Source organism: Lasioglossum baleicum, chromosome 17, assembly GCF_051020765.1.
Source record: "Lasioglossum baleicum chromosome 17, iyLasBale1, whole genome shotgun sequence".
NCBI classification, from domain to species: domain Eukaryota; kingdom Metazoa; phylum Arthropoda; class Insecta; order Hymenoptera; family Halictidae; genus Lasioglossum; species Lasioglossum baleicum.
In genome coordinates, this window is record NC_134945.1 from 4095367 (window position 1) to 4235873 (window position 140507).

The 140507-nt window shown below is 41.9% G+C and overlaps 4 protein-coding genes and 1 long non-coding RNA gene across 7 annotated transcripts; 3 read left to right on the plus strand and 2 right to left on the minus strand.

Annotated features, from left to right (window-relative positions):
- Positions 1–15648: 15648 nt before the first annotated feature.
- Positions 15649–17447, minus strand: LOC143217707 (uncharacterized; the record flags this gene model as incomplete). Its single annotated transcript, XM_076442250.1, has 2 exons — positions 15649–16026; positions 16985–17447. Coding segments are annotated over 2 exons (558 nt in total), but the record flags the coding sequence as incomplete, so codon positions are not given.
- Positions 17448–63752: 46305 nt separating this feature from the next.
- On the plus strand, positions 63753–107859 carry LOC143217524 (uncharacterized). The gene is made up of 5 exons (XM_076441906.1): positions 63753–63957; positions 104704–106663; positions 106706–106894; positions 106937–107054; positions 107759–107859. Exons 1-5 carry the CDS (start codon positions 63827–63829, stop codon positions 107857–107859), a joined length of 2499 nt encoding a protein of 832 aa, XP_076298021.1. The 5' UTR covers positions 63753–63826.
- LOC143217569 (uncharacterized) lies at positions 96645–100783 on the minus strand. 3 transcript variants are annotated; one of them, XM_076441976.1, is made up of 5 exons: positions 100495–100783; positions 99901–100071; positions 99692–99814; positions 98002–99608; positions 96645–97925 (listed from the first exon to the last, which is right to left on the minus strand). In XM_076441976.1, the coding sequence occupies exons 4-5, from the start codon at positions 99559–99561 to the stop codon at positions 97494–97496; spliced, it is 1992 nt and encodes a 663-aa protein (XP_076298091.1). In that variant the 5' UTR covers positions 99562–99608; positions 99692–99814; positions 99901–100071; positions 100495–100783; the 3' UTR covers positions 96645–97493. The 3 variants fall into 3 exon arrangements, with proteins under 3 accessions (XP_076298091.1, XP_076298094.1, XP_076298092.1); XM_076441979.1 differs by lacking the exon at positions 99901–100071; XM_076441977.1 differs by having other exon boundaries at positions 99692–100783.
- Positions 107181–108304, plus strand: LOC143217630 (uncharacterized). Its single transcript, XR_013010873.1, has 3 exons — positions 107181–107487; positions 107759–107952; positions 108034–108304. It is a non-coding gene; the product is annotated as an uncharacterized LOC143217630 (long non-coding RNA).
- Positions 108305–118730: 10426 nt separating this feature from the next.
- LOC143217525 (uncharacterized) lies at positions 118731–121539 on the plus strand. Its single transcript, XM_076441907.1, has 3 exons — positions 118731–118936; positions 119077–120622; positions 120751–121539. The coding sequence occupies exons 1-3, from the start codon at positions 118731–118733 to the stop codon at positions 121537–121539; spliced, it is 2541 nt and encodes an 846-aa protein (XP_076298022.1).
- The last annotated feature ends 18968 nt before the right edge of the window (positions 121540–140507 follow it).

The following is a 140507-nucleotide window of genomic DNA, read 5'->3' on the forward strand; positions in this document are numbered from 1 at the left end:
GATGCTAGCTTGTACGGATGATTCTTCCCTCACGCGTCGAAGATTTCCGTTCGCAGAGATCACACGACCTCAAGATGTCCGTTCCGTCTGTGAGCGAGTCTCGCGACGTAAATCAAGTTCAATAAAGAGCAGTGTTTCAACATTAAAGGATTACCAGTTCTTCACATTCTCCTCCTTCACCTCAGTAAACTTGTACTCTCTGTAAACTCGTAGTGCGTGTGTATGATATTGTAAATAGTGCCAGAGCGTTTATTCCAGTATACTAAGTACGGTGTTATGAACAATTAAGTATAGTGCAGGGTAAGGATTTGTGGATATTTGTGAGAAGAATTTAAAAGTGAAGGGCATTGACCCTTTCTACTCGATAATTCCATAGGGCGGATATTAAAAAAGCCCTTGTGGATTTTAACGAGTAGGTAGGTTCAATGTCGTCCATCGATTTTTTAAACAATTTCACCTCGCTGGGGCCCCAAATGAGAACCAAGGTATGCAAGCGTTTGTCACTTGATACGAGACTGTCGCGCGCCTGTCTGACGTACGCAACGTATACTTTTGTTAGAAGTGTTGCAGCATTTTAGGCGGATTTGTAATTGTTAATAACTAAATAACGAAGCCGAAATCGCAATTTTTTTATTCTTCATTTTCGTCTTATATTATCGTCGAGAACAGAGATGGGCAAAAATTTATCTAAAATTTTCAAATAAAAGATAAACGTAAGTTATCTTTTATTTGTTCTGATTTTCCTGAAATACATATTCGACACAGTTTATCTGTAAGATACTCTCCAGAAATTTCATTCGTCATCTGTTTTTTATCGAATCTCGAAGTAACTGCGTATACGTATTCAACGCCTCTAGCGGCGAGAAGTTATTCGAGAGGCATTATTTGTAAGATGACAGCTGAGAATTTTCAGTTTATCTTTCACCGTTATTTGAGAGTCGAAGACAGCGCCACCATCTTACGGTGTATTCGTCAGATTTTGGCTATGCAAATTTATCTATGAGATTTCAGTGGAACGATTTTCATCTTAACCTCAAGATTTATTCGAAGCTCGATGTAGCAAGATGATTTATTCGATTGTTTTATTCGTGACGAGTAATTGGAATAGATAAAAATCACATGTATTTTTATTCGTTATTTTTATTCGACTTGAAATAACTGACACCTTGATCCGACGTTGCCAAGTCGTAATACTAAATGTACAAATGAACGGTTTAAAAACTGTGGAGCTCATGGAATATGGAACAAGGGGAACTTGTAGCTACTAGACATTTCTTATTTTTGAAGGTTTAACAAATTTATTTAAAATGTAACGAAATGGAACCTTCGAAAATATAACAATTTATTTTGGAAAGTGTGTAAAGTGGCAGCATAATAATAGAAACATTGTAATTGTTACTACTATATCGCTTATTTACCACGGTTATGTACGAAATATTGTCAATGTTTGTGAACTATTGTCAATATTTAATTGTAGTAATTGTACCTCATACTTCATACCATAGATACATTTAACTAACAATAAGTATAAGTATAAGGGAAGGACTTGGTAATAGAAAGAAATAATACGTTATTAATAAAGTAATTCGGTTTATTTGTCAGAAATGTTTAAAACAAATCTTGGTCGTCAAATAACATGATAATTGTAGTTTTTATTATAATTTGTGCAGGGTGTATAAATCATTTCTACTGATTTGTATTAATAATTTTTATTTATTTGAATACATGATTTTTACATATTTGTCTAAATAATTATTACTTATTTTTACTCTTATTTGTATAAATAAAAGTTATATTTAGGTTCTACGTACATACACAAAAATGGAGATGTGGTGGATATAGTGTTTGATTAAATACATATACACACAATTAATATTATTTGTTCCGTCGTACCGGAATAGAATTCGTAGGTTTCCTTCGGACAGGATTTATGATGCGAACGTGCCTAAATATCCTCCTCAAGGATTAAACAACTAGGGTCATTCGGCGACCAGTCAAGGCATCTGTTTAACGTTCAGTTTTTCTACACCCTCGAAATTACACGGTGTCATAAATTTTGTCCCTCCGAAGGACCGTCCGCGACCGTTACGCAGGGTCTCGAATTACCTGGAACCGTCGCGTCGTCGACCGAGTAAGATCTCGCCCCAGTCCTCCTTCCTAGGGCCTCATTCAGAGCTACGGGAAGGAGGTCCTAGGAGTCAAAGTGTGTACTGATTGGGAAATGCAACTTTCTGCAGGAACCAATCAGTGCATCTTATTTCATATTCGAGAATCCAACGAGCATCGCGCCAGGACTGGAAGACGAAATCGCTCAGTTGAGTTTTACGCTCTAACGCCGTGACATTCTCCAGTCCTCGGGTAGACAAGTACAACGCACGAGCCGTTGTCTTGTCAATCGTTTATAACATGTGCAAAGTTAGCATCACGGTAGTTCGTCGTCCAGTGATCAGGACATCCGACAAACCGGGATCGCGTCGGTCGAAATCCCTCGCGAACCGGATCAAATCAATCGAGATCCCTCGCGTGCGTTCAATCACAAACGCGAATCTTCATACCATCATCTGCGCGCGTATAAGGCAGGGCCTGCTAGATCAGCCTTACTGACGAGTCCACTAGCAGGTCCGGGACGAAACGCTTCCATTAACGTATTCATGCGATAACAAGTCAAGCGAATCAATTATTGTCTTTTGCGATCATTTCTATCATTTGAACTAGCTGCCTAAGATTAATTTGGCGGGCAGTGATCCGGAACAGTCGCGAACCCACAGTTCCGCGGCTAAACATTATTTTATAATATTAATTTATAATATTATATTTATAATAATATAATATAATATTATATTTATAATACTATAATTATATAATTATTTGATTTGAGACTGATTTAATCAATTGTTTAATTTAATCGCCGTACGATCTATCCATAAATAATAATAAAGAGGGAGAGAGAGGGAGGAGGGAGCGGATGGAGAATTGACAGAAATAATAATATATTTCAACAAAAACATGTTTATTTTCAATAGTTTTTTGTATAGGAAATCTCTTATGATTTTTATTACAACATACAGTTCATTACAGAGTATTACAGAATATGGTGAATAATGAGAACGTTAGTAGCATTGTGAAAAAGAAAGAAAACAAAATGAAAGGAATGTAATAATGTACCCTCGGTATCTGCATAGAGAAGGCGGCAGTTGGACAGTGTCGTTCATCATCCTCTCGACGACGAAATACAGTGAGCCACGAAAGTATTCGAACGCGCCCTTTAAAACAGAATAACTTTTTTATAATTGTGCAAAACGATCTGATTTTCTATAATCGATTACAATAGAAGCATTGGTTTACGAAATGATATGCAAAACAGATTTTTCAAAAATTATAATTTACAAGGTTACATGCAAAAAAAGGCATTTCTAAAACTTTTTTATATAGGGTTCTTAATGGAAATTTAAAATATTCGTTTTGTAGATCTATGAAGGTTATACACATACTGAACATTTTATCGAAATCAATTAAAATACACACGAGCTACAAGTGGTTCAAAATAGTGAAAATAGTAGTTTAACATGACTTTTGATCAGTTTCTCCTTAAAATCCACAGAACCGTACATTTTTCGATGCGTGTTGTTTTTTTCCTGCGTTAACCGATTTTGATCAAATATTCAGCATGAGTATGACATACACATAGATCTACAAAACATATATGTATTTTAAATTTTCATTAAGGGCCCAAATAAAAAAGTTTACAGAAATGCCTTTTTCATTTTTGCATGTAACCTCTGAAAGTATAATTTTTGGAAAATCTTTCATGCATAACATTTCATAAACCAATGCTTCTAATTGATTTTAAAAAATCAGGTCGTTTCGTACAATTACAAAAAGGGCGTTCGAATACTTTCGTGGCACACTGTAATTCAGACGATTCTTGGCTAGAACAGAATGAAAAAAGAATTAGCAACGCACGAAACAAATTGGGATCAGCTTGTAAATATGGAAAGCAAAATTCAACTCCCCTGTTTCCATTGCCAGCTGATGCTCGATCAACTGTCGACTCGGTATCTGCAAGAACTTGAGTCAGTTGTGCTTCGTTGTCCATCATCCTCTCGTCGACGAAGTAGTTCAGACGATTCTTGGCTAGAACAGAATGAAAAAAGAATTAGCAACGCACGAAACAAATTGGGATCAGCTTGTAAATATGGAAAGCAAAATTCAACTCCCCTGTTTCTATTGCCAGCTGATGCTCGATCCTTGTTATCATATACCACTGTGCCACACTTGTGGTGTATTCGTGACGAACAGTCTAGATGACTCGAAGCTGTAACGCTGTAACAGATCTAGAAGTACAATAAATGCGAAAATATAATTTACGCGTATCAATAGATTTCCACATCACCCATGAGGTACTATTGCCGATGCGTTTTTTTTTCAGTGGTATCCCCTGTAGGCCTATTCCACTGTGTCGCACACTGCGACGTTTCTGCACACTTATTTTAAAGTGTGCAGCTCGACGTCGGTCAGTAATAATTTTACTGTCATATTTATAAATAATTTCTCCCATCGCTGATGGAATCAGCGATTCTGCACACTACCTTTCGAGTGTGCAGCTCGACGTCGGTCAGTAATAATTTTACTGTCATATTTGTAAACAATTTCTCCCATCGCTGATGGAATCAGTGATTCTGCACACTAACTTTCGAGTGTGCAGCTCGACGTCGGTCAGTAATAATTTTACTGTCATATTTAAATAATTTCTCCCTCTCCCATCGCTGATGGAATCAGCGATTCTGCACACTAACTTTCGAGTGTGCAGCTCGACGTCGGTCAGTAATAATTTTACTGTCATATTTATAAACAATTTTTCCCATCGCTGATGGAATCAGCGATTCTGCACATTAACTTTCGAGTGTGCAGCTCGACGTCGGTCAGTAATAATTTTACTGTCATATTTAAATAATTTCTCCTTCTCCCATCGCTGATGGAATCAGCGATTCTGCACACTAACTTTCGAGTGTGCAGCTCGACGTCGGTCAGTTACAACTGAAAATTCTAATTTTTACATGTCCATGTAATTCAAATTTGCTTTCAAAAGAACTCTTTTCTCAAAGAGTTTAGCCGATGTCCTATTCCTTTTTGGACAATTTGCCATCGTCGCATATGAAAATAGTCTTTCTACGGGTGCGGACGACGGAACGGGTGTATTATACTTACGGAATATCTTTTTTATGTGGGCATATTTATCCAGGACTGATAAATCTCTGCACTCGTCTTCAAAAAAATGTAGAATCTGAAAATATAATTAGAAAATGGAAAATTAGGATTTCATATTATCATAAATAACATCATATTTCATATTATTGAAACCAGTAATATATTAAGGTGGAAGAAATTTTTTGACCAACCTCTAACGATGCTTTTGACGAATAATCCGGGACTTGTTCCGTGTCAGTGCTTTCTCCAAAATAGTAGAAGTCTTCGGCCGATGTTGATGGCGTTGCTGCTGCAGCAATTACCACGTTTTGCTTCTTCATTTCTTCTACTACTGCACCCTTCAAATTCTTTATTAAGATGTCCTTCTGCGCGTCCTCTACACAAGGAAACCACCGATTTTTGAAGTATGGGTGGCTCAAGGCTGCTATTGCCGCACATTTGGATTCTTCCGATGAAAACGTTAATAAATGTTGAAATCGTTTCTCTAGGCTTGCTAATAGCGAGGCACTAATTACATTGCAAAATCTCCAATTGGTTGCACTCAAAATACGTAATTTTCTTCTCAAGGAAATTAAACATGGCACGAGGTTCCCATAGCATATGTTTTTATCGCCTTGTAATATATCAATCGCTTGTGCGATAGGTGCCGTGCATTTTAAATGCTCTTCAATATATAAAAGCTCATTGTCTTTTAACATATTTTTTAGCCCCAAAGCTCTCGCAATTTCAATAAATTTGGGTTTCAGCTCTACTATTTGCTGTAGAGCATCGTACAGCGAGTTCCACCGAGTGTCCCCCGGTCTTTTCAATATGTGGCCGGTTACGTTTTTAAATATTTCTGAAGACTTCGGTCGATTGCAAAGTTTCCACAATGTATTGCACTTTTGCATGACCTCCGTGTGCAGTACTGCCACTTGCTCCGTCTTCCTTATCGTTTGCGCCAGGTCGCTCGTGACGCACAAATGCAGTGTATGCACAGCGCATCGAATGTGCCGGGGTAACACATCATCTGGAACTGTGTTTACGATTCCTTCTTCTCTTTCTTCTTCTATTTCTTCTTCCTCTTCTTCATCTTCTTCTTCTACTTCTATTCCGGTTTCTTCTTCTTCTTCGATTTCACCGTTGACTGTTTCAATTTCGTCTATTCCAATACAATTTCGTTGCACACCAAAAGTGTTAAATGCTTCTACGAAATTGCTGGCATTGTCGGTGACAGTCGCCACAATCTTCCCTGTATCTGAGATGAAATCTCGATGGATACAATGCAGCAAGTTTTTTAAGCGATCGTAGGAATGCGTCCCGCAAAATTGCCGACATGCTATAGCTGCAGATTTTCTCTCGTAATTGTCAGCTATCCAATGGACAGTTACTCCCAGAAAACTGCGGTGTTTTCCACTCCAAATATCCGCTGTCGTACATAGGTATGGAATGGTGGACAAATCTGATTTTATTTTCTCCGTCATCTCAACATACAGTCTGTCGATACGGCGACCTATTGTCCGTCGACTAATATTTTTGATTCTATTGGCCATGTCAAGATTTTCAAATATCCGTCTGAAACGAGGTAACTCAACAGCTTGGGCAGGTATCATTGCCTCAATGATGAATTCTGCCACGTCCATCTCGAATCTCTCTTGCGATTTCGCACCACGTTGGACAGCATTCTTCCGTTTCGCTTGCGATACATCATTTAGATATTCTATATATTCCATTTGGTGTTTCCGTTTTAGATGGGAGATGAAATTGGAGGTGGAAGACCATTGGCCTTTAATTTCCTGCACAGTAGAGCATAAATTACACCGTGCAGTCGCGTTAGTTCCATTACTTTTTTCCTGTACTATGCTGTAGTATCTTCCTCTCAGAATAGTTGGAACTGCAGCAGGTATCGCTGAGGATTGCTGTGTTCCAGCTTCACTGACGAACGAGTTGTTTCCCATGTCGAAAGCACTTCCTTCGCTTGAACTCATGGTTCACTGTTCAATACACTGTCACGGAACAGACACAAAACACTTATTCACTTATTCCTACCACTCTAACACTAACTGTATTTAGTCCTTTAGCTAATATTATGTAGATGATTGCATAAGCTGTATGCACGATGGTTAAAAACAAATTCTTTTTAATAAAAGAAAAAAAAGGTGACTAATAAAACTTTAATCTTTAAAATTTAACCAGCGAATTTTATTTTCAAATCGGGCACGATCTTATGCAATCATCCGCGCGCGATATTAAATAATAAACTATTATTAAAAGCTTATATAAAGTAAAATAACAAGCTCTTCTGTACTCTGTACTCTCCGAGTGAATGCTTGCTAGAAACTGATTCGCAATTTTCTTCAAAACGGCTCAACACACCACAAAAACAAATGCCAAACGCGACAAAAGAACGTAGAGAACAAACGCGACAAGACAATTTTAAAATCAAACGCTACACGATGACAAATGCAAAACGCGACACGAGAGCAACGTTCGAAAGAACGAACATGACGACCAGAGGCAGACATCCCTATTATTAACCAACTTCGAAAAAGGAGTAGGATACTCAATTCGATCTGTATGTGCCTTTTTTCGCTTTTTTTCTATGTATGTTCACCGATTACTCCGATGGATGGACCAATCAGTGTAGGATATATCTCCCGATTGGTCCCTTGATAAAAAGTGTGAAATAAAAAAATTTTGTAAAAAAAAATTAAACCGACTTCGAAAAAACGCACGAAATAGTACAAAATAATTTCCATTTAATTTATGTGAATACGCACGAACTTAAATACAATACAATCTTTTCGGAGGCGGCGCAAAATTGAAAATTTTCGACACTGGAAATTACGAAAATCCTTACATTCTTCTACATGCTTTCACATATTAATGTATATTCTCTTCCCACCTACTGATTTCCAAGCCCACCATATTCCAATGAAATCATAATCAGCAACATCTGTCATTTGGAAAATTTTTAATTTTGCACCGCCTGCGAAAGGATTGTATTGCATTTAAGTTCGTGTGTATTCACATAAATTAAATGGAAATTATTTTATACTTTTTAGTGCGTTTTTTCGAAGTCGGTTTATTATTTTTCACAAAATATTTTTATACATGTATCTAAAATGTAAATACACGTGTACACGTGTAGTAAACGAATCCGCTTCAAATAAATCTTGGAATTATTAGGTCGGAAAGAAAGTTCTTACTGTTTTTGTTATTTTGATTATAGTTAAAAACCGCAAGAACTTTCTTTCCGACCTAATACTTTGCTAGCTTGAATAAACGATGACGAGGCCGACGAGGCCCAACCAGCACCAAACGTCAAAGACCCAGCGACTGACAAACGGCATATAAAGGGTTTTTCAATAAGGACATGACAACTTTAAGTTTAAATAAAACACAGAAAAATTGAAATATCGGGCTGAAATTTATTAGAGTTGTAGTACACATGTTACAATTATGTGTGGAATTCGATGTCGTTCATAATGACCTCCACGGGCACGACGGCAGCAATCTATTCTTTGAATCCAGTTTTCAACTACTCTCCCACACATCAGCCGGAATCTTGGTAATTTCGTGTTCAATATTGTTCCTGAGATCGTCTAACCAGTGTTGTGAACTGGTACGGGAAAAGTCGCTTCTACAGTCCGTAGCTTGTGGGGCAAGTTGGGGCGAACTGTTACTGCCGGGAAACCGGATGACGCACGACCACAAGACGCACATATATATCAATTTTAGATATCAATTAGAATATATTTATATATTACATGTACATACACATCAAATTTTAATATAACATACGCATGTTAAACGTCATATTTGAAAATCGAGAAGAAAAGATTTTGCGAAGCTATGCGGGGCGACCAAGGTACCCGATTTTGTACTTCAGTGACGCTAGAATCGTCGCGCATGTGCGAGTTTTCCCGTACCAGTTCACAACACTGCGTCTAACGTCGTCGGATTTTTTCTTGTGGGGTAACCTTAAGTCGAAAGTTTACACCAACCATCCAACGACGTTAGACGATCTCAGGAACAATATTGAACACGAAATTACCAAGATTCCGGCTGATGTGTGGGAGAGTAGTTGAAAACTGGATTCAAAGAATAGATTGCTGTCGTCGTGCCCGTGGAGGTCATTATGAACGACATCGAATTCCACACATAATTGTAACATGTGTACTACAACTCTAATCAATTTCAGCCCGATATTTCAATTTTTCTGTGTTTTATTTAAACTTAAAGTTGTCATGTCCTTATTGAAAAACCCTTTACATATGTGCAATGTAAGCAGACGGGGAATCACGCACTAATATCTACAATTAGCCCATTGGTGAATAAAAATATTTTATTTAAAATCTATTGAACATCGTAGAATGTAGAGAGTACTATCAGAATAGAAGGAAAAAAGGAAAATGGAAGAAATTAAGGTAGAGAAATTATATATTTTGTAACGTTGCCTCTTCTCGCTCGGCTTTCTGACCGGCGCAAGGGGTCAACCCCGAGAATTTACAGTCGCTGAGGACGGGCCGTGCGCTGCCGCGCGGACACGGTCCTCTCGGGACAAATGCGATTGACGAGAATACTCGAAGGGAACACTAACTGAACAATTGTTCGGGCGCCAGGTACGCGGAAGTACCGCACTAAAGAACACCAAAGTCTCGTGTTCGCGGAAGTCGAACACGAGCTTCGACTCTTCTCGCAATCGCCGACAGAATTCTACGACACGAACGGCCAGGAGTTCGGACACAGTGGATAACGGGGACAGCCCTCGCGGCAGGACGTTTCTCGCAGGTCGGAAATAAACTCGAAACGATTATGGCTCGAACTAATTTATTCGGTGTCAAATGATAAATTACAGGTGGGCGGCCACGTGGCCGCAACCCGGGAGCCCGCGCTCCTAATACACTTTTGCGATGGATCTTCGATCGCGGAGCGCGTTAGTCGAGATTTCGCGATTCTAGAAAGTACGGTACGATGGTACAATGCACGTCTCGCGAGAGACGAGAATTCGCGGGACGCAGATGTACGGCGCAGTTTCGACGGACTGTCGCGAGATTGACGAGCGCACTGAACGGTACTTTACCGAATTCGCTAATATCGAAACTATCCTTTTCCGACGCGGCTCCTTAAGGAAGACTTCCGACGAATCGAAGGGGAGACTGCTCGAAAAGGCTCACAGCGTTCTCCAAGAGAACGCGAGCACCAAGCACGAGGCCACATGCCTCGGCTATCACCAATTGTTCGAGGACGATACGCACTCGCCTCGTCCTCGCACTAAATATCGAGCCACCACTAAAATACGACCGAGGATCACTTGTCGACTTACCGTGGTAGACGTAGGCTCGCCGGACCTTCTACTTCAGGCCGGTAATTCTGCCTTCGGTTCCTACGCTCGCTCGGAAATAACCAACCGCGTCGCGTGTCCGTTGTACTACGGAATTCGGACCTCGAAAGTTCGATGGATCTATGGAAACGACTCGTCTACTCGATAACCAGCGCGACAGTGATCCGCGGATCCGCCTCGACGGAGCGCTTCGATTCTCGATCTCCCCACTCCTTTCGCCCTACCGAAATTCCCTAGGGGCGCACCCGCAACGCGACTACGACTAGCCGCAGGATCGAACTATCCGAACAGGTCGTCGGGCCCCCGACCTTTCCAACACCAACTACCGATCGTCTTACGACGACCGTGGAGGATTAAGGACCAGTTAGTTTGCCACAGCATCCGGCCGCCACCAATGCTTAAGGATAGGGCGACGGACATCGGCAGCACCGGTCCGATTTCTCTCCGAAATTTTTCCTCGCGCCGGGCCGCAGCCGTCAGGTCATAAACTCTCGACGGGGGTCGCGGCTGCCTGCTGTGCGTAGCACAAAAAAAAGGTTTTTATGTGCTCTACAACTCCTTAGGTAAACTATCGGTAGGTCTCCTTTATAACATCATGGAAGACGGAAGCGTTCCTACCGCTTGGTGAATTCTTCTTAAATAATGATTTAAAATAATTGCTAAAAAATATATTAGAGACATATCTTTGTTCTGCAAATTTTCCACCGGATCTAGTGTGAAAAAATGTTTAAATATATGGTCGTATTCTACGATTCTTGCTCTTTGAAATACCGTTCTTTTTTCATTGTTCGTAACAACTTGTTGCCATCATTCAGGTTACCTGTCAATTCCCGTATCTCAATGACTAATTAGCAACATGTGTTTTCGATATACAAGTAAAATTACTTGCTTATTTAAAATGCGCCATAACTCTTTCCTTCCAACCTAATACACATATGATATCAAAAATTATTTCGGATACGCCGGAAAATAATAAAACGTTCATTTTAGGGAAACCAATAGTGTCATTTCGCCCACTACGATACTTTGCAACTGTACGCATCATGTAAAAATTTCATACGACACACATGTGATGTGAAATACTCCAGTAACTACAAACAGCTGTTAGGTTTGAATTGTTTGTTGCTTCGGGTGAATAAAATTGCTGAATATTCTTTAGACATTACACCTTCCACGTAGTGAAAAACATTTTCAATTTGTTTATGTCCAACAAGTAGTCCAATACACTGCCCCGTAAGTACGAGCGATGGGGGGGGAACAGCGCAGTGGGTTCAGATATAATAAACCGCTACCGCCCACTACTACGCGATTGTAGGGACTGGCAAGGCGCCATCTCGTATGGGTCCGAACTGTTGACATTGTATTGATGCGAGCCTGAGAAGAAGGTTCCCAGGCAGGACGTATCTAGGTTCGAACGCGCGGCCGATTGGATCAGAGTGGAGGAGGCAGACCTCGTTTCACACGCACTTTCGGCTGTCGTCGAAATATTGGCTACAGCGGCCACACATACTACGTAGCGTCCAACGTCAAAGTCAAAACATTGGGGCTATAGGCGCGGGGCTGTGGTGGGGATGATAGCAAGACTTAGCGATAGGCTCGCTTTGTTTATGTGCCGTTCCCGGGGCTGTTCTCTATGGAGAGGTGTATCACAGTTCATTACTATTGAGTTGGAAGTCGGCACTTTCTCGGGCAACATGTGTTGACTGTAAAATAATTTGTAGGCGCCCCGACTTCTCCGGAGGAAAATAAATGTAAAAATGCTACATACAGCGACTTCCACTAATATTCGGACGCTTAAAAAAAGACGATGACTTTTTAAATATTCTACTATACGATTTCAACTTTTTTGTGAAGCTATAGAGCAATTAGTTTACTACAGGATGGGAAAAGAAATTTTTAAAAAAATTGCAATTGATCGGAATTGTAGAAAAAATACTAAAAGTTGCATTTTACAATTTTTTTATGTGGGCCTATATTGAAAATTTAAAAAGTACGTTTTGTAGGTCTGTGTCAATTGTGAAAGTTTCATCGAAATCGGTTAAAATTCGTGAAAAATTGAAATTTTCAACATCTTTGAACGTTTGCAGCTTATTGCAACATCGACTGATTTTGAAGGAATTTTCAGAATTGACACAGATCTACAAAACCTATGTTTTAAATTTTCAATATAGGCCCACGTAAAAAAGAAAAAATTTCCTTTCGCGTCCTGTAGTAAACTAATTGATCTGACTTTCTAAAAAAGCTCAAATCATATAGTCCAATATTTGAAAAGTTATCGTCTTTTTTGGAGTGTCCAAATATTAGTGGGTGTCATTGTATGTAGTCTTCGAGAATACACGTAGAGGGGAGTATGCACAGGAAAGTAGTAAGTAAATTGTTCATTTTACACTGCGACACTTTGCAACTTGATTGACCTTGTACACACCGTCTAAAAATTTCATACGGTACACATGGAATGTGAAACACTCCAATAACTACAAACAGCTGCACATAGAAGGTGTTCTCCTGTTCGTCCGTTACCTTAAGTTCATAAATTTTATTACAGGTAAAGACAGGTATAAATGAGGGTAGCGTAAAAATAAGTTTCGTTGACGAGCATAAATTACTTTATGACCACCGTCCGACAAAAGCACGAAGGAAAACACGTGGCCAACACGTGTTGGAAGGGACTTCCACATTCTAAATTATAATGTACCAGCTCAAAAATCACACCAATAGATTGCAACGTTGCCCGAAAAGGCGTGTTGTGTTGCTCGCGGATTTGTTTATGTTCTGACTAGTTCACAACACTGCCCCGTACGAATGATAGCGGGACAGCTGTGGGCTAAGATATGAAAACCGCTACCCGCGAGTTTAATTTTTTTGAAAAGTTAGTACAATTAATTGACAACATGACGTGAAAAAGATTTGTAGAAAATTGCAATTGGTCGGAATTGCAGAGGAAATACTAACAGTTGTATTTCGCAATTTTTTTGGGGTGGCCCTTTATTAAAAATTTCAAGAGCACGTTGTGTGGATCTACAGGGTGTTTCACGCTATTCCTGGCCAGCGTTTTTCTTTCAAATTATTAGAAAAACATGAAAGAGGAAAAAGTAGTACATACTGTTTTTTATACGCACAACGCAACGACATATGTAATTATTCTGTGTTTATAATATTTTGTTAGATACGAAGGTGACCTTCAATTTTTTTAAATAGAATGCTTTATTATTTCTTATGTCACATGAGAGCGCGTGTCTAGTCGAATTCATTCGTATACTGTGCAGTGACCCTCAAGGTCATGCAAGGTCAGAAACGAAAGAAGCATTTTGAAATACTTGCAAACACATTGGTATTAAATATTCAAAATGCTTTTTTCGTTTCCGAGCTTGCATGACCTTGAGGGTCGCTGTACAATATACGGATTTACGTCTAACAAAATATCATAAACACAAAAAAATTACATATGTCGTTCCATTGCGTATAAAAAACAGTATGTACTACTTTTTCCTCTTTCATGTTTTTCTAATAATTTGCAAGAGAAACGCTGGCCAGGAATAGATCCACACAACGTGCTCTTCAAATTTTCAATAAAGAGCCACCCCAAAAAAATTGCGAAATACAACTGTTAGTATTTCCTCTGCAATTCCGACCAATTGCATTTTCCACAAATCTTTTTCCACGTCGTGTAATCAATTAATAATTGTACTAACTTTTCAAAAAAATCAAACTCTTTGTTATAACGTTTAAATTCCTTAACAACGTATTCGCCACCTATTGACACGACAAACTCTGACAAGTTCTAGTCAATAGCTTTTTAAATAAATACAGCATGTTATATTCTGCCTATGCCACGCCGGAGCGGCGCCGGAAAGATTTCGGAGAGCTTGGAATTTCTCCGGCGACGGATCGGCGACGGACCAGCTCTAGGATAGGCATCTCCTGAGGTGTAGAGGGGAGTAAAAGATTCAGGGAACCCCTGGGGTTTGTCCGCGAACCCCTGGGGTAAGACACGATCCCCAGCGCTTGGCCTTTGTGCGAGCCTCACGAATTACGACCAGCCCACCGGACACCAAACTAAATGGTCCAACATGTCCGCGCGCCGGAGACGATGCAAACTAAAGGGTCCTTTAATCCTCCGAGGCGCTCCTCCGCACCACCCTGCCGGAGCCGTCTGTAGCCAGGTGAGACGACGGCGGGACCACCAAATAGCTGCTGACCTGCAGTGGCGGCTCCTTTGTCCCAGATCGTCGCCTCCGAGTTTATTAGCTCGTGTGCAGCGGTGCCCCTTGCTACCTCTCCGGATCCGGAATGTTTTTGATTATGGCCAATAGTTCGTCGTCGGCTGATCCTATGATGCGGGGCGCATTGTCGGTATTTGTCGCTCCCTAGGCACGTTCCTGAAAGTGGCCACTCTCGGCGCGTGTAACAGATGGCATTAGGAGCGATCTTCGATCTTAATAACTTCCTTAAGGAGCGCTCAATCTTGCGGGTGGTTTCCGTAATCACTAACGGTCGGTCCGGTCCACTCCCGATACGGTTATTGACCGTTTCTCAAACGGAGAAGTGACGTCGCAGGCTTGCAACGTCACAATTTATATATTATTTAATTTTGAAAGTTACATAACATTTATTGGTTATTTACAAAATGCATAAAATCTGCAGTCTACATAGTCTAATTACACACACACTTTAAATCAGAATAACTTTTTTATGAATGAACCAAAGGACTTTAGTATCTCTGTAAGGCTAGAAGAATTAGTTTAGTGAATGACGTCTACAAAATATGTTGAAAAAATGCATCTCGTCAGAATTGTGAAAAACAATAGTAAAAATTGATTTTTACGACATTTTCAGCTGGCTCAATGACGAAAATTGAAAAAATGTGTTTGGTCAACTCGTACAAATTATATACGTTCTGAAAATTTCATTGCAATTGGTTAATTGATTTACGAGTTATAAACGATCAAAAGTGGTAAAAAGGCCGAAAATCACGAAAAATTGCAATTTTTACCACTTTTAATCGTTTATAACTCGTAAACCAATTAACCAATTTCAATGAAATTTTCAGAACGTCTATAATTTATACGAGTTGACCTAACACATTTTTTCAATTTTCGTCATTGAGCCAGCTGAAAATGTCGTAAAAATCAATTTTTACTATTGTGTTTCACAATTCTGACCAGATGCATTTTTTCAACATATTTTGTACACGTCGTTTACTCAACTAATTCTTCTAGCCTTACAGAGATACTAAAGTCCTTTGGTTCATTCATAAAAAAGTTATTCTCTCTCTTATATGATAGTTACATATTGGGCTGCAGATTGATATAATTATATATAGGGCCCCCTCTGCCCCTCCCGCCGCTCCCACGGCCGGAGCCTCGTATGCCCCCACGACCGAAGGCTCGCCCGCCCCTACGGCGGAAAAATCGTGTCCCCCGTCGGCCGCGGTCGCCTAGCTGGCGGTAGATATCGCTGCGCACCACGCGCAATAATCGCTTCTCCAACATCTAAAAAGTATAAAAAAAATATATAATTAAAAATAACACATATATCGAGTCGTGTCGAGTGCCCGCACTCGCACTGAACTCGGTTCAAATACTCTAGCGTGCCTGCAGACTGCAGGCCTATTAGTAGGAACATAAAGTAACTCGGATTAATATCCGGACTCGCTAAAAAAGACGAAAAATTTTTAAATATTGTACTATACGATTTGAACTTTTTTGGGAAGCTAAAGCAATTGGCTTACTACAGGATGTGAACAAAATTTTTTTAAAAAAATTGCAATTAATCGAAATTGTAGAAAAAATACTAAAAATTGCATTTTACAACATTTTTATGTATGTGTAGACTTATATTGAAAATATAAAGTGTACGTTTCGTAGATCTGTGGCAATTAAACATATTCTGAAAATTTCGTCAAAATCAAAACGTTTAAAGATGGTAAAAATGTCAGATTTTTACGATTTTCGGCCTCTAACTGCAATAAATCTAATGCCTGTCGTTTTTTCTCGGATCAACCGATTTCGATGAAACTTTCACAGCACATATAATCGACACAGATTTACAGAACGTATATTTTAATTTTTCAATATAGGGACCCACATAAAAAAGTTGTAACATGCAACGTTTCGTATTTTCTCTACAATTCTGACCAACAGCAATTTTTGAAAAAATTTCTTTTCACATCCTGTAGTAAACGAATTGCTCTAACTTCCCAAAAAGTCCAAATCGTGTAGTATAATATTTAAAAAGTTATCGTCTTTTAAAGATAGTCCGAATATTAATCCGAGTCACTTTATGTAATTTCGATAATTGTGCATAAAAGGTTACACCTCACCGATTTCGATGATTGTTTAATTTAATTAATTGTTTATTAAAGCATTAGTTTTAGAACGTATATAAGTTTTATCAAATTTGGTGAGGTGTAACCATTTATGCACAATTACTGTAATTTCCGTAACTCACCATCAGGTCGCTTCTCTGCGCCGTCGATCCCGGGGCCGTCGTCGTCGATGCCGGGGCCGTCGTCGCCGGGGCCGTCGTCGCCTGGGCCGTCGTCGCCAGTATCGGGGCCGTCGTTGCCGGTGCCGGGGCCGTCGATGTCGTTGCCGGTACCGAGACCGTCGTTGCCGGTACCGAGGCCGTCGATGTCGTTGCCGGTACCGAGACCGTCGTTGCCGGTACCGAGACCGTCGTTGCCGGTACCGAGGCCGTCGATGTCGTTGCCGGTACCGAGGCCGTCGATGTCGTTGCCGGTGCCGAGGCCGTCGATGTCGTTGCCGGTGCCGAGGCCGTCGTTGCCGGTGCCGGGGCCGTTGTTGCCGGTGTCGAGGCCGTATTTGCTGGTGCTGCAGCCGACAATGTTGCTAGCTTTTCCATCTTTGTTGTGAACAAATACAAAATAATGAAATATTATCACACAGTACAGTGGTCACTCGATAAATGTCCAAAATATCTGGCAGAAGTGTAATTATAATTCTGGTCGGGTACATCGGTGTGAATGTGAGACCAGGAAGACCATTACTAAAATCCAATAACAATCTGACTTTCACCAACATATTCGTGGCATTTTGCTAATGCAAATGATACCAAATATAATATAATTCGGATAATACTTACTTGTGTAATGAAAGAAGAAAGTTTCGGGCGCAAGGAAAAAACACGGAGAATCGTAATGTTACGCGCCGACACAGTTCAAAGCTCGAAACTTTCATCGTTCATTGCACAAGCATCATCGGAATTATATCATATTTGGTATCATATTACTTAGAAAAGTTCCACGAATATGTTGATGAGAGTCCCACAAAAAAATAATGAAAAATAAAGAACTCTCAATTATAACTCGCAATTATATATTAATTAATAGGTCAGCTATTTTGGATATTTATCGAGTAAACAATTAATAAATTTATTTGGGACGAGGATTTGTAGAGTACTTACTGTAAGTGAAGAAAGTTCAGCAGTCAAAGGTGGTCAAAGGAACGAACACCCGAACACCTACTTATAGGACGACTATGTAGAGAATGCGTTCCTCGTGATCGACGTCGACCACGAAACCTCTGCCGATCGTCTTTTGTCAATCGCGCCAGATCGCCTCGGACCAATCAACGGAGGGAACCACTACAGCCCTGCTGCAGGCAGTTGTGAGACATCGTCCAAGATGTCTAGCGAATGCGCGGCGATTTTAAAAAATCTCGAAAGGATAAAATTTTCGAAAAGATTGGATAGCTTGAACACCCCGTAAAATATCGGTACTTTCCTGTCAATGTAATATTTCCCCGGGCTCCGCTACACACTGTTCGAAAACGCCGAAAAGCTGGCCAAGCATTAAAAACACTAGATGAACACTAAAAACCTTTCTAAAAATACTGTGTACTAAGGTTTTTGAGGTCGCTGATCACAAATATAATGCTAAATTTGCATTTTAATTAACCGATCGTTAAGAAAAAATTAAATTTTGATTAAAAAGGGCCAGGGCCAGAGCCCTAAGTGGGCAACTGATTTTCTGTTTCGCCCCTGCTGATCGTCCTTCCGCGTTGTTTAATAAAACTGTTTAAAAACGAATTCTCCAGCGTTTTCAGTCATTGAGATACCAATTCCCAACAAAGTGAAACATCAATGTTTTAAACAAATGTCCATACATCACAAGAAGTTTATATTCTTATAATAGTAAGGTGTACAAATATAAGAGAGAATAGTAACACAAATGATAAATACTTTTCTTAATCTATTTATTTATATGAAGTCTCATCCTGTGCATTTGAATCAATGCACTGACATGAAATGCCCATCGTATTCACATACTTTTATACGATACCCGGTCTCCAGCACAAATCTACTAAATATTTTACGTCGCGTTTACGCGACCCGTGCGTCACTCAAAATGAAACAAAAATAATTACTAATAACACCAATTTAGCGGTATTAGTAAAAACATAGAAATTTATATAATTTTCAATATAGTTAATCAATACAGTTTCGATAGCATCATAGAACTCTCAATTTATAAATATTCATGTATCGACACTGAATTTTCAATTTTTATTACAAAATTGATTCCCTAAATTAATATCATTATTATATCTTGTTAAATATATAAAAATTAGACTTCAGGAGTAGTATTGTTCAAACAATATACTAATGAGTTGGATCCTCAACTCATCAAAATTCTTTACTTCGAAAAATGATCCTATGGGCAGCTTTTCGATGTTTTCGAACAGTGTGCGTCGCGTCGTCCGTCCAATGACCGTAAATATATAACTTCCAAATTCCAAAGTATGCATTGTATGAAAAAACTTTTCTAGAGAAATTATGTAATTCATACACTTTTTTGTAAGTGGAGGCGTTTCGGTGATTTGAAGATCAATTTCGTTTTTTTTAAAGGAATGCTATATTTTTTATACTAAAATATCGAAGAGCGTTAATTTTTTAGTAAAAACAGTACTGACCTTTATTAGCAGTAAACCTAATAATTATTGAATAATTTCACTGTGTTTCTTGAAAAGGGTCTGTGCAATATGTCAAGTAATAGTTTCAATACCAGCAAAGATTTTCGAAAGACCGCGGAATTGACGTGACAATGTTTATCAACATGGAATCGTAATCGTCTATTCTGTTCGTGATTCACTGTTGAAGTTATCATCAACGTTTACACGTGACTATCTCAGTAAGATCACAGCAAAAATGAAGGCTACTCTTTACTTTACGAGACCAAAAATTTTTGCCTTTCCCCTATAAATTATTATCTATTTGGTACGTAATTCAGTTGCTTTGAACGAGGAGAGCTGAAGAAGAAGCAAGGAGTGTTACGGAAATCTTTGCTGTGCGGTATTTTGATATCATGTACAGACCCTTTACAAGAAACAAAGTGAAATTATTCGTTAACTATTAGGTTTAAGGCTAATAAAGGTCGGTACTTTCTACTAAAAAATTAACGCTCTTCGATATTTTGGTATAAAAAATATATATTCTATTTAAAAAAACGAAGTTGATCTTTAAATCACCGTAATGCCTGCACTTACAAAAAAGTATATGAATTACATAATGTATCCCTTCAAACTATACAATTTTTCTGGAAAAAGTTTTTTCATACAATGCATACTTCGGAAGTTATTGAGGCTGAACAAGTTGCGTGTACCACCCTTGTATTTGTGGCCGCTTCGCCCGCGGCGAACGTATGTAGATCAGTGGTCGGCACGGAGGAGACTCTGCAGGCCGCTCTCGGCTCGCGCCGCCTCCTTTTCCCACCGCACGTCTCGCTCTCCGTAACGGCCCTAGTCCTCAGGCCCGTACATATCCCAGACTGTATGAACTGCGCGTGGCGCATTAGGGCGACACCCGTATCAATAGGTTTCCACATTACCGTTGAGGTACTATTGTCAATGCGTTTTTTTTATGTGGTTTCTCCTGTAGGCCTATTCCACTCTGCTGCATGACAATTTCTGAAACTAACTTTGAACAATAAATGCGGAAGAGAGAGAGAGAGAGAACTACTTCTTAATTCCATTGCCAAAATTTTAAACAGTCATTCAGACAAACTTCTTCGTGGACGTTTAGATGTAGTCGGAATATCAGATATATCAAATGAAAGATTAGATGTCGCGGCTCGCATCGCAGACGATAAAGAACCGTCATTCAACCGGGTGCGCTTTTCCGATTTAATATTCCGCATTTTATAAAACGAACATACGCACAGATATGTCGATCCGAACATTGAAAAAATTCTCAGTGCGAAATTTCTGAGGAGAGGATATCTTGATTCATTTAATATTTTAAAAAATTCGACACTGTTTTCTTCCCTAGTCTTCAGAGGAACTTTTTGATGAAAATCGCGAAGTTCCTCTTGATACTCGGAAGCTTGTTCTTCGATTATGGCCGCGAGGGGGTTCTGAAATAGTCTGAAATCATTTTTAAGGGAATCGAAATCAGTGAAACGGTTATCGAAGTATTTGTCAAAGTTATATGTATATATATATATCTCTCTCTCTCTCTTCCGTGTTTATTGTTCAAAGTTAGTTTCAGAAATTGTCATGCAACAGAGTGGAATAGGCCTACAGGGGAAACCACATAAAAAAACGCATTTACAATAGTACCTCAATGGTAATGTGGAAACCTATTGATACGGGTGTCGCCCTAATGCGCCACGCGCAGTTCATACGGTCTGGGATAGGTACGGGCCTGAGCTGCCTCGAGGACTAGGGCCGTTACGGGGAACGGGACGTGCGGTCGGTGAAAAGAGGCGGCGCGAGCCGAAAACGGCCTGCAGAGTCTCCTCCGTGCCGACCACTGATGTAGATAGAATAAGACACGGCCGCGCGGCCGAAGGCGCAACAAAAAGACAGTACATATACATTGTACAACCCAACTATATGTATTATTATCCGATTTATACCGTCTTTGGGCTTACTTTGTTCAGGAAAACATTTTCAATCGAAATAATATTGGATTTAGTTGGTAAATGCCAACACACTATTCGTTACAATGTTGCTTCTGATGCTGAAACACGTCACGACGATAATATCGAACGCCGAGACAACAATGTATGCGTTTCGTGCCACCAGTGGCTCCAGTGGTACATGCAGCTTGAATGGATTTAACGTGGCACGGAACGTGTTAATAGCAATAAAATGTTTGCTACAATGCTGCCATGGAAGTCGATTGCTAATAGTTTGCTGATGAAAACAAGTCTAAACACGCCACAAATCACATAAGTTAGACGGTGCCAGTATTGAAATGTTTCCTTTGAAGTTCATCAACGAACTTCATTTGTGGGATTTGACGACGAGACTTTTTAATATATGTACATACAAATATCAGCGTACACATACAGTGATTCCCATTAATATTCGGACGCTCTCAAAAAAACGATAACTTTGTTAATATTGGACTATGCGATTTGAACTTTTTTGGGAAGCTAGAGCAATTAGTTTACTACAGGATAGGAAAAGAAATGTTTTCAAAAATTGCATTTGGTCGGAATTGTAGATAAAATAGTAAAAGTTGCATTTTACAACTTTTTTTATGTGGGCCTGTATTGGAAATTTAAAAAATACGTTTTGTAGATCTGTGTGAATTACACTGTCCAACAGCCAAAAAGTATTTCGATTCCCACTATGCGATTCTTATAGAGTTTTCCGCGCTGATTCCGAATCTGTTTTTCATTTTTTTCCTATACGTCCAGTTTTTGAGAAAATGGAGTTTAAAAAAAGACATATTTTTCAACTTTAAACAAATATTGTGATGTTATTATAAAAGATATTGAATTGTTCTTTACAGCAAAAGATTCTGTAGACTTTCCCGAAAACAGTGATATCCAATATTAATACATTATGATTGTTTAAACATGTTTAAACAATGATTAAAGACGGAGAGACACCACTTTTGCACCAATTTTTGCGGATATTTTCGAATTTATCTCAAAAAATAAGGGTCCAGCGAAAAATTGAACTACATCACGCGAAAGAGCAGACTTTTATCTTGAGAAACCCCCCTTTGAAGTTTGCATGGTCGACGTTTTTTTCGAACCAGAAAGCAAAATATCTTCGCCCGACATGAGTTGTCACCAGTGGCGCTCACCACCAGAACGGTCGTTCGCCGCTCCGTATCCCGTCGCTGCGCCGCGCCGTATCCCGTCCCGAGCGCCACTGGCGGAAACTCATATCAGACGAAGATATTTTGCTTTCTGGTTCGAAAAAAACGTCGACCATGTAAACTTAAAAGGGGGGTTCCTCAAGATAAAAGTCTGCTCTTTCGCGTGATGTAGTTCAATTTTTCGCTGGACCCTTATTTTTTGAGATAAATTCGAAAATATCCGCAAAAATTGGTGCAAAAGTGGTGTCTCTCCGTCTTTAATCATTGTTTAAACATGTTTAAACAATCATAATGTATTAATATTGGATATCACTGTATTCGGGAAAGTCTACAGAATCTTTTGCTGTAAAGAACAATTCAATATCTTTTATAATAACATCACAATATTTGTTTAAAGTTGAGAAATATGTCTTTTTTTAAAACTCCATTTTCTCAAAAACTGGACGTATAGGAAAAAAATGAAAAACAGATTCGGAATCAGCGCGAAAACTCTGTAAGAATCGCATAGTGGGAATCGAAATACTTTTTGTCTGTTGGACAGTGTTATATGCACTGTTTCGTAGAAATTGGCTGATACGGAAAGAAACGACAGGCATTGAAAGATGTAAGAATCCTTAGAATTACTGAAGTTGGAGGCGAAAAATCGTGAAAAACTGCAATTTTTACCATCTTTAAACATTTGTAGCTCATTACAACAATTTTGATGAAATTTTCAGAACATGTTTAATTAATACAAATCTACGAAACGTGTTTTCGAAATTTTCCATAACGAAACGTGTTTTCTAAATTTTCCATATAAGCCCACATAAAAAAGTTGAAAAATATAACTTTCAGTATTTCCTCTGCAATTCCGACAAATTGTAAGTTTTTCAAAAATTTTTGTCACGTTGTGTAGCAAACCAATTCTTCTAACTTCTCAAAAAAATTTTCAAGTTTTATATTTCAATATTAAAAAAGTTATGGCGTTTTTAAAATTTTTTCATTTTGGCCACTAGTGTACATTGTACATGTATTTTATTTCATTACCCGTTCATTTTTACTTTAGTCTTATTATTTTAAATATGGCTAACTTATTTTGTCGAATATAATTTGGAGAAAGTTAATCTTTAATGTAGAAGTTAATAATATGAAATCTGTATTTATTTCTTTACAACTTACTTTATTTTTAAAAAAATACAGTAAGAACAATAATATGAATTGGTGGATGGAGCAACGTTGAATGTGAGATGTCCAAATGTTAAAATTTGATGGTAGGACAATAAAAGCTAATAGATCTTAAGGAAATCTCACATCCAACGTTGCTCCAGCCATCAATACTAATATTAATAATAATATTAATAATATTTATTTATGAATAATACATATAATACAATAAACACTTATTTTATTCTTAATTATTGATTACAAAATAAAATAGTTCTTTTTACTTTAAATCTTATCCTATTATGACCTGCAATTAAAACATTACATCAAACAAACAAAAGACTATTTTAAAAAGTTCAAGATCTAACTCTTTTAAAGATCTAACTCTAAATCTTCTGTTTGTTTGTTGTAATGTTTTAATTTGATAGTGCTTTCCAACTAAAGTTCTTGTAGTGATACATTCACGCTTCTCTTATGAAATTCGATTCAATAATTCATTTGAATCTCCAACTTTATACGCAGTCATCTGTTTGTTTGTTGTTTTTGCTCTTCCTTTTCAAAAGTATCTCTTGAAATGATAAATTGTCTTCATCGGTACAAGCAGCAGATTCTAAACTATCAGCTTCATCGGCAATTTCATTATTTAAGCTGAAAACAAATAATATGGAAATTATACAAATTTAATCTATCGCAGACTAAGTTCAAGTTTTGATTATAAAAAGATTTATACCTTGCACTTTCATTTTCTACTTGAATACATGGGACGTTCACTGCTTCTATTGGTTGTATACGTGACACTTCAGGTACACAACAACAAAGCCATCACTTCCAAAATGTTAAGACAAACACACAATGAATTGGTTTCATCCATTTTTTTCTTAATTATGGATCTTTCGGAAATCTATAAATAAATTTGTTTACATAGGTTATACAGGGTGTCCCAAAACCCCTTCGACTCCGGGAAATGGGAGGTTCCTTAGGTCATTTGAAGCAACATTTTCCTTTGCACCAATGTCAGCCGGGGCTTTGTTTAGGAGTTATTAACGAAAAACACGGACCAATCACAGCGCGACCTAGACGCGCGATGGCACGTTCAGCCCGGAGCGCCGGGAGACGAGCGTGGTGTAACGCCGCGATGCCGTAACGAACAAGAGTTTCTCGAGATTATGTGAATCCTCCCCGATTTGGATGAGCTTTGGATATGTTGTCAAGACCATGATTCTGAACAACATTTCCCTTTACAGTTTTTGTCAGCCGGCTTTAGTTTACGAGATACATAATTCTAAAAACTTGTAATTGTAAATCGATCGATGTACTATCTTCTACCCGATTTGGATGAGCTTTGGATATGTTGTCAAGACCATGATTCTGAACAACATTACCCTTTACAGTTTTTGTCGGTTGGAAGAACTTTACTTGTCAATTCATATGGGTGGATCTCTTTACCCGACTTACGGCAATTTTACCCGAACGAGGGAAGAAGCAGCAACTAATTGCATTAAAAACTCACTTATTCAGCCGTAAATCCATTTGCTGCTTCGAAAGGTGTGTCACTGGGTCACTCGGTGACGAACTGCACAGATGTCTTCAGGTATACGACAGTACCGAAAGCTAAGGGACGTACGGCCAGGTCGACGAACTGCACAGCCGCTGGTAGAAGGCCTAAGGGATGCGCGGTCAAGTCGACGATCCAGAATTTCACTTTCACTTTCGAATCGATAAATAATTCGTATGTTTATTTCACACAGATGCCTTGAAATTTTTCCACACTCACAATCACTGTTCACATTTGTCAACACATAGTTATGCACTAATAATAATTGCCATATCCTTGTCCTGCTGCACAAATCACAACAATCAGGGAATGCAATCACTAGACTGCGGATTTCATGCATTTGTAGCAAACATGAGTAGGTGCATTTTAATACAGTAGAGAGATTAAAATAATTTCAAAACACCAATGTATTATTTTCAACTTCTTAAAATGATCACAGTAAGAATCAAATATCTGTCTGGCTCCTGTCCCTTGTAATAGCGGCAGCCAACTTTCATTTTACATAAAGATCCGCAGTCTAGTGATTGGATTAAATAATCGTTTAATTAGTTTAAGCAATTATTATTAGTGCATAACTATGTGTTGACAAATGTGAACAGTGATTGTGAGTGTGGAAAAATTTCAAGGCATCTGTGTGAAATAAACATACGAATTATTTATCGATTCGAAAGTGAAAGTGAAATTCTGGATCGTCGACTTGACCGCGCATCCCTTAGGCCTTCTACCAGCGGCTGTGCAGTTCGTCGACCTGGCCGTACGTCCCTTAGCTTTCGGTCCTGTCGTATACCTGAAGACATCTGTGCAGTTCGTCACCGAGTGACCCAGTGACACACCTTTCGAAGCAGCAAATGGATTTACGGCTGAATAAGTGAGTTTTTAATACAATTAGTTTCTGCTTCTTCCCTCGTTCGGGTAAAGTTGCCGTAAGTCGGGTAAAGAGATCCACCCATATGAATTGACAAGTAAAGTTCTTCCGACCGACAAAAACTGTAAAGGGTAATGTTGTTCAGAATCATGGTCTTGACAACATATCCAAAGCTCATCCAAATCGGGTAGAAGATAGTTCATCGATCGATTTACAATTACAAGTTTTTACAATTATGTATCTCGTAAACTAAAGCCGGCCGATAAAAACTGTAAAGGGAAATGTTGTTCAGAATCATGGTCTTGACAACATATCCAAAGCTCATCCAAATCGGGGGAGATTCACATAATCTCGAGAAACTCTTGTTCGTTGGGGCATCGCGGCGTTACACCACGCTCGTCTCCCGGCGCGCCTGGTTCAACGTGCCATCGCGCGTCTAGGTCGCGCTCTGATTGGTCCGTGTTTTTCGTTAATAACTCCTAAACAAAGCCCCGGCTGACATTGGTGCAAAGGAAAATGTTGCTTCAAATGACCTAAGGAACCTCCCATTTCCCGGAGTCGAAGGGGTTTTGGGACACCCTGTATAGGTTATACATATAGGTTATGCGATATTAAGTATAAAATACTTATTTGTGAAGAAGATATATTTGCATTACGGTTCTGCCGTTTTTCCAAATGTTTACGTCATATATTTCACTAGCTGACCGTTCCATTTCGATAGAATCCGCTACCTTACCAGAGCGTTTTCTACAGAGTCATTGCATATTGCATGCAATGTCTGTAGTCTGTGTATATATATATTTACAATGCTTATAATAATACTGTCATCTAAAGATGGTGAAACCCAATGACATTTCCATTTATTCTACAGACTTTTACTCATTGCAAAAACTGACGAAAATTGTTTAAATAATACAAATTTGTTGTTTAAACAATCGTTTAAGTAATAAAAAATTGTTGATTTAAACATTTGTTTAAATAATAGAAATGCATTTGTTTAAACAATCGTACAAATAATGAAAATCTATTTGTTTAAACATGTGTTTAAATAATAAAAATTTGTTTGTCTAAACAATCGTTTAAGTAATAAAAAATTGTTGATTTAAACATTTGTTTAAATAATAGAAATGCATTTGTTTAAACAATCGTTTAAATAATACAAATGTACTTGTTTAAAGAATCGTCCAAATAATGAAACTCTATTTGTTTAAACGTGTGTTTAAATAATAAAAATGGTTTGTTTAACCAATCATTTAAATAATACAAATGTATTTGTTTAAACAATTGTTATCGTCCTTATAAGAGTGTCCGAATATGGAATAATAATGAAAGTCACCGTAAATACGTACCACGTATTACATTACAATACATTACGTATATATTGTATGTATTACGACGTGGCAACGTCGGATCGAGATCTCAGTTATTTGAAATCAAATAAAGATAACGAATAAAGATACATGTGATTTTCATCTCTTCCAGTTACTCGTCACGAATAAATGCGTCAAATAAATCGTCTGGCTAAATCGAGCTTAGAATAACGAATAAAGATGACGGATAAATCTCGCGCGACATCTGGGGATTCGAATAATCCATATGATTACAAATCTATTTCATCGAATAAAATCTGACGGATACTCTGCAACCAAATTAACGACAGATACAACCGTAAGATAAATCGTGGCGCTGTATTCGACTCTCAAATAAAAGTCGAAGATAACCAGAAAATCGTCGGAGAGACAAACGAATAAACTCTCCAAATCGAGCGCTCGACAGATGAAGTTACAAATACATTGTGGCGCTGCATTCGACTTCGAATAAAAGACAAAAGATAGAGGTTATTTTATCTAGAACTTATTTGAATAATTTTTTATTTAGATACTGCCCATCTCTGGTCGAGAACCACCCCTTAAATTTTCTCCCACCTGTAGGTAAACACCCTGTATAAGTAAAAACCACACTGTTTAAAATGATTTCTGGAGAACACTGGAGGCGCGTCTTTATACTTCGATAGAAACGCAGGACAGAAACGACGAACGCTCAGATCAGAAACAAAAGAGCAACAATCCTATATGAACAACTGAGGATCGAGGGTCCCATGCCGCGGAAAATATACATATGCTATACGTGCTGTTGCTCTTCTGTTTTTGATCTGAGCGTTTGCCATTCGCGCTTTTCTTTCGAAGTATAAAGACGCGCCTCCAGTGTTCTCCAGAAATCATTTTAAGGGGGCCGTCTCCTAGCAGATGACAGTCGCGCGTGAACACTCACACACCGCTAGAGTACACTCACACACCGCTAGACCACGTATACGTACGCGAGAATTGCTAGGATCAGGGAAATGCGTTCTGATTTCTCGATAATGCAAAGACGGGGGTTTTTATTAGTCAAAATCGCTAGATAAAAGATCAATCTAGCGCGCTGTTTGCTTCAAAAGTCGTTCTTTTACGTTTCCGAGCAATGATTTTGCAATATTCGGCTGCTGTAATACTCCCCAAAAAATGTCTTATTTTGGACGTAAAACGAACTTTCTTAAAAAGACGTTTTCAAAATGTTTTATTTTGGACGTAAAACGAACTTCCTGAAAAAGACGTTTTCAAAATGTTTTATTTTGGACGTAAAACGAACTTCCTGAAAAAGACGTTTTCAAAATGTCTTATTTTGGACGTAAAACTAACTTCCTTAAAAAGACGTTTTCAAAATGTCTTATTTTGGACGTAAAACGAACTTCCTTAAAAAGACGTTTTCAAAATGTCTTATTTTGGACGTAAAACGAACGTCCTGAAGAAGACGTTTTCAAAACGTTTTTAAGACGGTCTTCGAGGACGTAGGACGTTCAGACCTCAAATGGACGTGAAGTGGACATTTTGAGGACGTCCTGTGCTATCTGGGAGTGAGCCACGAAAGTATTCGAACGCGCCCTTTAAAACAGAATAACTTTTTTATAATTGTGCAAAACGCGCGATCTGATTTTCTATAATCGATTACAATAGAAGCTGTTGGATTGCCGGTAACACTCCGGCAGTCCAAATGCAAAAACGAATTATTATTAGTGCATAACTATGTGGTGACAAATGTGAACAGTGATTGTGAGTGTGGAAAAATTTCAAGGCATCTGTGTGAAATAACCATACGAATTATGTATCGATTCGAAAGTGAAAGTGAAATTCTGGATCGTCGACTTGACGCGCATCCCTTAGGCCTTCTACCACCGGCTGTGCAGTTCGTCGACCTGGCCGTACGTACCTTAGTTTTCGGTACTGTCGTATACCTGAAGACATCTGTGCAGTTCGTCACCGAGTGACCCAGTGACACACATTTCGAAGCAGCAAATGGATTTACGGCTGAATAAGAGAGTTTTTAATACAATCAGTTTCTGCTTCTTCTCTCGTTCGGGTAACGTTGCCGTAAGTCTGGTAAAAAGATCCACCCATATGAATTGACAAGTAAAGTTTTTCCGCGACCGACAAAAAGTCTAAAGGAAATGTTGTTCAGAATCATGGTCTTGACAACATATCCAAAGCTCATCCAAATCGGGTAGAAGATAGTACTATCGATCGATTTACAATTACAAGTTTTTACAATTATGTATCTCGTAAACTAAAGCCGGCCGACAAAAACTGTAAAGGGAAATGTTGTTCAGAATGATGGTCTTGACAACATATCCAAAGCTCATCCAAATCGGGGAGGATTCACATAATCTCGAGAAACTCTTGTTCGTTACGGCATCGCGGCGTTACACCACGCTCGTCTCCCGGCGCGCCTGGCTGAACGTGCCATCGCGCGTCTAGGTCGCGCTCTGATTGGTCCGTGTTTTTCGTTAATAACTCCTAAACAAAGCCCCGGCTGACATTGGTGCAAAGGAAAATGTTGCTTCAAATGACCTAAGGAACCTCCCATTTCCCGGAGTCGAAGGGGTTTTGGGACACCCTGTATATGAAAATATATATGTGGTATTATATGTTGACGATCTTGTGATTGCTACTGCGAATAAGGAAACAATGACAAACTTTAAACGATATTTGATGGATCAGTTTTGCATGACAGATGTAGGTGATATTAGACTTTTCTTGGGGATAAAAGTTGAGAGGAGTCACGGTAAAATCACGTTAGATCAATATGCATACATAAAAACAGTGTTAGAGAAATTCAGTATGACTGACTGTAAACCTGTTAGTACACCTCTTCCGAGCAAATTAAACTATTTAGCGTTAAATTCAGATGAAAAATACGAGGCCCCGTGTAGAAATTTAATTGGTAGTCTAATGTACATAATGGTATGTACACGACCTGACTTGAGTGTTGCAATAAACATTTTAAGCAGATATACCAATAAAGAGAATAGGGAGCTTTGGCAAAATCTGAACCTATGTAAAAGGTTGACCTATGTAAAAGGTAATTACGTGAAAATAATAAGTGGTTTTGCTGATTCGGATTGGGGAGGTCAAGATGAAAATGATCCAAGAAGTACATCAGGGTACTTGTTTAAATTATTTGAGCGATGCACAATATGCTGGTCGACTCGGCGACAAGCATCGGTAGCAACTTCATCTACCGAAGCAGAATATATGGCACTATTCGAGGCCGTAAGAGAAGCATTGTGGTTGAAATCCTTAGCAATTAGCATAAATATAAATATTTCAGAGCCGATTATTATTTATGAGAACAATAATGGCTGCATAAGTATAGCGCAAAACCCAAGCAATCACAAGAGATCAAAACATATCAATATCAAGTATCACTTCTCTAGAAGAATCAGATTAAACTTGAATTTGTCTGTACAAAGAACCAGGTTGCCGACGTACTTACGAAACCATTGCCTGCAGTGAAATTCTTGGAGTTCAGGACAAGGATGGGGCTACAATAAATCTTAAGCAATAAGATATTTTGATTAAGTTAGTCTAATCGTAAGGACACTTAACGGTCTGATTAGGTTTAACTGGGTTTCCCTAATCCACGCAACAAATGTTGGACCATATGTATTTCCCAGGGAAAGCAAGGAAGGACAGTCATTTTATTATTTTTGTTTTAGTGGTAATAGATGTTGTGATTGTATTTGATGTTAAACGTGAAATAGAATTTAAATGTAACCGATTCATTTTTGAGGGGGCGTGTTGGATTGCCGGTAACACTCCGGCAGTCCAAATGCAAAAACGAATTTAGTTTTGTGTGAGAATCACTGGCTTTAACAGTAACCAGATGTCAGCGGACCCATGGGCCTGTGATTTCCCTACATACCTATTGCCTGGGAAAAAGACAGAGCGCAGGCCTGGTCCTTTATTCCAAGTGGACAAGGGACTTTTCCACGTTGCCTTTTTCGCCTCTCCTCACTTCGAGTTTAGCTTTCAACGCGATACGACGTCCTTCCAAGCTCGGTTAAATAAAACAGTTTTAACAGTATACGCTGTTTTCGTTTAATCTATAACCCATTTCCAATAGAAGCATTGGTTTACGAAATGATATGCAAAACAGATTTTTCAAAAATTATAATTTACAAGGTTACATGCAAAAAAAGGCATTTCTAAACCTTTTTATATAGGGCTCTTAATGGAAATTTAAAATATTTGTTTTGTAGATCTATGATAGTTATACACATACTGAACATTTTATCGAAATCAATTAAAATACACACGAGCTACAAGTGGTTCAAAATTGTGAAAATGGTAGTTTAATAGTTTAATTTAACTTTTGATCAGTTTCTGCTTAAAATCCACAGAACCGTACATCTTTCGATGCGTGTTGTTTTTTTCCTGCGTCAACCGATTTCGATCAAATATTCAGCATGAGTATGACTAACACATAGATCTACAAAACATTTATGTATTTTAAATTTTCATTAAGGGCCCAAATACAAAAGTTTAGAGAAATGCCTTTTTCATTTTTGCATGTAACCTCTGAAACTATAAAATTTTTGGAAAATCTTTCATGCATAACATTTCATAAACCAATGCTTCTAATTGATTTTAAAAAATCAGGTCGTTTCGTACAATTACAAAAAAGTTATTCTGTTTTAAAGGGCGTTCGAATACTTTCGTGGCACACTGTAATTCAGATGATTCTTGGCTAGAACAGAATGAAAAAAGAATTAGCAACGCACGAAAAAAATTGGGATCAGCTTGTAAATATGGAAAGCAAAATTCAACTCCCCTGTTTCCATTGCCAGCTGATGCTCGATCAACTGTCGACTCGGTATCTGCAAGAACTTGAGCCAGTTGTGCTTCGTTGTCCATCATCCTCTCGTCGACGAAGTAGTTCAGATGATTCTTGGCTAGAACAGAATGAAAATAGAACTAGAGGGTTATTGTTGCTCGCTCGCTTCGCTCGCTCGCTCGCAGGGTTGTTTTTGCTCGCTCGCTTCGCGAGCTCGCGGATAGGATTTTTTTGATTTGGTGTGTGACTCTCCACGAGCCACACAAAGAACTTCCCGATTCGTTAGTTGCAGTATATTAATATCATTATTAAGTGTACGTTTTAATAAGATTATACGTTTTCAGGGAAATTCAATAGTTTTCTACTTATCAAAATGTTTGCTATATGGCGTCGCATTAAACGAACATCGCAGTCTCATTGCTCGCTTGGTTCCTTGTTATAGCATACTAATGTTGCAAAATAAATTGTCTTAATTAGTTTTTCGAAAACGATACAACTCCTCATTATCCGGGTTTGCAGTATTGGTCTTGGTTTTCTTCGATACTGTTAATTTAAATTGTCTCAAAATATATAAACCGCGCTCAATTTTGAAACTCTGCTCAGTGCTACATACAACTTTTATGAATCGTAATCGCTTCAGCAGGAACCACTGGAAATTGACTACGTGTGATTTGATATTTTTCCTCACTCGACATATGAACTTGATTCGATATTTTTATTATTGGTGTTAAATTTTGATGAATATTTGCATTTTTCATATAATCACGATAACGAGTTCTTACTTTCACTCCTACTCTGGCCAATTGAAAAGCTAACCACAATATAGACGGAATTTTAGTATTTTCTTGAAAAGTAATAAATTTTAATATTCCGCATGTGTGCTCCATTAACCAATCCGTTTTCAACATCAATGTTATTAATAATTATCATATAGTTTATATTAATTTTCAATTTAGTCTCAGTTAATAATTCGTTTTGAACTGATTGTTTGTTTTGCAGATTGTAATATAAATTTTTTTTTGTACTTTCATCGATATTCTTTGAAACTGTATTCTCGGGAGTAGAGATGATTAACTCACTCTTGCATTGGGATTATTTTCGATTATTGTAAGCGGAAACATTAGCGTAAGGTACAAAAAAAAAATTTTTTTTTTAGTTAAAAAAATTTTTTTAAATTAAAAAAAAATGAAAAAAAAATTTTTTTGTGTAATTACGTTTGTTTCTTCGATGGAAACTTTACGTTCTCCCGTATAAATTGCATTGTAGAATCAACTCCTTTCGAAAAAAACTAAAAATCTAAAAAACTACTTGACCAATATGGACCAAAATCTAATCAGCTCTAAGTTACGACGGGGCACATCGATTGCATCATTCATCATTCTGATCGCGTTGTTACTTTTTTAGAAAACGTTAACGAAAAATTTGATCACATAGAAACAGACATACGCACACACACACACACACACACACACACACACACACACACACACACACACACACACACACACATACGAACATTTTGCTTAAAATAGTCTAGAATGACTGCAATGACCATGAAACGTGAAGATCTGCTAAAAAATCGATTTTCGATTTTCGGGTTCATTACAATAACTTCCCTATAAAATCGGGAAGTTAACAAGTAAAGTTTCTCGCGATAATCTCGTAAACTAAAGCCGATCGCCAAAAAGTCTAAAGAGAAATGTTGTTCAGAATAATGATCTTGACCACATATCCAAAGCTCATTGAAATCGGAGAGCATTCACATAATCGAGAAACTCTTGTTCGTTGCGATGTCACGGCGTACCACCGACACTCGCTTGCCGGCACGGCGCACAGTGGTCGGAACGTATAGGGAAAATGGAAAAAACTTCATAACTTCGGCAATTCTCAATATTTTTGAATAATTCTTTTTTTTATTGCTTCTCAATCTTCAAACTTCTCATATTATCAAACGAAATTTTGGTTGTGAGTTTTCGAAAATTATTAACATCGGGCATAAGCTGAGACTATATACATTTATAATATATAGCATATATGGTTATAAATGTCCTCAAAAATGAAAGAATAACGTCGAGCGTGTGGTTAGAAATCTATAAGAATCCAACTAGAATCTGAGAGGTCTACTTTAGATCTATTTTTCTCCGTTATTAAAGAGAAAAACATAGATCCATTTTCATAGCAAGATACATTGGTTTATGGCCTATCAGGAAATAGTGGTCAATATTTGAAATAACGACTTTCATAATTTAGGGTTTTTTCCTGCTTCCGACCACTGTGCGGCGCACAGTGGGCCAGAATGGCTCGGTAGCTGTTCACGCCTATTTCACCATTATTTCAAAACTTAAAGACCACATTAAATAGGTCGTTGAATTCGTCTTGGCGTCAGCTATAATGTTATTAAATAAAAAATATATAGTTATAAATAAATATTGAAGCTGACCACAATTTTTTATTTAAAAAAAGAAATTATTCAAATTTTTTGTATTGGGGTTTGTAGAAGACTGAGTACTGATTACTTTTTGTAGGAAACATTTTTTTGTCACACCACCGGAAATGTCTGAAAACTCGTGTGAATAATGAATAATATTTGAAAACTGGCTGTTCACCATTATTTCAAAACATAAAGACCACATTAAATATATCGTTGGATTAGTCTTGGCGTCAGCTATAACATTATTTAATAAAAAATATATAGTTATAAATAAATATTCAAGGTGCACACCATTTTTGATTAAAAAACAAAAATTATTGAAATTTTTTGTATTGAAATTTGTAGAAGACTGACTACTGATTACTTTTTGTACGAAACATTTTTTTGTCACACCACCGGAAATGTCTGAAAAATCGTGTGAATAATGAATAATTTGGCCACGATTTCGATCGAACTCACCACTGTGCGCGTGTCACGCGACGCTTTAAACTATCATAATTTTCACGGTGGTCTGAGGGGGGACGCGAATTTTGCAGGATCTTTTAGAGGAGATGTTGCTGAAAATGTTCCACGTTGTTAGAGCCATCATTTTTGATCATTTTTTAACTTATTCCTTGTCAAAGGTGAAAAACTTTGACGATTTTCCTTAGTTGACTCAGTATTTTTTTTTATAACAAATTATGAACAATAATGTTTAGTTCCTGGTGCGTCCTCAACAAAAATATACATTCTTCGTATAAAAAAAAATTGGGCACTTAATCTTCAGTAGGTTTTCCAGGACACCGTTATGAAGAAAAGGAATTTTTTCGGTGATAAATCATATCTGAAAAAGTTTGATCTTTGAACGCTTATTGTGACGAGAGTTTTTAATAACTTTAATTAATATTATTGTTTTCGAATGTAATGGACATTTAAGAATCACTGTGCATTGGTTAAAAATCGATATGAGGACTCTCATTTTTTAGCTCATGAACAGCTACCGAGCCATTCTGGCCCACTGTGCGGCGCGGCGGCCCAGGGCGCGCTCTGATTGGTCCGTGTTTTTCGTTAATAACTCCTAAACAAAGCCGCAGTTGACATTGGTGCAAAGGAAAATGTCTCTTAGAATGGTCTCAGGAACCTCCCATTTCCGGGACTTACACTTAGTTTGGGACACCCTGTATACTTTATTGTATTAACGGTTCTTGAACGAACACGTGGCACACAACCGCTCTCTTATACGCAGCACAACCAAGTGATCAAACGACGATCTTCCTAGTGAAACGCACGACGCTCAACTCAAACGCACGATACAGTGGTGCTCATTTGTGTACCATTCACATACCTCACACATACCGCGGTCACTGTATGCATTGACTTTTCTCAACATACCTCCCTCAATGTATACAGTGCATCGACAACGAAACAAAAAAAAGTATTACCCTTTTTGGTTTTCTTTAAACGCTTCACTCAACTTCCTTTAAACCCATACCTTCACAGCAGAATACATGTTTCGGCTTGCACAACGGTTTGGTTAACACATCTGCTATTATTTTTTCTGCTGGTAGATACTCTAAACCAAACTCATTATTTTTAATTACATCTCTTACAAAATGATACCGTAGATCGATGTGTTTGGATCTCGCATGAAATACTGTATCTCGCGTAAGTAGATTTGCACTTTGATTATCATTAAACATCTTAATATCTACTTTTAATTTAAGTTCTTTAAGGAAGTTTTTAATATGTATAGCTTCTTTGGCTGTTTCCGCTATTGCCATATACTCAGCCTCTGCCGATGACATGGCTACAGTCTTTTGCTTCTGAGATTTCCAAGAAATCGCAGCATTGCACATCACAAAAACATATCCAGTATAGGATTTCCTATCTGTTACATCGGATCCCCAGTCTGCATCAGCGAATCCATTTATTTCAAAGTTTCCTCTTGTAACGGGTGTGTTTCGTCGTCGTTCGGCTTCCTCGCGTCCGGGCTCCTTGATGCTGAACAGCTCGCCGATCCAGGGTCCTAAACGGCGAAAGGAATAAACGGCGCGAGGAACGGAATCGGTACGGGTGAAATAACTAAGACGAGTCGGTTGCGGGCAAATAAATTATGCTCGCTGCCTTTCAGACGCGTAAGCTACGGTGCCTCAGGATACAGTGCGCGATGGTAATGGTACGGTGCCCGTGAGAGTGCTACCTGTAAGTGGCGTAGGACGCAGGCAGGATGGACAGGAGTAGAGTTAGATCACGACTGTCGTCGTGATCTCCCTACCTAGGCCGGGTTGTCGTGGTCCTTCGATGTCCGTGACGCACGGGTCATCGAAGTTCCCCCGGACAGTCGTTCAGGGAGTTCGGTCAAGGTGACGCACCTTGTCTGGCTCGACTGGCCTCGTGGGCGACTCGCCTCACGAGGGTGACTTTCTAGGCGGTTCTTAGGCGACGTCGAAGGGTGACGCACCACTTCTAGTTCGGCTGATTTCGTGGACGACACGTCTCACGGAATTTACCGGTGACTCACCGGGTATGTTCGAGGTGGAGTACAACTCGCACCAGCAGAGTGACAGGATAACTGGACAGGTGGTTCTCCGACGAAGTCAAAGGGTGACGCACCACTTCTTGTTCGTCGGCTCTCGAAGGCGACGCGCCTAGCGAAAGTGACCGGTGACGCACCGGGTGTTCGAGGTGGAGCACAGCTCGCACCAGCGGAAGTACAGGATAACTGGACAGGAGGTTCTCCGACGAAGTCAAAGGGTGACGCACCGCTTCTTGTTCGTCGGCTCTCGGAGGCGACGCGCCTAGCGAAAGTGACCGGTGACGCATCGGTTGTTCGAGGTAGAGCACGGCTCGTACCAGCGGAACCAGGATGCCGATGACGGCGGAGACGTGGACAACGGTTACAGGTAGTATACTCACAGCACTGGAATATCGCACGTGGTTGTCCCTGGATAACTGCTGGCAGACTCAGGTGATTCTAGTCTGTTCGCGGCGGCTTTTATAGGGATGGTTTGGTGGTAAGGGATGGTGGTGCGGTGCGGTATTTTGATGGTGACGTATACCTTCTTATGATCAGTATTTTGGAATTTGATTTGGATTCCCGTTGGAATACGGGCCTGGGTGCGGGGTACGTGCGGTACAGGCGGTGTTGTTTTGACAGGAGCCCGGTGGTACGTTACTGGGATCGCGTCGTCGTGTATAACCGGTGGAGGTTTGCTAGGGGTTTGTTCGTAACAGGCCTACGTTATGTAGGTCTGTTACACTCTTTTATAAGTTAAACCTAAGTTACACGTTTGTTTTACGTATCGCAAAATTCTTTTTGCTGCTATCCAATGCGCATTATTGTGCGCTGATGTAAACTGAGCTAAAAAGGCTACTCTATTCATTATATCCGGTCTCGACACTACGGCCAGATACATTAATGCACCAATTAATTCCCTATATGGAACATCACAGTTATTTACTTCAGAATCAAACCTCTCATTAACATTAGCAGGCGTATCTATTCCTTTGGCATTTTCCATTTCAAATCTATTTAAAATATCTTTAATGTATTTTCTCTGAATTAATGTAATTTTGTTTTCCTTTCGCACGATTTCAATACCTAGACAATATGTTGCTTCTCCCATATCTTTTATTTCAAACTCTTCTTTGAGTCGTTTCTTAATTTCTGCATCTTATCGACATTATTTCCCGCAATCAAAATATCATCTACATAAACTAAGATTAATATTACTGTATCCTGATCATTAATAAAATATATACACGGATCAGAATTGCTCTGTTTCAGACCCAAATTTTTTAATTTGGAATCTAATAACTTATTCCACTGACGACTTGCTTGTTTCAGACCATACAATCCCTTCTTTAATTTACAGCAATTTTGTTCTTTATTTCGCACATCTTTTAGCATACTGATGGCCTTGTTTCTAATATTACCCTTTTAGTTTTGTATTATATAATTCAGAAAACTTTCCAAAAACTCCAGCACTTCCATTTATATCTCCTCATCTAATTTTCCATTTAAGAAAGCAGATGCTACATCCATCTGATGTATAATCAAATTATGTTGTACCGCTAAGGCGATCAATATTCTAAATGACTCTAGTCTAGCCACTGGCGCAAAAGTTTGATCGTAGTCGTACCCTTTTCTCTGGTTAAAACCTCTTGCCACTAACCTAGCTTTTCTCTTATGAATTTCACCGCGACTATTAAATTTATTTGCTAACACTATTCTACAATCAATAGTGTTTTTATTTTGTGGTCTTTCAACTACATCCCATGTATCATTCTTAATCAAACTTTTGAACTCATCTGCAATTGCTTCAAACCATTCACCTTTATCTTTACCTTTAATTGCTTCATGTAGATTTATCTCCGCATAATTCGCTATCGCATCTTCAAATACCTCATCATCGTTATCGTCGTCGCATGCGTCGATGTCATCTGATATTTCATTTTCTTCAACTTCAGTATTTGCTGTTGTTCTGTAGGATTTCTTCGGTCTCCCTGGTCTGCCAGTGCGATTTAACTTTGGTCTTCCTGGTAGTCGTTTCTCCTTTTCATTCCTACCTCCATCTTCATTCGTTTCTTGGTTTTCATTTATTTCTTCATTAATTGGAAATAATATGTCTATTTGCCCACAATCCGTATTCCTCTCTTCTTCAGTAATATTCTCATAAGGGCTTGCATTTACCAATTCATCTGCTTCATTTATGAATCTTACATCTCTTGATGCAATGACTTTTCCGGTTTTTGGAATGTATACTCTGTATCCTTTTGTCTGTTCAGAGTATCCTACTAAACTACCTTCTATTGACCTGTCTTCCAATTTTCCTCTTGACACAGTTTTATCTACCACAAAGGCTTTTGCTCCAAAAACCCGCAGATGATTTATATTAACCTTTCGATCAGACCAGAGCTCATATGGTATTTTACCTTCCAATGAATTCGTAGGGCACCTATTCCTTGTATAATTTGCTGCCATCACAGCCTCTGCCCAAAAACCAGGTGATACTCCCGATTTTATCATCATACACCTTGCCATATCCAATAGCGTCCTGTTCTTTCTTTCGGCAATCCCGTTCTGTTGCGGCGTATGTGGAGCATATAACCTTCTCTGTATTCCACAATCCCTTAAAAATTTATCAAATTGATCATTACAATATTCTTTTCCATTATCTGTTTGTAAAGACTTAATCTTTCTTTCACACAGATTTTCTACCATCTCCTTGTATTCTAGGAACTTCTCAAATACGTCACTTTTGTTCCTCAGAATGTACACTTTGCAATATCTGGAGTAGTCATCAATAAATGTGCAGTAATATCTTCCACCGTCTATGGATTGTTGTCAGAATGGTCCACATATGTCGCTATGAACAATTTCCAGCTTTTCCTTGGCCCTTTCGTGTGACGACTTAAATGGAAGTACAGTAAATTCTCTATAAACGCGAACGCACCGGGGGGATTTTGTCTCGTTTTTCGATCGTGGTCCTACTTTTTTCGAGCTTCAAAGGCCGAGCCGAACGTAGAGAAGGACAGCGCGTGTAAAGCGAGACCACGCGCGGGCCTTTGAACTGTGCCGGCGACTTCGACTCTCCGCGTCTCTTTCTTTTCTACACGCGCTATCCTTCCTTGCGCCCGAAACGTCCATCGTCATTTAAACCTCTACAGTTTAAATACCATCGAAGGAAAACTATCGAATCGGAGCGTTTGCATGCATCAGGAAAAGACACACTTTTTGTAGTTTTTGAACTGTTTTAAGTAATGTACTTAAGATTTATTCAAGATTTATTTAATTTTGTTTCTTATCAAAAAATTGTAATGGAGCGAGCGACGCGCGTGACTTGACACGGTGTTCGGTTTTGCGACATGATCGGTCATAGTTCATCGCGTCTTTATATTTGCGAAACCGAACGTTAAACATCTGCCACTCCGCGCGGCAATCTTTTTAATAGGTTTTACCTTTAATCCCGAAATTACTGTCGAAAGTTTAGTTACTTTATGACCACCGTAACGCCTGGCCCTGACACCTTTGTCATGCTCAAGGCCCGTGAGGGTCCTAGGCTCGTTTTTACACCCCTTGGGCTATCTGGTCGTACTAAAGAACGGTATTGGTCATTAGACATTTTAGAATTTTACAACTTCTAAAAGGTACCGTACGCGAGTGTACCTAGGATCCAAGGTCCGTACCGATGGTCGTTCGCCCGCTCGGGACAAGGGGCAATAAAAATTATCCGAAGATGTGCGGGCCACTTGGGTCTTTTTCGTCGCGCTACACCGGGGTCCCGTTATGCGATGGTTTTCCGAAGTTTCCACGATTGACCTGGGGTAGGGACTGCCTCCTACACTAATGAGGGCTGTCCGGAAGATCCTCCTCCCTCAAGTCAATCAGCGAATGGGGATGATTCTCCAGGAAGAATCGGGCCCATCCCCTCGGAAGATTTTCACACCAACGAGGTGTCCAGCGATCGGACCCCGGTGCAAAGAATCAGTCATCAGTCAAGCACCAGAGCTTCAAGTCTCAGAAAACTTCGTTCGTGAGTCGTACGCGAAACCACCACTCTTATCTATCCGATCCGATTCCGCGTCCACAACGGTGAATCCGAGCCTTACAACCTCGGGTGGGTGTACATATTCAGTCGAGACCCGCGTGTGTTCTATCCATAAAGTCGCATCGTAAACGCACGGGTTTGGTGATAGTGTAAGTGATCGAAATGGCACGTGACGACAGAGTTCCATTTACTATAAATCAACGTATGGCTATTCTGAAGGACTTGGAGACTTCTTCTGTTAAAGATGTTGCTAAAAAGTATAAAGCACATCGCTCGACAATTTATCGAATCCAATGGAACGCTAAGACAATCATCGACTTCGCAAATAAAGGAAAAGTGGATAAAAATCGTAAATTTACAAGGAAACCGTTGTGTGAAGGGTTAGAACAACGTTTGTATGAGTGGTTTATAGAAATGAGAACTATAGGATTTGCTATGTCGAATGCAACACTTATACAAAAAGCAAATGAATTGAAAGGAGAGTTTGCAGGGTGTTCCAATTTTCATGCCAGCACAGGGTGGATTACAAAATTTAAAAAACGTTACGGGATTCGACTGGTTAATATATATGGTGAAAAAGCCAGTGCCGATGAAGATGGGGCTAATTCTTTTGTACATAATTTTGAAAATTACATCGAGGAAGAAGAAATTAGTTTAGAAAACATTTATAATATGGACGAAACCGGCTTATTGTGGAAAGCCTTGCCATCAAAAACTTTAGCGCCTGAGACGGAGAAGAAAGTCAGTGGACACAAGGCGCAGAAAGATAGGTTGACAGTAGGGTTTTGCGCCAATGCAAGTGGGACCCACAAAATTACGCCTCTTGTTATTTATAAATATAAAAAACCAAGAGCTTTAAAAGACTGCATTAACCAATTGCCAGTAATTTTTAAAGCGCAGACCAATGCGTGGATAAACCAAGCTTTATTCGTAGATTGGTTTGAAAATCATTTTAAACAATCTGTACGGCAATATCAGTTAGAAAATAGGCTGTGCGGAAAAGTAATTTTACTTCTTGATAATTGTTCTAGTCACAAATTTCCTAGCGACTATGAACACGATGAAAATTTTGTGGTGAAATTTTTACCACCCAACACTGTGGGACACGGGTGAATCAAACAACTGTATGTTCGCTCGCGTGAAACTTTATTTTTCTTTTCGGACGCGCGCCTGTCTCGATCGACTGTCCAGAACAGAATGCATGATCGCGCGTCTTCGACTGTCGAATGTTCGCCTTCGACAGTCGATTGTTTAACCATTTGGTGGTGGTCCAACGGCGTGCTCGTTGCACGTGCCGCCACATCACCCCCCTTGGTGAATTTAGGGGTACGCTCGCTTTTCCTATCGCTAAAATATTATATTTACAATTATATACACGCTTACAAACTACTTACAATTAATGCCTATAATTAAAAGGTCGCCACGTAGCGGTCGGGAAAATGTACGCGCCTTCCCGATCTGGTCGTGCGTTCGACCTGCTCGCCCGTCTCGGGGATCGGAGCATCGCTGTTGCCTCCCGTATTGGGGGCCGGAACGTCGCTGTTGCCCCCCTGCGGCGGGGAGCCGTTCGGTGTACCGCGTACGTCGTCGTGCAGCAGGTCCGCGAGTTTGAGGCGATCTAACGACACCGGAACCACTCGATTCTTAACACGAATGTTGAAATGTTTCGGATGCCGCTCGATCACCTCGTACGGACCGTCGTACGCAGGCTGCAAGGCACGTTTAAGCGCGCCGTGCCTTACAAACACCTGCGTCGTCGTGCTTAGGTCCTTGAACACGAACGTCTTTTTGCTTCCGTGGCGCATTACACGCGTCGGACGCATCTCGCGGAAGTGTTCGCGTAATTTCGCGATAAACGTTTCGTCGTTGACGTTCGCGGTTCGCTGGTCTACTAATAATTCGCCCGGTAGGCGAATCGGTTCGCCGTAGACCATTTCGGCGCAGGTCGCTCGGATGTCCTCCTTCCAGGCGGCTCGAATGCCTAGAAGTACCACCGGCAGCGCGTCGGCCCAGCTGTTCGCATGGCAAACGATTGCCGCTTTCAACTGGCGGTGGAATCGTTCCACCATGCCGTTCGCCGCTGGGTGGTATGCGGTCGTTCGCAGATGTTCCGTGCCGACAAGGTGTGACAATTGTTTGAACAACGCCGACTCAAATTGTCGCCCTTGATCGGTAGTGATTCGGTGGGGCGCACCGAATTGAGCGATCCATCCCGAAAACATCGCGTACGCCACCGTTTCGGCGGTGATGTTCTCGACGGGGAATGCCTCCGGCCAGCGCGTGTAACGGTCGACGCTTGTTACGCAATACCGGTATCCCTTCGACATCGGCAACGGGCCGATGATGTCCACGTGGACGTGCTCGAAACGCGCTGAAGGGATCCGGAAAGTACCGACCGGAGCAGACACGTGCCTGCCTATTTTCGCCCGTTGACATTGTATGCACGCTCGTGCCCAGGCTTTGCAATCTTTTTGCACACCTGGCCACACGAATCTTTGTGCGACCAATTTCGCGGTCGCCTTGGCACCGGGGTGCGCAAGATTGTGTAGCGACGTGAACACGTGTTCTCGGAACTCCCTCGTTACGAATGGTCGTAACGCGGAAGTTGAAACGTCGCAGTATAACTCTATGTTGCCGCTCGGTAAATCTATCGTTTTCATTTGGATTTCCAGAGAGGAGTCGGTTGATCGCAGGAGCGTTCGTAGCTCGTCATCCTCTCGCTGCGATTCCGCGAGTTTCGCGAAATCTATTGCGGTTGAAATTTCCGCCACGCGGGACAAGGCGTCGGCGACCACGTTATCTCGGCCGGCCACGTGCCGGATGTCAGTCGTGAACTGACCAATCAGGTCCAAATACCGGAACTGTCGCGGCGTATGCTTTTCGGGGCGCTGCGCGAACGCGTACGTTATCGGTTTGTGGTCGGTGAAAATCGTGAACGCGCGACCCTCGACCATATGTCGAAAATACCGCACCGCTTTATAGATCGTGAGGAGTTCCCGATCGTACGGGCTATATTTCCGCTCGGCCGCCGTCAGCTTCTTTGTAAAGAAGGCTAACGGCTGCCACCCGTCGCGTGACCGCTGCTGCAATGCAGCGCCTACCGTGAAATCCGACGCGTCGCTGAATATCGCAAGGGGTAACGTGGTGTCGGGATGGGCCAGGAGAGCTGCGTGCGCCAGGCTTTCCCTGCACTTGTCGAAGGCCTCGATTCGTTCCGGAGTCCATTCGACCGGGTCTCGTCCCTTCGCGTTTCCCTGTAGAGCTGCATTGAGTGGCGACTGCATCTCGGCGGCGCCTCGCACGAATCGTCGGTAAAAGTTTATTACACCCAGAAACTGTCGCAGTTCTTTCACTGTTTCTGGGCGCGGGAAAGTTCGAATCGCTTCGACTTTTTCCGGAAGCGGTCGGGTACCGTGCGCGGACACTGAGTAACCCAGGAACGTCACTTCCGGCGCACCAACCACACACTTCGCGCAATTAACTAGCACTCCGTACTCGTTCAGGCGGGAAAAGAGTTCGCGTAGGTGCGCTTTGTGTTCCTCGACTGTGCTCGATGCGACCAGGATATCGTCTATGTAAACGTAGCACCAGTCGAGGCCGCGTAACACTTCGTCCATAAACCGCTGGAATGTCTGCGCCGCGTTTCGGAGTCCGAAAGACATCCAGGGGAATTCAAAAAGACCAAACGGGGTCGTAATCGCGGTTTTCGCAATGTCTTCCGGGTTCACCGGTATTTGATTATACGCGCGCACCAGGTCTATCGTTGAAAACACGTTCTTCCCGCCTAAGCGCTGCGCGAAATCCTCGATGTGCGGCACCGGATATTTATCCGCAATTGTCCTCGCGTTTAACGCGCGGTAATCGCCGCACGGTCGCCATTCGTCACCTTTCTTCGGAGCCAGGTGTAGAGCCGAAGACCAACAGCTTTCGGATCGTCGCGCTGTTCCGTCCCTCACCATTGCTTCGAATTCGGCCTTCGCGATGCGGAGCTTATCCGGCGCCAGCCGACGGGGCTTGCACGATACCGGCGGGCCAGGTGTCGTCCGGATGTGGTGCTTCGTCGCGTGTTTGGCCGTGCGGTGTCCTCCCGACGGCCGCGTGAGGTCCGGGAATTCTGCGAGAATCCTGTGGAAGGTGGATTCTCCGGCAATCGCCTTCACACTCTCGGCACAACACATCACCACGCGGCCGGCCGCCGTCAGAGTCGTAACACCGTCTGTTAGTTTTTTCGCGCGCATATCGACGAGGAGTCCGTGATGGCTCAAAAAATCGGAGCCGATTATCGGAGTGGTAACGTCCGCTATCACAAACCGCCACGAAAAAACCCGACGCAGGCCGAAGTTCAACTTGAACCTCACGGAGCCGTACGTCGCAATCGTCGAGCCGTTCGCGGCGTAAAGTTCGTATGTCGTCCTTTCGCGTGCACCACTCACACGCGAACGCGGAAAAACGCACAGGTCGGATCCTGTGTCCACCATGAATGTGATTTTCGTGCTATGGTCCGTCACGAAAAGGCGGCTTGTAGACGGCGCAGAGTCGTTCGCCGCCATTAACGACCGTCCCGCCGGTTTCCCGTCGCGTGGGAACAGGGGTCGCGGCACTTCTTTGCGGCGGGACCATGCTTCCAATGATACCAGCACCTGCCGTCACCAGGTGGTACCTCATCGTTTCGGTTTCGCGATTTCGACGCCCTTCTTCCGCGAGGGCCGCGAGATTTGGACCGCGCGCGGCGGGTGTCCGTTCCGACGCGGAGAGCGGCGATTTCGCGACGGAGTTCCGCTATCGCGGCTTGGGTATCGTCCGTTCGGCTTGTCGATGTTGCAGCTACCTGCGGGCGAGACGACACCTCAATGACGGTATCGGCGAGGGCTGCGAGGTCGGAGAGCGGGTCCTTCTGCCGCGTTACGAGCACTGTTTGCGCGCCCGTCGGCAAGCGCGACATCCACAGCGTTTTGAGGAACTCTTCCGTCACGGTACCGCCGGCGAGGCTTTGCAGACGCCGCAGGAACACGGAAGGCTTCCGGTCGCCGATCTCCTCGTGTTCGAGGAGGTTCCGGATGTCCTGTTCTCTCGAGTCCGCTATTCGTCGGATCAGCTCGGTCTTCAGCGTCTCGTACATATTGGCCGCCGGTGGATTGCCGATGATGTCGACCACTACGTCCGCGTACTTGTTTTCCAAGTTCGCTGTGACGTAGTGGTATTTCGTGGCGTCCAGGGTGATCCCGGACAGAATAAACTGCGATTCCAACTGCTGGAACCATATCCGCGGATTCTTCTCCCAGAACGGTGGGATTTTGATCGCCACCCTGGCTACGCCCGCCACGGGAACGGGTATTGGCGGTTCTGCCATCGTCACGTTTCGTTATTTTAAAAACACCCGCACTGCACAATATCGCTGTTCGCTCTGCCTTTGCGCGACAGATCACGTCGGGGTCACCAATTATGTGGGACACGGGTGAATCAAACAACTGTATGTTCGCTCGCGTGAAACTTTATTTTTCTTTTCGGACGCGCGCCTGTCTCGATCGACTGTCCAGATCAGAATGCATGATCGCGCGTCTTCGACTGTCGAATGTTCGCCTTCGACAGTCGATTGTTTAACCGTTTGGTGGCGGTCCAACGGCGTGCTCGTTGCACGTGCCGCCACAAACACCACATCCTTGATCCAGCCAATGGATCAAGGAGTAATAGAAAAAGTGAAAAGATGTTTCCGGCATAGGTTAACACAACGCCTCATTGCCCTTGGGTGTGGAATAAAAGAATTTTATAAAAAATATACAATTAAAGATTGTATATATATGATTAGTGAATCTTGGGAGGCTCTGACATGCAGCGATTTAAAAAATGCGTGGAAGAACATTTTTCCGAACACGCAAACAATAGAAGAAACTGAGGAAGATGGAATAGCATCCGCAGTACACCAAGCTTGGTCGCAGATTTCGGAACACGATATGACAATCGAAGACATCGAAAATTATTTCACTGCATGCAGTGAGGAGGAGCAGAGATTGTCATTACAAGCAGATGCAGACGAAGGAAATGAGGAAAGGCCCGCAGACGAAGGAAATGAGGAAAGGCCCGCAGACGAAGGAAATGAGGAAAGGCCCGTAGACGAAGGAAATGAGGAAAGGCCCGCAGACGAAGGAAATGAGGAAAGGCCCGCAGACGATGGAAATGAGGAAAGGCCCGCAGACGAAGGAAATGAGGAACATGTCTCTGAAATGAGGATCGTACTGTCTCCAGCCAAAAAGAGGAAAATGGAGGAGGCATTTCAATTTATCGAGAGCTGTTATGATCAATTACCACGCCCGGTTCGTCATTTATTAGAGGGAATAAAATTAACAATCTTAGGTAAGACAATTCAAATAGTTAATTATTAATTAATACGTCATTGTACTATTCTATAACACAACATTCTGTTTTTAGGCGATACAACAACCAGTGCCGTAATGAGGATATGAAGTAAACCAATGTGTAATGACAAAAAAATAATATAATAAAAATATAAAACAGTTCAGCATATTTTATAAAGTAATTTTTCTCGTTTTTTAATCTTTGCATAGCGTCGAGATCGCAATTTCTCTTTCTTTTTCATGTTCTAAAGTCACTTCATATGTACGTACCGTCAATTAAACCACTAAATTCTTTCAAATTATATCGTGTTTGGTATCATTTTAATCAGAAAAATGCCAGAAATAAGGTAGTAAAAGTCCCATAACAGAATCATGGAAAATGAAGAAGTTTGACTGTTGGTGTAACGTTATGATGACTCACGGGCGTTTGAACTGTGCCGGCGACTGCGACTCTCCGCGTCGCGTTTGTAGTGGTTCACACCGATATACCGAGCCGAGTCAGTGTATTAGTTTGGAGGGGATATTTTTGTCGCGTTTATCGTTGAAAGATTTTCGCGTTTATAGAGAATTTACTGTATTGTCTGTTTTCCCAATGCATATATACGACATTCTAATTTTCTACTTCCATTCCCTGTACTTATATTTACATCTTTTAACACCCGTACTAGGTCTTTTTCATTTAAATGACCCAAACGTTCGTGCCACAGACGCAATTTTGAATCACTTCCACTAACATTCTGAGCCATTTGTACTTTTGGTTGATTTATAAAATACAGATTTCCAACCCTATTTGCCACCAACTTTACATTACCATCAACATCTCTCACAGTGGCAATGCGTTTCTTAAAAACTACTTCATAGTCTTTGTCGACTATCCTTGCGACTGACACCAAATTTGTCCTCAAGTTTGGAACCAGAAGTGCGTTATCAAAATTTACAAACTTTTCAATGTTCTCATCCATCACTTTTACTCTGACTCTTCCTTTACTTTCAACATTCGTGGAATTCTCATCAGCCAGATGCAGGTTTTCATTCAATGGTTCCATTTCGCAAAACAATTCTCTATTTTTACACAAATGAGCAGTGCAGCCACTGTCCAAGCACCATCGCTCTTCCAGTTGTCTCTCTATTTTTGTATTTGCAACTGCTGCATAGTACGTTTCTTCCACTAGTTTTGCATTACCTCTATTTTCACCAATAGTTCTATTCTCCTTTGAGGTAATTTTTTAATAGCATTTTGCAGCGATATGCCCTTTCTTATTACATCTGAAACATGTTACGTTATATTTTGATTTATTTCTATTTGGCATACCTTTGTAGTCATTTCTGCCTTTGTTCTCTTCAATGTCCTTTCTTCTCTGGAATTTCTGTGGCCCACATTGATCCTTCTTCGCTGTTGCCCACATCGCATTTGAAGACCCGCTTGTATGACAACTCTGCTTTCTTGCATCGCTCTCCTCGAGTATTTTCATTTTCAAGGCTTCTGCCCCAGGCAAGTTATCACAGGACTCGATCGCACACCTGAAGTTCTCATAACTTCCTGGCAAACTATACAACAGCATGATCGACAATAAATCAGGATTTATTTCCACGTTCATCTCCTCCAGTTTGTCCACTGCGTCAAAAAACTTGTTGATGTGTTCTCTCACATCATCATTTTCCTGCATCTTTTGTAACGTTAACTGTTTGAGCAATGTGGCCTTCCTCGCAGGCCCTTTTGAAGCATATATTGACTCTAGCTTCAACCAAGTCTCACGTGCTGTCTCACAACCTTTTAATTGTTTCAATTCACTTGGTGCAATACTTAATATTAAATCAGACTTGGCTTTCTTGTCATCAGTTAACCATCTGTTATGAGCTACCAACGAAGCCGCGTTTCCTTCTACAATTTCTGGCTTCACTTTCTCGCCAGATACATATTGCCAATAATCATTTTTCACCAATAATGCCTCAGCCTGCATTCGCCACGTATCATAATTATTCTTATTAAGAGCCTCAACTCTTGCCAAATTTAGATTCATTTTTGGTTATACGATACACGTGGCAAACCTAACCTCACTCTTAGAAATTTTTATTTTTCTATCTTAATTTTCAGCACTGGGCCCATAACCTGTTAAAAACCAGTATGGAAGGAAAGGCAGAATAACAGGCTGACACTGGTGAAACTGATACTGAATGAAATACTATGTAATATATACTTTATTGTATTAACGGTTCTTGAACGAACACGTGGCACACAACCGCTCTCTTATACGCAGCACAACCAAGTGATCAAACGACGATCATCCTAGTGAAACGCACGACGCTCAACTCAAACGCACGATACAGTGGTGCTCATTTGTGTACCATTCACATACCTCACACATACCGCGTTCACTGTATGCATTGACTTTTCTCAACACGTTCACTACTTCTATTGGTTGTATACGTGACACTTCAGGTACACAAGGTATCCTTACGCTTGGAACTTCAAGAATTTCCAACAAAGCCATCACTTCCAAAATGTTAAGACAAACACACAATGAATTGCTTTCATCCATTTTTTTCTTAATTATGGATCTTTCAGAAATCTATAAATAAATTTGTTTACATAGGTTATATAGGTTATACATATAGGTTATGCGATATAAAGTATAAAATACTTATTTGTGAAAAATATATATTTGCATTACGGTTCTGCCGTTTTTCCAAATGTTTACGTCATATAATTCACTAGCTGACCGTTCCATTTCGATAGAATCCGCTACCGTACCAGAGCATTTTCTACAGAGTCATTGCATATTGCATGCAATGTCTGTAGCAGAGTGGCCAGACGAGTACGACCTTGAAACTCGCGAGGGGAATACAGTACCCCTTCTCTGATGACCAGCAATATGCGCAAGCGCGACGGGGATCGAGTAAGGCGCATGGGAGACACGTTGCGCTTGCGCAACGGGGATCAAGTGGGGCGAATGACGACGCGTGGCGCTTGCGCGATGGGGACGCAACAATGACAGATGACATATTACAAGTTTTAGGTTATTGCAGGTTATTGCCGCGTATCGAACCTATATTACCTCCATAATGAAATAAATCATATGAATCGTTCTAGATATTATCAACATTCTTTATTATAAATAAAATGAATTGTAACATGTGGGAGTTTCAGTTGTGAAATGAAGTATGCTTATTATGTATTATATAATATGTATGTTGAAAAAAATGTTGAAATCTGTACTACTGAGTTACATTCCAGTAAAATCATAAATGTCCTAAAAATAAATCATAATCTATTTTAACACTTTTAAGGAATGGACATAGCAAGTTTTGAAACTACCTTTTTCAATGCATATCTTAAAAAGTTGTAGTGACATTTATTAATGAACTCTACGAACTGAACACTCAGAGCATCACATAACACAATCAAATACAATACGATACAATAAAATATAATAAGCAAATACACATGCACACACACACACACACACGCACGCACACACCCACGCAAACACCCACGCACACACCCACGCATGCACGCACGCACGCACGCACGCACGCACGCACACACACACACACACCCACGCACACACCCACACACACACCCACGCACGTACCCACACACACACACACACACACACACCAAAATAAGCAAACAAATACTCAATATACAGGGTGTCTCAAAATTAGGTCCGGAGCCGAAAATGGGAGGTTCCTGAGATCATTTCAAGCGACATTTTCCTTTGAAAAAATGTCGTCCGCGGCTTCTTTAACGAGTTATTAACGAAAAACACGGACCAATCAGAGCGCGAGCTAGACGCGTGCAGCCCGGCGCGCCGGCAGCCGAGTGTCGGTGGCACGCCGCGATGTCGTAACGAACAAAAGTTTCTCGATGATGTGAATCCTCACCAATTTCGATAAGCTTTGGATATGTTGTCAATACCATGATTCTGAACAACATTTCCCTTCACAGTTTCTGTCGATCGGCTTTAGTTTACGACATTATTGTAAAAATTTGTAATTGTAAATCGATCGATGTACTATTTCCTATCCGATTTCGATAAGCTTTGGATATGTTGTCAATAACATGATTCTGAACAACATTTCCCTTTACAGTTTCTGTCGATCGGCTTTAGTTTGCGATATTATTGTAAAAATTTGTAATTGTAAATCGATCGATGTACATACTATTTCCTCGCCGATGTCGATGAGCTTCATTTCAAAGGAAAAAGATATTTAAAACATCGAATTTATAACATATTTCAAAGTCATCGAAATCGGTGAGGACCCACATCATCGGCAACTTTACCCGAACGATAGAAGAAGCACAAACTTATTGAATTAAAAACTCACTTATTCAGCCGTAAATCCATTTGACTACCACATACAACCACCACACTTTTACATAATCTTCGAATCGGTGTTTTCGAGAATCATATGATTCTCGAAAAATCAATATCTCCTTGGGAACGATTTCATTTGTTTTAAACGACGCCTTCATCGAATACATTGTACGCTGGGAGAGCACAGTTTCGCGCGGCATCGCGAAGAGCATCGAACTCTTTCCGCGTCGGAGTAAGTAATTTCGTTCGATATCGATACGAGTTATAAAAGTGTGCTACGAGTTCAACAATTATGTGAAAGTGTGGTGGTTGTATGTGGTAGTCAAATGGATTTACGGCTGAATAAGTGAGTTTTTGATTCAATAAGTTTGTGCTTCTTCTATCGTTCGGGTAAAGTTGCCGATGATGTGGGTCCTCACCGATTTCGATGACTTTGAAATATGTTATAAATTCGATGTTTTAAATATCTTTTTCCTTTGAAATGAAGCTCATCGACATCGGCGAGGAGATAGTATGTACATCGATCGATTTACAATTACAAATTTTTACAATAATATCGTAAACTAAAGCCGATCGACAAAAACCGTCAAGGGAAATGTTGTTCAGAATCATGGTCTTGACAACATATCCAAAGCTTATCGAAATCGGACAGGAAATAGTACATCGATTGATTTACAATTACAAATTTTTACAATAATATCGTAAACTAAAGCCGATCGGCAGAAACTGTAAAGGGAAATGTTGTTCAGAATCATGGTATTGACAACATATCCAAAAATTATCGAAATCGGACAGGAAATTGTACATCGATCGATTTACAATTACAAATTTTTACAATAATATCGTAAACTAAAGCCGATCGACAGAAACTGTAAAGGGAAATGTTGTTCAGAATTATGGTATTGACAACATATCCAAAGATTATCGAAATCGGATAGGAAATAGTACATCGATCGATTTACAATTACAAATTTTTACAATAATGTCGTAAACTAAAGCCGATCGACAGAAACTGTGAAGGGAAATGTTGTTCAGAATCATGGTATTGACAACATATCCAAAGCTTATCGAAATTGGCGAGGATTCACATCATCGAGAAACTTTTGTTCGTTACGACATCGCGGCGTGCCACCGACACTCGGCTGCCGGCGCGCCGGGCTGCACGCGTCTAGCTCGCGCTCTGATTGGTCCGTGTTTTTCGTTAATAACTCGTTAACGAAGCCGCGGACGACATTTTTTCAAAGGAAAATGTCGCTTGAAATGATCTCAGGAACCTCCCATTTTCGGCTCCGGACCTAATTTTGAGACACCCTGTATATCACTGTCATTGCCGCTATTCTCCGTTTCACCAGCGAGCGAGGTTCCAGGTGATTTTTTTAGTATTTCTTCCCTATTGTACATTTGGGCATTAAATAATTCAAACATCTGATCTGTTATTTGGAAGCTGGAAGCATCAATTTGTTTTGATTGCAAATATAATTTAATACGTGTAAGATCGCGAATCGTGTGTATATCTAACATGTTTCTTTTTTTATCTTTTATGTCTGTTATCATGGAAAAATATCTTTCCACATGTGCATTTGAATGCGGCAATGACAAGCATATTAACGCAAGTTTTGCAATTTCATCGTACAACAAATTATCAGATTCATCCTTTAAATTCCTAACGGTGCTCCAAAATTCAACAACATCTAATCGTTTCAACTTATTTCTTTCTCGTGCGGTAGGTTTTATGCCTAATAAGAACCACTGGTGTAACGCTTTTTTTGCTATCACTTTGGATGGAAATTTATTTAAAAGAATGTCTATTTTAACTTCTGACTGTTTAGCGAAATATAAAGCTATTTCTGGACACACACGCTTCGCGATCTTACACGTATTAAATTATATTTGCAATCAAAACAAATTGATGCTTCGAGCTTCCAAATAACAGATCAGATGTTAGAATTATTTAATGCCCAAATGTACAATAGAGAAGAAATACCAAAAAAATCACCTGGAACCTTGCTCGCTGGTGAAACTGAGAATAGCGGCAATGACAGTGATATATATTGAGTATTTGTTTGCTTATTTTGGTGTGTGTGTGTATTTGTTTATTATATTTTATTGTATCGTATTGTTGCTCTGAGTGACGCTCTGAGTGTTCAGTTCGTAGAGTTCATTTATAAATCTCACTCTTGGCGGACAGCTTCACTGGCAATAACTGAATAGTTCTTATTTGAACGCCCACGCCAGTCATCCTTTCCCGTAGCGTATACAGGGTGTCCCAAAATTCGTGAAAATCCCGAAAGGGGGTGGTTCCTGAGACCATTCTAAGAGACATTTTCCTTTGCACCAAAGTCAACTGCGGCTTTGTTTAGGAGTTATTAACGAAAAACACGGACCAATCAGAGCGCGCCCTGGGCCGCCGCGCCGTCACGATGCGATGTCACGGCGTACCGCGACACTCGCTTGCCGGCGCGGCTTGGCGCGCCGGGCCAGGGCGCGCTCTGATTGGTCCGTGTTTTTCGTTAATAACTCCTAAACAAAGCCGCGGATAACATTTTTGCAACGGAAAATGTCGCTTGAAATGGTCTCAGGAACCACCCCCTTTCGGGATTTTCACGAATTTTGGGACACCCTGTATATCTAGCTGATAGGCTATATTGTCCTACAATTTTATTGTATATCACTGTATTATGTATAATATATTTATTATATTCACACAATATTTGTAGGAAAAAGAAACGAGCGAGGCGATTCAAAATCATCGTGCGACAGCCGACGGTTGGAGCGTCCGAAAAACTGTACGCGTTTTTCGGAACAGTTCGCCCGTTACTTGTCAGCGACAAAGGCGAGCACGCTAACAAGTAAACAAACAATAGAGTCAATGACCCAGAGCGATGGTATGAGAGAGTGAGAGTTAGAATGTAAGAGAGAGAAGAGTGTAAGGTGCGACAACCCGAGTATACATGTGTGTGTGTGTGTGTGTGTGTGTGTGTGTGTGTGTGATTCGCGGCCGATATAAATAAGGCAGGCCGTGGAACCAGCGAGAGTCCTTTATCGAAAGTAAAAGAGTAAGCGAGTAAAGAGTAAAAGTGTATCAGAGTAGATTATTAAATAATGTTCTGATTAGTTAAATCCCACTTCTGACACCCAATTATTTTATAATCCCACATATTTTTAGTTCTACAATTTGTGTCATCTTCCCAATACTAAACTTTTTAAGATATGCATTGAAGAAGGTAGTTTCAAAACTTGCTATGTCCATTCCTTAAAAGTGTTAAAATAGATTATGATTTATTTTTAGGACATTTATAATTTTACTGGAATGTAACTCAGTAGTACAGATTTCAACATTTTTTTCAACATACATATTATACATAATGTAACGTCGTACCGACGTGCTGCGTTGGATTTGCTCGAACGAGCAAATCTTCATTGTGCATATATATATATATGTAATTGTATATATATCTCCTTCATAAAGTTCAAACCGAAAATCGCGTTTAAAATTTGTATACGATGATATGTATATATATGTATCTCACGTGTGTATATATATATATATATATACATATATATACATATCCCCGCGAGCGCGAACGTAGGGAATCGGAAAGGACGCGATAACCACCGGAACAAGCGAACGCCGGCATGGCAACCGCGAGTACAGGTGTACGTACATCTAAACCGTCGTCCTGTTCAAACCGCGAGAAGTATACATTCGGCGACAACATATTCGTCCGTACCTCGTACGATTGAGACAAAGGACGTCACGGTTCACCGAATCCCTATGGTCCGCGCTCTCATTATAAATAAGGCGGAATCGCGCTAATCGCTCTCTTCCAGTTTCGGAATTCTTACGATCCAGTCTCTTTTGCGCCTTCGCTTCAGTTCAGTTCAGTTCAGTCTTTTCTCGCGTCTTCTGACTTCTATTTCAGATCGTTCACGATACTCAAGTCGTATTGTTTCTTACCATTTCTATACTGTTTCATTATATTTACATATTATTTTGTTCTAAATTGTTATTCGAGCTTCCTCGTAGACTATTATCATATATTTACAGATATTATTCTGTGCTATTTTGTTTGTACGAGTTTACTCGTAAACCATTACTATTATTCTGTGCTATTTTGTTTTGTACGAGTTCGCTCGCACTATCATTACAAATTTATAATTATTATTCTGCGCTATTTCGTTTTGTACGAGGTTGCTCGTAAATTATTGATTATTACTCCGTGCTATTTTGTTTTGTACGAGCTTGCTCGTGAATTATTGATTAGTATTCAGTGCTATTTTGTTTTGTACGAGCTCGCTTGCAAATTATTGATTATTATTCTGTGCTATATCTTTTGTCCGAGTTTGCTCGCATCTTTCTTGTGTTTTTACATTTATTGTAGTGTCATATATATTTTGTTCGAGCTTGCTCGCAAGCCGTCATCATATTCTGTTCCACGAGTTCTGCTCGCAAATTATTGCAGTGTATCTATTCTGGTTCATTATACTTTGTTTGTATAAATCTATTATTCGCAGCTTTATTCAGCAACATCCTGCTCCTCGATATCTTCCATGCCCCGCCGCGCCGGTAGAAGCTACCAAATCGGTAAATTGGTGCGACAACTCCGCTCCGAAGGCGAGGGCACCGCCTATAACACATATTTGGGAATCGCCAAGCGACCCAGGGTTATCCGTGACACCCCTTTTTCTCGTAAGATTACGATAGTGGACAATCGGAGCACCGGAACATCCCCGCGACGCGAAGAAGTAAACGCGGAACGCGTCGAAACACCTCCGCGACGCGAAGAAACGACCATCGAACGGTCCGATTCCGTGCCTCCTCCACCGTGGAGATTGATACCGCTTCGGATCGTTCCGAGTCTCCCTCAGGGGGTGCAAGCCAGGGGGGGTAAGCTGCCGTGTTAAAAATGTGACCAGTATTTTAGCGCCACCTATGAACCGGGGGCGAACTAATGACAGTATATATAGATAAAAAGCGGTAGACGGTTGGAAAAAAACTGTTTACCCCAACAGGATTCGAACCTCGGTCTACCGCTTGGTAGTCCAACTCTTTAGCCGATTGGCCCACCGACGATCTTATAAAACCATCGAAAATTTTGGTATATGTATCGCAAAGAATGACTCTCGTATAGCTTCTGGGCGATAGGCATACGCACGCAAAAACTGCAGCGACACCAACGCCGCCTGTGTTTCGAGGGCGCAACATAGTGGTTGAAATATTTCCATTACAGCTTACACCCCCTGGTGCAAGCTGCCGTGTTAAAGAAGTGGCCAGTATTTCAGCGCCACCTCAGTAGTAGGGCCGAACTAATGGCAGTATATACAGGGTGTCTCAAAATTAGGTCCGAAGCCGAAAATGGGAGGTTCCTGAGATCATTTCAAGCGACTTCGTCCGCGGCTTCGTTAACGAGTTATTAACGAAAAACACGGACCAATCAGAGCGCGAGCTCTGTATGTACATCGATCGATTTACAATTACAAATTTTTACAATAATATCGTAAACCAAAGCCGACCGACAAAAACCGTCAAGAGAAATGTTGTTCAGAATCATGGTATTGACAACATATCCAAAGATTATCGAAATCGGATAGGAAATAGTACATCGATCGATTTACAATTACAAATTTTTACAATAATATCGTAAACCAAAGCCGATCGGCAGAAACTGTAAAGGGAAATGTTGTTCAGAATCATGGTATTGACAACATATCCAAAGCTTATCGAAATTGGCGAGGATTCACATCATCGAGAAACTTTTGTTCGTTACGACATCGCGGCGTGCCACCGACACTCGGCTGCCGGCGCGCCGGGCTGCACGCGTCTAGCTCGCGCTCTGATTGGTCCGTGTTTTTCGTTAAGGGGGCCGTCTCCTAGCAGACGACACTCACGCGTGAATGTGTTGGTACACTCACACACCGCTAGACCACGTATACGTACGAGAGGTTGCAAGGGTCAGGGAAATGCGTTCTGATTTCTCGATAATGCAAAGGCGGGGTTTTTTAGTAGTCAAAATCGCTAGATAAAAGATCAATCTAGCGCGCTGTTTGCTTCAAAAGTCATTCTTTTACGATTACGACGCGTAATTTTCATTATTCTGCAGCGTTGCAGCTGACGAATTTTCGTAAATTATAAAGAGCTTTCATTTTCATGAATATGAAGAGATTTAGGGCTCTTATGGAAAAAGTAAGCAAACAGCGAACTAGCAGGAGCATATACATTGTCAATGCAACATCTATTACGTTGTTTACTTGAATATTAAACAAACTGTAAGACATTTTCGACTGAAAATCGTCCCAAAGTGAGGTTTATGTAAAAATACAGTTCCGACATTTTCCGCTACGGGCGTTGACATCCGCTTCCCAGTGATGGTTACTTATCATTGTCGTCGTCACTGACGACTCGTCAGCAATCACTGTATCGGTGAAACAGAGGAAGCAGAAAATATGTTGTCGGTAAGGTAGGATTCGTAAGCAAGCGTGACGTCACAATTTGGATGACGATTGCTGCAGCGTTGGTGTGCTCAAGCAAGAGAGTGTTGGTGCATACTGCATACACACCGCTGGAGCGACGTGTACGTGTGCCTACGGCCTACGAGCATGACAAGAGTTCGCGACGATTGCCCTTCTATTTCTCGATAACGCAACGATGGGGTTTTTTTCGTAATCAAATCCGTTAGATGAAACATCAATCTGGTGCGCTGTTTGTTTCAAAAGTCATTCCTTTAGGTTTCCAAACAATAGTTTTGGAATATTCAGCTGCATGTTGCCCGTCGGAGAAGCTATGTTCGCCGGCGTGACGTAACAGTATGGCTGACGATGCTGCAGCGTTGGTGTGCTCGAGTGAGACTGTGTATAGTGCTTACATACACACCGCTGGAGCGACGTGTACGTGTGCCTACGGCCTCAGTGATGGGATCGTGGGCGCTTTTCGCGCGCATGCGCGAGTTTCGTCAGGGCCGTATCTACGTCTACGTCCGAAAGTGGGGAACTATTGGGGGGAAACTATTGGGGGGAAAGAAGACTGTATGGCGCGAAATTAGCAGATCGGGTATAGATAGACTCTAATTGTCGTTTTATAATGTCTAAATATTGTATCCTGGGTTGGTAATTAAATAAAGGTTATGTTTTATTAAATACTTATTAACGCACTTTTTACAACTATTTACAAACTCACCTGTAAATAAAGATACGACAATTAGAGTCTATTGTTCACTCTCTTTATTTACACTAACTTTATTAACACTAATTATCTCTATCTTCATTTACTTTCTCTGCACGTGTGCTCTCTATATTCTTTTACTCTTTTTCCTATCTCTATCTCTCTCTCTCTATCTCAAATGTAGGAGCTGTTCAAAGGGTGCGCTGAGCATGCGAAGCTCGATCGATTTAAATTAAAGACTATATATTTTCTTTACATATATATATATTTATTAAAAAAAGTACACTTTTTCAATTAATTAAAATTCTAAAAATAGTTGTGGTGGACTACCACGCGTCCGCGGCCTCCGCGGCCTCCGCGTCCTCCGCGTCCTCCGCGTTTGCCGCGGCCGGAGTAAAATTGACGCCGCCATTCCCTTGTTGTGGTTGTCTGCAACAAAGCAATATTTATTTATTATAGGTATTACTTTAGTACATCGAAGATTAAAAATAACACAGTTCATTTGTAATAACTCACCAATTGTTGCTTCGTAAGGAATATGGCGCCCGGCATTGCGCCCTGCATTGCGCCCGGCATTGCGCCCTGCATGGCGCCCTGCATGGCCCCCGGCATTGTGCCCTGCATGGCCCCCGGCATTGTGCCCTGCAGGGCGCCCGGCATGGCGCCCTGCACGGCCTCCTGCATGGCCCACGGCATGGCCCACGGCATGGCCCCCGGCATGGAGCCCGGCACGCTCATCGGCCTGTTATGTACCTGTGTTGTAACATATAAAATATCCATTATTAATAACAATGTAGTAACATACACACTATTAATTAATAGTAGTGAATAGTTACTCACCGGCATGCGATGCCGTAAGTTCAAGTTGGCGACGGCCGTCGCCAAGTTGAAATATTCCTCAGTCGGCGGTGTCGGCACCGTTGGTGTCGTCGTCGCCGCTGCCGTCGCCGTCGCCGCCTGCTCCCGATCTTCCCCTTCAGGCTGTTCGATTTTGTTCATTTTCCTAAAATTGTACAAAATATAAATCAATATACATATTATCGTACAATATTAGAATTGAAAAATACAAAAGATAGTTACAAAAATGGCAAAAAGTAATGGAACAGATTCGAAAATGTATTATTGGATAAATGTATGAATAGATGTCTCAATTCGATCGATAATTGTGCATAAAAGGCCACACCTCGCCGTAACCTCGAAGATCTTTCAATGTGTTATTAGGCTGAAGATTTCGATCAACCTTTTCTGACAGAAACTAGAAAAATATGAAAATTCCTGAAATCGTGACTATCCGTAAGTAAATTGTAGAACGTGCTCTTGCAGAATCAGTGAATAATAATGATGTGGAAAGCGTACGTTCGGTGTCATTTGAGTGGAAAATTGGTCATTGCTATAGAGGCTAGATGTATAATGAAAAATAGATGTTCTAATAAATAGATTTCAATAATTACGGTACAATCATGGCTTGTTCGTCTAGTGGTAAATGAAGGATTACATATCGTGGTATTTAGAAATTATTCTAATATTTAGTTATAGTGAGAACCTTGTTTGTGTTACTTTGAAAAAATAATAAAATTTGTATACATTCTCAAGGTTTTAGTTATGTTCTCAGCGCGTTTGAAACAATTCTGCTTTGCAAAATGTCGAGAATTGATTTAATTTTAATACCTTTGAAAGAAAAAATTGCAACTCTTTTCTACGTGTAGAGAAATTACATTTCTCTTTTCGCGCGCGGGCGGTACCATCAGCTTACTGAAATTAATTACTTAAATTTTACTTTTATTGTTTATATTTCTAACGAGAATTGTAATACAAGATGTAATACAACTCTTGTAATGTAAGCTGTAATACAAATGTTGTATTACAATTCTTGTTATAAATATAAACAATAAAAGTAAAATTTAATGGTCATTTGTGATTCTGATTCGAAATCTGATATGCTTGTGTCTGCGGATTCCTCATAAAACATGTGCCTCGACATTGAAGCGTCACGGTCAAGTTTGCTTACAAGAGAACAAATATGTATCGTTGAAATACATATAAATAGACCGATGGTACCGCACGTGCACGTAAAAAGATATGTAATTTCCCTACATGTGGAAAAGAGTTGCAATTTTTTCTTTCAAAGGCATTAGAATTAGATAAATTCTCGACATTTGGTAATTGTGCATAAAGGGTCCAACCTCACCGATTTTGATAAAATTTAAATATGTTGTAAAACTCGACATTCTGAACAACTTTTTCCTATACATGTAACCGCCGCTCAGCTTTCGTTTTTGAGAGATTTGCGAAAAACTGCAGCTACTACTACATTGAATTTTGCCTATACGTGCACGCCAGTGCTGTGCGTATGCGTTAGCATGATGCGACCACTCGTCAACTGTTTCTACAGATATATCACTACGATCGTTGAACGATCTATATACCGCGTGAACTTTTCAAATCATATGATGATGATGAAGAATGAGTACATATTATATTACGACGACACCACACACATCCACAGAGTGTTTCTGAGCGGACAACCCGAAAAATCCATTTTCTGTTTATTTTTTTCTTGGTTTTTAAAGTGAGCTTTCAGTTTTGAAAGACTACTCCTATATTTCCGTATGCGTGAAAATGGATTTTTCGGGTTGTCCGCTCAGAAACACTCTGTGGATGTGTGTGGTGTCGTCGTAATATAATATGTACTCATTCTTCATCATCATCATATGATTTGAAAAGTTCACGCGGTATATAGATCGTTCAACGATCGTAGTGATACATCTGTAGAAACAGTTGACGAGTGGTCGCATCATGCTAACGCATACGCACAGCACTGGCGTGCACGTATAGGCAAAATTCAATGTAGTAGTAGCTGCAGTTTTTCGCAAATCTCTCAAAAACGAAAGCTGAGCGGCGGTTACATGTATAGGAAAAAGTTGTTCAGAATGTTGAGTTTTACAACATATTTAAATTTTATCAAAATCGGTGAGGTGGGACCCTTTATGCACAATTACCAAATGTCGAGAATTTATCTAATTCTAATGCCTTTGAAAGAAAAAATTGCAACTCTTTTCCACATGTAGGGAAATTACATATCTTTTTACGTGCACGTGCGGTACCATCGGTCTATTTATATGTATTTCAACGATACATATTTGTTCTCTTGTAAGCAAACTTGACCGTGACGCTTCAATGTCGATGCACATGTTTTATGAGGAATCCGCAGACACAAGCATATCAGATTTCGAATCAGAATCACAAATGACCATTAAATTTTACTTTTATTGTTTATATTTATAACAAGAATTGTAATACAACATTTGTATTACAGCTTACATTACAAGAGTTGTATTACATCTTTTATTACATCTTGTATTACAATTCTCGTTAGAAATATAAACAATAAAAGTAAAATTTAAGTAATTAATTTCAGTAAGCTGATGGTACCGCCCGCGCGCGAAAAGAGAAATGTAATTTCTCTACACGTAGAAAAGAGTTGCAATTTTTTCTTTCAAAGGTATTAAAATTAGATCAATTCTCGACATTTTGCAAAGCAGAATTGTTTCAAACGCGCTGAGAACATAACTAAAACCTTGAGAATGTATACAAATTTTATTATTTTTTCAAAGTAACACAAACAAGGTTCTCACTATAACTAAATATTAGAATAATTTCTAAATACCACGATATGTAATCCTTCATTTACCACTAGACGAACAAGCCATGATTGTATCGTAATTATTGAAATCTATTTATTAGAACATCTATTTTTCATTATGCATCTAGCCTCGATAGCAATGACCAATTTTCCACTCAAATGACACCGAACGTACGCTTTCCACATCATTATTATTCACTGATTCTGCAAGAGCACGTTCTACAATTTACTTACCGATAGTCACGAATTCACGAATTTTCATATTTTACCACGTTTTTATTAGCTCGCTTTTTTCTAGTTTCTGTCAGAAAAGGTTGATCGAAATCTTCGGCCTGATAACATATTGAAAGATCTTCGAGGTTACGGCGAGGTGTGGCCTTTTATGCACAATTATCGATCGAATTGAGACATCTATTCATACATTTATCCAATAATATATTTCCGAATCTGTTCCATTACTTTTTGCCATTTTTGTAACTATCTTTTGTATTTTCCAACAAACAAATGTAAAAACACTTTATAAAAATTATCGAGGTTTGTTATATTTACTTTTGTGTCTGGAACTGTCCGTCACAGAGTCAAAGTTCAAATGGCCGAATCTTCCCGACGGTGCTGCGATTCTGCACAATTTTGCTCGCGCATGCGCGATATCTGAGCCGCCATAGCTGAGGCAGTAATATTGGCGCGGAAGTACCGAAACAATCTGTTCCGGACAAAAAAACTTCAGGACGTGTTCTACAAGTTACAAAATATACACAAATGCACATGTTATATATACATTCATTTTTCAGAATCAAATCATACAAATCTTTTCAAATTTTTTTTTTTTCACCGTGTATCCGGTTATTGAGGCTGCAAGCGCCTCTACCGGCCATCCATCGTACGAAAAATGGTGCGCGATATCGGAACAATTGAAGCCTTCATTATAACCACATTATAACTGGCGAACACAAACGCGTTTAGACGTGAATTGTTCTTTGAGCCATTTACAGTATTAGTCTTTGCGCGGCATTGTGCGGTAGTTAGGGATTAGTTAGTTGGTGATTTGGGTGATTAGTGATTATTAGTTATGGAGAGTGCTAGTTCATCGCAACCTACGGAGCAAACGGTGTCCAGTCGAGCACCCAAAGGAAGAAGCAGTACAAAACGACTTCGATGCTCCACAAAAAGATACAGCAGAAGAAAATTACAACGAAATAGGTAAGTGTACATACATATACTGCATGATTTTCGACATAATTTTTCATACTCTTCAAGATTCTCTCGAGTCAAAGTAAAATTATTTCCATTGACGGTGCACCACAGGAAGCGATGGGGTCAGGGGGGCGTAGTCTTCGAAAATCGGCTGTCGCGAGTAAATAATTCGGCAAATACTTACATTAGGGGCTTCATTCTCAACAACTTTTTCCTATACATGGTATTGCCGCTCGATTTTAGTTTTCGAGATTCTATTCACAAACAACTATCGCTGATACTGTATTGAATTTTCCGTACTCTTGCACGCTTCGCAGCAACGTGAGCCTGTCCCGGCGCGGCGTTTGTTTACTTTTTGTTTCTAAACACGCTGTGGAGATGAGAGAAAAAACAGGGTGTCTCTCTCATTACTAGTTCAAATCCTGTATGACGGCTATATATAGAATGCAAAAATCATGCGATCAGAATTAGTTAGGATTAGGTGGTGGGGGGGCGTTGAGGGCCGGCCCGACCACGCATTCGAAAATCAAGGAGTATGTAGTCTTTCAAAGTTGAAAGGTCACCCTATATATGTATGACCCGAGTGAGAAAGTAAACAAACGCCGCGCCGCGCCGGGACAGGCTCACGTTGCTGCGAAGCGTGCAATGTAGCTGCAATTTCTTTCCAAACAAACGACGCTCACGCGTGAACATTCATACTCCGCTAGACCATGTATACGTACGCGAGGATTGCAAGGATACGGGATTCAACTTCTGATTTCTCGATAATGCAAGGACGGGGTTTTTTAGTAGTCAGAATCGCTAGACAGAGTTGGGCAAATTTTATTTCGAATAACGAATAAATTCCAGGATTTATTCGAGAATAACGAATAACGATTTTATTCGCTGGAAATTATTCGTAGCTTACGAATAACGCTTTATTCGTTATTCTTTAGTCACGAATGAATCCCGGGAGTTTTATTCGTTATTCGTTATTCTAAATAACATCAATCCATAGCTCGTCTCGGGCTCTGCCTCGAGTGTCAAGTGTCGAGTGTCGAGTGTCGATTGTCGATTGTTGCCGGCGCGCGGCCGGCTTCGCATATTCTCCGGCCTTTATTCTTATTCGCTGCCGTCATTTAGAACAGGGCTCGAAATTTTTTCATCGCGACGGCCGAGAATCGGAGACTATGCGTCCCGCGCGTCTCGCTCCCCGGACTGGCCCTAGTGCTCGGAGCTGCTCAGGCGCGTACCATTTCATAGGCGCTATTCGTGGTGCATCATGATGACACTCGTGTCAATAGGTTTCCTCATTACACGTTGTCGATGCGTTTTTTTTTGTTAGTGCTATCTCCTGTAGGCCTACTCTACTATGTCGCACGATAATTTCGGGCAGCAGCTGTAGAAAATTAATTAGAAAAATAAATTCATAAGATAAATTAAAAAATTTAAAATTTAGTAGGCCTACAGGGGATACCACTAACAAAAAAAAAACGCATTGGCAATAGTACCTCAAAGGTAATGCGGAAACCTATTGACACGAGTGTCATCATGATGCACCACGAATAGCGCCTATGAAATGGTACGCGCCTGAGCAGCTCCGAGCACTAGGGCCAGTCCGGGGAGCGAGACGCGCGGGACGCATAGTCTCCGATTCTCGGCCGTCGCGATGAAAAAATTTCGAGCCCTGTTCTAAATGACGGCAGCGAATAAGAATAAAGGCCGGAGAATATGCGAAGCCGGCCGCGCGCCGGCAACAATCGACAATCGACACTCGACACTCGACACTCGACACTCGACACTCGACACTTGACACTCGAGGCAGAGCCCGAGACGAGCTATGGATTGATGTTATTTAGAATAACGAATATCGAATAAAACTCCCGGGATTCATTCGTGACTAACGAATAACGAATAAAGCGTTATTCGTAAGCTACGAATAATTTCCAGCGAATAAAATCGTTATTCGTTATTCTCGAATAAATCCTGGGATTTATTCGTTATTCTTTATTCGTTATTCGAAATAAAATTTGCCCAACTCTGTCGCTAGATGAAAGATCAATCTAGCCCATTGTTTGCTTCAAAAGTTCTTCTTTTACGTTTCCGAGCAATGTTTTGCAATACTTGGCTGCATGTTGCCCGTCAAATGACGCTGCAGTCACGCCGGCGTAGTAGCCTCTCGGACGGGCAACATGCAGCCAAATATTGCAAAACCATTGCTCAGAAACGTAAAAGAAGAACTTTTGAGGCAAACAATGGGCTAGATTGATCTTTCATCTAGCGATTTTTACTACTAAGAAACCCCGTCCTTGCATTATCGAGAAATGAGAAGTTGAATCCCGGACCCCCTTGCAATCCTCGCGTACGTGTACATTAGGGTGGACCTAAGCTATACTTGGCGAAAAATTTTTATCGAGATACAAAGCACGACGCCCCCAAGAATGGTTCTCTTTGGTGAGAAAAAAATTTGGGCAAAGTTTGAAATCGATCGAAAAAAAGGATCACGTGGTGCATTTAAATTGAAAATTTTGAAAATTTTGAAATTCATCGTAACTATAAAGTATTATATATCGTTAGATTTGTAATTTTTTTAAAAATAAGAATATGGAAAAATTATATGACCTTAATTAAAAAAAAAATAACAATGACCTTGAAATTTCGAAAATTTCATTTTTAAAAAAATTTTTTTTGTGCCATTATATTTACCATATTGAACAGTGCAACTTTTTCCTCTGACATTTTTTCGTATAACCACAAATAACAGAGATATGTCATTTTGTATTGTACTATTGTACTATACATGTGAATGAATATTTTGAATATATTCTACAGAATAGTGATAAGGAACTATTTCTTATATTCTAATGTAAGGCTATCCGCTTTTAAGATGGCAAGGACAGAGCGGGTCACCAAATAATACGCCGATCAATGGTGAAGCCGCTCGCCAAGAATGCATTTTATTAAATGAACAGACAAACAATACAAAATCTAGAGAGAGAATCCAAACTTGACAAGTCACTGGAAGAACCGGTCCTCAGACCCGAAGTGGCTGTAAGGACCCGCGCTGCCAGCGTATTTTATGACGCTACCCCTCTGGGTTTCCCTGAGAGGGAGGTAGCTGTGTGGTTCGCCTGTGCTGCGGACCCTCGACGTTCGATTTACATGTTTTTCGCTATTGTTGTTTTCGTTGCGTCAGGATATTGCTGGCGGTAATCTTTTACCATTTGCAGTACCAACTGCTTTTCTTCCTCATTGCGAGCTAAAATTTGATTGTATGTAATCCTGTATTAGCTTAACGGCTCTTTCTGCCGAATCATTGACCACAGGTAAAGCCTTAACTATATCTAAACCTAGTTTGTAAGAATCTTCATCTTGCCAAACTACTGGATCTTTTTTTAAAAATTCTGTCAATATATTAAATCTACTAAAAAATTTTCGGCTTTCGTCTGATATAAAACCTGAAATGTCCTCTTGCATGTGATCGGCCACATTAGTTGGTAAAATGACAAATTTTTTATAATAATCGCCGCTACTAAAAGATCACTAATTGATCAAGAAACTCTTGTTCCTGTTGATCTTGTATCTGGGATCGTCGTTTACAACTCTTTTGTAAGACCTTCCACTTGTGGTATAATGACTCCAATTTCTCGACACAGCGACTGTTTAACTGAACTGGAATTTTGGCCTTTTCCCACAACACCTCCACTTCTTTAACAACAAGGTGTGCACTAGACCGAAGGTTCAATTTCACTTTCCGCAAATTATAAAATAGCACTCCTAAAACTTGTCGTTTCGATGGCAACTTAGCGTCAATTATCTGATTTTCATCATGTTCTAATAAGAACAGTTTTTCGCGACTTCTACTTTCCATTGGGCTTCTCAATTTATATAGAAATTGAGTAGTCTTCCTGTATGACTACTGTAACGTCTCGCGTCTGCCAAATCTGGATTGAACGACGATGATCACGAGTCCGATTTTGTAAGTTGAGGTGATAGTTGATCAAAGACAACACTTGAGGTTGTATGTTCGCTTACTCGATACTGATGATTACAGTTCGTTAGCTCAGACAGATCTAATCGGTGGTTCTCTGATACATCTAAATCTTACTTCGGTGTGGATGTCGTTTGTTTGAAAAAGCGTGATGATTGGTTGATGGAGTTGAAAGTAATTGGTGGAAAAACTTGTAAGGATAGGAGTAGGAATAGGAGTGGGAGTTTAAGTACGGGTTGTTATAAAATTTTTAACGAGGGTTTACATCTGTTTCCCGGGTGTGCGCTTATGAATTTCAAGATAGGTAAAATTGTAAAAAAGTGGACTTAAGGTCCACGGGGTACATCTGGAGGTAACGTAATAAATTATATTCGGTCATAGGTAATAAATCGATATGTTTAAATATCTGTTATTTGTGGTTCTACGAAAAAATGTCAGAGGAAAAAGTTGCATTGTTCAATATGGTAAATATAATGGCATAAAAAAAATTTTTTTTTAAATCAAATTTTCGAAATTTCAAGGTCATCGTTATTTTTTTTTAAATTAAGGTCATATAATTTTTCCATATTCTTATTTAGAAAAAAATTACAAATCCAACGATATATAATACTTTATAGTTACGATGAATTTCAAAATTTTCAAAATTTTCAATTTAAATGCGCCACGTGATCCTTTTATCCGATCGATCTTAAATTTTGCACAAATTTTTTTTTCACCAAAGAGAACCATTCTGGGGGGCGTCGTGAAAAAAATTCGTTGGTCAAAAAATAAGGTCCACCCTAGTGTACATGGTCTAGCGGTGTGTGAGAGTACCCTAACGGCGTGTGAATGTTCACGCGCGAGCGTCGTCTGTTTGGAAAGGAATTGCAGCTACCAGCTACAATTATGTACTTGTAATTGCAACAAACAATTACAATTACTTGTAATTGCATTAAAATTACTTGGGAATTGCAGAAATACAATTACAATTATATGGAATTGGAATTGCAATTACTTTCTCTCAACCAGTAATTGTAATTGCGGACCACAATTACAATTACAGTAATTGTGAAAGAAGTAATTGCAATTACTTAACACAATTACAGTAATTGTAATTGAGTCTAACAATTACTTCAGTGTAATTGTTCTTTTAAACCACTAAGTTTTATGTTTTGGACCATTTCACCGTTTTCTTATTGTAAGTATAGTCCACTTTTGCACATGTAATTGAAGATGTAATTAATTACTCATGTAATTAATTCCTGCCCAACTCTGTCATATGTATGATCATCGCGGTCGTCGCGTCGCACAGTGCGAACAAATGGCCTAATATTCGGCACTTATCCAAATTTGGTTATTTATGTATTGTCACGCCGTTCACCGGTTCTCGACAGAATCGGTGACCGGACTCGGGAAATTATGGCCTGACGGCCGGGCCACGCTCGGTCGCGCGAAACGTGGTCCTCCCGGGACAAACAATCACTCGCGTATTCGAAATTGTCCTCCCTCGAGCGCTCGAAATGGAACCTACGGGCGCCAGGCACGCACTCGTGCCGCACGAAAACAATCGGGATTCAAACCCGAGGGATCGCTTTTCCGAACACACGAGGATTGCGCGACCTGGGATAGCGGTAGAAGGGTCCAAGGTTACACGGGGGATGAAGGACGGGGCATTCCCCGCGACGGGAACGTTTCTCACAGGGAAAGAATGAACCGAGACATTTACGGCAGACAAAGATCGTTTATTATCTCGGGAATTAACGTTGACAGGCCACCGGCGAGAGCCGGTGGCAAACAAGATGGCCGCCGGCGCGATCTCGATCGATTTCGACGGGTGTTCGGTCGTTCGCGCGTAATATTCCCGGTTCGCGTCGGACTCGGCGGTCACAGGATTCCACGTGAATGATACAAGCCTGGAAAGGCACGATTTCCGCCGAGCCCCGATAGAATACGCGTCGCAGTGCGAAGAGACTAGGCGAGGACGGCAAACACGTAGCGAGATCGAAGCGGGCGCGTCGCGTCGTCCCACCGTGGAACTTTCGAGGATCGTGAATCTAAAGGGCCGCAATCGAAATTCGTACGTCCCGCAAAACCACTCGGGATCGCTACGACACACTGCTTCGGCGCCGGCGCGAGAACACTCGTCTCGAACCCCGGACGCGCCGAAGCACTTAGCCCGCGCAAATAGGTTACAGAACCTTCCAAAAGACGTCCCGAGCCAATACGAGCAATCACAGAACTTTATTCGCAACAATATGACCGGTACTTACCAAACGGCACGGCTCAAGCCCGACAATGGCGGTCGTAGCACAGTACTTTTCTACAATCAACGCGGTTTCAAAACACGTGCGCGTGTCACTGTGTCCTTCGTCCTAGTGACACACTTCGCGTCGGCTCGGAACGCGGAAACGGGGCGTCCCCCACTACTTCCTCGTCTATCCTCGCTGCTACGACGGCCGGACCTATCGCGTGGCTCCTCGCTACAGGGCCGAATTCAGGGAATTCGGACCCGGGCCTCCGACAATTGTTCATTTTCTCGGGGCCGCGTCCGATAACGCTGCGAGGGCGAGGGGATGGACCCGAGCTATTCCAGGTGAGCTCTCGCGGCTGTTCCCGGGTGAGAGTCGGCAAGGTTGGGCAGATGAACGTCCCTACGAAGTCATTTCCTCGTCGGCATCTCCGGGTTGGTGAATCCGAGCTCGGTCCAATCCCCGTTGTCTTCCTCGTTCGCGCCGTTGCGTGATAGGTCGGCCGGGCGTCTTCCCGTAATGGCTTTCGCCAATTAGCAGCTGCGGATAGGTGTCGGCTCCCCTTGCAAGGGAGCAGGTCCTGAAACTCCGTGTCGCGCCCAGCGGCGCGACATTCAAATGCGATAAATTTTCCGCCGCTGGAGGCCGGTTGTCTCCAGGGAGATCGATCGCTACGCTCGCTTCGATTCGTATCGGCTCGCGAGTGACCCGGTCTCGGTTAAAAGGGTTCGGACAGACGTCGGCAAAGCTGCCACGTCACAGTATATATAGGTAATTTTTTTACAGAAAATTATATTTACCAACATAATTAATAAATTTATTAAGAAATTAACAATTTTTATTTAAATAAAAATATATTTTTAAAAACTAACAAATTTAAAACGAAATTAATAATAAATGTACCATATTTAATATTAATAATAATAAACTTAGACAAATTATAATAGTATCAACAAAATTAACAAACTTAACAAAACGCTATTCGCTATCCGAGTCATCCTCGGTACTTTGAATGTGATCCAAAACGAATCATTCAATCCCGTGATCTTGCACATTTCTGATTAAATATTGATCAATTTCAGTAAAATCGCAAGATTTGCTTTTTGTTGTCGTTTCTCGAGATATTTCAATCTCTTCAGATAAATCGTCCACCCTGTATAATTATTGCAAAATTGTATTATGCATAAAAATGATTATTATATGATTATTAATAACAATTTCCATCCTAATACGCATTTTTTGCAAAAGAAATGTATTTCATATCGTGATATACACGAATATTGAATTTTTCTGTGGCGGACAAATGGCAAAATTTTGTACAAAAATCCAAATTTGTTATGAATGTATATGTATTGGTAATTATTCGCAGAAAATGAAACTTAACGACATAACTAATAAATTTAAAAAGAAATTAACGAATTTTCCACAATACAACATAAAGGCAAGGTACGGGCACTTATTAAAAAGTTTATAAAATTAAGAGTAGCGGTTAGTTGCAGGCTAGACTATGAAATTCTTAAACTACAACAAGTAATATATCCGAATATGTCAAAATCGGGTATCAAATCAGTGTGAAACATTTACACATTCACTGTTGGGTTTGGTTCTCTACTATTTATTTTGTCTTTCGTCCTATTACGTCGACCGACCGAACAACACTGTTCGTCTTGCGGCCGCCGTACACGAACCCGTGGACGCTTACAATGTCTCGGTGTTCGGGTGTGTGTGTAGAGAAACGCCTTACATTAGTCTATATGTACCAGGTGAACTTATTACCTATATATATATACATAGCTCTCGCTTCAGGATATCACACTGTAACAGACCTACATAACGTAGGCCCGTTACGAATAAACCCCTAGCAAACCTCCACCGGTTATACACAACGTCGCGATCTAGTAACGTACCACCGGCCTCCTGTCACAACAACAACACCGCCCGTACCGCACGTACCCCGCACCCAGGCCCGTATTCCAACGGGAATCCAAATCAAATTTTCAAAATACTGTTCGAAAGACGGTATACGTCATTATCAAAATACCGCACCGCACCACCATCCCTTACCACCAAACCATCCCTATAAAAGCCGTCGCGAACAGACTAGGACCACCTGAGCTTGCCAGCAGTTATCCAGGGACAACATCGTGCGATATTCCAGTGCTGTGAGTATTCTACCTGTGACCGTTGTCCACGTCTCCGCCGTTATCGGCATCCTGGTTCCGCTGGTACGAGCCGTGCTCTACCTCGAACACCCGGTGCGTCACCGGTCTCTTTCGCTAGGCGCGTCGCCTCCGAGAGTCGACGATTAAGAAGCGGTGTGTCACCCCTTCGGCCTCGTCGGAACCCTGCCGTCCTGTCCGTCCGCTGGTGCGAGCCGTGCTCCACCTCGAACACCCGGTGCGTCACCGGTCACTTTCGCCAGGCACGTCGCCTCCGAGAGCCAGCGAATAAGAAGCGGTGCGTCACCCCTTTGACTTCGTTGGAGAACCGCCTGTCCAGTATCCTGTACTTCCGCTGGTGCGAGCTGTGCTCCACCTCGAACACCCGGTGCGTCACCGGTCACTTTCGCCAGGCGCGTCGCCTCCGAGAGTCGACGAACAAGAAGCGGTGCGTCACTCTTTGACTTCGTCGGAGAATCTCCTGTCCAGTTATCCTGTCGCTCCGCTGGTGCGAGTTGTACTCCACCTCGAACATACCCGGTGCGTCACCGGTATATTTCGTGAGACGCGTCGTCCACGAAATCGGCCGAACTAGAAGTGGTGCGTCACCCTTCGACGTCGCCTAAGAACCGCCTGGAAAGTCACCCTCGTGAGGCGAGTCGCCCACGAGGCCAGTCGAGCCAGACAAGGTGCGTCACCTTGACCGAACTCCCTGAACGACTGTCCGGAGGAACTTCGATGACCCGTGCGTCACGGACATCGAAGGACCACTACAACCCGGCCTAGGTAGGGAGATCACGACGACAGTCGCGATCTAATCCTACTCCTGTCCATCCTGCCTGCACCCTACGCCTCTTACAGGTAGTACTCTCACGGTCACACGTTTTAAACTCACGGGTACCGTAGCATTATTACCGTGCACTATATCCTGAGGAACCGTATCCTGAGGCACCGTAGCTTACGCGTCCGAAAGGCAGCGAGTATAATTTATTTACCCGCAACCCACTCGTCTCAGTTATTTCACCCGTACCAACTCCGTTCCTCGCGTCGTCACTCCACTTGTCGTTTAGAACCCTGGGTCGGCGAGCTGTTCAACACCAAGGAGCCCGAACGCGAGGAAGCCGAACGATGACGAAACACACCTGTTTCAACACCTCCCCCTTCTTATTTCGTAAACGCTCCGAACGGCGGATCGGTGACTGAGATGTTTCGGGTGTGTGGAGTCGTTCACTATCCGTCCCAAGTGACCTTTCCGGCCTGGTCTCCTTGCGTTTGATGAGCTGATTCGCATGTCTTTTCCACGGTTTCTCATTGTCTACTTTAACCAAGTACGTGACACCCGGCACTAACACTTTTTCCACGATTCCTGGTGCCCACGACTCTCTTCCCCCCTGACTATATTTCTTTGCCATGACTGGATCATTTACTGCGAAGTCCGCTCGTTTAGTGCCGGGGTAATTTTTTATTTGTCGCGATTGGTGCGTTATGATACGCTCCCAAGTTGGCGTCGGTCGTAACAATGAAAACCGCGTTTTCAATTCTCGCCCTAATGCTAGACTAGCGGGAGTCTTTTGTGTGGCCGCGTGCGGGGTGCTCCGATAATCAAACAGGAAATTTGTAATCGCGTTTTCGAGGGATATGCCGTCTTTTGCCATGCATGTTATTTTTCGTTTGAAGGTGTCCACGAAGTTTTCCGCCGCCCCGTTGGTTGCGGGAAAATACGTGGGCGTTGTGCTATGTCTGATACCGCTTTCTTTAATAAAACGTTGGAATTCCTTACCTACAAATGTAGAGTAATTATCAGTGATAAGGTGTGCCGGGTAACCGTGCCTCGCGAACACGTCTCTGAACGTTCGGATTGTATTTATCTCGTTCATTGATGGCACTATGAATGCCTCGGGCCACTTCGAATGACTGTCTACTATGACTAAGACGGTCTTCCCAAGAAAAGGCCCCAAAAAATCCGCGTGGATTCTGTGCCATGGTGTTGTGGGCCAAGCCCACGGGGTTAATGCTATTTTCGGTGGCGTTTTTCTCGTTTCGAGACACGGTTGACATTCTTTTGTAATGGACTCAATTTCCTGATCGATCCCCGGCCACCACACAAACGATCTCGCTAATGATTTCATTTTCATAGTGCCAAAGTGGCTGTGGTGTAATTCTTTTAATACAACCTTTCGTAATTTTTCCGGAACGATTACTCGATGTCCCCACATTAGACAATTATTGTCTACCGTTATCGCCTCTCTCTTATCCCAGAATGGTTTTACGAGTTCTTCTTTCGGCTGATTTTCCCCCCAGCCGTCCATACAACATCGTATTATCTGATTTAGGATTTTGTCTTCGCGAGTATATTTTTGTACGGCTCTCCAGTCTAATGTGGCAAAGTCGTAATCTTTAGCTAAATTCAAATTGTTGTGTCCCGAGTTCTGCAAGATTGAGAATTCTTTTGCGTCATCCTTTGTGTTTGGTAACGGTAATCTGCTTAACCAGTCGGCATAGTTTTTAGAGCCTTTTATGTGTTTTATATTGTAATGAAATGGCGCCAGAAATAACGCCCACCGTTGTAATCTCGCTACCGCAATCTCAGGGACTGATTTGTCCGGGTCGAAAATCCGGGCCAGCGCTGCTGAGTCCGTTTGCAGTAAGAACCTGCATCCGTACAGGTATTGAAAATATTTGCGTACTCCGAATATTATTGCAAGGCCCTCTTTGTCGAGGTGTGAGTAATTTCGTTCCGCGGCCGTGAGAGTGCGGCTAGCGAAACAGATCGGGCGATCGAATCCTGACTTGGCTCTGTGGGCTAACACCGCGCTTATTCCGTAAAGGGACGCATCACAAGTGAGGACTGTTTGCTTCTCGGGGTCGAAATGGGTTAGGAATTTACCCGAGGTAAGCTCTTGCTTAATTTCTTCGAATGCTTTGTCGCATCCCTCTGTCCAATCAAAATTATTTTGTTCTAAACATGCGTAGAGAGGCCGTAATTTCTGAGCCATATTTTCTATGAATCGACCGTAATAATTAATCGACCCTAGGAAGCTTCTCAATTCTGACACGTCCTTTGGCCGCGGTGCCTCTTTAACGCTTTTTATTTTATCCGATAACGGTCGTATACCTTCTTTATTGATTCGGAACCCCAGATAGCAAACTTCGTCTACCAAGAATTTACATTTATTAAATTTTAATCTGAGCCCCGCATCGTCTAAACGTTTCAAGGTCTTCCGTACTCTATCTATATGTAACTCTAAAGTTGGTGCCGCTATTATAATGTCGTCTATAAATACAATTGTGCCCGGGATACCTAGTAATAATGTTGCCATGATTCTTTGAAAAGATCCCGGCCCTGTGGAGACGCCGTAAGGCAACCGGTGGTATTTGAATAATCCCATGTGTGTGCTAACGACCACCAACTTTTGTGAGGCTTGCGACAGCGGTAGTTGTTGATAAGCCTCCGATAAATCCAATTTTGTAAAAACTTTCCCCCTCGTTAGGTTTCCAGCACCTCCTCGACTCGAGGGAGGGGGTACCGGTCAATTTCAAGGTATTTATTGAGCGTTACTTTATAATCACCGCATAATCGGATCGCGCCATTTGCCTTTAATACGGGTACCACCGGCGTCCCCCAGTCCGAGAATTCCACCGCGGATATGATTTCAAGACTTTGTAGTCTTAATAGCTCTTTTTCGACTTTATCCCGGAGCGCCCAGGGTATTTTCCTCGGCTGCATGAATTTAGGACGAGCCTCTTTCGTCAAAGTTAGTTTTAGTTCGCTTTTTGTGAACTTCCCAATTCCTGGTGGGAAAACTTTTGGGAACTCTTTTTCAAAATTTTGAATTTCGGTTTCTCTATTTTCGCTTTCGTTATGCTTCTGTCGTGTCTGTCCCGCCGTCTTTTTTACGTGATATTCTGGTTTTATTATTTTTTTTTTAACACTAATGGCCACATCCCGAATTCATGCAGCCAGATACGGCCTAAAATCGGCTTACCCCCATTTTCGATGATGTACAAATTCTCGTTTATCTTAATATTATCTTTTTTTGCCGTTACTTTAATATATCCTATGATTGGTAACTTTTGCTTATCATACGCGCGCAAAAATATTTCTGATGGCTGTATTGGTGTTCTCGAGAAAAAGGTTTCATAACATTTTTTTGAAATAGCGGACACGTCCGCACCCGAGTCTATTTCCATTTTTAACGGTATGTTATCAACTGTGATTGTCTCGAATTGTGGTTCAACTTTTTTACTTAGCTCATTATCTGCTACGTTGGAAACCCGCATAAAAAAAAAATCGCTATAAAATCGCTCGCTGTCGGACGTTCCCTCTTGTTCGGTGTCTTCAGTCATCTCGGCTGGGTCTTCGGTTTCGATGTAATTCTGGTTTCGAGCTGCTTCTCGATTTCCTGTCTTGCCTCTGCGTCTGCACATTTTGTAGATGTGCCCTCTTTCCCCACATTCGCTGCAAAATTTATTTCGTAGTGTGCATTCTGGTTTAATGTGATTTTTGCCCCCACAGCAATAACAGAGCTGCTCCCTCTGTTGCCGTCCATCTCGACCTCCTTGGTGAGAGAATTCCGCTGGCTGATGTTGTATTTCTCGTCCTCTCGGTGACCCTCGCGAGTGGGTCTTTCCTCTCCCATGCTGTCCTGCTCCGAAACGTCTGGACTGTATCGCATGTACCTCTGCGGTGTCCATCGTTCCTTGTTCGATTCTCCGGTTCGATGAGGTATTCTCGGTCTTTTGCGTTCCGAGACCCGCCGCTCTCGCGTCCGCCAGTTCGACTGTTTTTGCTATCTTAATTATTTCCTCGAGCGAAGCATCTGCCGGCGCTTTCAATAATTCGTACCTCACCTGCGGGTTTTGGACGCCAGCAATTATTTGATCCTTCAGCTGGCTGTTAATTTCCGTGGGCCCGAATTGACATTTCAATGTTAATTTCTTCAGGGCTGTTGTAAATTCTTGTATCGACTCGTCGATTCCTTGTTTACGGTCCCGGAACGCAAATCTCTGTAACTGTTTGTTGGGCTTGGGGTTATAATGTTTTTCGAGTTTGTCCTTGAGTGCCGCATATCCCAGCGTTAACGGTTGTTCGTTTTCACAGATTGCTGGAATTTCAGCGAAGATTTCCTGTGACACTTGCGTTAATAACAGGGCCGCCTTTTTCCCATCGCCAACATCATTCAATTGTATAAATGCTTCCAATTGTTGTATGAAAGCGCACCAGTTTCCTCCCTTTCTGAACGGTTCAATCTGTCCTAACCACGTGGACATTTTGCGAGTTTCGGGTTTCTCTTGACGTTTTACGAAGGATGCTACACGCTTACGAATTATGTCAATGTTTTCGGTTTCGCTTCCTTCGACTCCGTACTTTTCACAAACTTTTAACAGTTGCTCTTTCGTTAGCTCATATACCCACGCGGTTTTTCCACTGTGAACCAGAGGAGTAATTATTTTCCAGTCTATGATTTCACCAATATCGGACATCTCACTACACTATTTAGGTTAGAAATATCCCATCCTCGTCGCCAGTGTGAAACATTTACACATTCACTGTTGGGTTTGGTTCTCTACTATTTATTTTGTCTTTCGTCCTATTACGTCGACCGACCGAACAACACTGTTCGTCTTGCGGCCGCCGTACACGCACCCGTGGACGCTTACAATGTCTCGGTGTTCGGGTGTGTGTGTAGAGAAACGCCTTACATTAGTCTATATGTACCAGGTGAACTTATTACCTATATATATATATATATATATATATATATATATATATAATATATATCGCTTTCTCTCTGTCTCTCTCGCACATTCGCGCTCTCACTCTTTCGTACACTCTTGCTAGGGCATTCACCTGTCTCAGCTGTTTATTGTATCGGTTATCCGCGTGTGTCCTACTCGCCATTCGTTTTTGCCTCTCGGGACATCCTAACCGTCGATCGCGTGCTTTTGCATCCCTACAAAAATTTATAATATTTATAATATTGTGTGTAACTTATAATAATTTAGTGACATTCTTGTATAACTTTTGATATGACATTTGAAATGAATAATACAGCAGTGATGGGTTATTAGTAGGTTACGAAACAAATGCTATAACAATAACGGTTTTATAATATAACAATAATAGCATATAATGAATAACATGAGGTATAAAAAAAATAATATTTTTTTATACTTTGTCAGTCTCTTCATTCTCAATTGGTTTCGTGAAGCACTATTTTTTATAGTCCATGCATTTCAAAGACTGCCTTGTCTGTTATTTAATTGTTACGAGCCAGGGCCGCGAGAAGCACGAGTGGCCGGCGAAGGGTTATAAACCCAGGAATATGGTATCAATTTGTTAGTTAAGGTACACGGACGAACCCAATGCGAAATTGGGGAGCCGCTAGGAATGTAGACAGTGAGGACGAACCTGACGCGAAATCAGGGAGCCTCTAGGAATGGAATCAGACGCAGACGAACCTGATGCGAAATCAGGGAGCTGCTGGGAAGGTGAAACTTCGTGAACGAACCCAATGCGAAATTGGGGAGTCACTAGGAAATGACGCGCAGACGAACCCGATGCTAAACCGGGGAGCTGCTAGGATGTTGTAGAATAGCGCGGACGAACCCAATGCGAGATTGGGGAGCCGCTGGGAGGTTGGATGAAAGCACAGACGAACCTGATGCGAAATCAGGGAGCTGTTAGGATGCGGACGAACCTGATGCGAAATCAGGGAGCCGCTAGGATGGTATAGTTTTCGTGGACGAACCCAATGCGAAATTGGGGAGCCACTAGGTAGGAAAAATCTCTATTTGATAATTGGTAAGGCGCGAACGAACCTGATGCGAAATCAGGGAGTCGCTAGGATAGTTAGTAGACCTCGTAACTTATATAATCTAAATGATACAACCCGAGCGGTAAGGTTGTATCGTGTGGGAACGTTCAATTACTATATAAAGATTTTGGACGATAATTATAGGTTCAATGAACTTGCTCTAATTACCAATAACACAAATATATTCTACTTATAAAATTCTGTAGTACAAGTGTGTATGTGTCGCGATTGGAAATGAGAGGAAAAGATATGAAATGTGAAAGAAAGAATTTACCTAAACTACGGTGCTCGGTTTTCACGCACTGGCAATGCGGGGGACTCGGAAACAACTTCAACACTGACCAATAGACTATAAACCGAACAAACGGAATCTATAATGTTAGACTTTGATCCGAAAGGTACCTTAGCCCGATCTCGTTAGAAGTTAACTTTCCGAAATGCAGCACGACGTGACGCGATACGTGTCTACTGCAGTACTAACCCCCGAGAGTGAGAATCCAAGGGTTTATATACCCCTACAATGAATGGAATACTTTGTTCATTATCTAATCGCGCTTAGAGATTAGGGCTTAGGGCCAGACTCTCATTTTTGTCACTTCTAACGAAATCGGAGCCAGGGCTCGGTCCTAAATCAAAGGGTTCGAAAGGTTATCTAGGACGCTTCCCGCCAGAGGCGATCTGGAAGAGATTTATTCTCTATCCGTAACATCTCCCCACCAAGAAGAAACATCGCGGTTCGCGTGATGCTTTCTCGGAAGGAAACGTCCTAGATACTATTGATTTTTAAGAGAGCAAAAAAAAAATGAAGTGAATAATAAAATTTTTGAATGGAGAAAGAAAGAGAAAAAAACAAAGAGAAAACGCAATAGTAAACGTTAAAAGCAAATGACGGGTGTAGTGTATGTGTAATGTATACTTAAATCTAAGAACTCGTTCAAAGCGGGACCACGTATCCCAGCTGCAGCCATCCATTGGTAACGTCATAGGGTGACTGGCCCGGGAGCCTGTCGAGGAGAAGGCGCCCTTCGATAAGTCCATCTTCCGCCCTCGATATCCTCGTGACGCAACCCCTTCTGTTGCCCATCACGTGCTTTGCGATAGCCACGATTCTCGCAATGGGGCGAGCGCTGCGAGGTTCCACGCCCTCCAGGCGCAAGCGGATCGCCTGCCAGGGGAGGGTGCGGAAACGCGGCGGCAGGATCCACACCTGACTAATCTCCCGCTCCACCGTCAGGCCGCTGTCCCCCAGGAAGACGGAGACGATCCCCTCGTTTACTGCAGTCACCTTCCCCCTGGACCAGCAGGATCCTTCCTTCCTTACGGCCGCTAGGAGGCCCGGTCCAACTGCGGTCAGCAAAGGCACGCACAGGCAGTGGCGCTCCTCCATGTGCCTGCAAAAAGCTCTAAAAAATGACCTCACCTCCTCCGGGTGGTGCTCGGCAGTGATCCATGCCGTTGTTGGATCTTCAACCTCGCCAACAATGCAGCGAAAAGGTGCATGCACTTCTTCAGCCTTCATTGTACCCTCGTTTTCTTTTTCCACGGTTCCCCTGGAGTCCAGTCACGTATGTTGATGTCCGTGACCACGAAGAATTCGAGGTGGTGTGGCTGCTTCTCAGGCTTGACTGGTAAACGCTTTGTCCCCTTGGTCGTCGTACCTCTGCCCTTTACAACTCTTCCCTCCTTCGCAGGTTGATAGGGTCGAGGGATGATCGTTTTGGCACCCTCCTGCGACACGTGCTCGCTATTCTCCGTCTGGACTGTAACACTGTGCCTGCCCTTCGGAGACTCTGCTGTTCTGTCCTGCATGGAGAGAATGTGACGGTTCCCTCCTGGTGTGATAGGTAATGGCCCAACGGTATCTAAAGAAATTTTGTCGAATGCGTCCAACGGTGTGTCAGTGATCAACATCGGTTGACGAGTTTTCGTTCTGACCAATTTCTGTTCCTGACAACTTTTACATTTTCGAATGTAGTCTTGGATTTCATTGCGCATGTGTGGCCAATGAAATCTCGACCGGACACGATTGTAAGTCTTTGTCACTCTTTTGTGTCCTCCTATCAAACTATCGTATGCTTCTTGAATGATCTCTTGTCTATTTTCTAGAGAAGGCGTAGTAATAACGCAGTTACAGATTGTAATTCGGTAAATCGAATCTACGAAGGCCTCCTTCAATGTTCTAAAAAGTTCATTGGCCGATAATCCGTGATGATCTCCGGTAGCGGATATTCGAAAAGATTTGCTTCTATTTTCTTCTAGAGTAGATCGAAGAGTGTTCAAACCATTAACTATGTCTATTCTTTTCGGCTTATCGTAAAAGTTGTCAGAAATTACTATGCTGAAGGTTTTGAATAACCCATTGTTTGAAACTACAACCTGTCCCTTTTTTGCTCGTGCAGCTAAAAGTTCTTGCTTATTTATTGATCCTGTGTCTAGCAACAGTTTTCCTACGGGAGTTATTAAGTTACAGTCAACTGATACAAAATGAACATAGTGGTCCTCCCCTGCGGTGAGGGTGTCTGCGGAAATTCTAATCCCTTTTTTCGGCTCCGGCGGCGCCTCCAGGTCGGTTTCGGTAGAGGAACCGTCGGTAGAGCTATCGAAGAATGGGTAAGGCTCTGCTGTGTGGTCAGAAGGTTGACGCACACTTGCCTCTCGTACCGTATTGTTTGGAAAGCCAATTACAGTAGGCTGCAAAAGCCCACCTGTTTCAGGAAATAGTATTTGCGGTACATTGGGGGAGTCCCCCTGTAAATTATTCGTATTTTCTATAACAGTGTTTTCTAACGGTGTGTCAAATGAAATTAGATCGCCCGACAGACTCGTATCCTTTTCCGTAGAAAAAATGTCTGTGGAATTCGCTGCGGGTAGAAAATGGTGAGGGGTGTCCTGGTTTTCGTCAGGCATGGTCACCTCTCGCGACAGACTAGGAAGAGATCTGTTTCTATTTATTATCGGCGAATGCTGTACCTTACCCAGGGTGGGCTCTCCTATTTCGTCTGAACTGCTTGTATCCTGATACTTGGGTCGTTTTTCTCGGTCCCTGCGTAACTGTTTGATACGTTGACCTATTGTATTAGTGTCAACGACTGATTTAGGTACGGGAATCTTAAACTCGGGGTCCTTGAATTCCCTCGGTATGAGTGGCAAACACATGGAAACAGGATTGCGTGATAATGCATCTGCATTTTTATTTATCTTTCCAGACTTATGAACAACCTGATAATCATACTCTAAGAGTCGAAGCTTCCACTTCATGAGTCTCGATGTCGGATCTTTTACAGAATGTAACCAAACTAACGGACGATGATCAGTAACCAGTGTAAATTTTGTTCCGTACACATACGGTCTGAAATATATGACGGCGTATACCATTGCTAAACATTCTTTTTCCGTGGCTGAATAATTTCTCTCAGCCTTATTGAGGCTGCGCGAAGCGTAAGCAATCGGTAAATCGCTTCCTATTTCCCCTTGACTAAGTACTGCTCCGATAGCATATTCGGAGGCATCTGTAGTAATAATGAATGGTTTGTTGAAGTCTGGGAATTGCAAAATAGGTTCTCGACAGAGTTCGTCACGTAACTGTTTGAAGCTATTCTCTTGCTCTTCAGCCCATTTGAACTTCTTGCCTTTTCCCAAAAGGTCAATTAGAGACTTTGCTTTTGTAGTGAAATCTGGTACGAACCTGCGATAATATCCTACTAGACCCAAAAATTGCTGGATATTCTTCTGTGATTTCGGCATTGGAAATTCTTTGACTGCTTTTAACTTTCGGGGATCGGGTCTTACTCCCTGTCTTGAAATAATATGCCCTAGATACGCAACTTCCTTCCGTAAAAATTCGCATTTATTAGTCTGAAGAGTTAGACCATGTTCTCGCAAACGGTTCAACAATTTCCTGACTTTAATATTGTGTTCGTGTAGTGACGAGGCGTGAACTACAACATCGTCTAGGTAAATAAAAACGTCCGTCCCCTGTAGCCCAGTTAATACCTGATCCATGAGACGTTGAAAAGTAGGTGGAGCATTTTTCAAACCAAACGGCATTCGCGAAAATTCGTAATGTCCGTTAGGAGTCGTAAAAGCTGTCTTCTGTCTGTCTTTCCTGAAATCTGTCTTATCTGAAATCCGCTGGCGAGATCGAAAATGGAGAAATATTTGGCCCCACCAAGACGATCTAATATCTCGGTAATTTGAGGTAATGGATACTTATCGGAAATAGTTTTCTCATTGAGCGCGCGAAAATCTATTACCATACGCCAACGTTTGTTACCCTGCGCATCTGGTTTTTTGGGTACAATCCACAAAGGCGAATTGTACGGAGAATTCGATGGAGTAATAATACCTTCGGACAATAAACCATTAATTTGCTTTTTTATTTCCTCTTGGTGAACAGGAGGATAGCGATACTGTCTCGTGTTAACCGGAATCTCATCAGTAGTATGTAAAGAATGCTTGAAATTGGAGGCCTTTCCTAATTTATCTCCGGGAAGATAAAATATATCGGGAAATTCCTCTATCAGTGCGGTAACACTGCCCCGTTCTTCCTCGTTCAAATGACTTAACTGTAGTGATTCGGATATTCCCTGTATTCTATCTTCTCTAGTCCTGAAATTGCAATGACGTTGTATGTCTGAGTAACAATCCTCCTCTGAAGAGTCTAAAATGTCGTACGGTTCTATGAATTGTGGTTCTATTTCTACATCTAGGATTTCTTCGCTAGTATTTGTTGCCATAACATAACACTTTCCTTTATCGTTCAAGACGGCAGCCTCTCCTATATAAAGTTTCTCATGCGTCTTTACACGCGGCAAATAACCTTCCTTAACCTTTGGATTAGCTATTCTTATGGCGATCTGTTGAGATGATCGGGCATCGATGCGATGTTTAGTCGGCATCTCTGATTCTAACTGGTAATTTGAAAAACGAATAGGCCTAGTGGGCTTGTCTCTTAATACCATTGTCCCATGATAATAAGAAATTTCTGCTTCCTCTTGTTTCAAAAATGGACTTCCTATAAGACCGTCTGCTTCTATTGCAAGGTGCTTCACTACATAGAAAAAAGCAGGAGCTTCATGTATGTGAAGTATAGTAGTTCCTAGCGTACGAATTGGATTTGCCGTAAGGCCTGTTATTTCGATTTCCTCGCGTGAAACAATTTCTGCCCCTTTTCCCAAAACGTCAAGGACTACTAAATTTACGGATGCTCCACCGTCAATTAGAAATTCCCCCGTGCCTGATTCCAGTTCTGGGATTTTGACTTTGATTCGTGGTGCTGGAGCTTCCATGATGAGGGTTTTTCCTCGAAGCGGACAGTTCGAGGGCGAACTTCTTTGTTTTCGCTCATCGTGTCGCCTGTACGGTGAGCGTTATCGAAGTTTAAAGACTTGCTCGATTCTACTGACGAATCTCGTGAATCTCGTCGAAAACGCGGACTACGTGGTCGATTTTTACAAAATTTTCCATCATGTCCGGATGTACCGCAATGCCAACAATACGACTTTGACATGCGATCCTTATCGTTATTCTTTAAAATTGTATATTTCTTTTCTCCGTCCCTTACAATTGACGAATCTGAACGATAGGAAGGGGAGTGAGAAGGGCTCCTATGACGTAAGGTCCAAGCGGACGCTCGTCCTTCCCTATCCGCATCGAAACCAGATGGTCTCGAGCGTCGGTCCCTATGTCTATCGTATCTGTTCGGAGATAGAGGATATGACACTTCACGCTCGTGGTAACGAGAACCCTGATCGTATGACTCTTGGCGAGACCACCTCGATGGTGATTCGTTTCGCGGCGACTGTCGTCGGTTTCTCAGTCTTTTGTCTATCTGTAGCACGGCGTCGTAAGCATCTTCCAAATTTTTTATGTCCCCCTGAGATGCCGACACCTTCAGGGAAATCCGATCGGGTAATCCGTCGATAAAGTTTTCAATGACGTCTTTTTCCATCAATTCAATAAATTCTTCGGCATGTTCTTCCCCGTATTTTTCCCTTATGGCTCCGCGCGTACAGTGGACCAAGTGGCTTGTCCTATCGATGTATTGTCGTAGGTTTTCTCCTTCGCGGATGCGTAACCTCGCGATTTCTACCTGATAATTCGACAGGCTCTTACCGGGAGCGAACCGTTTCTTTAAATGCTGAACCAATGCTTTTGTGGTAGTAAACTTGTGCCCTAAGGTACATCTACGTGCTGGCCCGACGAGTTTAGTAAGAACAATTGCCAGATACTCGGCCTCCGTACCATCCGGAATCAAAGTTAACCCGTCCTCTATAATTTGCGCGAAACGCGTTAAAGAAGGGTCTTCCCCGTCGAAGGTCGGAATTGTCGAAGTAATATTCTGTAAGCATGTCTTTTGCGTCAAAAGCGACATAGAATGCGCAAGCGAAACCGTCAAGTTCATTATGTCAATGGAAGAAGTATTTGCAGTTGAATTCGGCATTTTGAAAGAATGTAACTAGAGAAAACTAGTATATAATTAAAAGTAGGTAACTAGTGAAAACTAGTATATAGAAATCTTTTAACTAGGAAAACTAGTATATTATTGACTTTTAACTAGGAAAACTAGTATATTAAATCTTGTAACTAGGAAAACTAGTATATTATTGATATAAAAGCGTGACTAGCGAAAACTAGTATATCACTAATAATATCGAGACGTAACTAGGAAAACTAGTATATTGTCAATACTCAGCTACGAGTAATTTAACGTAGTGAACCCACAATTAAAGTAATCCTAAAATAATTGAACTAATCCCACCGCTGTCACCAGTTCTGTTACGAGCCAGGGCCGCGAGAAGCACGAGTGGCCGGCGAAGGGTTATAAACCCAGGAATATGGTATCAATTTGTTAGTTAAGGTACACGGACGAACCCAATGCGAAATTGGGGAGCCGCTAGGAATGTAGACAGTGAGGACGAACCTGACGCGAAATCAGGGAGCCTCTAGGAATGGAATCAGACGCAGACGAACCTGATGCGAAATCAGGGAGCTGCTGGGAAGGTGAAACTTCGTGAACGAACCCAATGCGAAATTGGGGAGTCACTAGGAAATGACGCGCAGACGAACCCGATGCTAAACCGGGGAGCTGCTAGGATGTTGTAGAATAGCGCGGACGAACCCAATGCGAGATTGGGGAGCCGCTGGGAGGTTGGATGAAAGCACAGACGAACCTGATGCGAAATCAGGGAGCTGTTAGGATGCGGACGAACCTGATGCGAAATCAGGGAGCCGCTAGGATGGTATAGTTTTCGTGGACGAACCCAATGCGAAATTGGGGAGCCACTAGGTAGGAAAAATCTCTATTTGATAATTGGTAAGGCGCGAACGAACCTGATGCGAAATCAGGGAGTCGCTAGGATAGTTAGTAGACCTCGTAACTTATATAATCTAAATGATACAACCCGAGCGGTAAGGTTGTATCGTGTGGGAACGTTCAATTACTATATAAAGATTTTGGACGATAATTATAGGTTCAATGAACTTGCTCTAATTACCAATAACACAAATATATTCTACTTATAAAATTCTGTAGTACAAGTGTGTATGTGTCGCGATTGGAAATGAGAGGAAAAGATATGAAATGTGAAAGAAAGAATTTACCTAAACTACGGTGCTCGGTTTTCACGCACTGGCAATGCGGGGGACTCGGAAACAACTTCAACACTGACCAATAGACTATAAACCGAACAAACGGAATCTATAATGTTAGACTTTGATCCGAAAGGTACCTTAGCCCGATCTCGTTAGAAGTTAACTTTCCGAAATGCAGCACGACGTGACGCGATACGTGTCTACTGCAGTACTAACCCCCGAGAGTGAGAATCCAAGGGTTTATATACCCCTACAATGAATGGAATACTTTGTTCATTATCTAATCGCGCTTAGAGATTAGGGCTTAGGGCCAGACTCTCATTTTTGTCACTTCTAACGAAATCGGAGCCAGGGCTCGGTCCTAAATCAAAGGGTTCGAAAGGTTATCTAGGACGCTTCCCGCCAGAGGCGATCTGGAAGAGATTTATTCTCTATCCGTAACAAATTATCAATGCTTCAGCTTCCGGATCTAAATTTTGTATTTTGTTCTTAGACGATTTTACTCGCATTGCTGATATGTGCGGATCAGATGTCAATAAGAGTCCATAAAATATATCTTCATTTGTTAATGTGCTGCTTGGTTTATGTGAACCTTTCTTGAAAATTTAAAAGATACGTTTCGTAGATCTGTATCAATTAAACATATTCTGAAAATTTCGTCAAAATCGGTGGACGTTGCAATGAGCTACAAACGTTTAAACATGGTAAAAATTGCAGATTTGCACGATTTTCGGTCTATGTATATATAAGGAATTTTTACATCTTTCAATGCCTGTCGTTTTTTCCCGCAACAACCGATTTTGATGAAACTTTCACAGTGCATATAACTGACACATATCTACAAAACGTATTTTTTGAGTTCTCAATATAGGTGGGGGGCCCACATAAAAAGTTTTAAAATCCAACTTTCCGTATTTTTCCTTCAATTCCGAACAATTGCATTTTTTTGAAAAAATTTCTTTTCACATCCTGTAGTAAACTAATTGCTCTAGCTTCCCAAAAAACTTCATATCGTATAGTACGATATTTAAAAAGTTATCGTCTTTTTTAAAGCATCTGAATATTTTTCCGAGTCACTGTTCTGTAGCAGGGACTGAAACGGTTCTGGAAATAACAGTTTCAAACTGTTATACAGGGTGTCCCACTGTATCGAGAACGGCAGAATATCTCGGAAGACAGTGTCGTTATCAAAAAAGTGTTCCTACAAAAGTTGTTTGGTATTACGGGCTACGTTACGTGGTATTAATTGTTTTGTTGTCGGTGGAGTGGTGGAGGACATTTCAAGGTCACCTTGATTTTTTTAAATGGAATACTATATTTTTTTCTTTAGAAAATAATAGCGGGTAGTGAGACGAATCCAAAGATGTGCTAATTTTTTTTTTGCTAATTCAACAAAAAAAATTTTTTTGCTAATTTAAAAAAAAAATTTTTTTTTATTTTATTTTTTTGTGCTTTTTCGCGACTGCAATCTGTTTCTCAAACAGATTCCCACAAACCTATCGCAGTCCTATCGCAGTAATTTAATACCGACGTATTCGACGCCACTTACAATTAGCAGCAGCTGCTGGCTGTTGGCCGACGACCGATCCAGGATGTAAACACAAGCTTTTTTCACCTTCATCAAAATCAGAATAATATCGTGTAGCACATCTTTGGATTCGTCTCACTACCCGCTATTATTTTCTAAAGAAGAAAATATAGTATTCCATTTAAAAAAATCAAGGTCACCTTGAAATGTCCTCCACCACTCCACCCACAACAAAACAATTAATACCACGTAACGTAGCCCGTAATACCAAACAACTTTTGTAGGAACACTTTTTTGATAACGACACTGTCTTCCGAGATATTCTGTCGTTCTCGATACAGTGGGACACCCTGTATATCGGTTCTGATCGAAACAGTTATGAAGAACCGAAATGATGTTATAACTCTTACGAGAATATCGGTTCTGGCTTATATCGGTTACGGTTACGGTTCTGGAGAAACGATATTATTTCGGTTCTGTAACTGTTATTTTTCGGTTCTGGATTTCGGTTCTTTCATTCTGTATTCTGTATTGTGTTCGGTCAGTTCGGTCTTATATATTTATTATGTAAGTAGATATTTTTCGTCATTTATAATTTTGTAACGGTTCTGCTTCCGGCGGAGATGTCGTCGCGGCGTCGTACCCTCTCGTGCTGCGATAGCTCGTCGTGCCAGGTTCGTGAATCGGCGAGAGAATCGACGGAAGCTGAAATTGGACGAAGTGCGCGGGGTGTGAAATAACGACAACGTGTTTATGTATTTCCGGGCTCACTCAACGTACGTTCGCGGACTCATTGTGTGGATGAATCGTGTTACCGGCCCGTGCTTCTACTGGCGCTTCTGGTGCTTCTGGTGCGACCGTTTATCGCGGCGCGACGCGATCGCGTGGACCTGGTGATGGATACCGGCGACTGGGTTCAGGAGGAACGGTTCAGGAAAACCCGGCCACGAGTTGGGAAGTCCCTCGTGGCGGTTCTACGGCAAATGTAGAGGATGCTGCCCCTACATTTAATCGTCTCCGGTAGCTGTCGGAGTTCTCGGGATGCTGCCCGAGAAGGGTGTTCGGGATGCTGCCCGAACGGCAGAGAAGGATGCTGCCCTCTCTGTTTGGCGTGCTTGCTGTCACGCCGGTAGGAAACGCCGGTGTTGAGGAGGCCGATGCTGCGGACAACTCGACGACGAGCGTGGGAAAGTAGGAAAGTATCAGTAACACTTACCAATACTTTGGGATGTGCCCAGGATGCTGCCCAGGCTGGAAAAGAGGCCCGTGCCTCGTTTGCATCGCCTTTTATAGGCGAAGATTGGTGGTGGGGGAATGGTGTGAAGGAAACGGATGTGTGACGTCGAGTTTCCGCCTTCCTCAACATGGCGGAACCTCGGCGTCCGTTTCCCGCCGAATATGGCTTGGAGCGCGGGATCGTGCAACGTAGCGCGTCGTATACGGACGGCGCGTTCGGTGATCTTCGGCGTCGCTCGGTTATGTTCGGCGCGTGTCTCATAGTGACAGGCCTGCCTCGTACAGGTCTGTTACACCCCCCTCCCTCTTCGGGACAGCGAACGTGCGTGAGCGGGCACCCCTTTATTGCAAGCCAAGCAGGAGAAAACAGAAGACGGTCGTGCCGTGACATTGTGTACGCATCTGAAACGCATAGAAAGACACATCTTATATCTAAGGGTGGGTCGTGAATAAGACGATACAAGGATTGGTTGGAACACAAACATAAATATATTGCGTGAACATGGGTGAACACATACCTAACTTCTAATTCTTAAATAACAGCACGTACGCGGCGGTCCCCGTCGTCACGCCGGCGGTCGTCGGCGGGGAGGGACGGTAAAACAGAACAGTTATTCGCGGGTCGCCGCTTTATTAATAACGGAAAGGCTCGCAAGAAAGAAAGAAGAAAGAAAAGAAAAAAACAATGTTCATCCTTTGCGCTGAGAGAAAAACGAAACGTGGTCTTTAGCGCTACGGTTCGTCGGCCCGCGGTAGCTGTCGCGGCGCTCGACGTGATAAAGATAGACGGGAGGAAAAACGAATACTGTTACGGTTCTGCGTGCCCTCCCCCGGCGCGGGGAGGGGCTGCCGTGTCTGCCTATCGGCCCGTCGCATCTCGGCGTTTGCACCTGCGGAGGCGTCCGTCTCGCTCGAAGAGGAGCATCCAGCGTTCGCTATCAAGCGATGCTCGGTACTCCCTCCTTGCCACGAACCGCGTCGGTATCTCTACGTGGCGGCCGGTCGGCAGCAGGTACCACGCGGTTGGGCAGGGTGCGTGTATCCCGGTGTAGTATATGGGGACGGGTGCCCCCGGCGCCCTCCGCCACGGTGCCACCGGCTGACCTCCGTTTCCCGGCCGCTCTTCGTCTGGTAGTCCGGGGTCCCCCGTTGCCGTCGCCAGTATTGGCCGGATTGTCTCCTGTTCAATCCCTCCTGTCGGGACTGCCGCTGGTGTTAGGGCGGTCGGTTGTACTCGCGCCCGGCTGGGTCCCGGTGCTGTAGCGGGCTGGTGTGGCCGGCTCGCATCCCCGATGCTGCGGGGATCGTGCGGTCTCCGTGTTGTTGGTGAGCGGGTCCGCTGCCCGCGCCCCCTTGGTGCGGCGAGGCCCGGTGGCCGTGTGTCGGTGGCCGCGTCGGCCGTACCGGTGTGTGTCGGTCCAGGTGGCTTGACACCCTTCGGTTCGGAGAGCTCCGCCCGACTCCGCGATGCCCCATCCGTGGTCCGTCCTCGGTTCGGCCGTGGTGACATGGCCGTGTGGCGTCGCGCCCTGGAGGTTGACCGACTCTTCTTCTTCGCCTTGGGAACTAATGGCTCGTCGGGCCACCATTTGGCCGGTTCCGGTGTCTCCACCCGGTGAGGCTGGATAGACGGCGGGTGGCCGGCTTGCTCGCGGTGGTCTTCTATCGACAGCGTCGGTAGTGATTCTGCCGGGGCGAGAGCACTGGCCGATGCCGCCGCTGGTCGCGAGCCTATCACCCTGACTGGCGTGGGGAACCACGTGACCGCCCGTATTTTTGGCGTGCCGGTTTTCCGCTGGATGGTGGTCGTCGTTCCTGCTGGCCTCGTGGTGGTTTCCTCCCTTGCCTCGGTGACCCCCGATGTTGCTGCGGGTCCTGTGGTGGGTACCCTTTTTGTGGTAACCACTGGTTGCGGTCGCGTGGGTTTCCGCGTGGCCACCTCCATCTTGCGCTCGGCCGCTGTTCGCGTGCGCACTACGTGTCGAGCGGTGGGACCCTCGGTCCCTTTGGCGCCCGTGCGTATGCGCACCGCTTGGCGCACGGAGGATTCCGTCGTCGTCGTCGTCGTCGTCGGCGTCGGCGTCGTCGTGGGCCTGCTGGTGGCCGGTGGAGTCCCTCCGGGGCCACCGGTGACCGTAGCTGCGGTCACCGATGGTCGTATGGCCCACTCCGGGATCGTTGGTGTGGGCGGTCTTCCTTCGGTGTTCGGCGGCTCGTCGAACAACTCACAGAGTTCTCCGTAGAAGTCGTCCATCGTTTCTCTGGTGCGTTGCAGTGGCTGCTGCGACTCTTGATCTGGAACTGCTTGCCTGTGACAGAGATTAATACCGTTCGTTATTTTCCGTGGACGGCCGCGCCGGCGTGGTGGTGGGGCCGAATCGGAGCTGGTGCTCGGCGCCGTCCCCTCCGCGGTGGCCCCCGCCGTAACCTCCTCAGGTTCCCCGGGACCCGCGCCGTCTTTTGTATGGGGCTTTAGATCTTGTACGTGGATGTGGCGTGTCCACTTCCCCTTGGCGTCTCGGAGGTCGACGATGACCGGAGACACGATGCGCCCGACCGCGTACGGGCCGTTGTACTTTGGCGCGAGTTTCGCGGCGATGCCCGCCCCTTTGTCGGACAGCGTGTGTTCCTTCTTCCAGACGCTCTCGCCGACGGCGGGTTTCCATTCGCGGTGTCGCAGGTTATAATATTTCTCCTGGCGACCGAACGATTTGGCCAGGTGTAGTTTGGCCAGTTCCTGGGCCTCACGGAGGTTCTTCCACCTTTGCGATGCTGGTTCGGTGTTGTCTCCAGTCGCGGGCTGCCCGGGTGGTCGCAGCTCTCTCCCCTGGTTGAGGTACGCAGGACTATACCCTGTGGACTCGTGCCATGCCGTGTTAATGGCGAACCGTGCCTCGTCCAATTTCTCGTCCCACCGCTCATGATGATTCTCGGTGTATTGCGCAATCATGGTCTTAACGACCTTGTTGGCTCTCTCGACCGGGTTGCAGTGGGGCGAGTACGGCGGCGTGCGTCGATGTTGTGTCCCGGCGGCTCGAAGCATGGAGGTGAAGGGTTCGCCAATGAACTGACGTCCGTTATCCGTGATGATGATTTCGGGAGCTCCGTGCCGGAGGATGACATCCTTCTGAACGGCCGCAGTGACGGCGGCGCTGGTGGCTTTTCAAAGTGGTGTGAGTTCAACCCACTTCGAAAAACGATCAAGTGCGACGAGCAGCCATATGTGGCCTCGGCGTGAACGTGGCAAGGGACCCACGAGGTCAATTGAGACCGTGTGCCATGGTTGTGTCCCTGGGTTCGCGTGTAGGTGTCCCGCTGGCTGCTGCGGTGTTGACTTGTACTGCTGGCAGCTCGTGCAACCACGGACGTGACGAGCTACTTCCCTGAACATTCCGGGCCAGTAGTACCTCTGTGCAAGCCGAACGATCGTTTTGGCTATACCGAGATGCCCGGCGGCGGGGTCGTCGTGGTGCTGGCGGAGAAGGGCTTCCCTTTCCCCGGTTGGTACACAGATCTTCCAGGCGTTGCTGGCCGTCGGTTCGTTGTAATCGAGCTGGTGTAACAGGTGTCGAAACAGTTTCCCCTCGCGTATCTGGTAATCAGGAACGGACGCGGGGTTCTGGCGGACTGCTTCAATCTTCCTCTGGTACCACGTGTCGGTGCGCTGTTTGGACTGGAGCAGATTTATCTCTGGTACTGGGATGTTTCTGGAGAGCGCATCGGCGACGTGGTTGAGTTTTCCGGGTCGATATTCAATCTCGAAATCGTACTGCTGCAGTTCGAGGGCCCATCTTGCGAGCCGTCCCGTTGGGTTGTCGATCTGCTGCAGCCAGCGGAGTGCCTGGTGGTCGGTTACGACAGTAAATTTATATCCCTCGATGTACGGTTTCATCTTCCGGATGCCCCATACTACAGCGAGGCATTCTTTCTCCGTCGCACTGTAGTTCCGTTCGGCCGCGCCGAGAGTGTGGCTCGCGTAGGCGATAACCCTTTCCTCGTCTCCTGTGCCGTGTGTTAGGACCACTCCTAGCCCGTAGTCGCTGGCGTCCGTTTGGAGCGTAAAACGCTCCGAAAAGTCTGGGCACGCCAGTATTGGGGCGGCGACGAGTTTCCGCTTCATTTCCTGGAAGTCCGTTTCTTCGGCCTCGGACCACCTCCATTTCGCGTTTTTCCGCGTGAGTTTGGTTAGTGGTTCCATTAACTCGGCAAAATTTGGTACGAACCGGCGGTACCATGACGCCATCCCGTGGAATCGTCGTACGTCCCGGATGTTTTTGGGCGTGGCGATTTTGGCGATCGCGTCTGTTTTCTCCGGGTCGGTGCGTATTCCTCGTTGGTCCACCACGTGTCCCAAGTATCGGAGGCTGTCCACGCCGAAGCGACATTTATCTGGGTTCAGCCTGAGCCCGGCGGCCCGCAGGCGTTTGAAGACCTCACGCAGATGCTGCTGGTGGGCTTCAAATGTCGGGCTGACGATAATAATGTCGTCTAGGTAGGCGAAGGCGTAGGGCTCTAGTTCCGGTCCGATGATACGGTCTAGGAGTCGCTGGAACGTTGCTGGTGCCGAGTGCAGGCCAAACGGCATTACTTTGAACTGGAAGAGCCCTTTGCCGGGCACCGTGAACGCCGTCAGCGGTCGGCTGGTGTCTTCTAAGGGCACCTGCCAATATCCGTTCTTCAGGTCGAGCGTCGTTAGGAACTTGGCGCCGCGCAGCTTGTCAAGCGTTGCTTGTATGTGCGGCAGCGGATACGCGTCTTTCTCTGATCGCTCGTTCAACTTCCTGAAGTCGACGCAGAACCGTGGCTTCCCGTCCTTTTTCCTCACGACGACGACGGGCGAGCTCCAGGGGCTGCTGGAGGGCTCGATTACCCCGTCTCGTAACATTGTTTCGACCTCAGTGTCCATGACGGCCTGCATTGCTGGGTTTCGGGGGCGGTACCGTTGTTTGACCGGAGTCTCGTCCTTCAGCTTAATTCGGTGTTGTACAAGATTGGTACGGCCGGACACTGTGCGAAATAACTCCATTTCTGTGGCGACGAAACTATCCAGTCGCTCGCGGTCAGCGGTGCTGAGGGTGCGTAAACCTTTCTCTGTTTCTGGATCCGGCTGTGCTTCGGCGATGTACGCCACGGGCCACGCGGCGCCGTCGGCCGGAGGTTGTATATTGATTCCCAGAGCGGCTATCGTCTGTATGCCCAGTAGTACCTGCGGCCCCATCTTGGGCAGCACGGTAAATTCGTGTTCCCATTCATATCCCATGGTGACGAATGGGAGTCGTAGCGTGCCGTTGGGTCGTGTATTCGATCCGTCCGCCATTCCGACCAGGCCGGTGGTTGCTTGGGGAACGATGCCCTGTTCTCGGGCCCATTCTTGCACGTCTTCGTTGACGCAAGACAGTTGTGCGCCTGTGTCGAGGAGGGCTTCTACCTGTCGGCCCAGGATTAGTATCGATAACCGTGGTCTGGGTGTAAAATTTATTACCGGGGCCTGCGGTCGGTCTACTGCGACAGGCCCCTTGACCCGTTTCCCGACGTATTCCCGGTGTACTGGTTGCTTGGCGGGTGACACTCCCGTGTGAGCACTCCGTCGCGTCCGCACCGTGCACAAAATCGGCGGTATATGTTACGGCATTCGAAACGGTTGTGGCCCCGCTGTTTGCACCGCCAGCAATGCGTGATGGGGCTGTATCTATCGTTCGCGGCCGTTGCCGATTGCTGACCGGCGCCGCTTGTGGCCGCCACGTCAGGCGTGCGATGTTCCGGGCCGGCTTCGTAGGCGGTGCCCCGTGTAGGAGGCCGCTGCATTTTGTTTTTTCGCTCGAGGGCCCTCTCGATGCGTTGCACCTGGCCCAATAGGTCATCCAGATCTTTGACGTGTGCCGGGTTGACGACGACGGTATGTTCTGGTAACATGTTTTCGTACACCGTCTCGAGGTAATCGGTGGTCGGTATGTCGGCCCGTCGCATCAACGTGATGAGAGCGTTCATATATTTTTGAAACGGCTCTCCGGGCTTCTGCACGCGTTCTCGGGCTTCCCGTTCCCGCTGCAGCTGTGTTTGTTCCGCGGCGAAGTTAGCTATGAACTTCTTTTTGAAGTCCGCCCACGTGTTGATCCCGTGTTTGCTATTACGGTACCAGACTTGCGCGTCTCCGCGCACGAGCTCGGTAATTCCCCGCAATAATTCCGCGTCGGAGAGGCAGTACGTCTCTTGTAACTCCGCGAGACGTTCCACGAATGCATGCGGGTCTTTCCCGTCCGTGGTACATGCCCATTTTCGCATGCGATCCATGTTTCTTCCGGGGTCGTCTGGCGACTCGACGGTGATGAACGTTTGCGTGGGTGGTTGTGCGGGCGGCCCGCTGGCCGCTGGTTTCGGGTCGTCCATCCTGAACAATCGTTCGGGCAGACAGAACAGGTCCTCCGTCTGCTCACGGATACAGTTTTCCCAGTGTTGTCGGAGTTCCTCCGGTGTCCCGGTGATTGGTACACGTAGACGTCGCAGTTCGGTGAGGATTCGGTTCACTTGTATCCTGGTGACTCGTACCGGGTCCTGGGGCATGCCCTGTCGGCTGCACTGTGTCCTTGGTTTACGCGACGCGTTCGAATTTTGCCCGTGCGGTTGCAGTAACGCTGGGTGCCCCGAGATGGCGCGCACTCGCACTCGTGTTCGTCGGCACTGTCACTGGCGATCGGCGCTAGATGTCGCGGCACTGTCACACTTGTCCGATGTCACTGGTCATCCTGATCGAACGCGAGATGCCGCGCGCGATGCATCACTTCCGACCGGCGAGGTGTCCGCACGCTAACCTCGAAATTTTGCCACGTGGCCGTTATTCCGACGCGTGATTTTCGCACCAGGTCCCTGTTCGGGCGCCATGTAACGGTTCTGCTTCCGGCGGAGATGTCGTCGCGGCGTCGTACCCTCTCGTGCTGCGATAGCTCGTCGTGCCAGGTTCGTGAATCGGCGAGAGAATCGACGGAAGCTGAAATTGGACGAAGTGCGCGGGGTGTGAAATAACGACAACGTGTTTATGTATTTCCGGGCTCACTCAACGTACGTTCGCGGACTCATTGTGTGGATGAATCGTGTTACCGGCCCGTGCTTCTACTGGCGCTTCTGGTGCTTCTGGTGCGACCGTTTATCGCGGCGCGACGCACAGTGGTCCCAAAGCCCGAAAACGTGGACAAAACCTCAAATCGTATTAAAAAATTATTGGATCTGCTTGAAAATTGGTATTAACCCGTTTTTGGGGTTGCTGATTACGAATCTGAACTTAAAATAAAAAAAAATAAAATGGCGGATCCAATATGGCGGACATAAACATTAAAAAATTATTGGATCTGCTTGAAAATTGGTATTAACCCGTTTTAGGGGTTGCTGATTACGAATCTGAACTTAAAATTACAAAAAACAAGATGGCGGATCCAATATGGCGGACATAAACATTAAAAAATTATTGGATCAGCTTGAAAATTGGTATTAACCCGTTTTAGGGGTTGCTGATTACGAATCTGAACTTAAAATTACAAAAAACAAGATGGCGGATCCAATATGGCGGACATAAACATTAAAAAATTATTGGATCAGCTTGAAAATTGGTATTAACCCGTTTTAGGGGTTGCTGATTACGAATCTGAACTTAAAATTACAAAAACAAGATGGCGGATCCAATATGGCGGACATAAACATTAAAAAATTATTGGATCAGCTTGAAAATTGGTATTAACCCGTTTTAGGGGTTGCTGATTACGAATCTGAACTTAAAATTACAAAAAACAAGATGGCGAATTCAATATGGCGGCACAAAATTATTCGTTATTCTCAAAAATTGTTTATCAAGATTTTAAACATAGTCATTATAAATCAAATTAATTAAAAAAAAAGATAACTTAGTTTTTAATACATAGTATATAATATAATATCAATATAATATAATAATATAATAGAATATAAATTACAATATAATATAAATTACGATATAATATAACAGGATAACATTTTGAACATCTACTCAGTATCGGCATCTGGTTCCGTCTCTTCTATTCTGTTATTTACTTCCGGTGTCTGTAGCAATGCAATTGCTTCTGGAAATAGGCTGCGTAATTTTTTTTTTGGTAATTTTCTGAAACTCGATATATACGGGTCGGAATTTAAAAGAAGTCGATGCATTACATCCTCCATCGTTTTAAGACGAGAAGATTTCCGTGATAAATTTTCTCTAAATTTTTTGATACATTTATTAAGAGACTCCTGAGCGTCCTCAGACATTTGTCCAATAGGAAGGTTTGATGTTTGTATTATCTGGGCTCCATGAATTAATAGTTTATGCACAGAGGTCGGCATATAATACCAAGGATACAGATCCACGTACAGCTTCGCAGTGTCCATGGAATATTGATAAAATTTTGTGGAATCTATTCCAAATCCACTTGAAATAACCTGCAATACAATATGAAAAAAATATAATTAATGTTCATTAATTCTCTTTATTAGAGTTAAGACTGCTTGAAATTACCTGCAGTATAATATAGAAACGTTTAATTAGCGTTTCATCAACTCCGGTTACAAGAGCTGATATCTTATAGTCTTCAAAAAATCGTCGGGCTGTATTGCCATCATTGGTAGTACCAAATCCCGGCTTAGGCATATCTACAACTAATCCTAATTCACAACGGAGACCGTTTTGAATGATACGTTTCCGTTCTTGTACCTTTTCTTTTTCTTCGTGATTGCGTGCTTGCCATTTTTGAATGCCCAATTTATAGGACAGATGCAAACAGCATTCAAAGAAACGTATCCAAGCATGTAGCGTAGAAAGCCCGAAACGCACGTGATCTTGATTTACTTCCTTCTGTGCAATCATGTCTAAATCATTAAATTGTTTTGACGTTGCTCCACATAGGAAACAACGTTGCGCAGAAGCAGTGTGTGTGACAGCATTGCACACTTTTCCGTCGACCATAGTTAAATTTAAGTTATATTTTACTACAACTTCTTTTCCTCCTATTACCGTTTCCAGTGGTTTCAGGTGTATTATTTGCTCCTCTATTTCTGAAACCTCGTTGATAGTGACTTCTGTCGTTTCGTGGAGAAATTGAATTTTTATTGGCCTACAGAAACGAGGTGAGGAAGTCCTTGGATTTTTCCATATGATAGTTCCATCTTCAGACAACAACTGTAGTGGAACTATTGTTGTCAAAAATATATCGCTATCCCATTTTGTATTATCGGAGAATGTTTGTTTGTAGATACTTTGCCCGGAGGTTCCGTCACACCCCCATTTGCAAATTAGCATCATACTTTTTAGTGTTTTCTCCTCCAACCTATTAATTACAGTATTTTGTACTAGTAAAATACGTCGGGTGGTATGGTCTAAGAGACCCTGCAATTTGACTTCCGCACTGTATTCCTTAATAATAATATCCGCTGTGGGAGGATAGCATTCTTTTTTACAGTTTAATATAAGTTTATAGCTTGGAAATAAATGAGAATTATTTTCCAAAGCTAGTATTCTTAGGTCTACGTAGTCGCCTTTTGACAAGTGTTTTTCAACAATATATGCTACTGCAGCTTCGGCGGATAATGATTTCTCCTTTTTGAATTTTGAAGATTCAATGTATTCTGCAGCTTTTGATGGATTTTTTATAATGTTTTGCAGAACTTTCGACGCAGCCAAATTTCCAGTTGCTCGAAGGCTCATTTGTGTAGCGTAAGATAGTTCTTGTACCGAGACAGTAGATCGGATCTCTTCCGTTTTCCTCCGCTTTGTATGTTCAGTACAATTTATAAATTCTACAGAAGGACGGCCACCGCCTTTCTGTGCAGGTTGAGTGACTGCAGCTACAGGTATCCGAAAGGCTACCATTTCATTCAGCCAATCGGCACATTTTGTAAAAAATCTGCTCTCTGTCCTCTTATAACTTCGCCACCTTCCGCGCATTGCGTAAAATAATTTCGCCAGGGCAGACTTCATTTCATTGTCTACTTCGATGATGCATTTATTTTTCTCCAACACTTTGTTTTTTAAATCATCAATTATGACATCATTTTTCTGATTCAAAGAGTGTTTTATCATGAGAAAAACTTGTTTTCTTGTGAATCGAATTTCACTATCACGAGATCCTGAAAATAAATGGAAAAAATATAAATATTACAAAACTGAATATTACATTTAAATAAATAAATATGTCGTAAATAAATATTACGTTTCAACCATCGGAGTACTGGGATCTATAGTGCTGTGCCGGGGGGTCATTTCTGACTCACCACCTTCACTAATACAGACACGTTCACAGTTTCTCGGGGTTCCCTCAGGTACAATATACCATCTTGACGGTCAAAAATTAGAGGGTTAAACATCTGTTTAAGAGTCAAAGTAAAAGCAAAGCATATTTGTGTGTTGGTCGGGGATTACCTGACCACCCCTCTACCTTCCCTCTCGCTCTTTCATATTGATCTCTACGAGGGGGACGACTGACTCTCGGGAAGGCCAACTCTACCCTTTGTATTGTATAAAGCAGGTATTCGCACTTCATAGTTCCCAAAGAAGCATTCACGTTACTTTACGTATAAAACCAGCGTTTGTCTTCGAAAAATATAAAAAAATTTCAGATATATTGTATGATTGTTTATAAAAAAAACTGGCAATTTGTGTCCTCCATACGTTCTAAGCATAATCCTTCAAAAACTGTTTAAATTTTATAGAAAAACTTGGTGGATATCTCTCACAGTTTGAGAAGAAATGCAACGGAAGCTCACAAAATACCTACTCTGCATTACAAAAAACAGTGATACGAAAAACGGGGCAAATTGGGGCAGCTAATTTTTTTAAGAATTGCAACATAATAGTATAAACTAGAAGCTCGAACAAGTTTTAGCGCAAGAAATTGCACGAGACTCAACTTTTACCCAAATCTTTAAAATTTATGCCTTCACTTTTACCCTTTCTTCTCCATACATAGTTATCAGTTAATAATAAATATTTTGCACTAAAAACTATGCAACTTACCTCCACAAACAGCATCCATAATGCACACTTAAAATCGATACGTTCCAATACAATTTACGCACTGTACAGTTAGATCTCGCACTGAGCTTGGAAGAGTACGAAGGCACTGTCTAATGAAACCGAAGTTCGGACTGCGACTGTTGGTCAGGTATAAAAATGCGACCTTTTTGCCGTTTACCTCCAAGTAGACATACTCTTAGAGTAGCCAACCCCACAATTAAAACTTACCTAGCTGAAAGTTCATTTTTTAGGTTTTGTCCACGTTTTCGGGCTTTGGGACCACTGTGCGACGCGATCGCGTGGACCTGGTGATGGATACCGGCGACTGGGTTCAGGAGGAACGGTTCAGGAAAACCCGGCCACGAGTTGGGAAGTCCCTCGTGGCGGTTCTACGGCAAATGTAGAGGATGCTGCCCCTACATTTAATCGTCTCCGGTAGCTGTCGGAGTTCTCGGGATGCTGCCCGAGAAGGGTGTTCGGGATGCTGCCCGAACGGCAGAGAAGGATGCTGCCCTCTCTGTTTGGCGTGCTTGCTGTCACGCCGGTAGGAAACGCCGGTGTCGAGGAGGCCGATGCTGCGGACAACTCGACGACGAGCGTGGGAAAGTAGGAAAGTATCAATAACACTTACCAATACTTTGGGATGTGCCCAGGATGCTGCCCAGGCTGGAAAAGAGGCCCGTGCCTCGTTTGCATCGCCTTTTATAGGCGAAGATTGGTGGTGGGGGAATGGTGTGAAGGAAACGGATGTGTGACGTCGAGTTTCCGCTTTCCTCAAGATGGCGGAACCTCGGCGTCCGTTTCCCGCCGAATATGGCTTGGAGCGCGGGATCGTGCAACGTAGCGCGTCGTATACGGACGGCGCGTTCGGTGATCTTCGGCGTCGTCTCATAGTGACAGGCCTGCCTCGTACAGGTCTGTTACAATTTAAACAATCTTTAAATAAATAAATTTTTATAATTTGTTTCTATATTCGTTACTTAAATTGTTATTTCAATAATTTATTGTTAAAATAATTGTTTAAACAAATTTTTATAATTTGTTTCTAAATTCGTTACTTAAATTGTTATTTCAATAATTTATTGTTAAAATAATTGTTTAAACAAATTTTTATAATTTGTTTCTATATTCGTTATTTGAATTGTTATTTCAATAATTTATTGTTAAAATAATTGTTGAAACAAATTATAAAAATCTGTACACAAAATTATTGAAATTCAATAAATTAGTGAAATAACAATTTAAGTAACGAATATAGGAATAAATTATAAAAATTTATTTATTTAAAGATTGTTTGAATTATAAATAACGAAAAATATCTACTTACATAATAAATATATAAGACCGAACTGACCGAACCCAATACAGAATACAGAATGATAGAACCGAAATCCGGAACCGAAATCCAGAACCGAAAAATAACAGTTATAGAACCGAAATAATATCGGTTCTCCAGAACCGTAACCGTAACCGATATAAGCCAGAACCGATATTCTCGTAACAGTTATAACATCATTTCGGTTCTTCATAACTGTTTCCAGAACCGGAACCGATATCATAACAGTTTTCAGTCCCTGAAGCTGATGAACGGTTGCACCATGCTGACTATTCATCGGCTCGATCAATCCAGTCGAGCTTAGCTCGGCTCGCACCGAGCGTGCCATTCGTACGAAACGAACGGCTTACATGAAGGAATCGACTCGAAATAAATTCAAGCGTAATACGACTTTGAAGTTCTCGCAGTGCCACGTTCAAATTATTAAGTTGGATGTAGAACTGTGACTTATGAGATAGTCGGCTACTCGGGTAAGCCATGAGATACCCGGGTAAACGAAAATTACCCGAGTACCCGGGTATCCCATATACATACTCGGGTAAAGGTACTAGCTCTAGTTGGATGTGTCTTATCGTGATTATTAATGTATATTTTTTCAGATTTTACATACTTTGTGTGCGAACAGGTTTTAAAAAATTGGAAAATACCAAACATTCGAAAAAATGCATATTTCCTATTGAAGTTTGGGAGATACCAGTTACATGTATAAAAATTCAGTAATGAGATATTGTTGAAACAACCGTTTTTAATTTTTTTCAGAAATTTGTATGTAGTGCATCGTTGTATAGTGCATTGATTCGATAAACTTCTTTATCCACACAAGTACATATTGTAATAAAAATTGCACGAAATGTAAATAAATAGAATTTTTAGTCCTCACTAGGTTTGGTGTTAAAAATAATAAAAATCAATTTTTTCGATATTTCTTTACCTTTTGTAGGTGTATTATGTAATAGTGAACATTCTTGTATTCAGAAAAATAATATACAAACTTTAAGAAAATCATTTTAAAAATATTTTATTTGCCTATATTTTAATATGTGAACAAGACTTCCAGCAGATACGATTAGTGCAGACGGCAAGGTCTCCCGTTGCGAATCGAATGTTGGACCCCAGAACGAATCCCACACCGATTGATTTTCTGTTTCGTTAAACACTTTTTTTCTTCTTTCCTAACCATATAATTGTTATAGTGATATTCTAAATATATTGTCGAAGCAATATTTATATTGCATTTTTACGTTTGTTAAAAATGTTCACTATTACATAATACACCTACAAAAGGTAAAGAAATATCGGAATAATTTATTTTTATTTTTTTAAAAATACGATGCACTATATAAAAAATTCCGAAAAAAATAAAAAACGGTTGTTTAAACAATATCTCATTACTGAATTTTTATATACCTGGTATCTCCCAAACTTTGATATTTTTTAGAATTTATGGAAATGTCCAATTTTTTAAAACCTGTTCGCAAAGTCGGTAAAATATGAAAAAATATACATTAATAATAACGATAAGACACATCCAACATAAAAATTTAAACGTGGCACTGCGAGAACTTCAATGTCGTATCACACTTGAATTTAATTCGAGTTGATTCCTTCATGCGAGCCACTCGTTTCGTGCGAGTACTCGACTCGTCTCGCACTCGGCTCGCACTTTTGCTGACGCATACGCTTGCCACGGACTCTCAGACGTGTACGTAGTATGTACATACAGGCAAAATTGAATGCAGTGGGAACTCCAGTTTTTCGCGAATATATCGTAAAATAAGACCGAGCAGCGGTAACATATGTAGGGAAAAGTGGTTCAGAATGTTGAATGGCACAACATATTATATTTAAATGTTAACATAATCGGGGTGAATCAAAGTAGTCATTGTTACCTGTAGGTTATTAAATAGTTTTTGCATTTGTCAAACAGCATTTTTTAATTAATTTTCATTGATTTTTTTTTTCAAAACAAAATTGTTTAAATATCTATTTTATATAATGTTATATTTTATTTAATGTTTTTACAAATAGGGGGGATCGAGAAAAAATTTATATAATAATTTTATTTTACCAATATTAATATTGTTTAATTATTTAATTCCTTTGTAACCGGGTAAGATGGTGAAAAGTGTCCTTGAGCCGAATTGTATGCCCGATGGATCATTCGACTATTTTTTTTTAATTGATTGATTCTTTGTTTTTTATTTCTGACTATACTATACTATAATAAAAGATAATGGAACATCGAAAATTGGTCTTTCTATATATGCTTTACTTTTACAAGTATCGGAACATCTGCTTTCCTCACTGAATGTTAGAGAAGGCAAATAATTGCTTTTTAATTGATTCCATCGACCATATACTTCGTCTCAAGGGCAAAAACGAGTATATAGCCGCAAGTGTCCCCTTTACGGACCTGTTTTTAAAAAGGTTGATAATTTAAAGTTGTCAAAATTAAAATTATCTTACATGAACGCTGCATCGCGATATTCAGCCTCGGACGGCCGCCAGCGCGCGGTATAGCCGCTGGACGGCTACGTTTGCCACCCTCCGTGTACTTTCTTGTATGCGACCGCAAGAGCATTTACCTTCGTGAAGATTTACGAAGAGGACGTGTCGTCACGGAAGACGGAAGAATCCTTTCATTTGTGGAAGACAACAAAAAACAAGTGCATAAGTCAAGAAAGAAGAACTGCAGCCCCAAATCGAAGAGTCAAGATGAAGGGGTGAATGATAGTTCGGCGACAGGCGAAGCAGCGTTCACTTGAAATAATTTTAATTTCGCGATTTTTTTAAGTATCACCATTTTCAAAAACAGATCTGTAAAGGGGAGACCATATCCCTATAGCAAGTTTTTTTTTGTATTCTATTTGCAGAAGACAGCAGTTAGCAAAGCTTGCCACGGAGAAGCATTGTACAGCAGCGGAAAATGCAGTACCGGTATCAAGTGCACTTGAAGAGGAAATGGTGTGGGACACAAACATCGAAAATTTCATGGCAGTGCCCAAAGGAATCGAAGAAGTAACATGCGACGTGCAGGCAGAAACTGCCACCGACGAAGAGGAGTACTTCGTAGTGGAAGAAATAATATTCGACGCGCAGGCAGAAGCTGCCACCGACGAAGAGGAGCACTTCGTCGTGGAAGAAGTAACATGCGACGTGCAGGCAGAAACTGCCACCGACGAAGTGGAAATGGTGTGCGACGCAAACACCGAAAATTTCATGGCAGAGTCCATAAGAAACAAAGAAGTAACATGCGACGTGCAGGCAGAAACTGCCACCGACGAAGAGGAGCACTTCGTCGTGGAAGAAGTAACATGCGACGTGCAGGCAGAAACTGCCACCGACGAAGTGGAAATGGTGTGCGACGCGAACACCGAAAATTTCATGGCAGAGTCCATAGGAAACAAAGAAGTAACATGCGACGTGCAGGCAGAAACTGCCACCGACGAAGAGGAGTACTTCGTCGTAGAAAAAGAAACGACGACCGAACCAGAGGAAGTATCATCCCTTTCGGAAGGGTTGAGCATAGCTGACATGCGCCACGTCTTTTACCAGGTACAGGAGGCAAGCGAGCATTCGAAAAAATACGGATGTACAACCAAGAATCTGCAAATAGAAAAGATGATTAGATCGGGCTTGGAAACAACTATGGTTCTGAAATGCACGATGTGCGATCATAGAGCAAATGTCCGTAGCCAACGTGGTGATACTAAAGCGATGAACATCAACCACGGTGTAGTCGCCGGAACAATAACCACCGGAGGCGGATACGCACAAGCGGAAGAATTTTTGGCGGCCCTGAACATCCCCATGATGAGCAAGAAAAAATATCAGAGTTGTCATGACGTCGTCGTCCTTAAAGTAATTGCTGCTGCGGAAAAGGTAATGTTAGCAGCGGCCGCAGAGGAGATAAGACTAGCCATTGAAAGAGGCGATGTCATAAACGGAATTCCACATATTCCTGTCGTGTGTGACGGAACCTGGATGAAGAGGTCTTACCGAACAGGAAAATATGACTCCATAGCTGGTGTCGGCGTGATAATAGGCTATTACACGAAGAAAGTTTTATTCGTGGGAGTCAGGAATAAAGACTGCAGCATTTGTCGTGAAGCGTCGAAGAAGGATCAAGAACCGCGGGAACACGAATGTTTCAAGAATTGGAGCAGAAACGAAACGTCCACCAAAATGGAGAGCGACGCCATCGCAGAAGGCTTCAGGACAAGTATTGAAAAACGAGGATTGATATATTCGACGATCATTGGTGACGGCGACAGCAGCGTCTACAAAACAATTCTGGACTGTGATCCATACAAGACGTTGATTCGCGTGAAGAAAATAGAATGCACGAATCATTTGTTGCGCAATTTCTGCCACAAAATGAAAGAAATTGCGAAGAAGACTCCAGCCGGGTACTACAGGCGAATCGTGGAAGCATGTATTCGGCGGATGCGAACGGGAATTGTGAAAGCTGCAGAACACAGAGCCAATGAGGATTTGCCTCTAGCAGAGAAGATAAGGAAGTTATATGAAGATGTAACGAATGTACCCAGTCATGTTTTTGGAGAGCACAAACGGTGCAACGAAATAAGATACTTCTGCGATGGGACACCGAAGGAAGATGAAGAAAACATTGTTCCAGATTTAACGAACATAGGAGTGTATCAACAGATAGAGGAGATCATTGGACGCCTGGCGGCGCATGCAGAGAGTCTCCTCTACCTGACCAACAATAACATGGTGGAGAGCTTCAATTCCATAATCCCGAAGTACACTGGCGGAAAGAGATTACATTTCGGCCAAAGGGGATCATACAGTGCAAGATGTCACGCTGCTGTAATTCAGTACAACACGAAGGATGTATTGTCTTGTTTATAGAGAGAGTTTCAAAACGAGCCGCCAAAAGTTTTGCTAAAGATGGAGGAACGACGCAGAAAGAGAGTCTTGGCAAATAACCAAAGACAGAGGACTACGAAGAGAACATGCAACAAGTTCCGTGCAACGAAAGATGCTGATTACGGACCAAATGCACAGGCGCCAGACATGGAGGAACCTATATATATTCTAGCAAGGGAAAATCATTTGAAAATGCTAAGCGATTGGAAATAGGATAGGGACAACGTTCAGCGGAATACAGTTGGACAATGGAAAAGCGCAGAGTGGCTGATAAAAAAGTCAAAACTTTTGACAGCGTCCAACTTTGGCGTAGTCTACTCTATCCATAGAGGTACGCTGGTGAGTGTAGCGCGCGGGCGTGTTGGAAAGGATTCGTAGGGGCAATAGTAGGCTATGGTGGGGGTATGGTTTAGTACCACAGTACCACAGCCTTGGCATCAGTGCCTCGGTTCTTGCATCACTGCCACGTACGTCCCCAAAACGTACGTTTCAGTTCCAGTTCACGTCCAAATATCCTACGTCCATTCAGTACTTTCCAAGATTGTCTCTAGGACTTAAATTTTGGACGTTTTAGTAATGTCCGTTTCTTTTACCAAAGTTCCCTAGGACTTAAATTTTGGACGTTTTAGGAATGTCCGTTTCTTAGGTTTTACCAAATTGGACGTTTGAGCAGGGCCGCTTTATGAATCTAACCTGAAATCGTCGCGCATGCGCGAGAAAAGATGCACCATATCGGAACACTGTCCGCTGCATCAGCAATATTGGTATGTAGATACAAAAAGAATCGCTCTACGTATCCCAAGTAGCCACAAGTAGCCACGTACGTCCCTAAAACGTACGCAGAATGGACGTAGGACGTTTGGACGTGAACCGTACGTTTTAGGGACGTACGTGGCTACTTAGGATTGAACATTAAATTATTATATTATATATTATATATTATATAAATTATTATATTCATAATCATAGCTGTACATCTCATCCTATTACTGTAATTAGTATATCTTTTTTCATAAAAACATATTTTATTTCTAGTTACAGCCTCCAGCGGGGAATTGCTGACTCTAAACAGACCCAGAGAGTTTGAAAGAAGACAGCAGGAAGCGGAACCAAGAAGTTACAGCAGTCGGAAGTAAGAAGAAAATGTACTGTTCGTGGATGATCCTTGGACGAACATGGATATTCCTGTGCTCATTGGGAGGGAGCCGGAGCTCTCCGATAATCAACTAGTGAGTTGTCTTCTAACTACATACACATATACGTATTTTATATAGTCTTCGTTGCATTAATGTTGTATTTATATGTTACAGACAAGAATATTGCGAGAGAAGAAGAGAGAGAGAGAGCGGCATCGCGGCGAGCGCGGGGGACGCGGAGGAGGCGGTAGGAGCGCGGGAGGAAAAAGTATTATAGTCAACAACTGTTACTAAATAAACTTTATAATGACGAAATAAATATTAACAAATCTTACTACACTTGTGTTGTGTTATGTATCCCGTACCCTTTGCGTTATGTATCCCCTTCCCGTAATCCAGACCTGGGCGACGCTGGCTCAAAAAACACATGTTGCTGCTACCCCTTTAGCGGAGTGGGCGTGGTGGGGACTGTCTTAGCTAGCAAGAGAAGGAGAGAAGCAGCAACTTATGTTTTTTTCGAGCCAGCGTCGCCCAGCGGGGTATCTATAAATACGGACTTCTTTTATACGCGAATCCCGGACCCTTGCGATGCTCGTAGGCGTAGGCCGTAGGCACCAGTAGGCACACGGACATTGTACATACACGTCGCTCGAGCGGTGTGTATGCACCACTACTTTCACGCTTGAGCACACCGACGCTGCAGCATCGTCAGCCATACTGTTACGTCACGCCGGCGATCATAGCTTCTCCGACGGGCAACATGCAGCTGAATATTCCAAAACTATTGTTTGGAAACCTAAAGGAATGACTTTTGAAGCAAACAGCGCACCAGATTGATGTTTCATCTAACGGATTTTTATTACGAAAAAGCCCCATCGTTGCGTTATCGAGAAATAGAAGGGCAATCGTCGCGAAATCTTGTCATGCTCGTAGGCCGTAGGCACACGTACACGTCGCTCGAGCGGTGTGTATGCAGTATGCATCAACACTCTCTTGCTTGAGCACACCAACGCTGCAGCATTGCGTCAGCCAAATTGTGATGTCACGCTTGCTGACGAATCCTATCTTACCGGCAACATATTTTCTGCTTCCTCTGTTTTACCGCTACAGTGCGCTACAGTGACTGCTGTCACCGTCGTAAGGATATCTCGTTGGCGCTGCTCGACATTCAACTCTAGAAGGTGTACCCAGCTCCCCTACTGGACAGAAATGTTATTATTTTGCTTCGTCTACCGGCCGCTTGCTCGTTTATAGCGTGACGATCAATCTCGTCCAAGGTCACTTGAGGAGACGGCCCCCTTAATAACTCGTTAACGAAGCCGCGGACGACATTATTTCAAAGAAAAATGTCGCTTGAAATGATCGCAGGAACCTCCAATTCGGCTCCGGACCTAATTTTGAGACACACTGTATAGATATAAACGCTAACTCACCTATACACAGTTACTCGCGTGACTCACACAACTCTATACCGTAGCTATATGTACATGCGTACAATCAATATTTAAAGTGTGAAAAGGGTAGAAATTTATACAGTTTCAAATAAAATTAAATGTTCATTATAAATTTATTTTCGTTTACAATGTTTTGTATAATATTGCGATGCTTTGTTGAATAACAGTGTTTGTGATTCTTGAACATTTTTTAATTTTCCCCTTAGTATGTCATTTATATGTTTTATATACATATTTAACATGTAATTAAAAATTTGGTAAAAAATATGATATTTTAATTTTCCGGCATGTACATCATGTGTAGTTTTAAAAATTATATTTTCTTCCAGGTATTGCATGGCTCTTTGTGTTATATTACTGTCGCATATATTATTAGTAATAATTGAATAAAAGTATCCATTAGGAAATCACTGTCAAATAGCTTTTCTAATTCTGCAACTTGACACAATGCTTTACAGTCTTCGCATTCAGATTTTATAGTATTTGCAACAGCATCTAAAATATTCTTTGTATGTGCGTCACTTACGCTGTTAAAAAATATCTGCAAATCAGTAAAAGAATGTTCTACCTCTAAATTTTTCGTTCTATTCATATTAATAATATGGTTGGCCTGTATAAAATATTCAGAACTATCATCTTCACAATTTCCTTTGTATGATATTCGTCTACCGAAATTGTTTATAAAAATGCTTTTGTAATAATGTATAAATAATGAACATGTAGGACTTGCATTTCTCCCTCCATGGCTACGAACCAAACTAAAAAAGTTTTCTATAGCATCCTGGTTAAAATTTCTCCCTGCAAAATTAATATTTAATATCTTTAATTGATAATTTAGTGCGATGATATTTTTTAATGTAAATATCCAATTTTTTAGTACAATGGGATGCACTTTATCCATTGGTTTTTTTTTTATAAATTTCATCGATGCGATTATTTTAATCGCTTTATTCCAGATATTCATATTATGGGAATATGTACTTTTGTTGAAACCTTCATTGTAAAAATTGTTTAAAGTGTCAAATAAATTATTAAAAAAGTTTAATAATTTTGCAGTATGTGTTGGATCTGGTGATAATATGACACTGTGGTCTCCCTGAATGGGCTTATAATTAGCATAGAAATTAATAACTTTTGTAAATGTGCTACTAAAAACTTGAGTACAGTACGCCACTTTCATTTTTTTATCAATGTCGTATGTCCCATTTATATGTTCCCATTTTGCTGTTAATAAGTTAGTGCCATCGAGGGAGAACTGCAAGTCTTTTGTTAATAAATTATTTCTCATGCACCTCATTAAGTGAGGAATATCATACAAAGGAATTATTTCCTGATTACAAATAGAAATAGTCTGATTATCCGAATTTGCGATTAAAGTATTGATTGCCTTTACGTTGTTTGCGTTCTGGTAGCAAACAGAGGCAATGACGTGAAAGCCAATATTTTTCGCTGCTGTTGCAATACGTTCATACATATCTGTAATATCTGAATAGGTACTGCTGCTATTACAGAATGTAAATGCAACAGTCTGTTTCCACGGCCTTGCACCGTATATGCCTTTCAGCATCCAGACTGTTGCATGGTACGCAAATTGTACGTTTCCCTTCTTATCTAAATATACGCCCTCTACATTGTCTACTATTGTGTTATACTGTAGTCCCGCAGATAGTTTAATTTCATCGAAAATTAATATGCAATATATTTCCTTTGCTGTGAAGGATTTAACATTTTCTTCCATTGCTTTAAAAACACTATTGCATATTCCCGGTTGAATATCTAACTGTGTCATTAATTTTTTTAATGTTACTGTAGAGGGCAGTAACAGTAGATTCTGGAAAATAATTCCTGGGACTTTTTTTCCAAATGGATAAAGCGACTATTTTTTCTTGCAACGTAAATGACCTTTTGCAATGTGTTCTACTTACGTTCCTATGGTAACATAAAAATAAATTTTTAATGTGGTCGGGCACAGATTCCCAGAATTTGTGACTTATAAAATTATCTGCTGCTTGTAGCCTCTTTCTGTATTCTGCGTTCCGGATGTTATACTTGTTAATCTTCTTCTGCAATAACAGTATTGCCTGATAGTACTTGCTGTTCTCCTTAGATAGGCGGTCGGCAGATGCTGTGTTGAAAAGTTTCAAAATAAACCCTGAAAAATATAATTAAATTATTGTATTTGTGCTATTTAAATTATATGTTATCAAAAACAATCACCGCATACACTCCATTTGTGCATTCATTAACTAAAGTACAAGTGTATTTGACAGAAATTAATAAACGTAAGAAAAGCTAGAAATTCAAGCATTTAGTGTGAAATATGAAGTTTAAATTAAACAAGCATATTTCATGCTGCGTTCGTGCATAAAACACCTCTGTACACAAGAATTCTTACTTTATTTCTTATATGATTCTTTTCCTTCGGACTGTTCTTGAATAAAAAAACACTAGATTCATATTCGTTTATAAAATACTAGTTTTTGAAATAAAATAATTACCTTTCCTCCGTATCTTTGTCGGTACTGCTCTTCCTGTAGTCTCTTCCGTGGAACGCTTTAGCACCGACGAGATACTGTTAAAGACTGCCAGCCTTACGGGAGTTGGCGGGACTCGAATTTTTCGGTGTTCTCTTACGCCCTCTAGGATATATTCTGACTGGAGTGAGAAACAGGGGGCCACCGACGGCATTTCGTCGGTGCAGAAGACACTGTATTGGTATCGTGTTAGCAACGCGCCCGCGCGCTACACTCACCAGCGTACCTTTACTATATCCGTGTGCGCTGCTTGTGCGCTTATGCCGCCAGCCACAATCTATTTTTAGCACTTGCCATGTTGCCATGTTGGATTGCTTTACGGCGGAAACGAAACTGAAATTCGGCTGTCGAGCTGTCGAGCGTATGAATCGCAAACTGGAGCTAGCATTCAAGTCCCCGTGCAGCGGGGATTTTTTTTTTATTTTTATTTTTCATTACTTTTTTAATTACATTTTTTAACCTTCCAAAAAATTAAAAATGTAAAAACTATGTTCAAAATATGTATTCATTTTAAATAGAAACGTTTTGTGACTGTCATAATTGCATTAATAAAAATTGGTATATGATCGAGAACAGGTTGATGGTATTTATTTGGACTGATTGGAGAATACGAAAATGCAGGAAGTATTTTTTAGTTTATGAAACAATTTGTAGATTTATTAGTTGTCAAACAAATAATAAAATAAATTGTATAATATATTGTGACGTGGCAAGATTGCCTACGTCACTCGAACCTCCATAACGAAAGACCGGGCCACCCTTTAGTCAAGCATCGCGATAAGGGCCGCTGCGAGCGCTCTCCCTGGGCACAAGTGAGACCCAAAAAGGCGTATTCTAATGTTTTGAATGGCGCGCCAAATTGCGCGACGAAGGTTTACAGGACCGTATCCGGGTCCCAGGCGGGATCCGGAAATTCTACTTTCAACGCAGAAGCAACGAACCTCGAGAGTAAGCACCTCGAGGCAAGCGAAAGGCAGGACCCCGAAAGAAAATAACGAGAGATCGCCGAGGCCCAGGACTGTCAACCTGGAGGCGCCGACGAGGGCATCCGGTGCTGAGACGATCAACTGCTCTGCCCTGTCGTCGCCTCGTCCGGGAAGAGGCAGCACCGCAACCGGATTGGCTGACGCCGATCGTCTCCTCGGGAAGCGGCCAATCGGAAGACAGCGCTGCCGGATATGCCGTGAGACGCCGGAAGCCGAACGCCGTCGTCTAGGATTTGTCAACGCGAAATTCCGTATTAGCGATAGGCCGAGACGTTGCGCGAAGAAAGTAGAATAAGAAAGTGGGGGACGCTCTGCTTCCGCGTACCCGAGCTACCGCGTGAACGATCACTGCGTCTTGGGAATGATTAGCGACAAGTCATCTCTTTTGAACGATTGCTAAAGATTATTGTATTTTGCGCCTGCTGAGACCGAGGGAAAATTAGAGGTTTGCTGCCGGTCATCTGCTACCGAATTACCAGTGGTAAGCGCCGATCAGGCTTTCGATATTAAGTATTCGTGAACTTCGTGTTGGCTCGGGTAGCGCGGCGAGGTTAGGTATTCGCGTCGCGAGAATTAACGGCAGAAAAGGCGGACGATATTAGTGGACACGATCTGTGTCAAAGTACGAATCCTTCGCATTGTGAAGGATATCGTTTTGGTGATACGAATCCCTCGTATTGTGAGGGATATCGTTTTGGTGATACGAATCCGGTCGGATAGCGGGGGCCGCGTGGCCGCATTGTGACGGTTGTACGACGCCAGTTTGAACGCGAAGTCGCGGATTCGTGATAAAATCGCTGCCGCCGTTAATTCTGATTAACCTGCACTCGTTCCACGGTGTGAAGCCGTCGCGTGTTCGATTCGCGGTCGTAAATCCTGTTCGATCGACGCAAGTCCGAGAGAAACCGCGAATTCCATCTGAGTTCGGTCGGAAAACGGCCTTCGAGGCCTTCCGCGTCGCGAAGTTCTAATCGCTGCCGAATTCTTCGCGGATTTGTAAAGTACGAGAGACATAGCGCGTGCGAGTTCCATCCGTCGCGATAATACGCGCCGGCTACTTTTGTAATCGCTGCCGAATCGTCGGCAGCTCAGTCATTTCGTCAAATAAACATCTTGTTAGCCGAAACGTTGTCTATTCCTTGTGTGAAAACCTTCCCGTCGCGGGGAACGTCTCGTGTTCTCTCGACGTAGAATCCTGCGCCTCGCGATAGCTATTCAGGTTTCGTTTGCTACGTCACAGTCTCGCGGGTCCAACCGCGTTCCGCTTTCGTGTTCAGATTACGAATTTTCGTGTGACACCTTCGGGTGTCTGGCGCCCGAAATTTCATCAAGTTTGATTTTTGAATAAAGAGACTGTGAGCGTATTTTGTCCCGAGAGGATCACGCATCGCGCGGCCGACCGTGGCCCGGCTTCTCGCTTGTAAATTCTCGGTGTCGCTATTCATCGTTCGACCATCTATACGAAAAGTTAAGAAAGCGACGTGACAATATATAAATTGATTTTATACTAGCATACAAAAGTTTATTTGATCTTCTGTCTTCCTATAATAAAAAAAAACACAGTCACAACTGTAATTATAATAGAATTTCATAAAATATTGAGGTTATTGCAAACTCATCTTTTTTCGCGATGATGCTCTAATTTTATTGCTTCTCTCGAATGTCCATTTCCTTCCGAGACAGTGGCGTTTCTAGGTGTAAATAAAAAATGTTGATATAAAATGTATCATAATTAAACTACAATTATTCTAATAATGTAGAATGTAGTACATATTAAGTTTTAATTACCAGGATTTTCTTCTTTGACGTTAAGCACCCTTTACTGCTTTTCGTAATTTACGTATATGTACATTAGGGTGGACCTTATTTTTCGACCATGAAATTTTTTTGTCCCGTAAACCAGAATTGTAACAAATGTTGAGAAAATGATCTGGAAAAATTTTGGGGCCGATTGGATCATGGGAAAATGAGGCGCAGCAAATTTGAAAATTTTGAATTTTTTAAATCTTTACATAAATAGACGTTATGATATATCGTTGAATTTGTCTTTTTTCTCTTTAAGAATCCGTATGTAGCATAAACAGTTGTTGATAGAAAAAACATCCGTGACTTTGAAAACTTGAAATAATTACTTTGAAAAAAAATTTTTTCTCTGATACTATATCCACCTCCTTATATACTACAACTTTTATTTGAAGCGTTTTTTTATATATACATAACTGACAGAGATATTAAGGGGCGTAATTTGCATTATTCGGAAGCATACTACTGCGCATATAGCTATTTTCATAGCTACATGCTGCCGAATAATGAAAATTACGCCTCGTAAACGAAAAAATAGGACTTTTGAGGCAGATAGCGCCCTAGATCGATGTTTTATCTAGCGTTTTTGACTTGTGAAAAACCCCGTGTTTGTATTATCGAGAAATGAGTAAATGAATATCTTGCAATCCTGGAAGTCTCTCTACTACCTTAACTAAATTCATTAATACGCTCCAATCTACAAAAGAAAAACAGTTATAATATCGGAAAAAGAAGTTATTATGAATAATAAGTAGACTGACTGAAACATAGACTGAAGGTGGTCAATGATACCGCTGAACGGGGCGTTAAACTAATGAAATAATAACTTTATTTGATCCCCTTGGGGTTACAAATTTACACATTGCCTCCTATATAACATCGCTCATATAAACTTATTACTTATTTACTAATTACTTAAACCTAACTTATCAACTAATCTTAACCTAAATTACTATGTAGTGTCACGGCGTTTATTTCCCGGCGAACCGAGAGATAACCGCCTTCGAGAAATTATGGCCTTGCGACCGGGCCACGCTCGGTCGCGCGACACGTGGTCCTCTCGAGACAAAAGATCTTCGCAGATTCGAACGGAACGATAAATTTGGACACGAAGTGAACGGGCGCCAGGTACTATACCGTACCACGCGAAACTCTCGAACGATTCGATCGGTTCTCAAAACGACGTCGAATCTGCGAACATCGTTTAGGCCGGTGACGGCCGCGAATGGGTCCAGGGGACCACGTGAGGAAAGGAACGGGGCATTCCCCGCGACGAGAACGTTTCTCACGGTAAATGAAGCTACTCGGTAGATCTCGGGCAAAATATAGTCGTTTATTAAAACGAGATGGTCATACAATCCGCCGGCCGTTGCCGGCGGTAGTCAATACCTTTGCCGGCGCGAACACGAAAGTAACGGCGGCTGTTCGGCCGATCGCGCGGAATAACTTCTATCGCGTCGAGCTCGGTCGTCACAGGACTTCGCGTGAATTTACAAGCCACGAGGGCACGAATTCGACCGAGCTCCGGTGACGTACGCGTTCCTAATTCGAGACTGGGCGAAACGTGCGAGCGGTGAACGACACGAAACGAATACGGCGCATTATCCTCCCGAGGAACGATCCGAGGGTAACCCGAAGAATTACCGGGCGAATATCGTGGGTCCCGAATAGCTCGTGCACGAGGATTCGGCGACACACGATCCGCGGCCTCGCGAGCCTCTCAGGAGAGCGACTCCTGGTCAACGGTAAACGCGGGGAAACACGCGGTACACCGCGGTACGAACTTTCGCGAACTCAAATAACGTCCCCGAACCAACACGAACTGGTCACAAAATTATATCGAAATGAAGCCTGACTGGCACTTACCAATATCGCTGGGATGGCGGCTGTCGCAAAATTACTTTGTTATATCGCGGTCTAAAGGTTCGCACGTGTTAACCGTAAGTAGTCCTTCGACCCAGTGGCCCAGTTCGAGATGGTTCGGAACGCGGAAGCGAGTTTTCCCCCCACTCTCGTCTTCGGCGACGCTCGGGCCAATCACGTTGTTTCTGGGCGCAGGGACGACTCGATGACATGTCGGCCCGGGCCTTCGGTATTTTCTATTTTCCGAAGCCCGGCCGATATAAGGCAGTAAGTCGGCATCCATGGATCCGAGCCGTTCCGGTGTAGCTCTCATGGCATTTTCCGGATGAGACGTCGACGAGGGTGGACTGCTGATCGTCCTTATGTTTAACAGCCTCGTCGCTTTCTCCGGGTTGACAGATCCGGGCTCGGTCCAATCCTCGCCGTCTTCCTCGCCAGCGGCGCCCTGTGATTGGTGTTCCGAGCGTCTCCGCTTGCGGCCTTCTGCCAATCGGCGGCCGGAGACAGGTATCGGGCTCCTCGCCGATTTCGGTGGTTTCTGAAAACTCTTGTCGCGCCCGGCGGCGCGACATTCAAATGCGATAATTCTATTCTTTTGGGCGTTCGGATGTCCCAGGGAGAGCGCTCGTTATAACCGTTTCGTTATTATGCCGCTTTCCAGTGACCCGGTCTTTCGCTTAAGGTTCGGAGTGACGTAGGCGGAATCTGCCACGTCACAGTAGAGAGAGAGAGAGACACGCATACATTGAGCTAGCGTATCTGCTAGCTCACCCCTTTTCCCCCAGAGCCTCGTTCCCGTAGCCCTTCTCAAACCCCCCCTTCCCTAGCCGTGGACTCCCCTTCCCGGTTGCTCACTTCCACTCCCACTCTTCTCATTCATTCCCATTCTCCAATCATCTATCATCCTCATCCATTCCTCCCCTCCTCCTTCATCCTCCAACAGTTCCCACATACTCTCCTGCCATCCTTTACTCTCATCCATCGTCATACATACTTCCCACACATGCTCCCACGTTTCGTTTTCCCATCCACACACTCTACATTTTCTCCTGTCTTCATCCATCCAGTATCTCTCACCCATCATCTCATTCCCTAACCTGTACCTTGCCACCCTCTGCCACCTACTCTCAACCCACCCTTTCCTTAAATACCCCGGCAGCCCCTCCCCCTTTACCCTCCCATACCACTTGTTCGACTTTGAGTTTTCTATTTTCTCCCACCTATCCTTTCTTTGTCTTTTCCCCTCTCTTTTTATTATCTCTCCACTAATTGACTCTTTCCCCCCCTCTACTATTTCATTCCATTCCTCCAACGACCACCCTTGCCCCCTTAAAAATTCCTCTCTCTCCCTTTCCCACCCCGTCCTTATCCCTCCCCTCCCATCCCTCCTCCCATCCCTCCTCCCATCCCTCCTCCTTATCTCTTCCCAACATAACCGCGCTAACTCCCCCCCTTTACCCTCCCCTAACTTCTTCTCATACCCCCATGCCCTTAACCCAGCCCTCCCCCTCAACAATTCCCTTTGTAACTCTTCCCTAACCATATATCCTGGCGTAATCCTACCTACCCCTAATACCCATTTCAAATACCTTTCCTGTAGCTTCTCTATACCTTCCCTCTCTTTCCAACCCCAAATTTCTACTCCGTAGCTAACTACCGACCATACCAGCTTGTCAAACAGCCACACTCTTCTACCCCAATCTTTACCAAACTTCCTCTTCCCTAACCCCCAGACCTGTCCCATAACCGCCGCCCCCTTTCTTAATCTTTCCTGTACATGAGCCTTCTGACTCCCATCCCTCGTGATCATATACCCTAAATAATTGTAGGGAGATGCCATCTCTGAGCGGCGAGAATTCCGTTGAAAGTCACGACGTTAGTAACTGTAACGACGCGACGATTCGATATCTGTTATTATGTTCATCGATTTCGTTATTCATATTTGTAATATGCGATTTCTTTGTCATTCCGGTTCTACGTACGAAAACGAAAAGACGTGTTTGATCTCAGACGGAGATTCAGACGGGATAATTTAATTAGTTGTATTTGTTATAATTCAAATTTCGTATTAAAACATTTCGAGTTTACGAACGTATTATTCAATTTACGATTTAAATCCTACATTTTTGGGGGCTCGTCCTAAAGCCAGTGCGTGAAAGCAGTGTTCGCGCGTGCAACGACAGTTCAGTGTGCCTAAATTGTGATCGGAATATTACGGGAGTACATCCGCAATGTCTTCTCGGGATCTAAACGCGCTTACGGTCGCAGAGCTAAAAGAAATTCTGCGAAATGAGAGTCTACAGACGTCTGGAACGAAGTCAGAGCTGATAGCACGATTAATTGAACACGATCCATCATGTCAATGGGCCTACCGCGGTCAGACGGACACGGTCAACGAAAATGCGGGCGGAGACGTGTACGAGAGTCATACTTCGGGGTATACGGCGAGGAATGACGATGCAGTGGACGTTCGGCGCGAGATAATCCTTTTAAACAGAGAAAGAAAAATAGCAGAGAGAGGGAGCTAGAATTGACGAGACGCGAACTTGCGTTAATACAAGAAACACGACGTTCAAGCGGAGCAGAACATGCGAATCCGAGAGAAGAAAACACACACGGACGAGTTGGTGTGAAAACTGTCGCCGAGCTACTCGCGTACTTCGATGGGAAGTCGGAAGACTATCCAACGTGGGTGAAGCAAATAAAGGTGTTACGAAGGACGTACAAATTGAATGATGACGAGACGAAAGTGTTGATAGGAATGCGCGTACGGGGAAAAGCGAGAGATTGGGTTCACTCCCGTTCTGAATACATTGAACTGCTCGCCGACGATTTACTCTCGAAGTTAGAACAGATGTTCTACTACAGGCCGAGCAACCTTGTGCTTCGCGACCGATTACGGGGACGAGTGTGGAAGAAGAACGAGTCTTTCGAGGACTATTTCCACGATAAAATTATAAAGGCGAACCGTATACCGATAGACGACGAAGTTGAGCTTGTCGACCACATCATCGAGGGCATTCCGGACAGGTCTCTGAGGTCACAAGCGAAAATGCATTGTTTCAAGACTCCAGAAGCATTGCTGGTGGCTTTTGAACAGTTGATGCTTCCGTCAACGAGCTTCGCGGGAAATTCGTTAATCGACGAGCGGAGGAGACTGCCAACAACCCAACAGGATAGGGAAGCGTTCCGGAAAGACAAATCGAGGAGATGCTTCAACTGCAACACTGAAGGTCATCTCAGTGCAGACTGTCCGGCGAAGTCTCGCGGTCCCAAATGTTTTCGGTGCGGCCAACATGGACACCTTGCGCCGAACTGCCCAAAGCGAGATACTGGCCCCGAAAAAACGGTGAAATTGGTAACACGATTTCCTTCTGCTCAATCGTGTAAGGCGGTAAGATTGAACAATGTTGAACTGATGTCGATAATAGATACCGCGAGTGATCTAACGCTCATGAGCGCGTCTTGTCTTGTAAAAATAGGAGCACCGTGTTTACAGATTAGCGGAACGACTTTTGCGGGCGTTGGATCAAACAGACATAAGACGTTAGGCAAATTTAGAACCAGCGTTGTTATCGATGAACACGCATATGAAATTGAATTTCACGTAGTTTCCGATATTTTACTAAAACACGATTTACTTTTAGGCGCAGACTTCTTAAATAAAGTTAAGTTAGTCAGAAACGGACGAGAGATAACGATAGAGAAAATTCGCGAAGACCCTGTCACTGATAAATGGTGTGATGAAAGTATACCGGAAGTTTTTCGGATCGTATGTGAGGAGGTGAACGTAGAAATGAGTATTGTTCTGAAAGACGAGGAACCCGTGTTTCAGAGACCACGACGTTTAGCACCAGCAGAAAAGAGTGCGGTAGACGCACAAATAAGCGATTGGTTACGGGATGGCATTATTCAGCCGTCTCTCTCTGAATACGCGAATCCCATCGTTCTCGTAAAGAAAAAAGACGGCTCTATGCGTTTGTGCGTAGATTATAGAAAATTAAACCAGAAAATAGTAAGGGACCGTTACCCTTTACCTCTCGTGGAAGACCAGCTGGACGCGTTACAGGGCGCTAAACTGTTCAGTACCCTTGACTTAAGAAATGGATTTTTCCATGTGCCGGTACATAAGGATAGCCGTAAGTTCACATCGTTTGTTGTACCCAATGGTCAGTATGAATTTTTACGCGTTCCTTTCGGTTTATCTAACTCTCCGGCTGTCTTCGTGAGATTCATTAATATGGTTTTCAGAGAGATCTTTTGCAACAAAAAGTTATTTTGGCCTATATGGATGACATCATCGTACCATCGAGTGACTTAGAAAGCGGAATACAAAAACTGGAACAAGTTTTAGCAGTAGCTAGCGATCACGGTCTGGAAATAAATTGGAAAAAATGTTCATGGTTACGCAGTAAAGTCGAATTTTTGGGACACATTGTAGAGAATGGCTCTGTTCGGCCGTCTGAGGGTAAAATAGCGGCCGTAGCAAAATTTCCAGTACCGAAGAACGCCAAACAAGTTCAAAGCTTTCTGGGTCTGACCGGATACTTTCGAAAATTTATAGAAGGTTATTCAACAATCGCTAGACCATTGACGAACCTGTTACGAGCAGGCGTTACGTTCGAGCTCGATGGTACGGCGATAGGTGCATTCGATCTCTTGAAAACAAAATTAATGGAGAAACCAGTGTTAAACATTTACAAAGTAGATGCGGAGACCGAGTTACACACGGACGCATCGTCATTCGGTTTCGGAGCAGTTTTGATGCAACGCAGCGACGACGATAACAAATTTCACCCGATATATTTTGCTAGCGGTAAAACGACACCAGCCGAACCTAGATACGCGAGTTACGAGCTGGAAGTCTTGGCGATTATACGATCACTACGAAAATTCCGAATATATTTGTTAGGAATTAAATTTAAAATAATTACAGATTGTAAAGCATTCACACTCACGATGAGCAAACGAGATTTATGTGTACGCGTGGCCAGGTGGGTCCTCTTATTAAAGGAATTCGACTACACTATCGAACATTGAGCAGGTAATAAGATGGCTCACGTGGACTCTTTGAGTAGAAACCCGTTACCGACTTGCTATTTGTTGTCCGCGGATCGGAATAATATTACGGCAAGAATTCGTAAAGCGCAGCAAGACGACGCAGGAACGCGACGGATTGCCGAGTTGACACAGCAGGGTAAAATAGACGGATATACCTTGCGGGGGGGGGGGGGACTGCTGTTCAAGAATATCGACGGAGACATCAATCTTGTAGTACCAAAGAGCCTGCAATTACAAGTCATTCGACATGTTCACGGAAACGGCCACTTTTCAGCGGGAAAAACGGAAACTCTGCTGAAGAGAGACTATTGGTTCCAGGGTATTCGACAAAAAATTGAGAAAGCCATTAAGAATTGTCTAGATTGCATTTTAGCTGAAAGGAAAATGGGAAAAGTCGAAGGTCTGCTGAATTCGATAGCTAAGGGGGAAGTACCTCTGGACACCTACCACGTGGATCATTTGGGACCACTTCCGACGAGTAAGAAAAGTTATCGCTACATATTCGTGGTGGTCGATGCATTCACGAAATTCGTGTGGTTGTATACCACGAAGACAACTAAGACGGACGAAGTCCTCCGACACCTGGAGAAACAAGCCTTTATTTTCGGAAATCCGCGACGTATCGTTTCAGATCGAGGAACAGCCTTCACCTCGGGAGATTTCCGAGACTTTTGTCAGTGAGAAAAGATTCAACACTCGCTTATTGCGACTGGCGTTCCAAGGGGGAACGGGCAAGTAGAGCGGGTCAACCGAACGCTTATTCCTTTACTGACTAAATTGGCAGCACCACACCCGGAGGATTGGTATCGATACGTGAACGGAGTACAACGCGTCCTAAACGCAACGCCACATCGCAGTATCAACTCTACGCCGTTCGACTTGCTCTTTGGGACAAAAATGCGAGACGGGAATGATTCACGGATCCAAGAAATACTGGAAGAAGAGTGGGCCGCTCAAGAAAAAAGAGACGAGGCAAGGTCGAAGGCCAAAGAGAACATAGTTAAGATCCAGGAAGAGAACAGACCGTCATTTAATAAGAAACGAAAAAAGGCAATAGCGTATAAGGAAGGCGACCTAGTAGCTATCAGGCGAACACAACAAGTTCCAGGTTTGAAACTTGCAGCGAAATATCTGGGTCCTTATCGAGTCATCCGAATATTACAGCACGATAGATACGTAGTCGAAAAAGTTGGGAGCTGCGAGGGTCCTCGGAAAACGACAACGGTAGCAGACTCCATGAAATCTTGGGTCGGCGTAGATGAGGAAGACACTGATAGTGAATAAGAGGAAGAGGAAGAGTAAAGAGTATGCGCAGTCTCTGAGGGCAGAGACTAGTGTCGGATGGCCGAGTGTAGGGAGATGCCATCTCTGAGCGGCGAGAATTCCGTTGAATGTCACGACGTTAGTAACTGTAACGATGCGACGATTCGATATCTGTTATTATGTTTATCGATTTCGTTATTCATATTTGTAATATGCGATTTCTTTGTCATTCCGGTTCGACGTACGAAAACGAAAAGACGTGTTTGATCTCAGACGGAGATTCAGACGGGATAATTTAATTAGTTGTATTTGTTATAATTCAAATTTCGTATTAAAACATTTCGAGTTTACGAACGTATTATTCAATTTACGATTTAAATCCTACATAATTGTACTCCCCTACTTCCTCAATTACCTTCCCTTTCCACCTCCATGATACCTTCTTCCATCTCCCCCCTCCCACCCTACACCTCATCACCTTAGACTTGTCCGCGTTAAGTTGTAGCTTTTTCCCCTCTAGGTACCTTTCTAATACCGCCATCATTCCCCTCATCCCGTCCTCCTCCTCTATGAATCTTTCTTCCCCCTACTTTGACCCCTCCCCAACCTCCCCTCTCAAGCTCCTCATCTATATCCGCTAGCATTAGCGTGAATAACAGGGGGCTTAGTGGGCAGCCCTGCCTAACCCCTCTTTCTGTCCAGAAACATTCCCCTTCTTCTTCCCCTACTCTTATTTTACTTTTTGTTTCTCTCAGAACCTCCTCACATCTCTCCACTAGCCCTTCCCTCACTCCCCTTTTCCTCAGCGCTTCTAATAACACTTCCCTGTCTACCGAGTCAAAGGCCGCCTTCAGATCTACAAACATAATTACTAGCCTTCTTTCTTTCCTCCTCACCTGCCTGTTTATAAGATAATTTAATACATAGATTTTATCTATACACCCTAGGCCTTTTCTAAATCCTGCTTGGCTTGCCGGCAACAGCCCCTTTCTCTCCACTTCCTCCCTCACCCTCTCCGCTAATACTGCCGCGTAAATCTTATAAGCTGTCTGCGTCAAAGTTACCCCTCTATAATTCCCCACCTTTCTACTATCCCCTTTTTTTGCGATTGGTACCACCACCCCCTCTGCCCAATCCTCCGGCCAACCCCCTCCCCTCCACACCCTATTGCAGATCCTCCATAGCTCCTCCTGCACTTCGGATCCCCCATGCTTCCATACCTCATTTGGAATCCCGTCTCCCCCCCGCCGCTTTCCCATCCTTCAGCCATTTTACCACCCTTATGATTTCCCCTATTTCTAAATATTTTTCTCCATCCCCCTCTCTTCTACTTTTTCCTAACTTTCCCACCCTCCCTTCTACCCCTCCCAGCAAATCCCTAAAATATTGTTCCCACTCTTCCATCCTTATTCTTTCGTCTATCCTCGATCTTCTTTTTCTTTCCCTATTTACAACCTTCCACACCTGACTCTCCGTTTTTATCCCCTCTATTTCTTTTTCCCATTTTTCCCTCTCTTTTTTCTTCCTCTCCTCGCACATTTTCTGGTATTCCCTTTTCTTCTCCCTAAAGGCTAATCCATCCCCTCCTTCCTTTCTCCACTTTCTTAACTCCTCCCTCGCTAACTTTTTTCCTACTCTACATTCCTCATCCCACCATCCTTTTCTCTTTATTTTTTCATTTTTCCCCATTTCCCCTATAACTTCCATTATTTTCCCTTTCAGCCCTTCCCAGTCTTCCTGCGACCCATCCCCTCCACTCGCTCTAGATGCAAATTTTTCCCTAAACTCCTTCCCTGCTTCTTCCGACCACCTTCCCACCATTCTTCTTTTCCCTCCTCCCTTCCTCCCTTTTTTCCCTCCCATCTCCCCCTTTACCCATACTATTATGGGCATATGATCTGACTCTATCTTATCCCCAATCTCTATCCTTCCCACACCTTCCCTTGTATCCTTATTCCCCAGCACGTAATCAATCACCGAGTTCCCTCTCGCCCCTACGTACGTCCACTCCCCTTCGTCATCCCCCTTTATATTCCCGTTCATAATTCTCCACCCCCTTTCTCCTATGTAATTACACAGTCTCCTCCCATCCCCATTAACTTTTAAGTCCTCTCCCCCTTCCCTTCCCGTTCTCGCATTAAAATCCCCCCCCCTACAATCACCCTTACCCCTTTTTCTCTAGCCTCTACCCATTCCCCCATCTCATCTAGCTTCTTGTCTAAGTCCCCATTTACATATACCCTCCACCAGCACCCCTCTATCTTCACCTTCACCGACATAATCCCCTCACTTCCTTTTTTGTCCCTCCTTTCTATTTCTAATTCCTTCCTCACACCTACTACCATACCCCCTTTTGCCCTTCCCTTCTTTTCCTCCCTTTTTGCCCCTTGAGCCTCCCACACATACCCTTTTGGGAGCCTATCCCTGATTTTATCCCACCCCTTCTCTTCCAGCCACGTCTCCATCAAAAATACTACATCCCAATCTTCAATCCCTTTCCAAAAATCTTTATATTTATTTAACAGCCCTGCCACATTCCAGAAACTAATCTTATACCCTTCCCTCTTCCTCTTATCCCCACCCTCCCCTGATTCCTTCCCTATTCGTTTCCCTGCCCCTCTATCAATTTTTCCTCAATCTCATCGCATCTTTTCACCTTCCCATTTACCCATAACTTCATGTATCCTATCTGAACATTTTTTCCCTCCCTCCTTTCTTTCTCAGCTGCCCTTTCAATTTTCCACCTTGCCCTCCTCTCCTCTTCTGTTAAATCGTCCTCTACCCTTTCTACTTGACCCCTAAGCTTTTTCTTCCCCTCCATTACCCTTCTTTTAGTTTCCCTACTTGTCAACTTCACCAGAACCATTCCCCTCCCATCTTTACCTACTTTCCCTATCTTCCTAATTTCCTTAATACCCTCTTCTTTCAACTCCATCTTTTCCCACAGTATTCTAACCTCTACTTTTACATCACTACCCTCCACCTTTATCCTCCTTATTACTATATTATTCTTCTTCTCCTCTCTATCCCTCTTGTCCTGCTTAATTTCTAATAACCTTAATCTTTTCCTACTCTCATCTAAATTTATTTCTCCCCTTGTCCCATACTCCCCCGCCTCTTTTCTCCCCCTTTCCTTTTCCTCTATCCATTCCTCCATTTTCCCCAATTTTCCCTCTATACAATCTATTCTCTTATCTGCTATTTCCCTCCTACCCCCTTCCCTCTCCTCCCTCACCAACTCCTCTAGTCTCCCCTCTACCTTTACTACCCTTCCCTCTAAGCTTTCTAACCAATTCCTCATCCTTTCCCTATTTAGTTCTTCCTCCCTCCTCTCTTCCCTCCATTTTTCCCTTTCCCTCCTCCATTCATCTATTAACCTCCCCCCCCCTACCTCCCCCATTAACCCACTAAACATTTCTTCCATTTCCTTAAAATTCCCTCCCTCATCCCTGTTATCTTTTTGCGGAGACCTCCTCGTATTATCGCTTTTTTTAAAAATTGCGTTAACATCCTCCCCCACTTCCTCTACGTTCTCAAATCCCCTTTTCCTCCCCACGGAGTCCACACTTGCTGAGCTGAACCACCGCTCTATATTACCATCCCTCATAATCATCCCCATTCTACCCTTCGCTTCCTCCCTCTCTATCCCCTTTTCTACCCCTCTTCTCTCGCCCATTTTCCTACACTTTTAACTTTTTCCCTCTTACTCCTTTTCAAAAGTTCCCGCTTCTTACTCTACCTGTCACCTATTTTACTTTTCTCCTATTCTCTTTTCCCGCGCCCACCTGTCTATCTCCACGCAAACCTAACCTACTCTCTCCGTTCACTTATCCCTTTCCTATTTCTTTTTCTCTCACTCCCACACCCTTATCCCTTTCTCTCCCACCTATCCCTAGTCCTCCTAACCCCTCTCAGCAGTTTTCAACACTCGCACTTCTTTCCACTCCACTCTAGCACACCAAAATCACGCACAGCTAATTACCTACCACAATCTCTCACACAACCGGAAACGGAAGCCGCGTTAAACTAATGGAGGATCATAATAAAATTTTATATAGAAACAAAGTGGAGAAATAATATATACTATACAAACTGTGATGGAATATCGACAGCAGTATCCTGACGCCACAAAACAGATTTGTCAAAGGATTTTTAAATATTTTTTAATATAGAGAGAAACACCTGATCAATCCCTACATGATTAATTGCATTTTTAAGAGGCATTGAAGACAGCTTATTAACTGAGAGTTATTAAATTTTTCATTTTCCTCAGAGTCAGTAAGTTCTTTATTTTTCTCGGAGTCATTAAGTTTTCCATTTTTCTTGAAGTTATTCAATTTTTCATTTTCCTCAGTGTCGTCAAGTTTTTTCATATAGTCCAGTCGGCAGGTCGAAAAAAGGCGTCTACCTGGAAAGTATTCCGAACTTAATGAAATTTTGAAACGTCATTTAGGGGTACTCTGGGGTGTCGAATCTCAGTTTTCGACCTCGAGGACCCTGTGCTAACTTGGGGAGGGGGAAAAACCACGACTTTTATTACCTTGTTTTGGTTTTTCGCCTATCGGGCTCGAGTCGGGTACGCGATACATCAGACACATCGGGAAGCTCATGACTAGACTGCGGATTTTATGCATTTATGACAAAAATGTACACGTTCAATTTAAAGCAGTGGACATGTTAAAAATATTTAAGGACATCAACGTATTAGTTTCAGCTTAATAGGATAATTAAAAGAAGAATACAATTTATATTTGGCTCATGTGCCGTGCAATCAATGCAAACATTTTTTATTTTGCATAAAGATACGCAGTGTACTCATGACTCACCTTTGTCGGGCGACTTCTAAAACAATAGAAAAGATCGCGCGAACGAGTTATCGCGATACCCGAGAATCAACTGTGCGTTCTTATGAAAGAGATAATAATAATAATGGTATGTATTTCTTTCATAACTTGTACTTAATGTGATTTTTATATAAGTACATTAGGTATATTCGGCAGACATGTGCATGATCGTTATTTGTATTAAAATTTGAAATAATGCACGTTTCACGCGAAAAAATTATAAGAAAATATTTACAACGTGGTATGTAATAAGTTATGATAACTTTTCAGTGGGTGATGTTTTTATTAACTGTTAAGTAACCTACTTAACTATCATTAATCTTACACAAATTCTTAAAAGATAATATATAGTATACAATATAAAATAAAATAGAAATTAACTTAAAATAAAATCATATAAAATAAAAAATTATATAGAGCCTATAGATAATACAGAATAAAATATAAACACGAAATATAATACGTATAATGTTTATATTTATATTTCGTTTTTAATTACACTGTCCAACAAATTTCAACTTTTTTTGTGATTTCAATATACTGTTGGGCCCTTCTTATAGAGTTTTTTGCGCTGATTCCGAATCTGGTTTTAATTTTTTTCCTATACGTCCAGTTTTTGAAAATCATGGCTTTGAAAAAAAAACATATTTTTCAACTTTAAACAAATATTGTGATGTTATTATAAAAGATATTGAATTGTTGTTTACAGCAAACGATTCTGTAGACTTTCCCGAATACAGTGATATCCAATATTAATACATTATGATTGTTTAAACATGTTTAAACAATGATTAAAGACGGAGATGCACCACTTTTGCACCAATTTTTGCGGATATTTTCGAATTTATCTCAAAAAATAAGGGTCCAGCGAAAAATTGAACTATACCACGCGAAAGAGCAGACTTTTATCTTGAGAAACCCCCCCTGTGAAGTTTGCATGGTCGACGTTTTTACCGAACCAGAAAGCAAAATATCTTCGCCCGACATGCGTTGACGCCAGTGGTGCTCTTCCACTAGCGCGGTCGTTCGTCGGGATACGGCGCGGCGCGCTGTGGTGAAACGGCGCGTGGCTATAAGCGCGCAATTATGTCAGCTTACTTAAATGTAATATTTTATTAAATGTGTTATACTATTGTTATTTATTATTTATTAGTATATTTATTCTGTATAAATTATTTTATGTATTTTTTAATGTTAGTCTCTCGTTTATAGTATATTTAATACAAAAAATACCTTTTGTAACAAAAAAATAATTTATTCACACACTACACTATTACACTATTTACAATGCTAATATATATGTGTACACTATTCAGATATAATACACTACTAAAATACATATATTATATACACAACTAAAATACTATAAATAACTATAAATGTTTTTTATGAAGTTTTATACGTAGCAATGCAGATTTGAAATGCTTGACACGACTGATTTCAACAAACACAAAGCCGAAACTGAACTCTGGCATCAGTTTTCTTAAGAACCAACACGATATTTTGAAATAAATGACGGTCTACGGACAACGGAATACATACAATGTAAGGAAAGTCTGCAATGCGCTGACTGAAAAATTTTATTTTCAGTAATTGTCGTCTTATCTATGTATTGTAATTATAGTGCCAATGAACACTCGAGATTCTTCCGAGTAAAATAAGTCCAAACACAATATAAACGGGACTATTTTTATTGACTTAAATACATAATTAAAATAGTTTGCTCCATATTAAATCGATATAGTGTATTATATCTGAATAGTGTACACATATATATTAGCATTGTAAATAGTGTAATAGTGTAGTGTGTGAATAAATTATTTTTTTGTTACAAAAGGTATTTTTTGTATTAAATATACTATAACGAGAGACTAACATTAAAAAATACATAAAATAATTTATACAGAATAAATATACTAATAAATAATAAATAACAATAGTATAACACATTTAATAAAATATTACATTTAAGTAAGCTGACATAATTGCGCGCTTATAGCCACGCGCCGTTTCACCGCAGCGCGCCGCGCCGTATCCCGACGAACGACCGCGCTAGTGGAAGAGCACCACTGGCGTCTACGCATGTCGGGCGAAGATATTTTGCTTTCTGGTTCGGTAAAAACGTCGACCATGCAAACTTCACAGGGGGGTTTCTCAAGATAAAAGTCTGCTCTTTCGCGTGGTATAGTTCAATTTTTCGCTGGACCCTTATTTTTTGAGATAAATTCGAAAATATCCGCAAAAATTGGTGCAAAAGTGGTGCATCTACGTCTTTAATCATTGTTTAAACATGTTTAAACAATCATAATGTATTAATATTGGATATCACTGTAGTCGGGAAAGTCTACAGAATCTTTTTCTGTAAACAACAATTCAATATCTTTTATAATAACATCGCAATATTTGTTTAAAGTTGAAAAATATGTCTTTTTTTAAAACTCCATTTTCTCAAAAACTGGACGTATAGGAAAAAAATTAAAACCAGATTCGGAATCAGCGCAAAAAACTCTATAAGAAGGACCCAACAGTATATTGAAATCAAATTTGGTGTTGGACAGTGTTATTGCCATACTTTACCATATTGTAATCTTCTAGGTGTATTGTATAACTTCCGTAAGGACATTTTAATGATATATTATCGATACATATCTAAGTTCATTCGGAGAAAATTCGTTAAAAAGCTAGAAATAATGTCTTTTAAGTTTTTCACATGAAACGTGCATTATTCAAGCTTTAATACAAATAAAGAGCAGGCACGCGTTTGGCGAATATATCTAATGTAGTTATAAAAAAACCAAGTATATTAAAAATCACGTTATAAGTAAAGAAAGAAAACCATTATTACCATTATCTATGTCATAAGAACGCAGAGTATTTGAATCTCGGATAACGCAATAACTCGTCCGCCCGAACTTGTTCGATTCTTTTCGTACCCGCCCGACGAATTCGAAGTCGAATCGAAGGGCCGCCGGACTTTCTGCGACCCGACCCAACTCGAACCCGAACATCGAGCGGCCCGCACATCCCTAAATTATTTATAATTATAAATATATTATATTAAATGACCTATATTGTAATAACCGTATTAGGTAATTATGATCACACTTTAAATAAGTAAATATGGCTCAAATTATGCTGTATTTAGGCTCATTTTAATTAGAAGGATCTCACAAATACGTTGGTAATTCCGTAAAAAAGATTGAAAAATAAAAAACTTTCCTATGTGCATTGATGTAATCGGTACGCAGCCTTTTGAACTGTGTCGGCTGCCTCGTACCTCAGTCCCTCTTTGTCGTTTACGCGCTGTCGTAAAAAAAGTTCTGGTACATATGATGATAGTCTAAAAATATGATCAATGCTATTTTTCAATTTCTCTAAAAAACCTGCATTTGTCGAATTTTTGCGTGTTTTTCACTTTGTGTAATTAACATTTTGAACCAAAAAATCGGGAAAAAATCTGAAATATCAATTTGAATTAAATGCAATTATATGATTAAATTAATGCAAGTAAATGGGGAAAATGGACCGAAAATTGAATGGCACAACGGCTGTTTAAATAATTCGAAGGACTACCACGTCCGGCTAGGCCCTTCATTCCAAATTGTAATATTCCAATATTCCAATATCATTTTCAATATTTCAAGTACTATTTAAAGCTATTAATGAGTTTTAACAACAAATATTTTAAATAGAAAACTAAATTTTGACAAATAAGATAAGATTATAGCAAGCTTGCTATAAATGTCGAAAACTCGAGTCTGGCCAGAGACATTCAATTTTCAGGAAACACTATTCTATGATGACGAACGGAGAAAAGGGAAGTGAAGCTCGAGGGCTTCGGTCGCCGTGGAATGGAGTGAAACATTGTAACATGATACGGGTCGGGTCGGATATATCGGTGTGAGACTACTAATCAAACAACAAAGCTTAATTATTTATCATTACTTTTTTATACGATTTTCGTTAACATATTTGGTGAATTTTGTTTCTTTTTATGAAAATGATACCAAAATTATGTGGGAAGTGTAAATTCGCGCGAGAAACAAGCGAAACGCGCGTCCCGCGAGAAACAGGCGAAACGCGCGTCCCACCGAAAGCAAGCGGAACGCGCGTTCCACGAAAAAGTTTAACAGATGAATTCGCCTGCCGTTTGTCGAAACAAACGATAGGCGAAGACGGTTGAAAAAGGCGTGGAAGAAGCGAGAACGGCAGTCTCTCGCCGGTCGTCGCCTTGTAAAGTTGTCATTGAATCTTTGTTCTACCTTTTTTATTTCTTCATTATATTATTAAACAGTTATCGTAAGAGTCGATCCTTTTATTGCTTCCCCGCCCGCGTAGATCGATTAGCTAACTCGATCGCCACCGAAATAATATAAAATAGGGAAATCCTACAATTATATAATTCCGATGATATTTGCTTATGCAATGAGCGACGCAAGTTTCGGACACAAAGAAGGACAGCGTCGGGAAAAAAGAGACGCGGAGAGTCCTTATTCTTTTAAGATTTCGACTTCGACTTCGTCTGCTAGCTCTTCGCCTCGTCGCACAATGTACTCATAAATGAATCATGTTTCAGGAAGTGGTTCAGTTCAGAATGAAATAAAATAATGTTACACGCACTTTTTAAATAGCGTCATATATGGTGCAAGGAATATTCGTATAGAGTCAAATAGAATTATTTTTTGAGATATCTTCGTACGAAATACTGCCTCTAAATAACATTGTATGGATAGGAGCCGTCGAAAATTAGTTTAATTAGTTAATACTTTTATCTTGTTACTACCTCTGCTTTAATAATTGCAGTCAATAATGCTGTCGAGCATTACAAGTATGGGATAAATAAGTAAAAAAATTAATTTTCTGTTTCCTACTAAGGATCTTAATAAAAACGATTGAATTTTGTCATTACATAACATAACAGAATATTTTTTAAGAATCATTATTTTATATATAACGCAATAATGTTCAAATTACTATTTAAATTCCAATATACATTTGTAGAATATTACGCAGTAATTACTTTCATTTTTCCTTCATCTATACACTATCGATTATATTGTAAACAATTATTACAATGGTGATAATATCGGAAATAAGAATACAATAAGAGAATTATACATATAATATCTTTTGTCTTACAAGTTGAGGATAAATAAACCCAATTTGTTTCTCTGTAAATAAGAGATTTTTTTTATTGTAACCGGTGTTATATTTACAGTATATACAAAATTTACACGTTACCTGTAAATAAGAGAAACGACAATTAAAGTTATTATCCGTCTCTCCTTCACAGCTCTGCTTCCGTCCACTATTTTGTTTATCTCGCTAATCTCGGCACGTGCTCTCACTTATTAATTTTCTATCTCTCTCTCTTTCACTGGCTAACTGTCGATCCATTCAAATCATCCGTGAGACATCTAGCTGGAGGTCATAGAAGCGCGCGCGGAGCATACCAAGCGCGCAAAATGTGAAAGAGAGTATGTTCTCTTTACATCTCCCCTCTTCGAGATGAAAAGTGTCTAATTTTTCAGTCATCCCCATCGTCTAACATTGGAGTTAGTTTTGTTACGTGGAATAGGCTTGTATCTTGATTTCTTTTTTCAGTTTTTATTTTATAAATTGAGTTTGAAATTTTTTCTTCTATTTTAAATGGTCCGATTCTTAGTTCTTCCAGCTTTTTCCTGTTGAGTTTGTTCCCATTTTCTATGAATACCATATCTCCCACATTGAATTCATGGTGTTTTCTATTTCTGTCAAATATGCTTTTATTGTACTTATGTGATCTCAGTGTTCTTTCTAGTGCTAACTTTTTATCCCTCATCCAGTCTTCTCCGTTCTTCTTCTTTTTTTTTAATTCTTCTGGTATGTTAGTGGTGTCTGTACCCTGTAATAGATACTCTGGTGTAAATCCTGTGATTGTATGTTCTAGGTTATTATACTTATCCACACATTCTCTCGCTATCGATGTCCATGCTCTCTTCTTTTCCTCTTCGTTTATCTTACATCTTATTTTGTTTACTAGCGTCTGATTTAGTCTTTCGTTTAGACCGTTGGAGAATGGTGCGTTTATTGCAGTAAAGATTAATTGCACTTCTTTCTTCTTTAAATAATCTTTAAATTCTCTCGAATTTATTCCAGGGTATTGATCTGTTAAGATTGTTTCGATCTTTTCTATTTCTAGCACAGTTTGAACTAATTTTATAAAGTCATTGGCGTTTTGAGTTTTTGATGTTGAAATGAACGCATATCTCGTAAAGTGATCGACAAGTAAATGTATATATTTTTTTGTCGATCTAGTGCTTCCAAATCCTCCAATTGTGTCTATGGACATAATTTCGAAGGGTTTTGTCGCTGGTCCTAACTGTGTCTATGGACATAATTTCGAAGGGTTTTGTCGCTGGTCCTAACTGTGACATTGAGCCGAATTTGTGTTGTCCTCTTGATTTATTCCTAATGCATATTTCACATTCTTTGCATATTTTTTTTATATTCTCCATTAAATTTTTAGCAGTATAATGTGGGCTTATTTTCATTCTTGTTTGTGTTATCCCTGTGTGACACCATTCTTTGTGTATTTTCTTAATTAGATCAATACTGAACTTTTCAGATAATATGATTTTCTTCCTTTTTTTTACTTTTTTATAATATATTCCATTTTCCTTTATTAATTTTTCTTTTTTTTTTGTAATGATATGTTATTCATTTGATCTAATTTTATTTTATCTATCTCAATAAAATTTACCGTTTTTAATAAGTCCTCTTCTTCTTCTATATTTGGTTCTAGCACAGGATTTCTACTTAAGCAGTCCGCTTCTGTGTTATCTTTCCCTGGGACGTATATAATTTTAAAATCGTATTGAGATAGGTAGTAGGTTAGATCGCCTAATTCCTCGTCTGTTCTTGCTCTTACATTCATATTTTCTAGTGGTTTGTGATCAGAGTGAATTTCGAAGTATCTCCCTATCAACCAGTGTTGCCAGTACTTTATTGCCTCTTTTATAGCTAAACATTCAAGATATATTGCTTTCTTTCTCTTTTGTGTTTCATTAAGTTTCTTTGAGAAGTAGGCTACAGGTGTTTCTTTTCCATCATTTTGTGTTTGTTTTAATATTGCGCCTATGCCTTCAAGTGATGCATCTGTATATATCTTGATTGGAAGGTCTTTATCGAATATCTCCAACACTGGTTGGGAACATAGCATTTCTTTTATCTTTCTGAAAGCTTCTTCGCAATCCTCTGCCCATATGAATTTTACATTCTTTCTTAATAGTTGATGTAATGGATCTAATAATATTGAGCTCTTTTCTATATATTCGTGGTAAAAGTTTATTTTTCCCAGAAATTGTCTGATCTGCTTTTGTGTGGTGGGAGTCGGGAAATTTTTTATTGATGTTATGTTATCTTTCAATGGTGTAACTGTATTTTCTCCTATTACGTGTCCCAAATATTTAACCGAACTAGCAGCAAACGTACATTTCTTAAATTTTAACCTAAATCCTTCTTTTTTTATTGCATCTAATACTCTTTCAATGTGATCCAGGTGTTCTTTAAACGTCGGTGAGTGTATTAGGATATCGTCTATGTAATTTACTGCAAACTCGGTTAGTCCATGTTTTCTCAGTATGTTACTCAGAATCCTTTGAAATATGGCTGGAGACGTTTTTAAGCCAAACGGTAGACATGTCCATTGAAAGTGGCCGTCTTGCGTTATAAATCCCGTTTTTCTTCTATCTTCAATTCTTAATGGTATTGACCAAAAAGCTGAATTTATGTCCAGTGTCGTGAAATACTTACAGTTTCTGGCTCTTATTATTATATCATCTATTAAAGGAAATGGTTGTGCTTGAGGGACAATGTTTTTGTTTAAATCTCTGAAGTCTATGCACATACGTGTCTTTCCTTCGTTTTTTTTATATGCTAGCGTGACAGGTGCCGCGAAAGGGCTATAAGATTCTTCGATTAAATTCTTCTCTAGTAATTTGGCTATTTGTTTTTCTATTTCTTTTTTGTCATCTATATTACATCTGTATGGTCTTTTACTGCAGTATTTCTCCACTATTAAATCAATTCTAGCTTCATACTCATTAACAGTTCCAACATCGTATTTGTCTTTTGCAAACACTGATTTGTTGTTATCTATTAATCTTTCTATTTTAATCTTTTTTTCTCCGTCCAAATGTGCTATCTCTGTTTGGAATTCATTTGTTTCCACATGTTCATTAAAATTAACTGAACAATTTATAGCTTCACTTTTTGTTTCACTTAATATTATCTTTGGTTTTTCTATTTCTTTTTCCATTTTTTGTGAGACTTCTAAATTCTCATTCAGCCTCAACTTAAATATGGGAATTAAATCTAATCCTATTATGAAATCTTCGAAATCTTCTCTTTCTACTATGTATATATCTACTTCTTTTTCTATATTAAATATTTTTATTCTTATTCTTACCAATCCATTTGTATGATTCACACCATTGACAGACTTTAAGAATATTTTGTTTAAATCTTCTCTATTATCTTTTGTCTTTATCCACTTCGAGTTTATTAAGGAGACTTGGGAACCTGGATCATATGTTCCCATTATCTCTATCTTGTTTTCAACTAGCATTTTAAGTCTGATCAATGGTGTGACTACTCGTTTTTTTTCTCTGTACTTAGATTTACTTCTATTACTGAATTGCTTCCTATTGCTTTAGGTTTCCTTTTTTCTTCTATTTTAAACCAGCATTTTTCTTCTGGGTGGTATCTTACACCCTTACCCATATCCTCACATGTTTTGCATGGTTTTTTTTCTTCATTTTTAACTTTGTGTTCTGGTTTACTTTCTTTTCTAAATATTTTCTTTTTTTCTGTTATCCCTTCGAGCTTTTGTAGCTCATTAATTAGATCTTTTGTATCTTTCAATTCATCCCTGTCAATTTTCTCTCTGATGAATTCTGGCAAGCCAAATGCCATCCTATCTATCATTGTATCTGCGTCCGTGTCCTTATTTATTTCTAATAATAGTCGTTCTTTCTTTATTGCATATTGTACCAGTGAGCCTTCTTTGTACTTGAAATAATGAGCGTATGCTCTGTTACTCCATCCCTTACTTGAAAAGGTTTCCATCAATGCTTGTCTCCATCCATGCCACTCGTTTTCATGCACTCCTTTTATTATTTCAGAAGTGTACCAGTCTTGGCAAGTTCCATCTAAAAATAATCTCAATAATTCGATTTTGGTTTCATCTTTTTGTATTTTAAATCTTCCGCATTCTTTCTCAAATGTGTGTAGCCATTGTCTAACATTAGATGTTTTATAATTAAATTTTTCTAATATAAATTTTTCTGCAATGTGTTTTAAGTTTTTTTCTTCTTTTTTCCGATTTTTCAACCAATTTTCCTAATATCTTTGCCAAGTCTGAGTGTTCTTCAATATTCTCTTGCACTATTTGTTTTAAATATTTTCCTCCGAACTGGATATTTCCGTCGTCATCCACATATGTCTTTCGCAATTCATTTGACAGTGTTATCCATATTTTCAACTCGTCATGCCTTCTTCTTAATGACTCTCTTACCTTTTTGAAAGCATCCGTTTTTTGTATCTCCTCATGAAAATCTGCATAGATGAGTTCATCTGGTATAGCATATTTTTCTCCTTGTTCTGTGACAATTGAGGTTATGGCTACCACTATAGTTCTACTATCCTTTGGGGAAACCACAGCTTTGAACTCAAATTTTAGTTTCATTTTGTGACGAAAATTGTCGTTTTATAATATCTTTTGTCTTACAAGTTGAGGATAAATAAACCCAATTTGTTTCTCTGTAAATAAGAGATTTTTTTTATTGTAACCGGTGTTATATTTACAGTATATACAAAATTTACACGTTACCTGTAAATAAGAGAAACGACAATTAAAGTTATTATCCGTCTCTCCTTCACAGCTCTGCTTCCGTCCACTATTTTGTTTATCTCGCTAATCTCGGCACGTGCTCTCACTTATTAATTTTCTATCTCTCTCTCTTTCACTGGCTAACTGTCGATCCATTCAAATCATCCGTGAGACATCTAGCTGGAGGTCATAGAAGCGCGCGCGGAGCATACCAAGCGCGCAAAATTTGAAAGAGAGTATGTTCTCTTTACATACATATACATATAGTATTATAAGGCAATTACAGAATGGGTAATGTCAGCATGTAACGGATATAGGTTGGGAGATAATGCCGGCTCAGTCGGTTGTCGAGGGTTCTTCGGCCACGAATGAGATACACCAGGTGAGGTCAAATAAACAATGTTAATTATCGTCCTCCTTAACTCTACTAGACAAAGGTGCCCACGTTGGGCCCTCGTACAGTTAACGCGGCGGGATTCGGTTGACCCGAAGGTCCGGCGCTCGCAACTTACTTCTAGTGGACAAGCTGGCCCACGCTGGGCTATCGTACAGTTAACGCGGCGGGAGCGCGGACGATGGTCGCGGTGACCCTATGCTGATCGCGGCGGATGGTCCGGTGACCCTATTCTAGATGCGGCTCCGCGAGGGGGAGAGATCGGCGATGCTGGTGACGGTGATCGGAAGGTCGACAGAGAGAGAGAGAGAGAGAGAGAGAGATGGATCTACCTCTAGTCAAAGGCGTCAGCCACAAGCGTCGAGGTAGCGGGAGATGCGCTCCAAGGGCGTCAGCCACGAGGAGAGTACACCCTGCGAAGGCGTCAGCCACAAGAGGGGTACTAGCGGTGAGGAGGTCCCTGTGCGTTGGCCACGGGGATCGGAAGCGTGGGCGTGTAAGGGCGTCGGCCACGAACACGTTTCACTCGGTCGGAGGATATCCAAGGGCGTCAGCCACGAGGATCGGAGTGCGAGGGTATAGGGGCGTCGGCCACGAATACTTCTCGCCAGGTCGGACGGATTCCAAAGGCGTCAGCCACAAGGAATTTCGGAGCGTAGGAGCGGGGTCGGCGGTAAGCGGACAGGAAGCCTGATTCTCGGTCGCTGTGTCAGAAAGCGTTCGTGGAGTAGCCACTAGTAGCGATCGTTCCACTTGATCGGAGAACCCGACTGACTCTCTCTGGGTCCGCGGCGCGTATTTATATCCCCGCGGGTACCGTTTCTCCCGCGAGAAAGCGCGAGTCCGCGGTGGCCATCTCGCGGCCGTCGCCGCGGTTCTCGCTAGAGCCCGCGCGTGCTCGCGGTGGCCCTCTCGCGGTCGCGGCTGCGGGCTCCCTGGTCGGCGCCGCGGTACTTGCGAGAAACCGCGTGTGATCGCGGCGGCCATCTCGCGGGATTCGCGGGCCGGAGAGAGAAGAGTCTCGCGCCTCTGTTATATTCGTTACAAGCATTCTAGTATATCGTTCTTCTTCAACTTGACGAATATCACGTCGATTGTGGAACTTTTACCGCTGTGGTATATCAGATCACTGTAACTTTCACGTTATCCCCGCGCCCGTTGCGCCCGGTTACCCGTCCCGCTGAATAACACAGGGGCTGGCAGTCTTTAATAGTATCTCGTCGGTGGCTTTAGGTTCCTATGCATCTCAACACCTAATAGAAAGTTTTTGTCACTAAAGCTTAATTCAAATTGATATAAATAATAAGAACAGACTGCTCCTACCAACCTTTAGTAATACGATTATTTCCGCTTGTCGAAGGTTTATCAATGGCTCTGCTTCCATTGAAACCATCATTTTCATTATCTTCAGTTTCTACATGCGAGAAATGATGCAGTGGAACTGCAATACGATCTGCGAATATAAAGACAAGATATATTATAGCACATATTTATAGCACTATTTCTTAACTATATTTCTTTATGAATAAATAATATATAAATACCTGGTAAATGTTAACTGGGTACTGCAGACCGAGAAATTCCTCGCCGACCAATATATTTGGCCTCAAAATGTCTATTGCATATTGCCCGCTCTAAAAGTTTTTTCTCTGGCAAAAGCAATAAGTCTTTGTTCCCAGCCGCAGAGAGCCATTTGGAAATTCTTTTCTCGTGTCTTCTGTCCTTAGGAAATTGGTACAAGTTGCTATAATTGCCGGGGCATTTAAGAACGACGCACAATTTCGCAACCATAGCTAAATATGTACTTTTCACTAAATACACGTGAATGCGCGTGGATACAGAATGATGTAGAACTGAGCTGAACTGAAGCTTGGCTTGTGTTGGCTTGGCTTCACTCAGGTGTTCACCGGTGTTCACTGGGCTTGACTGGGCTTCACTTTCACTGACTTTCACTGGTTGGCTGTGGTTGGCTTCCAGCTTGGTGACGTCACGTCGTTCATGATCAGTGCGCATGCGCTGGCATGACATCAACGCCACCTCAGTACTAGGGCCTGCTAGGGCCGAACTACATATTGCTGAGAGCTGACAAGAAGATCCCTGGCAGGAATGCGCGCCCGATTGGTTGGCTTGGAGGGGGGGGGGCGCCTAGGCTCACACGCAGTTTCGACTAGAGCGTTCTATTGGCCGACGCAGTCACCCCCACTATTCGAGTCGCGTTATGAAGAGAGGGAATCAGACGTACCCTAGGGTACTCAGTGAGGGTACTCAACGGCGTACGCACAAAATTCAGAATACTGCTGAAAAATTGTCATGACGTAAAACTTTCTTATTTTCCTATTCTTATTATAAAATGTTCAAATCAGTATTGACATTAACATTCTACAGCACATATTAATAATCGTATATATATTATAATCCTATCTGTAATTAACACCATAAATTAATATCTTTCTATTATATTTATACATTTTTATAGAGAGAGAGAGAGAGAGAGAGAGAGAGAGAGAGAGAGAGGGAGAGAGGGAGAGAGGGAGAGAGGGAGAGAGGGAGAGAGGGAGAGAGGGAGAGAGGGAGA

Bases quoted from the DNA above. Each gene is read 5' to 3' on its own strand.
- LOC143217525 (XM_076441907.1), top strand. From the start codon at position 118,731: ATGTCTTCTCGGGATCTAAACGCGCTTACGGTCGCAGAGCTAAAAGAA. The intron at 118,937-119,076 runs GTATACGGCGAG...ACGACGTTCAAG, and splicing joins TACGAGAGTCATACTTCGGG to CGGAGCAGAACATGCGAATC. The intron at 120,623-120,750 runs GTACATAAGGAT...TATGGTTTTCAG, and splicing joins ATGGATTTTTCCATGTGCCG to AGAGATCTTTTGCAACAAAA.
- LOC143217569 (XM_076441979.1), bottom strand. From the start codon at position 99,561: ATGATAAAACACTCTTTGAATCAGAAAAATGATGTCATAATTGATGAT. The intron at 97,926-98,001 runs GTAATTTCAAGC...ATTGTATTGCAG, and splicing joins GTTTCTATATTATACTGCAG to GTTATTTCAAGTGGATTTGG.
- LOC143217524 (XM_076441906.1), top strand. From the start codon at position 63,827: ATGGAGAGTGCTAGTTCATCGCAACCTACGGAGCAAACGGTGTCCAGT. The intron at 63,958-104,703 runs GTAAGTGTACAT...TTCTATTTGCAG, and splicing joins AGAAAATTACAACGAAATAG to AAGACAGCAGTTAGCAAAGC. The intron at 106,895-106,936 runs GCAAGGGAAAAT...GATTGGAAATAG, and splicing joins AGGAACCTATATATATTCTA to GATAGGGACAACGTTCAGCG.